This window comes from Pan paniscus, chromosome 12 (genome assembly GCF_029289425.2).
Source record: "Pan paniscus chromosome 12, NHGRI_mPanPan1-v2.0_pri, whole genome shotgun sequence".
Taxonomy (NCBI): domain Eukaryota; kingdom Metazoa; phylum Chordata; class Mammalia; order Primates; family Hominidae; genus Pan; species Pan paniscus.
Window position 1 is genome coordinate 41332372 of NC_073261.2, and position 106750 is coordinate 41439121.

Below are 106750 nucleotides of genomic sequence, written 5' to 3' on the forward strand. Positions count from 1 at the left end.
CTGATGGTGGCCCTTGCACACACTCTGCCTCTGCTTTCTCCCTCTAGTACCTTCTGATACTGCTGTTTCAGAGTACCACTGCAGTAGATACCACTACCAGTGCTCAGCAAGGCTGACTGGCTCCTGAGAACCTGCTGCATCTGACTGTACAGCCTACTTAGTGGCCTGTTATGATCCAGACTGTCTTGTGTCCATAAGGCTGTACTCATTAAGAGAGGTGTAAACTTTCGTCCCCGCATCCTCATCTAAGTAAGGTACAGTGAAATGCCTTCTTCCAAGTGGAGGGTCCACCTCGCTTATAGGGAATCGATGACTGCCTTGCAGACACTTTCAGGCCAGCAAAAACTCTTTATCATTAAAACTCATTAACAGTTTGTTTTCTTGCTTCCTGTTGCTTTATCCCAGGCTTTTTATAGCACTCTTATACCACTCTTTCATGGAATATACAGTCTATCACTAAAATAAACTAATTTTCACTGACAGAAAAAAAAAATCAAATGAAGAAAATTTCTCAATTTTGAATTTTGCTCCCAGAAACTACTTTAATTTTTAGTGCCTGCCACCAAAATAGCAGGTAAATATTCCCTTTGGATGAAGAAATATTTTTTAAATCCCCCAAACTCAGTTTATTAGGCTTGTTTTTGTTGTTGCACACCCAAATGTCCAAAGCACATTTGGAATTAAAATTTTATACGGTATATCTAACTTTTAAATAACATGATAGGTATAAAATTGTTCTTAGGTTGTTTTTCTTTTTTAAATTTTTATTTTAGGTTTGGGGGTACATGTGAAGGTCCGTTACACAGTTAAACACCTGCCACGGGGGTTTGTCATACATATTATTACATCACCCAGCACCCAATTAAGCCCAGTACCCAACAGTTATCTTTCTGCTCCTCTCTCTCTTCCTACCCTCCCCCAGTGTCTGCTGTCTCCTCCTTTGTGTTCCTAAGTTGTCATTTAGCTCTGATGTTCTCAGTTTCTATTACAGATTTACACTTATCAATGTTTCAGGTGTTCTGGAGGGTGCTCATGGCTTCCAGGTAGGTGCACACTTCACCACATGGACACATTTCAGAATTGTTGCTTTAAATGCGTGCACACTTCCCACTGTCTTACCACTTGTCTGCTTGGTGTGTCTTGCAGATTATCAGGCTACAGTGATTTATTGTATTTTATTTTGACCCTGTGTTCTGCTACCAACTTCCCAGGTTTATCATGTACTAGACTCAGTGACATGGCCAGGTTCAAAAACTGTTTTTTTTTTTTTTTTTTTTTTAAGATTTTTCCCAAGCTATTAAACATGTACCTTTCAGTATGTTCTACAACAATATAGTTCTCAAATGGTCAGGACATTAAGTCCTACTTTCCTTTCTTCCATGAGAAGAGCTTAATTCTTTAGTCTTTTCAATTAGCTATAGATAACAGTTCTGAAATGTGTCCATGTGGTGGAATGTGTACCTGGAAGCCATGAGGCGCCTTGCACAACATCTGAGATAGGCATAAATCTGTGACAGAATTTTACACATAACATGTTCTTAAAAATGTTAGCTATACCTTATAAAACCTTAATTTCAAATGTGCTTTGGCCATTTTTTTATGTGTACTTATGGAGATTTAACCATGACATTTTGGAGGTATTCAAGTTGAAATCTTTTATGATTTCCTTGGCCTTCAATAGAGGCCACAAATACAACATAAAACCATCTCTTATCATCTTATGTCTCTAAGAACAGTAGTCTCCCTTTACCTGCAGGAGATATGTTCCAAGACCCCCAGTGAATGGCTGAAATGGGCATTTGGATAATACAGAACCCTGTACATACTATGTTTTTTCCTATACATACTTATCTGTTGTGCTAAAGTTTAATTTATAAATTAGGCACATGAGATTCCCAACAAAATAGAGTAAATCTAAAAATATACTATGAAAGTTATGTGATGTGGTCTCTCTCTAAGTATCTTATTGTCCCGTACTCACCTATTTTTTGACTGTAGTTGGTTGTGGGTAACTGAAACCCAGGAAAGCAAAACCACATGACGGGGGGACTACTGGACTTAAGCAATGCCAGAAGAGTATGAATTACTTTATGTTAAGTGTCTGCTTTTAACACATTTTACACTTTTAATGTATTTGGGAATTTTGTGAAGGAACATGGCTTATGGTCAGAGAGGTGAGACTTAAGAACACAAATCTCACAAAAAGTTTTTTTTTTTTTTTTTTTTTTTGAGACAGGGTCTCACTCCATCACCCAGGCTGGAGTGCAGTGGTGCGATCTCGGCTTCCTGGAACCTCCACCTTTCAGGCTCAAGCGATTCTCATGCCTCAGCCTCCAGAGTAGCTGCGATTACAGGCACCCACCACCACATCTGGCTAATTTTTGTATTTTTAGTAGAGATGGAGTTTTGCCATGTTGGCCAGGCTGGTCTTGAATTCCTGGCTTCAAGTGATCCACCCGCTCCAGCCTCCCAGAGTGCTGGGATTAAAGGTGTGAGCCACCGCACCTGGCATCACAAAAAGTTTTAAAAGGAGCTCCTCGTTCCCCTGCCATTTCCCTTATTAATGTGACACTAACTTACCAGCTATAGGATCCATGGCTTCCCTATTGCTTGGAGAATATGAACTCTGAGAAGAAGAAAGTCCACCAGTAGAACTGCTAGTAAAGTGCATGTTTGATCTACGAGCACGAGGACCTCCTAATCCCCGGCCAGGGTGAAACATTCTACGTACATGTCGAACACCACTCGATTCATCATAACCCAAAAGTTAAGAAAAAAACGAAAGTATTTCACAGAAACAAAAAAAAATCACCTGAGTCCTTGCTAGACAGATATAAAGATTTCCTGAATTGTAAGCATTTAAAAACAGCACATTTAACTTAAAGTGCAAACGTCCCAACTCTATGAGGGCTATTAACCCTAAAAAGACACTCAAATGTAAGGCAACATGTGAGTGTGTGTGTGTGTATTGGGTGTGTGAGGTAAGAAAGTTTCTCTCTATATAGCTCATGAAATCTCAAATACCACCTATAATGAAAAAGGAACAATATTGAATTTATATTCAGCAGATCAAAGATTCCTTTTGGATTATTAGTTTTAATCTGTCTTCAAGCTTCTTTCCAATGCCGCTGCTAAGCAGAAAACAGATTTGCATTTCTTGTATAAGACACACAGATAGATTAACATGACATTTATCACGAAGTCAAATTCCCAGCAGCCTCAACCATCTTACACAGTTGAGTGTGAGTCAAACTGAAAAAGGTCCTGAGTTGCAAATAGCTGTCAAAACTCATGAAGACAACCTTACGTTTCCACAAAGGCAAATGAGAGGTGGGGGAGGCCAGATCATATAGAAGAGATTTTTCCTTTAAAGTACCAAACAGACCAGCTTTATAATGCAGATTAATTTTTTTGCTGGCTTCTCAGTTTTTCAGCTGATGGTTCTGGAGTTATTTAAGGACCGGATGGGTAGCTCCAAGAAGCCTTCAGGTGTCACGGTACATGCCCTGTTCCATCATATTCATGAGGACGGTTTGGGTTCTAGAGAAAGTGATATGATCATATTTATATATTTGATAATTTTATATTATGATTTTATATATATATATGTATCTTGAGACAGGGTCTCACTTTGTTGTCAGGCTGGAGTGCAGTGGTGCAATCATAGCTTACTGCAGCCTTGAGCTCATGGGCTCAAGTGATCCTCCTACCTCAGCCTCTTGAGTAGCTGGGACCACAGGTGTGTGCCACCAGCTGAGCTCATTATTTTGGTAGAGATGGGGTCTTCCTATGTTGTCCAGGTTGGTTTCAAACTTCGAGGCTCAAGTGATCCTCCCACCTTGGCCTTTCAAAGTGCTGGGAGTATAGGCATGAGCCACTGTACCCAGCTGGTGACAGTTTTAGACGAACAATTCATAACCTGAAATCAGAAGCATTGAGTCCACAAAATTAATCGCTCTGGTAGGCCAGTAATCTCAGGGAACACTGCCAGAAACTGTTGAGAGACAAGGAAGGGAATGCAGAAATAAAAGCAAGAGGCTGGGCGTGGTGGCTCACGCCTGAATCCAAGCACTTTGGGAAGCTGAGGTGGGCAGATCACCTGAGGTCAGGAGTTCGAGACCAGCCTGGCCAACATGGTGAAACCCCATCTCTACTAAAAAAATACAAAAATTGGCCAGGTGCAGTGGTTCATGCCTGTAATCCCAGCACTTTGGGAGGCTGAGGCAGGCAGTCAGGAGTTGGAGACCAGCATGGCCAAGAGACCAGCCTGGCCAATATGGTGAAACCCCATCTCTACTAAAAATACAAAAATTAGCTGGGTGTGGTGGCGGGCACCTTAGCTACTCGGGAGGCTGAGGCAGGAGGATTACTTGAATCCAGGAGGCAGAGGTTGCAATGAGCTGAAGATAGCGCCATTGTACTCCAGCCTGGCTGACAGAGCAAGACTCTGACTTTAAAAAAAAAAAAAAAGAAAAGAAAAGAAAAGCAGGAAAGGAAATTTAAAGCTAGAGCTGACCTTATACTATCCTACTCAGGAACTCGGCAGGAAATGGCTCTCTCTGGAGAAGGGGACCCCAAAAAGGAAAGGAACACCAAGATGCACACCTGTCCCCACCATCTCACCACATCACACCCACAACAGGGTAAGGCAGCAGAGGAACAGAGAGGGAAAGCAAATAATGCCTCTTCATATTTAACTAATTAAATTTTAATTTGGATTAACATTTTCCTCTTTTGTATGAAAACGCCATCCTGGAAGACACAATTTGGTCAAACTGCCTTAAAAAAAATCTAATTGTAATGAACTAAAGATGAAGGACAAGTCAACTTTCACTTAATGAAAATGGTTCATACAACGGTGATAGTATATAAAAAGAGAAATAAATTGCATCTCAGCATTGAGTCACTTTTAGAAAAAGTTCAAATAAGTAAAAATAATTTGGACATTACTTTTCCTCTTTTGGGGGATATTATCCTTAAAAAAAATCAAAATGACAAGCTGGATGCAGTGGCACATGTGTGCCTATAGTCCCAACTACTCAAGAGGCTGAAGCAGGAGGATCACTTGAGCTCAAGAGTCTGAGACCAGCCAGGTCGACACAGCGAGATCTTGTCTCCAAAACAAAAAATCAAAATGACAAACAGTACAAACAACTCTTTTCCTTGTCATCTCTTAAAAGGATATTAAATCTCTAGGGGCTCTGTGTTCAAGTGTAAGATGAGCTGCAAAGTCATCCGTGACATGATTAGGATCGCCTCCAGGTAACGCTGCACATATTGGACAAATCTGAAATGGAAGTAAAGAAAGCAGCTTAATAAATGAACGTCAATAAGACATCTTTCTGGAAGAGTATTCTGCTGTAAGTTTTACTATTATCAAGTTTTAACCAACAGAAAACACAGCAGATCCTAAATCAGTGAAAAGCAGTAGAAGCCTAAGCAAGAACTGTTCACACAAGGTCCCTCAGGGTCAAACACAACAGTTTCAGACACACCAAACTTGATCTCTGGCAGGGCCTTCTAACAGCCTGCCTGATTCATTTGTATGGTCTAGCAAAATAGTTTCCATTAAAAAAACTTTAAAATGTGCTATTTAGTGCACATTTACGTGTAAGTCCAGTCTTGAATGGTAAAGACAGATACAAGCCTATGGCACACTTCTCCAAAGCAAGCTATACTTGAGAGCCAATTCCCAAATAAGACAGCAGAGGTCTGATTAAATGCAACTGTGCAAACATTCAACAGACATGTTGAATGTAAGACAAATTATGATTACTGATAATATGCAAATGTGGTCTATAAATTTATGAATGTGACTTCCAAGGGGAATATGGTATGGAAGCCCATTTTTAAACCTTATTTCCTGAAGAAATGGGTGGTAGGCCAGAAGCTTGTAACCAGGTCAGGCTCAAAGAGTAGAAGAACAACTTTCCATGGGCCTTTTGGCAAGAGATAGGAGAAAGTAGGAATAAAATGGTGTGTACACAGTCACAGTTCGGGGAGCGGGTGACAGGTTGGGAAGGTGGTTTCTATAGTTAACAGAATTGGTGAAACAGAGGGAAGGAGAGGGGAAGGCTAGAAAGAATGAGGAACTTTTTAAAGAGGAAAGGCCCTTACTCTTCCGAAATTCAAATGGACAGATAATGTTCTAACAATGGTAGCCAAGCCTTGAAGTATGAACAACTTCAATCTTAAAGAACAGGGCCAAGAAGAAAGGTCTGAAGCAAGGGGCATGACCAAAGGGAGCCCCAGGAAGTGCACAGTTCAAGTTGTAGACTTGTGTCTTTATCCATAAATAAGAAGGTTAAAGACAGGATATGTGATTCATCTTGCCAATACATGTGCCGAAATTCTTTCACTTAGGCAAAATCTAGGCAATTGGTCAACCTTATTGTCTGCTGACAGCACAGTGGGAGTAGGTGGTAGCGCTGGAGATGAGGGGAGATGGAAAAGGTGAGACTTGGAAGGACAATCCTGGGGTACGGAGGGAAAACAAACTGCTCTGATTCCTGGAGCCCAAACAAACATAACTTTCCATCTTCTAACAACTAGAAAGCAGAATTCCCTTGAGAGTTCAACTCTGATTTGATATCAGTCTCTCTTATGCCTCATCAGCTGTCCTGATTATGTGACTCAGGACTCTGAGAAATATCCTCAGGAAAACCTAAATATGTTCATGAGAAATAACATTTAAACATGACAGTGTGCAGAAGAACTAGACAGGTCACAATGGAATGTGATGAGGCAAAAGAGAAAAAGAAGTAGATAGACCTGCCTATGCCTTTCTTAGAAGATGCCAGGAAGGTGGTCAGATTCTTTCCTCTGTCAGAAAAGTAGCTGTATGTGTCAAAGTTTACAGATTATCCATCCACTCTCTCTTTACTAGGAATTTAACTTCTACTATCTGTACCATTCCTGTACTCTGACATTACCTGGTTATGTCTGATACACATATTTTACTTTTCACGTGCTTCTGGTCTTACCTAGCTAAACTGTAAACTCTTTGAGAGATGCAGGACAGTGTGATTTGTCTTTGGTTTTAAACTCTGGCCAGACTTGCTTTAAAAAAAAAAAAAAAAAAAAGACCAGCAATGTTTGGAGAAACAGAAAACAAGTTCCAGTTATTTAAAAATAAAACAAGCTACCTTAGAGGCTCATGATTCTGAAAAAGTTAACAAGTGCTGGGTTATAGTTTTATTACAATATTATAAGGCTGTATAAGATTTTTATTTAAAGAGAAAATAACCACCAAAAGGAAAAGGCATCTTTCTTCTAAGATACTTTCCTTTAGATTGGCCTTCAGGTAAAATCTATAAACAACTTGAGCTGTCCAATGATAGCTGCAAAGGCTTCAGTACTTGAGGGGACATAAAAATGTTGGTAGATGAGAAAAGTCTCCACAAGGATATAGATTCCTAGAAGGAAAACAGAATGGGAAGCAGAGACATCAAACGTACTAAGAATGTCCTAATAAGATAGATAATTTAACAAGTAGAAAAGCACCTTCGAGACAAGGATGTAAAATAAAGTCAAGATCCTTCCTTATCGTGTATTGACTTTGGTTCTATACTCAAAATCTTTTTTATTTCATTGCAGTAACTCTGCTAAGATGGCAGGATGAAGGTATTCAGAACTGCTTCATTCATAGAGAAATAATATAAAACCAACCAACCAACCAACCAAACTTCCATAACTACTAGGGATAAAGAATTACTGAGGATAAGAAATTACTGTGGTGGGAGGATCACCCAGGTTGACAGCTGGCATAGAAAAATCAAGAGGCTAGGCCAGGCACGGTGGCTCATGCCTGTAATCCCAGCACTTTGGAAGGCTGAGGTGGGTGGATCACAAGGTCAGGAGTTCGAGACCAGCCTGACCAACATGGTGAAACCCCATCTCTACTAAAAAATACAAAAATGACCTGGGCATGGTGGCACACGCCTGTAATCCCAGCTACTCAGGAGGCTGAGGCAGGAGAATCACTTGAACCCGGGAAGCGGAGGTTGCAGTGAGCCAAGATCGTACCACTGCACTCCAGCCTGAGCGACAGAGACTCCATCTCAAAAAAAAAAGAAAAGAAAAAAGAACATCAAGAGGCTAGATTTAGAACCAAGTGGAAGATGTTGCCACACTTGGGTCACATAAAGTTAACTCAAATGAGGACTTGGAAAGGAAAACTAAGCTCAGATGTTGATGCGATCACAGAGGCCTGGTCATCTTTTAGGTTTTACATTTTATATTTAGCAAGCTAACTCATGCTTTAAGACAAAAATGCTTGTTCTCAAGACTGTGTTTTCTGAGAGGAAATGAAGGGAACAAGAGGAAGAAAGAAAAAGGAGAGCAAAGCGGGGCAGGAGAAATGGAAAAGAGGTGGTGGGGAGTGGGAGGAGAGACAAAGCAAGCCACTGTGCCACTCATGGGCACAAATACTGCTTAGTTTTGAGTGTGTCTTTATTTCTACATCATGGTGCCTAATATCTCTTACAGGACAGGAAAACTCGACACAAAGGGTAACTTTAGGGTACTGACCCTAAAATTATGACAGCTTGTCAACATTAATATTTATCATACTTCCACTGCTACATGATAGAGTAATATCTATTATTCGTATGGAAAAATTCCATATAACACACAAGCTTAAAATTATAACAACTTGTCAATTAAGATTTACTTAACTGGCTTAAGTCAGTATTTCTTTAATTTGGCTAAGAATATAAATCATCTGGGCCGGGTGCAGTGGCTCATGCCTACACTCGCAGCACTTTGGGAGGCCAAGGCAGATGGATTGCCTGAGGTTAGGAGTTTGAGACCAGTCTGGCCAACATGGTGAAACCCCGTCTCTACTAAAAATACAAAAAAAATTAGCCAGGCGTGGTGGCACATGCCTGTAATCCCAGCTACTCGGGAGGCTGAGGCAGGAGAATTGCTTGAACTTGGGAGGCGGAGGTTGCGGTGAGCAGAGATCGCACCATCGCACTCGAGCCTGGGCAACAAGAGCAAAATCCCCGTCTCCAAAAAAAAGGAAAAAAAATTTGTATTCACAAATGTCCTTGCTATTCTCAGTGTCGTCTCTGCTATTGCTCGAGTTTCCTCTTCTCCTTCACCTTGCCACTGAGGGTCACCATCAATCTTGCTTTTATCTGCAGCCCCTTTGGAAGCCTTTACCAATTGAGATGAGGTCCCATCCCAAGAATGTACAGAGTCTCCATTTTTCCACATGGTTCCAGGGCATGACTACCAGCCAGCAACCAGTTAGGGCACATTATAGTACAGTTTGTTGCCAATGTCTTTAAAATATACCTTCTGAAGTCATTACTCCACATATAAACACCGAGTCACTGCTGAATATACAGAACTTTTCCTCTATGAAAGCACCTAAAGTCAGCATGCCTGATTTTTTTTAAAAAACAACAGCTCCACACATTCTTCCCCATACAATTATCAACCATTCTAAAGCAAGTTTGGATTTCCTCTGGCCTCTCTCTTGAACTAATACAACTACATCAGACAGCATTCTCTCGATGGGTACTATTCACACCTTTAAAAACTATTCTTTATAACCACATTCCTATTTCTAGTTCAAGGATCTATGCTATGAAATCCAGGTAAGTTGGTAAAGTTAAAGTTCTGACTGGCTAAATTTGTTATATTATATAATTTTGTTACCATGGACTAATCCGTTAAGCACTTACTGAGTACCAAATCAGAACTAACTTAACACTTTAGGTTAAAACATTATCAAGAAATGAGCATAGTTCCTGCCAACATTAAAGTTCATATGAATTTCATCTCTTTTTAAAAACTGGGGCCAAAATTGGGGCAGGGCACAGTGGCTTATGCCTGTAACCCCAACACTGGGAGAATGAGGCAGGGGGATCACTTGCAGACAAGAGTTTGAGACCAGCCTGGGCCACACGGTGAGACGAAGTCTCTACCAAAATATTTTTTTTAAATTGGTATTTTTCATTATTTCTTCAAACTGGGGTACAATTCACATCTCTGCTTTTGAGCAGCTCTTAGAACTCAGCTACAGAAACACCCAGGCTTATTATGCCAAGGGATTTTCTGATCACCTGCAATACAATGGGGGAATGGGGTTTAAAACACTGTTTTTCCACAGAAGAGTAATGACCCAAAAAGAGTCATCTAAATTTAAAGCCATCACACAAAACCTGTTGACACGTATTATACTTTAGTGCTTATACAAAAAAAGAAGAAGAAGAAGAAGAAGAAAGACATTCTACTGAGTTAACTAAATGCCATGGCCAATGACAACTTCAGGCTTTTGGATCTCCTGCCCAATTAAAAGTATTAGTTGATCCTACAAAATCTGCAGATATAATGAATACAAGACTGAAATTCAAGTTTTGCTTGGAGAATATACATAAAGGACTAGTGGATGATCTATGCTATATGGTCAAGAAACTCCTTTTGGGCCTTGTAGAACCGTCTAGCTTGTAGCTACCTGCACCTTGGCCATCCATTTTGCCAATATAAATAAAGGTCCTTTCAAGAGTTGAGTGAGCATACTGTTCAACTAGATTACAGTCTAATTTTCTGTTGCTGCAGTGAACAGTTTTGGTAAGTGTTCAATTATAAGTGAAATTAACTTATAATTGTGAATTACTTCATATTAAATTATTTTCCCTCTCGATGCCATTCTCCCATCATAATGCTGAAGTTAGATTTGTCACTGGCTTCTAAAGAGCAGCATTTACAAGTAATTTAGAAAGTCCTAAAAAGCAATTATGTTTTACTTTTAAACATGGTTCTTGTACAAAAATTTATGCGCATGATGACATCTTGGGAATTCACAAAACTTGAAATAGTATTAATATAATTTAGCTACACTGAAAAATAATTCCAAAGAAATCAGAAGGCAGTTCACAAAAGGGATTGCGCTCCTGTGAGAATCTAATGATGTTGCTGATCTGACAGGGAGTGGAGTTCAGGCAGTAATGCCCGCTGGCCCACTGCTCACCTTCTGCTCTGTGGCTCGGTTCCAAACAGGTCATGGACGGGTATTAGTCTGGTCCCGTCCGTGGCCCAGGGGTTGGGGAACCCTGGTCTAGAGGACACATGCAGGTAACGTGGGGCAAAGCAGGATAGCAAACAGAGCATTTAGAAAGGAATATGTTAGGAGGAATAGAAAAGGAGATATATAGCAAGTTGCTGTGTAGATATAATCCCCTAAACCAAAATGATGTAAATCACTCTTGAATTCCCTAATTAAAAAATGCAAAACATTGAGGGGTGAGAGGGGACACACAGTAATATCACCTGGACATTTACATATAACCGTAGCACACTGGAGCTGATAGTATGTTTCACATATATGCAGAGAGGCATTCAAAACACTTAACAACTGGTATGGTATAGGCACCAATCCTTCAGAATGGACACTAGTCAGCATGCTACACTTGGCTGTACCTGCTGAATGCCAGCCCTGCCTCTAGGACTTGACCCACATGACCTGAAGAAATCCTGTACTTTTATATTAAAGATTCTTATCTGCTTGCCATTTTTCACTCTGAAACGTCTAGGTGTATGGGTGGGAACATATGTAGATATAGTACTCATGCAAAGATTAAGGGCTAATGAGAAGAGATAAATCCTTAAAATATTCCACAAAAACCAATATAAAAATAGAGTGACAACTGCCTTGGGCTATGTACCAAAAGCCTGGCAACTTAATGAAGGCATAAACACAACTCACAAGAAACAGACCATGATAGCATTTGTAGGTGGTGGGTATTTAATTTTCAAACTGTGTATCAGGTATGCCAGAGTGTAAACAACAAATTTTGAGTATTTACTTTCAGGGGCGGGAAGGGGGGGCATGGGGCAAACCAACCAGAGGCAAGGTTATGGAAAACTGAGGAGTTGCCTTGCCCCTGAGGGGTGATGAAAATACTATACTAGGGACTATTGGCTGATAATAATAACAAAATATAATAATAAATATTATCAATTAATGTTATGTATAATATATTATATATTTATCAATATATATTTATATATTATATATTTATCAATATATATTTATATATTATATATTTATCAATATATATTTAGATATTATATATTTATCAATATATATTTAGATATTATATATTTATCAATAATATATTTAGATATTATATATTTATCAATATATTTAGATATTATATATTTATCAATAATATATTTAGATATTATATATTTATTAATAATATATTTAGATATATATTTATCAATAATAGATTTAGATATTATATATTTATTAATAATATATTTACATATTGTATATAATAATACATAATTTTTTTTTGGAGACAGGGTCTTGTTCTGTTACCCAGGCTGCAGTGCAATGCAGTGGCACAATCATGGCTCACTGCAGCCTCAACCTCCTGAGCTCAAGCAATTCTCCCACCTCAACTTCCCAAGTAGCTGGGACCACAGGTATGTGCCACCACGTCCAGCTAATTTTTAAATTTTGTGGAGACAAGGCCCCACTTTGTTGTCCAGGCCAATCTCAAACTTCTGGGCTCAAGCAATGCTCTCACCTTAGCCTCCCAGTGTTGGGATTACAGGCATGAGTCACTGTGCACAGTCTGATAATGATTTTAAGGATGCCTAATTTACAATAAGAACTCCATGTTTGTGTTATGGTATTTAGGTAAAGGACCCAAACTTAACAGAAATTAAATCAAAGAAAAATGACTGCAAGTTTTCCACATCAACCAGCATGAAGATGCAACTGAGTCATGATTCTTCATACTGTTATGTAGGACTGTACCAAAAGGAAGCAAAGTCACTTTACAGAATAAAAAGAATAAACTAAGAATAGTAATAAAATGTGACAACAGTAGTCTGAGGCTCTCCTAGGTAAAAGATCAGAGCATTTCTGAGCTGTTAAGACAGTAAAATTTGGCTTGATGTCTATAAAAAATAAATTTACCTACTGTTTGAACTATACATGTTATAACAACTTCAAACATCAAACTAGCAGTGTCGGTGGGAATAAAAGTAACCCTATATTATATGCATAGCTGTAGCAGAGTTAAGTAGAGACTCTGGAACCCAGAGGGACTCTAGCTGAGTCCAAACACCTGCCCCTACCCCTGCCCCTTACTAAGCTGTTATGTCCTTGAGCATGCTACTTTATTACTCTGGGTTTCAATTAATTTGTTTTGAGTACATTTAGGGGCTTATTAGTTGATGCAATATGCAATTACTGTGCCAAAATTCTCCCAATTCAGTATCTATAGTTCCATATAAAGCCTTCACTTTACCTATTATTATCAATGGTAAAGAGGTGGGGGAGAGACTCTTAGGTGTACTTTATCATTTCTTGAAGGTGGATGCATGCTGACTCAGATGTCAAGTAAAAAATCCAACAAGCTTTCAAGGTAAGACTTTCTTTGTGTATTATTCTGGGTCCATGGCCTTTAGCCACTGGAAAGATCAGGATAGGAAGAACTTCTAGGGACCCCAGAGCTTGACCTAGGAAGCAAGAGATGTGATCTGATGAAAACCAGGTAAGATCAGCGATATGCTACAATGAGATGTGACAATGGATTATTATGATACTACCAAAGGTTTTTAAATTTCCTTGTGAAGTTCCTTGTAGAAGAAAAGTTAAGCAGATAGCAAGGATACTATAACAAGAGATGCACTGCAGGTTGCCATCCTTTTAACCTTTCACAATGCATTGAATAAAGGGCTCCTGAATTTGGTCAAGACTCCATGCTGTGGGTTTGGCTACAGGTTAAGAAACCCAGTGTGGACAGTTAGAGGTATTATTTTGCAAAAATGCAGCCTCCCATGATGTATAAAATTTGCTGTTAAAAGATGATTTTAATAACTATGCAAACGGTATCATTACACTGAGCAGGAAGCAGATGACAGTGACCTAGCTTTATTAATGTTAGAAATAATATACTTTACAACATCATTTTAGTCATAAGGTTGCCGCTTCACTTACCACTTCTGTTGATGTTTCTGCATGTTCAGAAGTAACATGTTCTTGAAGAGATGTCTCCGTATAGCCCATTTTTCCACAATAGGGACAAGTAAAAGACTGTGGCTGCTCTACAGAGAAAGCTTCCCCACCATAGTATAAATCTGAAAAATAAGATAGAATTGCATTGAGGAATATTAGTTTTTAAACATGTAAAAATGTAATCGTACGATACAGTAATGTAAAAAAGAAAGTGTGGGCCAGGAGCAGTGGTTCATGCCTGCAATCCCAGCATGTTGGGAGGACAAGGCGGGTGGATCACTTGAGGTCAGGAGTTCGAGACCAGCCTGGTGAACATGGTAAAACCTCGTGTCTACTAAAAATACAAAAATTAGCCAGGCATGGTGGCAGATGCCTGTAATCTCAGCTGCTCCGGAGGCTGAGCCAGGAGAATCGCTTGAACTTGGAAGGCAGAGGTTGCAGTGAGCCGAGATCATGCCACTGCACTCCAAAAGAAAGTGTGCCTAAAATATTCAACAACCTCACGTGATCAAGGAGTGCTTAGGTACCTGTTTACATTTGTAATATCCTTATTCCCATGAGGACTCCATGTTATTCCTCCAAAATTCCTTCCCCAGATAGCTACTACATATATAGCCTTAAGAGAGAACGAGACAAACAACTCCATCCTCCTTCATTTATTTGAAACATTGGTCATTTCACATCTGGTTCTAATTTTATTGTAATTTATTTTTTCCTTATCTGTATATACTGGGGCAACACTGACATTGACAGTAAAAATCAGCAGGGTCTACCATGTAATAAGGACAGATGTGCTCAGAGGGAAAGAACAGACAACCATGATCAATATGAGAACTCCCAGATGTAGCTAGTTGTCTATAGAACATGCTGCTTTTAGAGCAGGAAGGACCCTGAACATTCATTTTTTGTAAATGCTAACTTAAGATACTACCAACAACATTAAGAAATTTTTTTTGAGACAAGGTCTTACTCTGTCGCACAGGCTGGAGCACAGTGGCATGATCACAGCTCACTGCAGACTCAGTATCTGGGCTCAAATGATCCTCCTGCCTCAGCTTCCAACATAACTGAACTACAGGTGTGTGCCATCACATCCGGCTAATTAAAAAAAAAAATTTTTTTTTTTTTTTTTTTGGAAAGATGGGGTCCCACCATGTTGCCTAGGCTGGTTTTGAACTCCTAGGCTCAAGTCATCCTCCCACCTCAGCCTCCCAAAGTGCTGGGACTACAGGCATGAGCCACCACACCTGGCCTGTCACAAAATATTTTGCCCAACTGGGTTACTGGAAAACTAACCAGTTAGTCTGTGGGAATAATTTGTTCACCTCGTAAGTGTATCTGAAGGAATGTCTTTTTTTTCCAGTAGGTAATTGCTATGGTTTGAATATGGTTTGTCCCCACCAAAGCTCATGCTGTGGCTTCATCTCCAATGTGGTGGTGTTGGAAGGTGGTGTCTTTAGGAGGTGATAGGGTTGTTAAGAGGTATTAACGCCTTTCTCAGGAGTGAATTCTCGCTCTCTCAGGACTGAATTAGCTCCCTTGAGAGTGAGTTGTTTTAAAGTGAGGCTGTCTGTCACTTACAACTGTTTGGTCTCTTTACACATGCCCACTTCCCCATCTGCTTCTCTGCCATGTTATGACACAGCTGAGGCCCTCACCTGAAGTCGACCAGATGAAGCTGAACAATCTTGGCCCCTTTAGCCTCAAGAATTGTGAGCTAAATAGACCCCTTTCCTTTAGAAATTATCTAATTTCAAGGATTTTCTTATACTAAGATAAAACAGAGAGACAGAAACATAAAATAAAATTAAAGTATATTCAGTGTGTTACGCCACTACAAAGAATTATTTAATTATTTAGCATAAAACAAACACCAAATTTAAGAGCGCTTTTGTGAGAAAAGAAAATGGAAGAAAGTGTTCATTACGTGATAGATTTGTTCATATTCATTTTTAGGGAGATTTAAATGATCATAAAAGTTTTATGTATTATGTATATATTGACCATTTATTAGGTGCACAAGACTTGTCAGGTGGATTTGGAGTAGCTGGGGATAAATATATTAAAAAGAATAGAACTTCCTCATCTGATAAAGGGCATCTACCAAAAACTGAGCAAACATCATTTACTGGTGAAAGACTGGATGCTTTCCCCTAAGATCAGAACAAGACAAGTGTGTCTACTCTTGCCACTCCTATTTAGTATTTTACTGGAGGATCTATCCAGAGTAAATGAAAGGCATCCAGACAGAAAGGAAGAAGTAAAATGACTTTTATTTGCAGATGACATGACCTTGCGTACACAAAGACTTAAGGAATCCACTAAAAAACTCTTGGCGCCGGGTGAGGTGGCTCACGCCTATAATCCTAGCACTTTGGGAGGGAAAGCGAAGTGGGTGAATCACTTGAGGTCAGGAGTTCAAGACCAGCCTGGCCAACTAGGAAAACCCCATCTCTACTAAAAATACAAAAATTAGGCTGAGCGTGGTAGCTCACATCTGTAATCCCAGCACTTTGGGAGACCAAGGTGGGCGGATCACCTAAGGTCAGGAGCTCGAGACTAGCCTGGCCAACATGGTGAAACCCCATCTCTACCAAAAATACAAAAATTAGCTGGGCGTGGTGGTGCACGCCTGTAGTCTCAGCTACTCAGGAGGCTGAGGCAGGAGAATCACTTGAACCCAGGAGGCAGAGGTTGCAGTGAGCCGAGATCGCACCATTGCACTCCAGCCTGGGTGACAAGAGCGAAACTCTGTCTCAAAATAAAATAAAATAAAAATAAAAATAAAAAAATTAGCCAGACATCGTGGTGCATGCCTGTGATCTCAGCTACTTGGGAGGCTGAGGCAGGAGAATCGCTTGAAGCCAGGAGGCGGAAGTTGCAGTGAGCCGAGACTGCACCACTGCACTCCAGCCTGCGCAACAGAGGGAGACTCCATCTCAAAGAAAACCAACCAACCAACAAACAAACAAACCACTCTTGGAATGAATAAACAAGTTCAGTAACACTGTAGGATATGAGATCTATATGAAAAAAAAATCAATTGTTTGTCTATATGGTTGCAATGAACAATTCAAAAATAAAATTTAAAAAACAGCCGAGCATGGTGGCTCATGCCTATAATCCCAGCGCTTTTGGAGGTGGAGGCGGGGACCACTGGAGCCCAGGAGTTGAGCCCACCTCTACAAAAAATTAAAAATTCAGTCAGCTGTGGTGGCATGTGCATGTGGTCCGGGCTACTCGGAAGGCTGAGATGGGAAGATCACTTGAGCCTGAGATTGAGACTGCAATGAGCCATGATGGCACCACTGCACTCCAGCCTAGGTGACAGTGAGAGCCTTTCAAAATAGATAGACAAATAAGTAAGATAAAAATTCCATTTAAGACAGTAAAAAGAATACAGATGCTCCTTGACTTACAATGGGGTTATATCCTAATAAACTTGATAAACCTATTTTAAGTTGAAAATACATTTAATACACGTAACCTACCAAACATCATGGCTTAGCCTAGTCTACATTAAACGTGCTCAGAACACTTATGTAAGCCTACAGTTGGGCAAAATCACCTAAAACAAAGCCTATTTTATGTAATTTATTGAAGACCGCACTGAAAATGAAAAACAGCATGGTTGCATGTCCTTAAAGTTCTGTTTCTACTGAACAGATATTGCTTTTGTACCACTATAAGATAAAAAAATCATAAGCTGAACCATCATAAACTGGGGACCATCTATTCTTAGGAATAAATTCAATGGAAGTGCAAAATTCATACTGTGATAACTACAAAAGTTTGTCAAAAGAAATTAAAGACCTACAAAAATGGAAGCATATCCCATGTTCATGGATCAGCAGATTTAATATTATTAAGATGGCAATACTCTCCAAACTAATCTACAGATTCGACATAATTCCATTCAAAATCCTAGTTCGCTTCTTTGCAGAAACTGACAAGCTGAATCTAAAATACAGAAATGAAACGGACACAGAATACCCAAAATAATCTTGAAAAAGAACAAAGTTGGAAGACTCACTCTTCTTGATTTCAAAGCTTACTATGAAGCTACAGAAATCAAAACAGGGTAGTACTGGCATAAAGACAGACATGTAGGCTTGGCACGGTGGCTCACGCCTGCAATCTCAGCACTTTGGGAGGCTGAGGCAGGCAGATCACTTTGAGCTCAGGAGTTTGATACCAGTTTGGGCAACGTGGAAAAATCCCATCTCCACAAAAAATTTAAAAATCAGCTAGGCGTGGTGGCTTCCACCTGTGATCCCAATTACTTGGAAGGCTGAGGGTGGAGGATTGCTTGAGCCTGGGAGGCGGAGGCTGCAGTGAGCCAAGATCGCACCACTGCACTCCAGCCTGGGTGAGAGTGAGACTCTGTGTCAAAAAACAAACAAAAACACCAGGCATATAGATCAATGTGAATAGACTGAGAGTCTAGAAATAAACCCTCATTTATAGTCAACCTATTTTTAACAAGAGTGCCAAGACAATGCATTGGGTAAAGAACAGTCTTTCCAACAAAAGATACTGGGACAACTGAATATTCACTTGCAAAAGAATAAAGTTGGCCCTTTACCTCATTCCATATATAAAAATTAATTCTAAATGGGTCAAATATCTAAATGTAAGAGCTAAAACTATAAAACTCTTAGAAGAACACACAAGTTTAAATCTTCGTGACTTTGAATTAGGCAGTGATTTTCTAGATACAGCATCAAATGCACAACAAATGAAAAAAATACATAAACGGGACATTATCAGAATTAGAAGTTTTGTGCTTCAAAGCACACCACCAAGAAAGTGAAAACACAACCCACAGAATGGGAGAAAATTTTTGCAAATCATCTATCAGATAAAAAAACTTATATACGGAATAAAAAACTATTACAATTCAATAACAAAGACATATTATCCAATTAAAAAATGGGCAAAGGATCTAGGTATTTCTTCAAAGTAGATATACAAATGGCCCATAAGCACAAGAAAGGATGCTCAACATAATTTATATTTCAGAGAAATATAAATCAAAACCACCTGAGATACTACTTTACACCTACTAGGATGGCTGAAATAAAAAGGACAAAAAGTGTGGGCTAGGTAAGAAATTATAGCACGAAGCCAGGTGTGGTGGCTCATGTCTGTAATCTCAGCACTCTGGGAGGCCCGCAAGTGGATCACCTAAGATCAGGAGTTCAAGACCAGCCTGGCCAACATGGTGAAACCCTGTCTTTACTAAAAATACAAAAAAAATTTTCTGGGCATGGTGGCGGGCACCTGTAATCCCAGCTATTCGGGAGGCTGAGGCAGGAGAATCGCTTGAACCCAGGAGGTGGAGGTTGCAGTGAGCTGAGATGGCGCCATTGCACTCCAGCCTAGGCGACAAGAGTGAAACTCTGTCTCAAAAAAAAAAAAAAAAAAATTATAGCATGAAACATTTATATATTTTCTTACAATGTCTTCTAATCAACTGTAGAAACAATCTGCCTTTTTTTTTTTGAGATAGCGTCTTGCTTTGTTGGCCAGGCCGGAATGTAGTGGCACAATCAGGGTTCACTGCAGACTCGACCTCCTGGGCTCAAGTGATCCTCCCATCTCAGCCTCCCAAGTAGCTAGGGCTACAGATGCATGTGCGCCACCACATCCAGCTAATTTATTGTATTTTTCGGGGGTGGATGCAGAGACAGGGTTTTTGCCATGTTGCCCAGGCTCATCTCAAACTCCTGGGCTCAAGTGATCTGACCATCTTAAGCCTCCCAAAGGGCTGGGATTACAGGCGTGAGCCACGATACCCAGCCAACAATCTGTTTTCTGGTCACTACAAAAGCTATTATTGCTGGGCATGGTGGCTCACGTCTGTAATCCCAGCACTTTGGGAGGCCAAGGCAGGTGGATAACTTGAGGTCAGGAGTTCAAGACCAGCCTGGCCAACATGGTGAAACTTCATCTCTACTAAAAATACAAAAAAATTAGCTGGGCAAGGTGGCACACACCTGTAATCTCAGCTACTCAAGAGGCTGAGGCACGAGAATTGCTTGAAGCCAGGAGGCAGATGTTGCAGTGAGCCGAAATCTGGCCACTGCATTCCAGCGTGGGCGACAGAGTGAGACTCTGTCTTAAAAAAATAAAAAATAAAATAAAGCTATTATTTGTGTGTTAAGAGCACGAACAAAAGACAGAGCATATTTCTTCTTTACTGAAGCACTCTTCTATTTCATTCCTTGTCAGTTGTGTATATTTCTGAATGGTTTTTTTAAACAAGTAAACTATGATTAAGATGAACAGACAGAATTACTTAGTATGTAAAAAGTAAGGCCGGGCGCGGTGGCTTACGCCTGTAATCCCAGCACTTTGGAGGCCGAGGCAGGTGGATCATTAGGTTAGGAGTTCACGACCAGCCTGGTTAATATGGTGAAACCCTATCTCTACTAAAGATACAAAAAATCAGCCGGGCATGGTGGTGCACGCCTGTAATCCCAGCTCCTTGGGAGGCTGAGGCAGGAGAATCGCTTGAACCTGGGGGGTGGAGGTTGCAGCTAGCTGAGATCACGACATTGCACTCCAGCCTAGGCGACAGGGTAAGACTCCTCAAAAAAAAAAAAAAAAAAAAAAAAAAGCCAGGCACAGTGGCTCACGCCTGTAATCCCAGCACTTTGGGCGGCTCAGTCGGGCGGATTGACTGAGGTCAGGAGTTCGAGACCAGTCTGGCCAACGTGGTGAAACCCTGTCTCTACTAAAAATACAAAAAAATTAGCCGGACGTGGTGGTGTGCACCTGTAATCCCAGCTACTCGGGTGGCTGAGGCAGGGGAATTGCTTGAACCAGGGAGGTGGAGGTTGCAGTGAGCCAAGATCGTGCCATTGCACTCCAGCCTGGGCAACAAGAGCGAAACTCCGTCTCAAAAAAAAGTAAGATTTATTTCATGTTTAATGAATTTGGGGCTTATGGTATGCTGCTGGGGAGTTTTAGAACACTTTGCCTTTACTTCTTCAACGTACATAAAATTCTAAATGATGTAATTCATTAAATTTTTAATTACTTACCAAAATCTACCCTTGTTAATATGCACTGCATTGGGTGGTCAGTTGTATGCCTTGTTGTTGTTGCACCACTTTCATAACAAGATGCACAAAGATCGTAATCGTAGCAAATTAAACACTTATATCTGCGACCTCGAAAATTTCCTTTTAAACATGCATCACAGCTGACACCTATAAAAAAAAGAAATATCTTTAGTTACCAGTTGTAAAGGCCACTCCTGATTTCATTTTTATGAATGTTTCAGGTGCTCATTTAACCCCGTATATCCTTTCCAAAATGACTAGAAATGACTTAGTAAAATGATACGGGAATTTTTAGCCATGTGCTGGACATTACTCTGATTTATACTCCACATGAAAATAATTTAAAATGACTGATACAGGCTGGGTGCAGTGGCTCACGCCTGTAATCTGAGCACTTTGCCGGGGTCGAGGCGGGTGGATCACTTGAGGTCAGTAGTCCAAGACCAGCCTGGTCAACATGTTGAAACCCCATCTCTACTAAAAATGCAAAAATTAGCTGGGCGTGGTGGCTGGCACCTGTAATCCCAATTACTTGGGAGGCTGAGGCACGAGAATTGCTTAAACCCAGGAGGTAGGGTTGCAGTGAGCTGAGATCGCGCCACTGCACTCCAGCCTCGCAACACAGTGAGGCTTTGTCTCAAAAAAAAAAAAAAAAAAAGCCTTGATAAGCCAGCAAGAAGGTAAAAACCAAGACAAAGAGGAACTGGTGACTGGAAGCCTAAAGAAGGCTTTTCACCATGAGGGTATTTGCCCAAGCAGGTAAAAATCTAAGCTTAAGTTCCACAGCATTACTGGACAAAGGCCTAGTGAAGGTGGGATAATTAACAGAAGATTCCTCATAAAGCCAAGACCCTAATATACTCTCAATGCATGGGTAGGCTAGAAATCCTCCCTATGGGATTACAAAAATTACCCCAGTGAAAGCCCCCTGCCCTAGGGGCACAAAATAACACAAAAAGCCATAACCACAAACCAGTCCTCGTGGGTTTATAGCCCAAATTCTATCAAATGGTTCCAAAGACCCTGGGTCAAGAATTTAAAGTGGTCTTAAATTAGAATTGATACCAAGCATCTGGCATATATAAACATCCAAAGAATAAGTTCATAATTTAAACCATAAAATACACACAAAAAAACAAAGCACCATCAGAAAGAACTAGCAGGAGCAGCAGAATCAGTCATGAGTTCATATCAGAATTGGACATCAAATAATTCTTGACCTGTTAAAAGAAATAACTGGGTGTGTTGGCTAACACCTAGAATCCCAAGCACTTTGGCAAGGCGAGGCAGGGGGATGGCTTGAGGCCAGGAGTTCAAGACCAGCCTGGGTAACATAGAGAGATCCTGTCTACAAAAAAATTTAAAAATTAGCTGGGCATTGTGGCCTGTGCCTGTAGCCCTAGCTACTTGGAAGGTTGAGGTGGGAGGAATGCTTGAGCCCAGGAGCTCGAAGCTGCAGTGACCATGATCAAACTACTGCACTCCAGCTTGGGACCAGAACAAGACCCTGTCTGGAAAAAATAAAAATAATAATAATAATAATAAAGGAAAGAAAGAAGCTTGAACAAGGCTGGGTGCCATAGCTCACACCTGTAATCCCAACACTTTGGGAGGCTAAGACAAGAGGGCTGCTTGAGGCCAGGAGTTCAAGACCAGCCAAGGCAACACAGAGAGATCTCATTTCTATTTGTTTAAAAAAAAAAAGTTAAAATATGCCAGGCACAGTGGCTCACGCCTGTAATCTCAGCACTTTGGGAGACTGAGGTGGGCAGATCACCTGAGGTCAGGAGTTCAAGACCACCCTGGCCAACCTGGTGAAACCCCATCTCTACTAAAAACACAAAAATTAGCCAGGCGTGGTGGTGGGCGCCTGTAATCTCAGCTACTTGGGAGGCTGAAGCAGAAGAATGGCTTGAACTCAGGAGACGGAGGTTGCAGTGAGCCGAGATCATGCCACTGCACTCCAGCCTAGGCGACAGAGTGAGACTCTGTCTTTAAAAAATATTAAAAAAAAAAGTTAAAATTTAAAATTCTGTAGGTGGGTTTCACAGTTTTATTCACATGTGATATGCTTGTTTATGCTGAAAACCCAAATACAGCTAAGTTATTAGAAGTAGTAAGCAAAGCTGTTAGATAGAGACCTCCTAAATAAAGTACTGATTGTATTTCTGACAGAAAAACATATTATTAAAAATATGTCATTTATTACAAAAAAATTAGTGAGGCATGGTGGTGTGTGCCTGTAATCTCAGCTACTCGGGTGGCTGAGGGAAGAGAATCACTTGAACCCAGGAGGCAGAGGTTGCAGTGAGCTGAGATTGCGCCACTGCACTCCAGCCTGGGTGACAGAGCGGGACTCCTATCTCAAAAAACCAAAAAAATGTCATTTGTGATTCCATCGAGATGTGCCAAATTCAAAGAGAAGGAAAGTAGAACAGTGGTTGCCAGAAGCTTGAGGAAAGGGAGAACGGGGAGTTACGGTTTAGTGGGTAGAGAGTTTTCGAGTTTAGGATAATGGAAGAATTCTGGAGATGGACAGTGGTGATGGTTCCAAGAATGTGAATATACTTAATGCTACTGAACTGTACACCTAAAAGGGGTTAAAATAAATTTTATGCTATGTATATTTTACTGCAATAAAAAAAATACGCCATTTGCAACAGCATTTTAAAAAAGTGCCTCTGAATAAATCTAACCAAAGATAGGCAGCCCTTTATGAAGCAAATTAGTAAAAATGTATTCAAAGACACTAAAGGACTTTAAAAAATACAAATACCAACTTCATGGACTGGAAGGTTCATAATAAAATGTCAACAGATTTGTGGATTCAATACAATTAATAACCAAAATTTAAAAAGAATTTTTTTTGGGGGGGAATGGTAAGCTGACTCAAATGTTGATGCAAATTACAAAAAGGGCCAAGGAGAGTCAAGATGCTCCCAAGAAAAACGAGATAGAGGGACTTGTTTTATATATGAAGAGCGAAACTAATAAATAATAAGTAACACCATAACAAATAATAAACCTATAATAACTATAATAAGATGGAATGGCACCAGGGTAGAGACAAACTGGCCCATGGAATAGAATGGAAAGCCCAGAAACAGATGTTGAAATCTGTTTTACGACAGCAAGGTCACTAAAGAGCACTGAGAAAAGAAGGGAATGGACAAGAAATGGTGCTGAACAGGTGATTATCTGCATGTGGGGAAAACAGAATTGGATCTCTCCCCATATCCTATACACACAAAAAATCAATTCCACATGGTTTAAAGACGGATTCAAAAGAACAATGAAAAATATCTCTAGAAGACAATATAGAATATTTTATGAGTCTAAAGTAGAAAACAATTTCTTAAATCTTTCTCTTACACACACACACACACACACACACACACACACCTCTCTCTCTCTCTCCAAATCAAAAAGTAAGAGATAAGTCCAACTACGTTAAGACTTTTTCTTCGTCTTTTGTTTTTGTTTTATTTTTATGAGATGGAGTCTCACTCTGTCGCCGGGGCTGGAGTGCAATGGCGAGATCTTGGCTCACTGCAACCTCCGCCTCCTGGGTTCAAGCAATTCTCCTGCCTCAGCCTCCCAAGGAGTTGGGATCATAGGCGCCAGGCACTATGCCCGGCTAATTTTTGTATTTTTAGTAGAGACGGGGTTTCACCACGCTGGCCAGGCTGGTCTCGAACTCCAGGTGATCGGCCCGCCTGGGCCTCCCAAAGTGCTGGAATTACAACAGGCGTGAGCCACCACGCTCGGCCTTTTTCTTCGTCTTTTCACAGCCTACATTGATTGAAAATATAAGGTTCAGAAACTGGCGATATGTACAACATACATGACAGACAAAAGTTTGGTATTCAGAATGCATTATGAACTCTTACATATCAGTAAGTAAATGATGAATGCTTAGTAGAAAAATGGAGAAACCTGTCAAAGGGCACTCAAAGAACAACAAACATAAATGGCCAGTAAACATATGAAAAGATGCTCAATCTCATTAGTCATCAAAGAAGTGCATGATTAACATCCGTGAGCTAGCATTTTACATTTACCAAACCGGTAAGAAACTACAAGTTTCATGATATCAAGTGTTAGTGAAGATAAAGGGCAGCAGAAGTGCTTATACACTGCTGGTAGGAGTGTAAATCAGCACAACCACTTTGAAAAATTTGTTCATATTTTTAGTCAAGTTAAACACATATACCTCCTATGATACCGTAATTTCACTCTTAAATAAAATCCCGGGGGGAATCTTTTGTCTGTGTGCACCTAGAGAATGTTGAAGAATGTTGACGACAGTTTTTGTAACTGAATTTTAAAAAGGCTATTCAGGGGCTGGGCGCGGTGGCTCACGCCTGTAATCCCAGCACTTTGGGAGGCCGAGGCGGGCAGATCACAAGGTCAGGAGATCGACACCATCCTGGCTAACACGGTGAAACCCCGTCTCTACTAAAAATACAAAAAAAAAATTAGCCGGGCGTGGTGGCGGACGCCTGTAGTCCCAGCTACTCAGGAAGCTGAGGCAGGAGAATGGCGTGAACCCAGGAGGCGGAGCTTGCAGTGAGCTGAGATCGCGCCACCGCACTCCAGCGTGGGCGAGAAAGTGCGAGACTCCGTCTCAAAAAAAAAAAAAAAAAAGGCTACTCAGATTCAAAGGCTCAACAGTTCAATATGCACAGAATGAATTGGAAAAAGAATGAATCACAGCAACGGTAAGAACATCTGCCTCAGATGAGTGAAAGGAAATCCCAAAGAATACATACAGTATTGGCCGGGCGCGGTGGCTCACGCCTGTAATCCCAGCACTTTGGGAGGCCGAGGCGGGCGGCTCATGAGGTCAGGAGATCGAGACCATCCTGGCTAACACGGTGAAACCCCGTCTCTACTAAAAATACAAAAAATTAGCCGGGCGTGATGGCGGCCGCCTGTAGTTCCAGCCTCTGGGGAGACTGAGGCAGGAGAATGGCATGAACCCAGGAGGCGGAGCTTGCAGTGAGCTGAGATCAGCCACTGCACTCTAGCCTGGGCAACAGAGCAAGACTCAGTCTCAAAAAAAAAAAAGAAAGAAAGAAAAAAAAAGAATACATACAGTATAAAGTTGAAAACCAGTATCTAGTTTAGGAAATCAAACATGTAGTAAAACTATAAAAGGAAAATGAGGGAATGATAAAATTTTGGTCAGTGGCTCCCTCTGGGGGTTAAGGGGATGAAGAGATGAGTATGTGAAGCTTTTACGGATCTTGAAATGTAACGTTTTTACATCTGGCCAAGAGGATCTGTAGTACCATTCTTCTCTTTTGCATTTATTTTATGAAAATTCTCATATATCCAACCAATATTTTATTTTTAAAAGTCCCTTCCTTCCTTCCAAACAAAAACAAACAAACAAAAAAACAGAAAGCAAAGCTGGAATTGTTTACAACAACCTTTGGGCTGTCAGTGGACTGTCAGGTGGAAAACTGGAAAACCAACACAGTTTTGGCAGATTGTAGATTTTTGAGACAAGGTCTCACTGTCACCCTGGCTGGAGAGCAGTTGCACAATCTCGGCTCACTACAGCCTCGACCTCCTGGATTTAAGCAATCCTTCTACCTCAGCCTCCTGAGTAGCCGGGACTACCGGTGTGCGCCACCATGCCCGCATAATTTTTGTATTTTTTTTGTAGAGATGGGATTTCGCCAAGTTGCCCAGACTGGTCTCAAACTTTTGGACTCAAGCAATCTGCCTGTGTCAGCCTCCCAAAGCACTGAGATTACAGGCATGAGCCACCGAGACCAGCCTAGGTTGTAGATTCTCATTGTTTGTTGAATGAATATGTTTTTATTAAAACAAAAAACAACAACAAAAAAAACAGGCCGGGCGTGGTGGCTCACACCTGTAATCCCAGCACTTTGGGAGGCCGAGGCAGGTGGATCACCTGAGGTCAGGAGTTCAAGACCAGCCTGACCAACATGGTGAAACCCCATCTCTACTAAAAATACAAAAATTAGCCAGGCGTGGTGGCAGGCACCTGTAATCCCAGCTACTCCGAAGGCTGAGGCAGGAGAACTGCTTGAACCTGGAAGGCGGAGGTTGCAGTGAGCCGAGATCGCACCATTGCACTTCAGCCTGGGGAACAAGAGCAAGATTTCTTCTCAACAAAACAAAACAAAACACCATGGGATTCCCTGTTATTACTCAGCCATTAACAATAAGCACTTAGACAAATCAATGTTCTCTGCTCAATTTTTCTTCATCTATGAAGTTTGCTACGAGAATCAAATGAGAAAAAAAAAAGACATGAAAGTCCTAAATTTTAAAGTGGTAGTATTATCTCATTCAGATGCAGTAAGATTTTTTTTTTTTTTTTTTTTTTTGCGACAGTCTCGCTCTGTTGCCCAGGCTGGAGTGCAGTGGCGCAATCTTGGCTCACTGCAAGCTCTGTCTCCTGGTTTCATGCCATTGTCCTGCCTCAGCCTCCCGAGCAGCTGGGACTACAGGTGCCCACCACCACACCCGGCTAATTTTTGTACTTTTAGTAGAGACAGGGTTTCACCACATTGGCCAGGATGTTCTCGATCTCCTGACCTCGTGATCCGCCCGCCTTGGCCTCCCAAAGTGCTGGGATTACAGGTGTGAGCCACCGCACCCGGCTGCAGTAAGATTATTTTATCACTTTCCCAGAATACAATTTGATCTCAATAATATACACAACCTTTTAAATTAGTTTTCAAAATATCATTCGAGATCCTTGAGATCTCAAAAGCTGCAGTGAGACTCCCCGATCAACTTAAGACAACCAAATGATGGCATCATGGCAGCAATTTTTCAGCAAATTCAACAAATATTGATTATCTAATATGTAATATGTTTTAGGTGCTGAGGATACAGCAATGAACAAAACAAAGCCCTGCCCCCAAGAAACTAACATTTAGTGCGTGAAGACAAGCATAAAAATAAAAGTTGGCTAAGTGTGGTGGTGCATGCCTGTAGTCCCAGCTACTCAGGAGGCTGAAGTGGGAGAATTGCTTCAGCCCAGGAGGTCGAGGCTGCTGTGAGCTATGATCATGCAACTGCACTCTAGCCTGGAGACAGAGCAAACCCTGACTCCAATAAAAGAAAAAAAGTTGTAGAGCAAGGTGGAAGTAAGTGCTATGGAGAAACATAAAGCAGTGAAGGACAGCGTGGGCAAAGAAAGTATTACTAAAAAAGATACTTGAGCAAAGAGATGGAATACTTAAAAATTTTCTTATTCAAAATAGCTTCCAGGCCAGGCGCAGTGGCTCAGGCCTGTAATCAATACGAACACTTTAGGAGACTAAGGGGGACAGACTGTTTGAGTGCAGGAGTTTGAGACCAGCCTGGGAAACATGGAGAAACCCAGTTTCTACAAAAAACATACAAAAATTAGCCAGGTGTGGTGGTGAGCGCCTGTAGTCCCTACTTCTCAGGTTGAGGTGGGAGGATCACTTGAGTCTAGGAGGTTGAGACTGCAATGAGCGGAGATTGTGCCACTGCGCTCCAGCCTGGGTGCCAGAGTGAGACCCTATCTCAAATAAAAACAAAAAACAAAATAGCTTCCACGCATGACGATGCTTTAAGCATAACACTGAATTAATCAATGGGGGGAGATACCTATGATATCTATTTAGGTTCACAAATGAAAGTTTAACATGATAGTATAATAATATTGACAAACAATTGTAGTGTGAATTTAGGTGCCAGGAAGGTAAACCCAGCTCTGAACTTTTTGGTGTGTAGCCTGACATTATTCTGCAGGCCTGCCTTTTCTTTCTGAGGTGGGGATGCCTACTGGCAAGTATAGATGAACAAAGCTTAAGGCAACTGTGCATGGTGATACTGACACTCTATCTTTCAGTAAAAAGATGCTGATACTTATCCCTTGCTCGCTCTACTCTTGTGATTTAATTCAAAGCTACCTAAATGGTTCACATAAGGGATAGGGGGTGGTAGCCTCAGGCTTCACTTAAACCCAGCTAGAGTTCCGTAACTGTAAGCCCTTTAAAAAGGAAACAGGGTTTTTTTTAAATTTACCATCTATTTTTGATAAAATCATTTCTGTAATATATATATTTTAGCTTCTCAAACACCGAAAGGCCTTTTATGATTCAAGGTCAGTATTTCAAATACAGATACATATATACATACGTATGTATATATACACACACATATATACATGTATATATATACACATATATACACGTATATATGTATATACACACACACATATATACATATATATACACACACACATATATATTTAAGTCAAACAGGTAAGTTTGCAGCAGGGTTTCTTACAACATAAGATTCACTTTATTAATAATAATCTATGTGGCAGGCATGCTACAGAGGGTTTTTTGGTGATTAGCATACTATGAATAAGAAGTCGAGGGAAGTAAAAATGTTTTATAACATAGTTTTTCCATATAGCCTGCTATCATCCTTTCTCATTGTTTAGTTTACGAAAGCTCTGTCCCTTAATTCCTTCTGTTGTCATAAACTTTTTGAAGTTAATATTTAATTTTATAGAACATTCCATACTACCTAAGTCTCTAAATAAAAGTACAGAAGCACAGGCTTTTTCAGTTTCTCAACAGTAGCCCATTGTCCCCTTTAGAATGACTCTCACTCAATACAGAGGCCCTCCTAAGTATATGTGTCAGAATCTGTGTCATTTTATGACACAGACTAACAAAACCTGCTCCACGACTGTCAACTACAGGTAATCTAAAGTTCCTATGGGAGGAAATAAGTTAGCTCTTTGCTGCAGTCCCTTGGTTAACAATAGTGATTTTACCTGATATCAGGAAGTCAGAGAAATCTGAAACAGAACAGATACATGGCATATGTAAAACTATCAATTCCTTCACAGGAAGAATGAAGTTGCTTCTGATGAGATATCAGTACACTCTATTTAAGATATTAAAAAATCAAAGTTCTGGCTGGGCGCGGTGGCGCACGCCTGTAATCCCAGCACTTTGGGAGGCCGAGGTGGGCAGATCACCTGTGGTCAGGAGTTCAAGACCAGCCTGGTCAACATGGTGAAATCCCATCTCTACTAAAAATACAAGAATTAGCTGGGAGGTCGAGGTTGCAGTGAGCCAAGATCACGCCACTGCACTCCAGCCTGGGCGACAGAGCGAGACTCTGTCTCAAAAAAAAAAAAAAAAAAAAAAATCAAAGTTCTGAAAAGTATTATAACAGAAACAAGAGTTCAAATATTGTAAAATAATGCCTTGAGAGGCAAAGCTGAATAACCACTAGTTGTCTAGATAGCACTGACATCCATTACATTAAAAAATATTTAGGTTTCATTTACCTTATACTATTCTGCAAAAACTGAGTTAACCAAATAATAACATGTGCAACCCATCACTGAATTATCTAGCTTAGTCATGGCTGGGTGCAGTGGCTCATGCCTGTAATCCCAGGGCTTTGGGAGGCTGAGGCGGCAGATCACCTGAGGTCAGGAGTTCGAGACCAGCCTGGCCAACGTGGCGAAACCCCATCTCACTAAATATACAAAAATTAGCCTGGCGTGCTGGCCTGTGCCTGCAATCCCATGTACTCGGGAGGCTGAGGAAAGAGAATCGCTTGAACCTGGGAGGCAGAAGTTGCAGTGAGCCGAGATTGCGCACTGCACTCCAGTCTGGTGACAGAGCGGGACTCCGTCTCAAAAAAAAAAATAAATAAAAATAAAAATCTAGCTTAGTCATACTGTGTCATAAAGAAGTTCAGAAATCACTAGTTTGTAAAATGCTAACTTGAACAAGCTACATCATAAGGTTATGGTGTTATATTTGTAATCCCCCATCCAATCAAGTTCACCTAGCAAGATAAATGAAAATGCTAGGACATACAGTTTAACCCCTTTTTCAACACTGTCACAGATAAAACCTAAATGAAAAAAATGGTGTATATCTGACAACCACCTATCTGAAAACGTTATATCTGAACACATTCATATTATCAGCATATATCTTGTATTTAGCAGTTCTGTAAAACAAATGAAAGCTATGAACTAAAATTTTAAGGAGAAAAGGATGCCCTCTAGCGGGAACACATTTTTAAAAAGCCACTGAAATAATACATAGTCTTTTCTTTCTTATTAAAAAAATAAAAATAAAAGTGGTTTTTAATATTCGTTTACAGCTTTTTAAAGGAGAAAATCTCAGGTTGGTATACCTTTTACTTTTTAATAAAACTAGTTTTTAGCTAGGGAATAGAGAGTTGATGGGAAAGAAAAGGTCAACAAAGGGCAAGTTACTTTCAAGAAACACAGGGAAAAAAGAATACAACAGGAAGTCAACCTCATTTGGAATTTGAAGGCCTGGAATTATATAGCACTTGCCATTGACAGCCGATTTTGACTTCTAGCTATCATGTGATTTGGGGGGGTGGGGTGGAGGGAGGGAGGGCCTCTTTTCTATTCTGTGAAATGTCTGTGTATTATCTCTTCAAGGCCCTTGCATCTCTCCAAGTGTGACTTTTTTTTTTTAAAAGGGTGTGTATCATATAGGCTATATAATTTTGATACTGAGAACTACACAGAGAACAATACTATTAAATGATAGACAATCTCCAAGAAGAGACTCTGTATTTAAGCAGTTGAAAAATTGTGCAACCCTTAGAAGAGGATCTTAGATGAACACAAAAGCAAGTAAAAAAGATGAACTAGGCTGGGCACAGTGGCTCACGCCTGAGATGGGTGGATCACCTAAGGTCAGGAGTTCGAGACCAGCCTGGCCAACATTGTGAAACCTCGTCTCTACTAAAGATACAAAAATTAGCTGGGTGTGGTGGCGGGTGCCTGTAATCCCAGTTACTCGGGAGGCTGAGGCAGAATCACTTGAATCCAGGAGGTGGAGGTTGCAGTGAGCCAAAATTGTGCCAATGTGCTCCAGCCTGAGTGAAAAAGCAGGACTCTGTCTCAAAAAAAAAAAAAAAAAAAAAAAAAGATAAACTATAGTATAAGTAACTCAATGAAAAGCAGAAGTAACCAGAATTATTTTGCTTAAAGAAAATGGTCAAAGGATACTTCCAGATGTGAAACTGCTGGAGAAAGGAAATCTAAGACAAAGTTTATAATGCTTCATAAACTGGGAGCCTAGATCAGGAGTGGAGAGCTGTTTCATCTTCTACTTAAGAATCACAGAGGAAATATAAATCATCCCTTGCCAAAATAAAAAGAAACTCTAGGGTTTGTCTGTTTTTTTTTTTTTAGAGAGCTTTCCTTAGTTATTTTTAGAAATAGGAAGAGAATAAAAAGATCTATTAAATATACATATAACTCTATATACGCATATTTTTAAAAACCTATGCCCTGTGTTTAAGGGACAGACTCAAGAGGAGAGAGAAATGGGGTATCGAGACCCGTACAAACATACTCTTCAAGAGAAAACCAATGGCTAAAGAGATTCCACAGCAGAGAAAGAGAAATGAAATAGGGGGAGAGCATGATCCAGGAGCAAGATCCAGAAGAAAGAGAACCGGGAAGCTTAGTAAGTAGGTTTTGCAATATGTGTAGTCTTCACGCAGTAGTCTTACTTGAAACTGATACATTCATTCAGCATTTAAAACATTTAAAACAACCCTTTCTGTACTGGAAATCGGCTTTTCTACTTTTTTTTTTCCAGGTGGAATTCTGTGAGTCCTGTGATATGTAACAACAAGGAGCATCCACCCATCCTTTCATTATTTATTATTTATTATATGCCAAGATAAGCACTGAACAAAAATATTTGCTGAGGACACAGCAGTGAATAAAAATTCTTGCCACACAGAGGTCCCTCTAGTGCTTTAATAGCAAGTTCCTTCACTTTTAATTATGTACCTAATGACTTACATATATTACTTTGTCAATCTTCACAAAGTCATGAGGTAGGTGGAAAGTGTGATAAAACTTCTTTTGTGGCTACAGATGATTTAAAGCTGGTTCAAATCTGCCCAACAAAGTGAATAGAAAAATGGGTGAAATATTGTATTTAAAGAGTTCTTTATGAACTTTGTGAAAGAGGGAAGTTTAATTCATTTCTAAAAGTTTTCAGTATAGAGGAACTTGGTCCACTTTGGAATAACTGATTGGTTTGCCTCATTTTAAAGAACTGATCTACACTCTTTTATTTGTTCATAGAAATGCATCCCTGTTCTGAAAACAGAAACTTATCTTAGCAACAATGGACTTGCTCATGAGTGAGCTTAGGAACAGCCTTTCAGAGCCTCTTATCTGGAAATAGAGGAGCTTCTATATTACTCAATCTACTATTATACTCAGCCATGATTAGAGCTGTTTTCTGACTCATAAAATGAAGGAAGAGGAGGTGGATAAAGAGTGCCTGGGACAATGTGGGAATTCAATAATATCTGTTGAATGAATTAAACAAATGAAAAGAAGGGGACGTTTTCCTAAAGTAATTAGGTAAGAGCTCAAAAAGAGAGAAGGGAAGAGGGGGATTAATGTGTGTCTATAACAGACTTTTTTTTTTTTTGAGATGGAGTCTCACTCTGTCGCCCAGGCTGGAGTGCAGTGGCGCGATCTCGGCTCACTGCAACCTCCACCTCCTGGGTATAAGACTTCTTGACAGAAGAATTACTGAATAATGAAAGTAGAGGGGGGAAAAAGAAGGCCCTGAACAAGTACTTGTTTTCTACAGGAGAAAAAAGTAGATAAAAATGCTGTACCAAATACCTCTAGGAGTAAGCCACCAGGTGGCAACAATAGCCCAGGAGAACTAGGTTGCAAGTTTTAACATGTAATAGGGTGGTTAGTGGGAAACAAGTGGCTTTGGGAGGCTGAGGGAAACACTTTGGGAGGCTGAGGCAGGAGGACTGCTTGAGCCCAGGAGTTTGAGACCAGCCTGGGCAACATAGCAAGACCTCATCTCTATTTAAAAACACACACACACACACACACACACACACGCACGCACGCACGTGCGCGCCAGTATTTCCATATACATGTGCAATTCAGTTTAGTTGCTTTAAACAATGCACACTAGATAGAAACTGCTCTGTTTTGAAAATTCTGCAGACAGGTCTGTGGCAGCAAGGCAGAGAGAGCTTGGTTTAGGCTCCAACTTTCCCAAAAAAAGAAAAGCCCTTTTAAGGGAAGGTAATGATTTTTAATCTGCTAAAGACCTAGTCACTGAACTGTTGATTATTTTACAGATGGATAAACTGAGGCACACAGGCACTAAGTAATTTGCTCCAAAGGCAAAGAGCCATTACATGGCAAACCAGTGATTAAGATAAAGGGTTGCCTACTGAAGCATATCTTTTGATAATAATCCTTTTTTCCCCAGAAGTAGATGCCTTCAGAACTTTATTTATTATGATATGGAGATATATATTTAACACCTTGTTTATTGTTTTTCCCTTGACTTCTTATTTTTTAAGAAGATTCTACTAATTACACAACTTCTCTGGAATGAAATCCTGAGACTGAGGAATTACTCTTGAAGCAGGTGCTTACAGATATTTATTTTCAGAGGTTTATCACCAAACAAAACTCTACTTAAAGTCACTATTTTAAGTTATTACTCTAGAGTAGTGTTTTCTCAACTTTTTGAAAATTACAGGCACAACTTACAGGCAATGCAAAGACTGTGTACCACTGAGCACTGAAAACAGGGTCTAAGAGCTGTTTAGAAAGCCTTCCCATCATATACTTGGCTAATAATATATGCACAGCAACAGGTGACCTCTGGCCTGAAAAAGACACACTACATGTTAAGAGAATAATGTCATTTCAAACAATGAAAGAGGGGAAACACATTTAATGTCTCCCCTCCCCCACCCCTGCCTGGGATTTTTTGGTCTACTGTTTAAACATTCTTTTTTTTTTTTTTTTTGAGACAGAGTCTCGCTCTGTCGCCCAGGCTGGAGTACAGTGGTGCGATCTCGGCTCACTGACACTTCTGCCTCCCACGGTCAAGTGATTCTCCTACCTCAGCCTCCCGAGTAGCTGGGATTACAAGCGCGTGCCACCATGCCTGGCTAATTTTTGTACTTTTAGTAGAGACGGGGTTTCACCATGCTGGCCAGGCTGGTCTGGAACTACCGGCCTCGTGATCTGCCCACCTCAGCCTCCCAAAGTGCTGGGATTACAAGCATGAGCCACTGCTCCCGGTCTAAACACTCTTATACTGACTTTCTGCAACTGTTTGAGGGAAAGGAAAACTGGAAATCCTTAATGTACCACAAGATGTATAAGGAGGGAGCAGAATACATACTGTTCGCTAAATGTTTTTTTAATGTTATCTAAACTAGAAATGTCTGCACATGTATTTGTGATAGATTCCCAGTCAAGTAAGGCACATGACAGCTCACTGTACTGAGGTGGGAAAAGATCTGCCCTGGGTCTATATTTTAAGACCATTTCTCATTGACTTAACACTACTATTTCTAGCAACCAAAATTTTTGAGCACTTGCAGTACCCACTTAGTGCTTAGAGCCTAAATGGGGAATAAGGATAAGTAAATAAGCATTTAAAACAGTATGAAGACTAAGGGATAGAGACCTACAGAAACAAAGCCAAACATATGAAAATGATGAAAGATGACTTGTTCTAGCTGGGGAAGTACAACAGACTCACCCTGACACAACTCTTCATACCAAGCAGTTCCTGAAATCCTCTCTAAGACACTGAAATATAACTTCAGGTCCCTTTTTTCTAATGTTCTCCACATATAGAGCAGTTATCCTAAATCCAGTCTCAAAAACTCACCACGAACATGAACTAAGTCACTTTCCCCTGTTTTGTAGGCTAACCAATTTAAAATGTTAGCAAGTCCTCCAAAATCCTACCATCAACTGTTAAATTACATTTCTTTATGTCTGCTCCAGTTTCTTCACGGATTTTAAAATAAAGGGACCTACAACAAACATAAAGCTCTGTATAGGAGTAGGAATAATTAATACAAAGTATAGAGAATACTCTAGCACTGGGGGAAAAGAGGTGTGGTTTATGTCTGGTTTAGGAGGCATGTGAGTCTGATTTTAGACATGTTTGGTTTGAAGTGATAAGACATGCAAGCTGAAAGGTACAGTAAACAGTTGGTTAGGATGAACTGATCTTTGGGAGACTTTCTCTGAGAAAGGATGTCTTTGTGTCACTGAGAGTGATATACGGTAATACGGAAAAGAAAGAAGGAAGGGACTAAGCATAAACATAAAATGAGGAAAATGGATAGTGCTTACACAGTTTGATGTGAATCTCAAACCAAGGTATACAAATACAGTATAATTATACAAAATTTAAAAGTTTTTAAACACTGGCTTTAATATTCATTAACAATGCATCAAGAATGACTGAAATGCAACACACAAAAAACAGTTCACTCATGAAAAAATAGTATGGCAATAACTCCAACCCAGAAAATTCAACAACACACTTTAAGAGCATGTAAACAAATATCAACTTTATCAGGAGTTGACTCTTGCCTGGCTATAGAGATTGCTTACCTGATCTTTGCTTTCCTTGTCAATGAAAAAGAAAAAGTATCATCTCTCTACATTACAGGACCATCACAGGCCCATAAACATAATCCCTTTGCCCTTCCTCTACATTTCAAGAACACTTGAAGTAAAGTTGGTCGATGGTTAGTTATTACTACTGTTTCTCAGCTCCAAGCCCCCTCTGCTGGGTCTAGGAAATGGGTCTCAACCAGTGGCCATGTTGCCCCCTAGGGGTCACTTAGCAATGTATGGAGACACTCTCAGTTCTAACTATTAGCGGGACAGGGAGGGCTAATGGCATCAATTTCATGGAGGCTAAGAATGTTACTAAACATCCTACAAAACACAGGACAGCCCCCTGGCCCAAAATGTCTACGATGCCAAGGCTGAGAAACCATGGTCTAGGATCTGCCAACTCATTTATTCAGAATCCCTTAGCAGCTTGCTTCTGGTTTACACTCTGCCAATGGGAGGCTTCAGAGGGACAGAAAAAAATGGGAAGAGGTCAGCATCTTTCTGGCAGCAGGTCTTCTTCCATCCAGAGCTCCAATACTAGCGTCTTCGGGCACTCTCATCACCAGCTAGTTGCATCCTGCTCAGAAGGCCAAATACCAACTGTGTGGAGATGTGCAGGTGGGCCTTTGAACCCCTAAATTCTAGTAACTCAAGTTTTTCCTTTTTTGCAATGATGGTTTTACATCTGTACTGTCCAATAATAGCCATTAGCAATTAAAATGCCTTGTCAGGTGACAGGGCCTAGAAGCAGTGATACAATAAGTACACCAAGCAAGCACCAAGTAAGTCTAAACAGCATCCTCCACTAAGAGGAACCAGGGCTCCTCACAGAAATGAAGGATTCTATGGGTTGGGCAGGGCAAATACATGAGCCTGTAATATATCCAGTTCTAAAATGAATCATCTAGAAACGACTAATGAAGAATGATGGGGACATATCAAAAGTACACAGAAGAAACCTTAAAGGGGTTTCACCAGCCAAACCTGGGACAATTTGAGCATCAAGATAAATAATAAAAGTAATAGACTGGCCGGGCACGGTGGCTCACGCCTGTAATCCAAGCACTTTGGGAAGTGAGGCAGGCACATCACAAGGTCAAGAGATCGAGACCATCATGGCCAACATGGTGAAACCACACCTCTACTAAAAATATAAAAATTGGCTGGGCGTGGTGGCGTGGGCCTATAGTCCCAGCTACTCGGGAGGCTGAGGAAGAAGAATTGCTTGAACCCGGGAGGTGGAGGTTGCAGTGAGCTGAGATTATGCCACTGCACTCCAGCTTGATGACACAGTGAGATTCCGTCTCAAAAAAAAAAAAAAAAAAAGTAATAGATTATAACTCACTGAATAACACAGGAATCCACGACTCCATACTGATATAAAGGAATAAATAAATCAGAAGAAGGAAGCAGAAAAAAAATCTTCCTTGTGGTAGAGACTAACTAGAAATTATATTCCAGCTCCTTACTTCACTGGTACTAGAAGTATGCTGTCCAATATGGTAGCCACTAGGCACATGTCACTAAATGTAATCTGCTAAAATTAAACTAAAAATTCAGTTCCTCAATTGCACTGGCCACATTTCAAGTGCTCATGTGGCTGGTGGCTACTGCACTGGACAGTGGTGCACCGGACAATGGCATTTGAGAGACTGAGCCATAATTTTGTGAAAATAAGGTCTAGAACAGTCTTTTTTATTGAAGACAGTCTCAATTTGGTCACCCAGGCTGGAGTACAGTGAGGCAATCTAGGCTAACTGCAGCCTCTGATGCCCTGGTTCAAGCAATTCTCATGCCTCAGCCACCCAAGTAGCTAGGGTTACAGGTGTGCACCACTACACCCAGCTAATTTTTGTGTTTTTAGCAGAGACAGGGTTTCACTACGTTGCCCAGGCTGGTCTTGAACTCCTGGCCTAAAGTGATCCCACCTCAGCCTCCCAAAGTGCTGGGATTACAGGGGTGAGCCACCACGCCCGGCCAAGAACAGTCTTAAGGTAAGATCTCATTTTGTTGCTTTCTGAAACTCTTAAAATTTTGTAATGAAATTGAAATAAAAGACAATTTCAAAAGGATAAAGAGAATAAAAAGAAACAACAGGAACACAATTTTGGATGCTGAAAAGCAGAATTAGGTAACTGAATTAGGAGACTGGAAAGAACTGAATCCCAGTATGGGCAAAGGGGAAAGCTAAGAATCCAATTTACAAAGCAAATTCAACAAAATGTCTGGGACTGGCAGCAACACTGCTGGAACCCTAGTTAGGGTGAAGAACTGCTGAAGGATAGAAGATGGATAAAAGGTCTTTAAGAAGCAGTTAAATTTCTAAGTTGCTTCTTCAACATTATGCTGCACTTCAAGTGGAAAGTAGAAGTTTATTCATTAAAGAGGGTCTCTGACCCCTAGGAACTCAAGGCATCGTTGAAAACGGAATAAAGTGCATATTTTATTGAAAACAGAGGGATTAAGTAAGTATATCATTTCCAGAAACAGAAAAAAGAAAGAAGAGGGGGGAAGAGAGAAAGAGACAGAAATCAGAACATGGAAGAAAACTGGAACCCTACTCTAGAAGCGTCAATATCCTCAAAGTAAGAAAAATGGAAGGGAGGAAATAACCAACAGAGTAATTCAAGAAAACTTTCCAGAACAGAGAATAGGAATTGCCAGGCTGAAAGAGCCCCTGTACAGCACGACCTCACTGAAAGGGCATCTGTACAGCAATGCCCCACTTTCTTGGCACCAATTTCCTGTATTAGTCCATTTTCACACTAGTATAAAGAACTACCTGAGACTGGGTAATTTATGAAGAAGAGAGGTTTGACTGACTCACAGTTCTGCAGGTTTAACAGGACGCATGACTGGGAGGCCTCAGGAAACTTACAATCATGGCAGAAGGTGAAGGGGAAGCAGACACCTACTTCACAATGGTGGAGCAGGAGACAGACAGCACGAAAGGGGAAGTGCCACACACTTTCAAACAACCAGATCTCATGAGAACTTACTATCTCAAGAACAGCAAGGGGGGAAGTCTGCCCCCATGATTCAATCACCTCCCACTGACATGAGGATTACAATTTGAGATGGGATTTGGGTGGGGATACAGAGCCAAACCATAACATATACATACAAAGGTACACATCAAGGCTGGGCATGGTGGCTCACACTTATCATCTCAGTACTTTGGGAGGCCAAGGTGGGAAGACTGCTAGAGCCCAAGAGTTTGAGACCAACCAGGGCGATATAGTAAGACCTCCTATCTACAAAAAAATTGCCAGCTATTTGAGAGACTGAGCGGGGGAGGACTGCCTGAGCCCAGGAGGCAGAGGTTGCAGTGAGGTGAGATTGAGCCACTGCACTCCAGCCTGGTAGACAAAGCAAGACCCTGTCTCCAAAAAAAAAAAAAAAGTACATGTCAATACTTGCAGTGCTTTCAGTCTTTCCAGTGAGCGACTGAAACAGGCACAGAGCAGCATGAAAGTTGAGTGGCTTGATACGCATGTTTCCAGCTCAGGTCCAACAAAGCAATGCTCTGCCTCCTTGTTTCAGCTCTCATTTTGTAAACAAGTGTCGTTTTCATGGTCTATTTAGTCGCATGTTTTCACCTTTTTGTGCTGTTTCTTGGTAGTTTCGCTATTTAAATGGCTCCCAAGTGTAGTGCTGAAATGCTGCTAAATATATATAAGATATATGATATATGAGATCTATATCATATAACATATATCTCATATATATGATATATATCATATATATCACATAATATGATATATAATATATATCATATATAATATGTGATATATTTTAGCAGAAATACACATAAAACAAGGTTATGTACTGATCCATCGATAAAAATGTTATAACCAGAGGCTCAGAGGAACCTCACCCTGAATTTCCTCTAGGAACAGAGGTTCAGTAATTGCTAACTTGGTGTTCATGTAAATTTTATAGAACACAACTAGCGGCTGGGCACAGTGGCTCACGCCTGTAATCCCAGCACTTTGGGAGGTCAAGATGGGTGGATCACTTGGGTCAGGAGTTCAAAGCCAGCCTGGTCAACATGGTGAAACCCCGTCTCTACTCAAAATACAAAAAAATTAGCCAGGCGTGGTGGCAGTGCCTGTAATCCCAGCTACTTGGGAGGCTGAGGCAGGAGAATCGCTTGAACCCAGGAGGTGGAGGTTGCAGTGAGATCACGCCATTGCACTCCAGCCTGGGCGACGAGACTCTGTCTCAAAAACAACAACAACAACAAGAAAAACACAATTAGCACCTATAACAAGAATTAATTACACATACATACATAAAATCATACAATATCATACATTTTCTTTGTAACCTGAGGACACAGTGGTACCTGGGGCCCAGTCCCCGTATCTTATCTGGACTTGGCTGGTCTTGCCCAAGTGATGTGGAAGTTCCTGATCTCCCCTTAAGGAAAAAGGTTCAGCTGATCTCATTTCACCCCATGAGAGCGTCCCCCTCTGACCTGTTCCTGGGAGCTGGAGGTGGGCCAAGTGAAGGGCAGTCCTCTGACTATCCCTGTGCTGGAAATCCAAGCTGGTCCATACAATAACCCTGCTAAACGCTCCATATATGTTGGGTCCTGAGTTTCCAAGGTGCATTTGTGACCTTGCCCAATGATTTCTCCAGACTCTTGGAAACTCGGGGAAGCCGAAGGCAGACTCTGTTCAGCTTCTCTTCTAAGGGCTTCCACCTAATAGTGCAAACTGCTCTTTCCTCACATGGTGAGACCTGGGCTTGCTATTCCATGTTTCATAACTAACAATATGTGGCTCAGATACAAATGGATATACTGGGAGTAAACCTGCAGAGAAAGGGAAGAGGATTATCAAAACAAAGATCCAGTTAGTGGATATGGACATGTGGATGAGATGTTCTATTTCTTTTTCTTTTTTTTTTTTTTTTTTTGAGACTGAGTTTCGCTCTTGTTGCCCAGGCTGGAGTGCAGTGGTGCGATCTCGACTCACTGCAACCTCTGGCTCCCGGGTCCAAGCGATTCTCCTGCCTCAGCCTTCCTGAGTGGCTGGGATTACAGGCATGTGCCTGGCTAATTTTGTATTTTTAGTGGAGATGGGGTTTCTCCATGTTGGTCAGCCTGGTCTCAAACTCCCGACCTCAGATGATCCACCTGCCTTGGCCTCCCTAAGTGCTGGGATTACAGGCATGCGCACCACGCCTGGCCGAGATGTTCTATTTCTTAATATGAGTAGTGGATGTGTGGACGTTTGTTTTATTCTCTTTTTACTAGATACATACTTTTGTACACTCTTCTAAATGTTATGACACATTTCACACACATACATAAAAATTCCATTCTCAAAGAAAAGAACTGGCTGGCCATATGTCTTTAAAATGGCAAATATTATTTAGATTTTTTTAAAAAGACATAAACTTCTTAAAAGAAAATGAGGGCCGGGCGCGGTGGCTCACGCCTGTAATCCCAGCACTTTGGGAGACCGAGGCGGCGGATCACAAGGTCAGAAGATCGAGACCATCCTGGCTAATACGGTGAAACCCCGTCTCTACTAAAAATACAAAAACTTAGCCGGGCATGGTGGCGGGCGCCTGTAGTCCCAGCTACTCGGGAGGCTGAGGCAGGAGAATGGCGTGAACCTGGGAGGCAGAGCTTGCAGTGAGCCAAGATGGCGCCACTGCACTCTAGCCTGGGTGAGAGTGCGAGACTCCATCTCAAAAAAAAAAAAAAAAAAAAAGAAAATGAGAATATTTAGTGGGTAAGGCCTTTCTAAGCAATATAAGGAAAGCAAAACTATAAATAGGGGAGGGTGGAGCACACTGTAAATTTGATCATAAATAAGTATAACACTTTAATATTGGCAAAAGGTTCCATAAACAAACTCAAATGACAACAAGTAGGGAGAAATATCGGTAACAAATATAACAATGGGCTCCTAAATATTAAGAAAAAGACCAGTAGGAGGGGAAAAAAAAAAAATAGAAAAATAGGAACTGATATGTGACCAGGCATTATTGAAGAGGAAGTATGTCATTCAAATACATGCTTGGTAAATAAAAGAAGTATGCTTAGTTAACAATAATTTATTGTATATTTTCAAATAGCTAGAAGAGAGGATTTTGAATGCTCTTAACACAAATGAGTGATAAATGTTTGAGGTGATAGATATGCTAATTACCCAGATCTGGTCATTACACACTATATGTATTTACTGAAATATCACTATGGGCTGGGTGTGGTGGCTTATGCCTATAATCCCAGCATTTTGTGAGGCCAAGATGGGAAGACCATTTAAGGCCAGGGTTTGAGAACATCCTGGGAAACATAGTGAGACCTCATCTCTACTTTATTAAAAAATAAAAATAAAAAAATAAAAAAGCAAAGTATCACCATGTACCCTAGAAATATGTATAATTATCACATGTCAATTAAAAATAAAAAAAGGCCAGGCACAGTGGCTCATGCCTGTAATCCCAGCACTTTGGGAGGCCGAGGCAGGTGGATCATCTGAGGTCAGGAGTTCGAGACCATCCTGGCTAACACGGTGAAACCCTGTCTCTATTAAAAATACAAAAAATTAGTTGGGCGTAGTAGTGGTGGGCGCCTGTAGTCCCAGCTACTTGGGAGGCTGAGGGAGGAGAATGGCATGAACCCAATAGGCGGAGCTTGCAGTGAGCTGAGATCGCGCCACTGCACTCCAGCCTGGGAGACAGTGTGAGACTCCGTCTCAAAAAAAAAAAATAAAATAAAAAATAAAAAAGCAAAATATCACCATGTACGTACCCTAGAAATACGTATAATTATGATGTGTCAATTAAAAATAAAAATTTAGAGCAGGCACGGCGGCTCATGCCTGTAATCCCAGCACTTTGGGAGGCTGAGGCGGGTGGATCTCGTGAGGTCAGGAGTTCAAGACCAGCCTGGCCAACGTGGTGAAACCCTGTCTCTACTAAAAATACAGAAATTAGCTGGGCACGGTGGCAGGTGCCCGTAATCCCAGCTACTTGGGAGGCTGAGGCAGAAGAATCGCTTGAACCTGGGAGGCGGAGGTTGGAGTGAGCTGAATCCCAGCTACTTGAGAGGCTGAGGCAGGAGAATCACTTGAACCCGGGAGGCGGAGGTTGCAGTGAGCTGAAATTGTGCCATTGCACTCCAGCCTGGGCGACAAGAGTGAAACTCCATCTCAAAATAAATAAATAAATAAATAGGCCTACAGTCCTCCAAAATTTTCAGTGTCATTCATAAAAAGGCCTAGTTCAAGCAAGACTCATGAAAATCTCAAGATAGAAGACTGAGGCATGACTGGTAATATAAAAGGTAAGCGAACAATCCTATGAATCACAACTGGCTTCATTCTCAGTTAAGACAGACCCTGTGCCCACCTGCCCCCCTCCAAAAAATTCAGTTGTTCTCACACTCTGCAAGAGTTCTAGCTTAGGCACCACCCACAGGTCAGAATATACTGCAGTCCTCCCAACCCAAAGTTTTGCTTTCTTTTTTTTCTTTTTTTTGAGATGGAGTCTTGCTCTGTCGCCCAGGCTGGAGTGCAGTGGCGCGATCTCGGCTCACTGCAAACTCCGCCTCTTGGGTTCACGCCATTCTCCTGCCTCAGCCTCTGGAGTAGCTGGGACTACAAGGTGCCCGCCACCATGCCTGGCTAATTTTTTGTACTTTTAGTAGAGACAGGTTTTCACCATGTTAGCCAGGATAGTCTCAATCTCCTGACATCGTGATCTGCCCGCCTCGGCCTCCCAAAGTGCTGGGATTACAGGTGTGAGTCACCACGCCCCGCCCCAAAGTTTTGCTTTCTGAGGTTTCAGTTATCCGTGGTCAACAGTGGTCTGAAAATATTAAATGGAAAATTCCAGAGACAAACAATTCATAAGTTTTAAACTACCTACTGTTTTGAATAGTGTGATGACATCGTGCACTGTCCCACTCGGAGGTGAATCATCCTTTGCTTGGCGTATCTGTGCTGTATACCTGCCCACTAGTCACTTAGCAGCTGGTTATCAGATGAATAACAGGATACATAGGGTTCAGTACTATCCACAGGTTCAGGCATCCACTGGGTGGTCTTGGAAAAATGTCCCCCTCAGATAAAGGGTGACTACTGTAAGGCAGAATCAGGGCCTTACTATGCCAACCCTTTTTAGCTTCCTCACACAATTACATGCTTGCTATATCTTCTTTCATTTGCCCAGTTATCTTGGGCCTGTAAGGTCCTGTACTTGACCCTATTTTATATATGTTTTTATTAGTGACTTAGAAAATGACAGTAGGCCAGGTGTGGTAGCTCATGCCTGTAATCCTAGGCAGGAGGATTCCTAGAGCCCAGGAGTTTGAGATCCACCTGGGTAACATCGGGAGACCCGGTTTCTATTTAAAACAAACAAACAAAAAATTAAAAATAAAAAAAATAAAATGACAGCAAACATTTATAAGCTTGTGCATAAAACAAACAGTTAAAATACTAGATGACAGAACAGAGATTGAAGCGAGGCAAACGGGTATGTAAAACAAGATTTTTTTTTTTTTTGAGACGGAGTCTCGCTCTGTCGCCCAGGCTGGAGTGCAGTGGCACGATCTCGGCTCACTGCAAGCTATGCCTCCGGGGTTTGCACCATTCTCCTGCCTCAGCCTCCCGAGTAGCTAGGACTACAGGTGCCTGCCACCACGCCTGGCTAATTTTTTTTTTCTTTTTTTTAGTAGAGATGGGGTTTCACCGTGTTAGCCAGGATGGTCTCGATCTCCTGACCTCGTGATCTGCCCACCTTGGCCTCCCAAAGTGCTGGGATTACAGGCGTGAGCCACCACGCCCGGCCAACAAGATGAATTTTAAAAGGACTTCGTACAAAGTTTTGCCTTTGGATAAAACAATTCATGTGATAAGAAATCCTGGATTAATTAACTAAGCAAAACCTTAGCGTCAATATTAGCCCAAGATGAGATGCAGTTGCTAAAAATGCCAGCAAATAAACAAGCAAGCTTAGATTGCATTAATAACCATACAAGATTCATAACTGTGATATATCTACAACATTTTACTCTGCCAGACCATATGTGAAGAACTACATTCAGTTCTGTGTGTCTTGTTTTAAAATGGGAAACAAGTACAGTAGTATATATAGTTATATAGTTAGTATATATAGTATATAGACAGAATGGCAAAGTATCTAGAAACTACACCAAGAGAAATTACTAAAGGACAAAATGGGCTGTTTAGCAAAAGAGCTGGGAACAGGCAACACTGAGCTCCATACAGAGCTATCACAAAGAGGCAGTACACTCAGTTCTCTGTAGCTACTAAGGTCAAAACCAGGAGACACTAAATGCAACCTGGTATCCTGGATCCCACACAGAAAAGGGATATTAGTGAAAAAAAAAAACACAGTTAAGACCCCAATAAAGTCAGGAGCTTTATTAGTAATAATGTACCAGTGTTGGTTTCTTAGTTTTGCCAAATGTACCAATGTAATGCAAACTATTAACATTAGGAAAAACCAGGTAAGGAATATATGGGAAGTCTCTATACTACCTTTGCAACTTTTCTGTAAATCAAAAATTATCCCAAAATAAAAGTTTATTTTTAAAAAGTAAGCTAACAAGGAGGCAGGTGGTTCAAAGGATGATTCTCTGATGGTACAGTGAATGCTCTGTCAATGCATGCGTTATGGTCAAAGATTAAAAGACAAACTGAAATGCTTTTGAAAGGGTTTCTGCATATTTCACAGGACACTGGTACCATCTAAACTGGAGGTTAAATGAATTTAGTAGTGCCATTAATATTTATACTGGAGACTGAAAACCAGAATGTAAAGAACAAAGCTAACTGAAGTAGATCCATCAATACTAGGAAAGTAACAATTTTGTATTTGCAATAATGTTATTAATATAATCAATTCTTCTACCTGTTTTGAGGAGGATGCCAAAGCCTACCATGGTTAGGTCAATGAAGGACTGCATATATGATGGTGGTCCCACAAATTTATTTTTACTGATACCTTTTTTATGTTTAGGTATGTTTAGAACCACAAATATCATTGTGTTATAACTGCCTACAGTATTGAGTACAGCAACATATTATGCAGGTTTCTAGCTTAGATAAACAACAAGCTATCCATATAGCCTAGGTGTACAGTAGGGGTTTGTGTTAGTACACTATGATATTCACACGATTATGAAATTGTCTAACAATGGATCTCAGCATGTATCTATGTTGCTAGGCAACATGTGATCGTGTGTTTTTCAAACTACAGGTTGTAACTCAGTAAAATAAATTTAGTCACTATCACCCACACAGGACATTCTGGAACTGTATGGGGGCTATTTTTTGGTCATCACAATGATTAGGGGCTCTACTGGCATTTATTGAGGAAAAGTGCCAAAGATGCTAGGCATTTTGCAATGCACAGAAAATGCAATAAAGAATTGTTCAGCATCCCAACAGGATTTTCTAAACCTCCTACCAGACATTCAAGAAGGAAACTAAAAACCCAAAACTTTAAAATTATGTAAGGCTGGGGGCCGGGTGCAGTCACTCACACCTGTAATCCCAGCACTTTGGGAGGCTAGGGCAGGCAGCTCACTTGAGGTCAGGAGTTCGAGACCAGCCTGGCCAACATGGTGAGACCCTGTCTCTACCAAAAAATGCAAAAATTAGCTGGGCATGGTGGTATACGCCTGTAGTCACAGCTACTCAGGAGGCTGAGGTGGAAGAATCACTTGAACCTGGGAGGCAGAGGTTTCAGTGAGCCAAGATCACGCCACTGCACTCCAGCCTGGGTGACAGACAGAGACCCTGTCTCAAAAAAATGAAAAAATTAATTAATTAATTAATTAAAATAAAATTATGTAAGGCTGGGAGTAGTGGCTCACACCTGTAATTCCAGCACTTTGGGAAGTGGAGCAGGAAGATCACTTGAGACCAGGAGTTTAAGACCAGGCTGGGCAATAGTGAGTCCCCATCCCTACAAAAAAAGAAAAAAAAAGAAAACCCACAAAACAAAACAAAACAAACCCAAAACTTTAGCTGGGCATGGCGGCACTTATCTGTAGCCCTACCTACTCAGGATGCTGAGGTGGGAGGATTGCTTGAGCCCAGGAGTGCAAAGCTGCAGTGAGCTATGATCGTGCCACTACACTCCAGCCTGGGCAACAAAGCAAGACCCTGACTCTTAAAAAAAAAAAAAAAAAGTAAAATTATCTAAGCATAATACCTAATTCAATTTTTTACCTTAACACAGAATATTATTCACAGTTTTAGTAAACACTTACTTTCTAGTATGTCACTATTGCACAAATTAATATTGTTTTGCTTCATTTAGGACTTTACCAAAGACTGTTTAACATTTCAGAAAATTGGATGACAAAGCTGTTTGTAGCTGACTTTCCAGTACACTGTACCTGATCAGACTGCTTTCGGAGCTATAACTTCCAAATATGAAATAGAGACTGAAGAGATTTATTTCCAAACATTATCAAATTACAAGCGGCTTATGAAACACAGGGTTCTTGCTAGATTTTATTGACATTAAAAAATATATTTCATAGCCGGGCGCAGTGGCTTACGGCTGTAATCCCAGCACTTTGGGAGGTTGAGATGGGCGGATCACGAGGTCAGGAGATCGAGACCATCCTGGCTAACACGGTGAAACCCCATCTCTACTAAAAACACAAAGACATTAGCTGGGCGTGGTAGCGGGCACCTGTAGTCCCAGCTACTCGGGAGGCTGAGGCAGGAGAATGGCGTGAACCTGGGAAGCGGAGCTTGCAGTGAGCCGAGACTGTGCCACTGCACTCCAGCCTGGGTGACTCCATCTCAAAAAAAATCAATATCGTCTTAGTTATATTTAATTTTTTGTGACACAATAGGTAGAAATCTATGTTGTAAAAATTAAATATTGAACTTATTTATTTTGAGGTTGCTATTATTTTTTTTTAATGTCCCCTGAAGTCTACCACACATCTATTCCTGTTTCTTTTTCTAATCTATCCTTTATTACTCATTGCCTATTAAGGAGTATTTTCTCCAGGGGACATTTAAGTACTAGGGGCTGAATGTAAATGCCACCAGGTTTTCTGTGAGATTTCCTCACTTCCTTGTCTCCCGTCAGGGCCTCTAACTGGGAATTATTTTGACACTATAATTAGGTCAAACTCACTAGTGACTATGTGATACTATTTTTATTTTTCCATGTGGAAAGTATGTAATTTGTCTGATGTTATCCCTACATCAAACAAAATTATTTCCCCCTTTCTCTTATATGCAAATAATTCTGCTTTTACTCATTCTAACAGTTTTCATTCTGGTATCTACCCATATCTATAAATAGTATAGGAAAATGAAAGTTCTTCTGATGTTATTTCTTTTAAGTCCAACTTATTTATTGTAAGTAGGTATAGGTACTCAGTTATTTCACTGTAACGTCAGATTCTAATGTAGTTAAAGACTCACCTATTAACCTTATTTCAGGATAATCAATAGGCATTAAATTATTTGTTATAAAAAATAAATGAGGCCGGGTGTGGTGGCTCACGCCTGTAATCCCAACACTTTGAGAGGCCGAGGCAGGCAGATCACGAATTCAGGAGTTCAAGACCAGCCTGGCCAACATGGTGAAACCATGTCTCTACTAAAAAAATACAAAAATTAGCCGGGTGTGTTGGCGGGCACCTGTAATCCCAGCTACTTGGGAGGCTGAGGCAGAAGAATTGCTTCAACCCGGGAGGCTGAGGTGGCAGTGAGCAGAGATCACGCCACTGCACTCCAGCCTGGGCGACAGAGCAAGACTCTGTCTCAGATATATAAATAAATAAATAAATAAGAGGCCAGGCGCAGTGGCTCATGCCTGTAATCCCAGCACTTTGGGATTACTCCAGCCTGGGTGACAGAGCAAGACTACGTCTTGGATGGATGGATGGATGGATGGATGGATGGATGGATGGATGGGTGGGTGGGTGGACAGATAGGTAGATAGATAGATAGACAGACAGATAGATAGATAAGAGGCCCGGCACAGTGGGTCACAGCTGTAATCCCAGCATTTTGGGAGTCCGAGTTGGGTGGATCACTTTGAGGTCAGGAGTTCAAGACCAGCCTGGCCAACATGGTGAAACCCTGTCTCTACTAAAAATACAAAAAAAAAAAATTAACTGGGCGGGGTGGTACACGCCTGTAATCCCAGCTACTTGGGAGGCTGAGGCAGGAAAACAGCTTGAACCCAAGAGGCAGAGGTTGCAGTGAGCCGGGATCATGTATCACTGCACTCCAGCCTGGGTGACAGAGCGAGACTCTGTCTCAAATAAGTAAGTAAGTAAGTAAATAAATAAATAAATAAGGCGTTGGCTCTGACAGGGTTGAGAATTACTAATTTAGTGGATCTTAACCAGAACTTCTTAAAAACAGAAAAGAATTAGAAATTATCAGACTATACTGCAAATCAGGTATTATTTTATAAAGTGTTTGTTTCCATTATGTATGTGTTTTCTGGGTGCTATAAATATGTATTATAGGCTGGCCATGGTGGCTCATGCCTATAATCCCAGCACTTTGGGAGGCCAAAGCAGGCGGATCACCTGAGGTCAGGAGTTTGAGACCAGCCTGGCTAACATGATGAAACCCTGTTTCTACTAAAAATACAAAAAAAATCAGCCGGGCGTGGTGGCGTGCACCTGTAATCCCAGCTACTTGGGAGGCTGATGCAGGAGAAGTGCTTGAACCTGGGAGGCAGAGGTTGCAGTGAGCCAAAATCACACCACTGCACTCCAGCTTGGGCAACAAGAGCGAAACTCCGTCTCAAAAATAAATAAATAAATAAGTAAAATGTACTTTTTGGCTGGGCGCGGGGGCTTACGCCTGTAATCCCAGCACTTTGGGAGTCCGAGGCGGGCAGATCACTTGAGGTCAGGAGTTCAAGACCAGCCTGGCCAACATGGAGAAACCCTGTCTCTACTAAAAATACAAAAAACAATAGCTGGGTGTGGTGATGCACACCTGTAATCCCAGCTACTCGGGATGCCGAGGCATGAGAACGCTTGAATCCAGGAGGCGGACGTTGCAGTGAGCCAGGATTGCACCGCTGCACTCCAGCCTGGGTGACAAAGTGAGATTCCATCTCAAAAAAAAAAAAAGAAAATGTATTTTTTGCTGTAAGTCAATATCAAATTAGTATGCAAGGCACTGTTAAGTGCTCCCTCAACCCCAAGGCCTTTCAACCCTTATAGATGAGGCACAATAACTGAACAGACACCACTCAACAATTTTACAAGGTACCTCATGCTCCTTGCCTCCTTCAGAAAGGTCTCCTCCCTTCCTGAGATCTGTGTCTTACTCTGTGATCCATTTCCTAATATGATGCCTTCCTCTTAAGAGGAGACCATGGGGAGTGAGGGGTAAGAAATATATGACTTCTTCAAGTCCTCAATTGCTTTTTCACCTTTTCGGTCTTAAAAGCAAACAAAAGAATCATGGGCATGGTAATTGCCTTTTTAGATATGATGAAATCCAGAAAGCAAAAAGGAAAGGCAGAGGATATGTCTATAATAAAAATGAGTATCTTTTGGAGAACCAAGACACTACGTATAAGCCAAATGAAAATGGAAAAAAAATCCTATAATTAAAAAGGTTTAATATCCTCAAGACCTACAACAATCAGGAAGAAACAAGCAATTTTATGAGGGAAAAAAAAGTGAGCACCACAAAAAAATTTTCAGTGAAACTAAGTTGCAAACCTGTTCTATGACTGAGTAGTTGTCACGCTAGGTATAGTCATGCACAACACTTAAATCAACAATAGACTGCATAGCCACGGCAGTCTCATAAGATCATACATTTTTATTGTATCTTTTCTATGTTTACATACAGTTATTATTCTGTTATAATTACCTACAGTATTCAGTACAGTAACATACTGTACAGGTTTGTAGCCTAGGAGCAATAGCTTAGCCTGGCCAACATACATAGCCCAGATGTGTAGTAGGCTATACCATCTAGGTTTCTGTAAGTACACTCTACGATGTTCACACAATGACAAAATCACCTAACAATGCATTTCTCAGCACGTATCCCTCTCATTAAGCAAAGAATCACTATACATACTCAGCTACTTATTAAATTATCTCATTAATTCTAAAAATTTTTAAAGAGACTTTTAGGTTAGGCCAGGCATGGTGGCTCACTCCTGTAATCCCAGCAGTTTAGGAGGCCAAGGCAGGTGGATCACCTGAGGTCAGGAATTTGAGACCAGCCTGGCCAACATGGTGAAACCCTGTCTCTACTAAAAATACAAAAATTGGCCGAGTGTGGTGGTGCACGTCTGTAATCCCAGCTTCTCAGGAGGCTGAGGCAGGAGAATCACTTGAACCCAGGAGGCGGAGGTTCCAGTGAGCTGGGATTGCACCACTGCACTCCAGCCTGGGCGACAGAGCCAAGACTCTGTCTCAAAAAAAAAAAAAAAAAAAAAAATCTTAGGTTATTTAGGTATAATCAGCAAAAAGAGAGATTATTTTTGATTTTTAGCTCTTATTTTCAAATGTTTGCTTATTTATATTGGTTCTTGATTTCCTGTCTTATTATCGTCAATTTACAAGTGGTTGGGTGACATTACTTTAGAGGGAGAACACCATCAGCAATTCTAGACACCTGCAGTGTAACAGACAATACTACACAACGAAGACTCACCTTTCACATAACTGTCAAATGTCCCAAAAGAAAAACCTGTTTATAATTACTTGAGTGTACAAGCTAAATCAATTTTTATATAGGTACTAAGTACTTTTGCATGATTTTAACATACACACTGAAATCACCAGTAATACAATTGCTTGGAACTTGACACCATGAGCTGTTCAAAAAGAAACAACATTGACGGCAATACTGCTTGTGGTATCTGAACTTCAATACAACATGTCTGTTATGGACTTGCATTTGAAGCCATCACATTTATAGAGTATCTGACTTCTTCATTACTTCTTTAAATAACTTCCTAAGCATCTGTATCTTGAAAGGCATATTATTTTATCATATATTGTTTTCATTTTTCCTTTACATTTGAGCATTTTACTTAAAGTATGTGAATAAGAGTTCTTTTTAAAAATGGATTTTTAAAAGACACAGAGTTTCAATGTATTGCCCACGCTTGTCTTGAACTCCTGGCCTCAAGTGATCTTTCCAACTTGGCCTCCCAGTGTTGGGATTACAGGCATGAGCCATCGTGCTCAGCCAAGAATTCTTTATAAAAGAATTCTAATGAATAAACACAGAAATAAAAATGATAAAGTTGGAAAGTCAACCTCTTGCAATCACTAACAAAGGATAGATAGATCCAAGTAGCTCACATCAGTGACAGACAATAAAGGAACAGCCTGACATCTGAACCCACTGAGACAACCAGACATTCTAAGTCTGCCAGTATGATGTAATAAGAAGTATAACACTCATATTTTTATAAAAACATATTCGGCACCTATGAAATATTCTTACCAAAGACAAAAACCTGAATCAAGACTCTAGAACTGATACCCTGAAACTCTGAACACATCTATCATACCAAGAAAAACAAAATAATAAAATTGGCCAGGCACGGTTGGCTCACACCTGTAATCCCAGCACTTTGGGAGGCCAAGGTGGGTGGATCACGAGGTCAGGAGTTCCAGACAAGCCTGACCAACATGGTGAAACCCCGTCTCCACTAAAAATATGAAAATTAGCTGGGGTTGGTGGTGGGCGTCTGTAATCCCAGCTACTCAGAAGGCTGAGGCAGGAGAATTGCTTGAACCCAGGAGGCGGAGGTTGTAGTGAGCCGAGATCGCACCACTGCACTCCAGCATGGGCAACAGAGCAAGACTCCATCTTAAAAAAAAAAAATTAATAAAATTTAAATTTCGAAAAAGGCTCTAGAACTGAGCACCACTTAAAAGAAATACAGACGATGAAAAGAATGTATTAAAATATCATTAAAATGCAATCCCAAATATGGGAAATACTATCAAAGAAATGATACAGTTTTTTCAACAAATAAACAGTATTTTCAAGAAGAGGGCTACTATAAATAGACATTTTAAAGGACCTATCAACCAAATGTAACACGTGGATCTTATCTGGATCCTGATTTTAACAAACTAAAAAGACATACTTGACAAATGAGAAAACTGAACATGAACTGAGTATTAAATATTAAAGAAGTGTTGTTGGCTGGGCGTGGTGGCTCATGCCTGTAATCCCAGCACTTTGGGAGGCCGAGGTGGGTGGATCACCTGAGGCTGGAAGTTTGAAACCATCCTGACCAACATGGAGAAACCCCGTTTCTACTAAAAATGCAAAATTAGTTGGGTGTGGCGGCGCATGCCTGTAAACCCAGCTATTCAGGAGGCTGAGGCAGGAGAATCGCTTGAACCCAGGAGGTGCAGGTTGCAGTGAGCTGAGATCACGCCATTGCACTCCAGCCTGGGCAACAAGAGCGAAACTCCATCTCAAAAAAAAAAGAAGTATTGTTAATTTAGTGAGGTGTGATAGTAACATTGCAATTCCATATACACACACAAGTGTGTGTAGTGCATCACTATCCAGTAGTTACAGATAAATACGGAAATATTTGTGAGTAAAAGGATATGCAGGTCTGAAATTTGCTTTAAAATGTTCATACTTGGCCGGGCGCGGTGGCTCACGCCTGTAATCCCAGCACTTTGGGAGGCCGAGATGGGCGGATCACAGGGTCAGGAGATCGAGACCATCCTGGCTAACATGGTGAAACCTCATCTCTACCAAAGATACAAAAAAATTAGCCGGGCATGGTGGCGAGTGCCTGTAGTCCCAGCTACTTGGAAGGCTGAGACAGGAGAATGGCGTGAACCCGGGAGGCGGAGCTTGCAGTGAGCCGAGGTCACGCCACTGCACTCCAGCCTGGACGACAGAGCAAGACTCTGTCTCAAAAAACAAAACAAAACAAAACAAAACAAAAAATGTTCAAACTCAAAAATGGGGGGTAGGTCAGGTGCAGTAGCTCACACCTGTAATCCCAGCACTTTGGGAGGCCAAGGTGGGCGGGTCACTTGAGGTCAGGAGTTTGAGACCAGCCTGGCCAACATGATGAAACGCTGTCTCTACTAAAAATACAAAAAATAGCCAGGCACGGTGGCGCATGCCTGTAATCCCAGCTACTCGGGAGGCTGAGGCAGCAGAATCGCTTGAACCCAGGAGGTGGAGGTTGCAGTGAGCCGAGACTGCACCATTGCACTCCAGCCTGGGGCACAAGAGTAAAATTGCATCTCAAAAATAAATAAATAAATAAATAAATAAATAATGGGGGTAGAGAATTGACAAAAAAAATGATAAAATGTTGATGTGAAGCTGGGTAATAGATTAAGAGAGTACATCAACTATGTGTTAATCTCGGTCCATACAAAACAAATTATCTCCCAACAGAAAAAAGTGTTATCACCTCGGTGATCTTCTCTGTATTGCAGGTTGACACTATCTGTGGATTAACAGTCTGTGAGCTACTCAGTCGTGATGAGCTCCTCTTATATTACCATCCAACACATCTATTATGTCATGAGGGCAATGACAGTCTTGTCTGATACTCCCTAATGAAGCAAAGATACTGTCTTTGGTTTTTTTGTTTTGTTTTGTTTTTTTCCTGTTTCTTTTCTTTTTTTTTTTTTTTGACACAGGGTCTCACTCTATTGCCTGGGCTGGAGTGCAGTGGCACGATCATGGCTCACCACAGCCTCAACCACCTGGGCTCAGGTGATCCTTTCATCTCAGCCTCCCAAGTAGCTGGGACTACAGGCACGTGCCACCATGCCCGGCTTAATATTTTTGCAGAGAAGGGGTTTCGTCAGCTGTTCAGGCTAGTCTCGAATACCTGGGCTCAAGGGACCTGCCTGCCTCGACCTCCTAAAGTGCTGGGATTACACACTGAGCCCAGCTGAAAGATACTGTCTATGGTGATGCTGTAATCTCAGCACTTTGGGAGGCCGAGGCGGGCGGATCACAAGGTCAGGAGATCGAGACCATCCTGGCTAACACGGTGAAACCCCGTCTCTACTAAAAATACAAAAAATCAGCCAGGCATGGTGGTGGGCGCCTGTAGTCCCAGCTACTCAGGAGGCTGAGGCAGAATGGCATGAACCCAGGAGGCGGAGCTTGCAGTGAGCCAAGATGGCACCACTGCACTCCAGCCTGGGTGACAGAGCTAGACTCCGTCTTGAGAAAAAAAAAACACAAAAAACAAAAAAAAAACCCACATATAAATAAAATCTTTAAAACTGTATGCAAAGTATTTATAAGGATGGTAGACAGCTATTTTTCTGTATCCAAGAAGAAAATGAAGATGGTTACTAAGAGCCAAAACAGGCCAGGCGCGGTGGCTCACCTGAGGTCAGGAGTTTGAGACCGGCCTGGCCAACATGGTGAAACCCCATCTCTACTAAAAATACAAAAATTAGCTGGGTGTGGTGGCGTGCGTCTGTAGTCCCAGCTACTTGGGAGGCTGAGGCAGGAGAATCACTTGAACCCGGCAGGCAGATGTTGCAGTGAGCCGAGATCGCGCCACTGTACTCCAGCCTGGGCGACAGAGTGAGATTCCATCTCAAAAAAAGAAAAAGAGCTAAAATGATGATTGCTAACCATATGCCAGGCACTACTCCAAACATTTTATATATAAAACCATCTAATAACAACCATTCTCTGAGGTTACTAAACATTAAGCCTATTTCATAAAATGATACAGAGAGAGATAAACAACTTACCCAAGGTCACAGTAAGTGACCAGGCTGGGGTTTGAACTCAGGCAGTCTGGCTCCAAAGTTCCATTCCTAACTTCACTACTCATTATCTCAGGAAAAACTTAAGAGTAAACAGGAAAATTTCATCCATTGCAGAAGTGTGGCCTCTGGGTACTGATGAACTAATAAATTCTCTCTGAGCCTGCAGTTTTGGGTCTCTCATACCAGAAGCATACATAGTAGAAAATGGGTTGAAATATGAGTCATGGGATCTGGATTCTAGTCCTGACTTTGTCATTAACTTGTAATATGATCTCAAGTAGTATGGTTCAATCTTTCTTCTAGACCACAGTTGGAGGTATTATGAAAGGGGGCTGGGGAGGAGGCTGTTGCGGCTGATTTCCTTCTGGACCAAAAGGTCTATTATTCTATCTTCCTCTTGATTATATTGGAGAGAAATGGACTAAAATAAACTAATTCATTATCCAGCTGCCAAACTGGCCTATTTCCCACAGTGTGATCTCCAGGCCTGGACCTGTCTCACTGTAGCACTGGCACAGAAGACACATCGGGCTTTCTACCTCTCTCCTGCAACTATGGGAAAAAAGACAAAGTTCACAGGCCACCAAAATGATGTCTACCTGATAGAAAGTTTAAACTAGAGAGAAAGGCAACATAATCACATCAACTCCTGACTTCAAGATTTCTAATGATATTGCTGCTGAGCATGTATTTATTCATATTCATTCAACCAAATTAACTACAGTTGGGTCATCCCAATGGCCTATACAACATCTCCACTTGAACATCTAATAGACATCCCTAATTTACGCCTGAAACAGAACTCTTGACCTCCATCTCCAAAATGCTTCTCCCTTCCTCCTGCCTTCCCCATGTCAGTAAATGGCCCTCTTCTCTACCACTTGCTTTCACAGAGACGACTGAGCTGTCATCCTTGATTCCTCCTTTCCCCTACATTACACCAGCAAGTCCTCATTGTCTCTACCTTCAAGATACACCTGGGCCAGGCCACCACTACTCATCACTGTCATGCCTTCATCCTAGCTCAAGGCACCTTCATCTTCTGACTAAAGCAGCCTCCCAATTAGGAGTCTTGCCTTCTACTCTCGCCTCACTCCACCCTGCAGCTAGAATGATCTCGAACACAAGTGGTTAAGTCAGTAACTTGCTCAAAACCATCCACTGGGTTTTGAGCAAGAATCAAAATCAAATTCCTCACCAAGGCCTAAAATGTCCCATATAACCTGGGCCCAGCTTATCCCTACCTCATCTTCTCTACTCCTCTTCTTTGCCTAGCAGCTTCAACCACCCTGTTGTTCCTCAACCAACCTACCGTGTTCCAACTCAGGACTTTTATACTTAATGAAGTCTCTGCTCCAATGTCACCTCCTCAAAAGGCCTTCCCTGATCATCCTTTCTAAAACAGCAACACACACACCAATCATCTGACTTCCAAGGTTATGCAATTTTTTTTTTTTTTAATTAAAACAGAGATAGGGTCTCCCTGTGTTGCCCAGGCTGGTCTCAAACTCCTGGGCTTAAGCAATCCTCCCACCTCGGCCTCCCAAAGTATTGAGATTACAGGAGTGAGTCACTGCAATCCTTATTCTCTCACTCTACTTTATTTTCTTCAGAATATTTATCACCTTCCAAAATTATGTTTCATTTCTACTCCACCCCCCAACCCCCAGTCTCCACTAAAATGTAAGCTTCAGAGTGAGAAGAAGTTCCTCTTATCTTTCATTACTCTATCCCTAGCTTCAGTAATAGTGTCTGGCACAGTATCTGTAGAATGAATGAATTTTCCCAGTCTCTATTATGTGCCAAAATATGCACTAGGTACTAGAGATACCTCCAGCTGTTGTCATCTCTCCTTCCCTTCACAGCCAAACCTTTGGGTAGTGTCCTCAATTTCTCATGTTCAGTCAGAATTTAACACATTGCAATCTGGGTCCAGCCCACTCCTTTGAAACTGCTCATTAAGTTCCACAACTTTCCCTATTCCAATGGCTCAAGCCAATGAACACGGCATTCTTTATCTTCTTGACCTTTCTGTAGTGCTATTGACCATATTCTTCTTCAGGAAAATCATCTTCTTAAGTTTCAACACCAATACTCTCACCTGGTCCTCCCATTCTCCAGGCTGTTCAGTTAGTTTCCTGCTCCTTCAATGCTCAATTCAGTTTCCTTATCTTCTCAATCCATGTATTTTCACCATCACTGAGCAATCACTCTACAACAATGGACACCTCTTAGCCTAGTCCTCATGTTCACATGTTCAAATCCTCCTGGACATCTCTACCTGGATGTCCCTCAGGCACCTCAAACCTAACATGCCAAAACCAAAGTCCCTTCTCTTTTCCCTGCTTCCTGCACCCACCCCTGAAAGCATGCTTCTCTGTCCTCTATATGCATCATGATGAATGGCAACGCCCAATTAATCAAGCCAGAAACCCAAGTTTTCTTAGACCTTTCATTCTTCCACAATCCCCATGCTTAATTGATCACCAGATATGACTCTTATTCACCTCTACAACTACAGCAATTATCTTTTCTTGTGGTAATGAAACTGTCTCCCTCCTATACCTTCCTCCCTGCAGATCCATCCTCCAAAGTGCTGTCTTTCAGAGCACAAAAATCAGATGTTACTCCCTGGCTTAAAATTACCTAAAAACTCACTCCTCATCACCCTACCCTCTTGACAAAGCTCATCTCCTGGCATTTGTCCCTCCCTTTCTGCCTCAGCAATGCTATCTATGCCTTCCCCCTACACCACAAGCCTGGCAATCCATCAACTATCATTATTTTTTGAGATGCCTTTATAAATTCACCATCAAAGTATGGAGCCTCTGTATCTGTTTTTTCCACTATATCTGGTAAATATAAATTTATTACAGTTCTTACTATACGGTATTATAATCACCTGTCTCATAGGACTGAAACTCCCTTTGTTTTTTTGTCACCAGTGCCCAGCACATCTCCACAGAGTAAGTTTTCAATACATATTTATTAGAAGAATCGATTAAAGCAGAGGTCAGCAAACTATGGCCCGTGGACAAATCTGGTCCCCTATCTGGTTTTGTACAACCTGCTAAGAATGGTTTTTACATTTTTAAATGATGGGGCGGGGGGAACTTAGAATAATATTTGGTGGTGCCTGAAAATTATATGAAATTCAAATTTCAGTGCCCATAAAGATTTACTAGATCATAGTCATGTTCATCTGTTTATACAAAGTCTCATGGCTGCTTTCATACTACAACAGCAGAGGAGAGTAACTGCAATCAAGACCATGTGGCCTACAAAGCCACATTTGCTATGTGGTTCTCCAAAGAAAAAGTCAGATGGCTTCTCAACTAAACATGAATGAACATGGGCTTTGGTCTGTGATAGTTTGATTAAAAATCCTGGCTTTCTCTCTTACTACCTATGGGACCTACGACAAATAACCTAATCTCTCTGAAACTCAACTTCCTAATTTGTAAAATGGAATAACATATGCCTTGCTGGGTGGATCTGAAATTTTAAGCCTTTAAACTGAGGTCTCTGCTGTAGGAACCAGTCTAAAAGTTCTTGGTACAGAGCTTAATGTTAAGAACCCAAACCCAGGTTTGAATTCCAGCTCTACCAAACACTGTGCCATCTTAGGGAAGGTACTTAACTTCTCAGTGCATTAATTTCCTCATCTATAAAACTGAGATAATGATACATATCTCATAGGACTGTTTAGAGAATTAAATGAGTTGGTACATGTGAAATGCTTACAACAGTGCCTGGCACATAGTAAGTATTCAATAAATATTAATATAGCAGATGCTTGGTTAATATTAGTTTCTCCCCTTGCTGTCTCTTCATCTACTCTACTTCCCACCCCCATTCCCAAGAAGCCTACTTTTTTTTTTTTTTGAAATGGAGTTTCACTCGTTGCCCAGGCTGGAGGGCAATGGCGCGATCTTGGCTCACCGCAACCTCTGCCTCCTGGGTTCAAGTGATTCTCCTGCCTCAGCCTCCCGAGTAGCTGGGATTACAGGCATGCGCCACCACACCCAGCTAATTTTGTATTTATTTATTTTTTTTTTAGTAGAGACGGCGTTTCTCCATGTTGGTCAGGCTGGTCTTGAACTCCCGACCTCAGGTGATCCGCCTGCCTCGGCCTCCCAAAGTGCTGGGATTAGAGGTGTGAGCCACTGCGCCCGGCAGAAGCCTACATTTTTAAAGGAAACAGACAAGTAAGTCAACACTCACATGACAAGTGCTATTATACTATAAAAGATGTCTTCCAAGTCAATACACAAGCAGGGTCCTCCTCTTAGCTCTCTGATTGGGCTGACCCTGACTCCTCTGTCTCTTGCTTCTAAATATGAACATACTTCTCCCTTCTCTATGCTTTCATCCTTAGAAATCTAGCCTATCCCCAGGCTTCAGTGAAGGCGGCTATGAAATTCTTAAATCTAGCCCCAATTTCTCTCCCCTGAACCCCAGAGTAGTATTTCCCACTTCTGATTTCTACCTAGTGGCCTACCATCACCTTAAATTCAAAATATCAAAAGCTGAAAATGATTCTTTTTCCTGTCTCTCCCCTCCTAGCTGCCCAATTTACTAGAAGAACCTGCAATTCTTCCAGCACTCTGGCTGGCTGTCCTGCAATTTATACTTTATTCCTTGCCCTCTCAACAATAAGCCTTTATCTTAAGGCATCTTTTTTCTTTCTGTTCCTAATTCAGATCCTTTTTATTTCAAGCTCAAGCTCATTCCAGCAAAAAGGTCTACAGGTCTCCCTGCTACAGGCACAGGCACCAATCTCTCACATGCTACCATACCAATCTGCTTCAGTGATACCAATTTTCATTGTTCTCTTTCTCTGCTTAAAACTTTTAATGCACTACTCCTTCCTCTGTCCCACAATCTGTATGGGAAAAGAACAAGACTGACCTTCACATGACAATCAAAATCCTTCACTTATCTACCTTGCTCCCACCTTCATTTATCTACCGTGATAAAAAATACCATCACCTTACATTTATGCAGTGCTTTATCTAATTTAGAAAACCTAACATGCACCGCCATTTCATCTTGACAAAGGCCTTAGAGAGTAGCTAAACAGGCATTAGTGTCCTTCTTTTACAGATGAGAAAACAGACTACTAGCACTGAACCCAAGTCTAAACAAATAAGTCCCTGTCCCACTTCACCCTTGGAACCTTAAGTAAGTCAATCAACCTTTCTTTCTTTTTTTTGAGATGGAGTCTCACTGTGTCGCCCAGGCTGGAGTACAGTGGCGTGATCTCGACTCACTGCAACCTCCGCCTCCCGGGTTCAAGAGAGTCTCCTGCCTCAGCCTCCCGAGTAACTGGGATTACAGGTGCCCACCACCACGCCTGGCTAATTTTTTTTTTTTTTTTTTTAAGTACAGACAGGGTTTCACCATCTTGGCCAGGCTGGTCTCGAACTCCTGACCTCGTGATCCACCCACCTTGGCCTCCCAAAGTGCTGGGATTACAGGCGTGAGCCACCGCACCCGGCCCAGCCTTTCTAATATACCTCACTCCCACTGCTAACATACGGGAGTCTTCTGTTCCAGAAACTCTGGTCTCCTCACTGTTGTCCCACCTACCTCTCTCCAACACACTGCATGTTTTCTTAGTTCTGCACTTTACCTCCTACATTCTCTCACTTGGCGGATCCCCTTCCCCCAACTCATCCTATAAAAATACGATACTTCTTCAAGTCTTGAGTTTAAATGCCACCCTAAGGAAATCTCTTCTCTGACACCCAAATAACACCTCATTCCACTTGCCAACACTACAGAACTTGTAGTAAATGAGCTGACACTTTTAATTGCCCCAGTCATACAAGGGTTATTTTATTTTAAATACTTAGACTTTATTGCTTCAGTCATACCACATACTTTAGGAGGAAAAATTCTAAGAGTTTTCTAAATGCCTCATAGTACTTATCATAATACCTTGCACATAAGGACCCAAAGTTTTAGGTTAGACATCCAAGGCCAGTGTTTTTCAATAGGAGGTGACAATCCATGAATAGAATGTGAAATCAATCTAGAAGGTCACAACTAGTATTTTGGTTTTTAATGAAGCAGAATAGAAAACAAGGTATATGTTTCAAAGTAGTGATAAGTACTATTTTGCATTACTCTTGCTTCATTACATATGTATGTGACTACTGCATCAGAATATAAAATATATTTCTGTGTTATATTTTTTTAAAAGTTTGAGAGCTGCTAACGTATGTAGATGACCTAGTTTCTAGGCCCAAGGGTTTTTTTTTTTTTTTTTTTTTGAGATGGAGTCTGGCTCTGTCACCCAGGCTGGAGTGCAGTGACACAATCTCGGCTCACTGCAACCTCCGCCTTCTGGTTTCAAGCTATTCTCCTGCCTCAGTCTCCCCAGTAGCTGGGATTACAGGCACCCACTGCCACGCCCAGCTAATTTTTGTATTTTTAGTAGAGACGGGGTTTCACCATGTTGGCCAGGCTGGTCTCAAACTCCTGACCTCGTGAGCCGCCTGCCTGGGCTTCCCAAAGTGCTAAGATTAGAGGCGTGAGCCACCGTGCCCGGCCAGGCCCAAGGGTTTTACATTCAAACTAGGAAGATTCACCTTCCACCAAACCCCACACCCTTCAGGAAACATCAGTTAAATAGAGTAACAGGGGTCAAGAAAGACAAAGCTTAAAAGAACGGTAAATGTAGGGAAAGTTTGTAAAGAAATGTTCTTAGAGATGTTTGGGACACAAACTGAGCATGTACTTTCCACCCTCTGCCATTTAGTTAGTCAAAAAGACCTTTCTATAGAAGCAGGGCTTCCGAAATGTGTTTCTCAAAGCATTCACAGTTCAACAGTCCTCAACACAGCCTACAATGCGAGGGTGTCCAAGATCTGGCTCGAACTACGCCAACTTCACTTCCTACCCCTTTCCACCCCAATCATTGCCCTCCAGCCACATGGCCTCTGTGCTGTTCCAAGAACATTCCAATTTCAGGACCTCTACACTTGCTGTATCCTCAGTCATATTTTTTTTTCCTTTAAATCTCTCTCATTTAACTATGGCTTTTCCTTAAATGTCCATCTTCAGATAGGCTTTTCTTGACCACCCTATCTAAAGTAGCCCATACTCTGGCCGGCCATGGTGGCTCATGCTTGTAATCCCAACACTTTGAGAGGCTGAGGCAAGGGGATTGAGCCCAAGAGTTAGAGGCCATCCTGGGCAACACAGTGAGGCCCCAACTTCACAAAATAAATAAATAATAGAAGTTTCTTTCTTTCTTTTTTATTGAGACAGAGTTTTACTTGCTGCCCAGGCTGGACTGGAGTGCAATGGCGCAATCTTGGCTCACCGCAACCTCTGCCTCCCGGGTTCAAGCAATTCTCCTGCCTCAGCCTCCCGAGTAGCTAGGATTATAGGCATGCGCCACCACACCCAGGTTATTTTGTATTTTTAGTAGTGATGGGGTTTCTTCATGTTGGTCAGGCTGGTCTCGAACTCCTGACCTCAGATGAGCCACCCACCTCAGCCTCCCAAAGTGCTGGGATTACAGGTGTGAGCCACCGTACCCAGCCTCTGCTCAGCTTCTTTAAATATAAAAGAAAGAAAAAAAATAAATAAAAGGGTCATGAAACCAGTGTATGTTAAAAAATAATTTTAAGGTGAAAAAGAAATGAAAAATCTAAGTTCTTAGGACAGAAACTGAAGCAGAAATCCACAGCCAAGTGTGATGGCTCACATCTGTAATCGTAGCACTTTGGGAGGCTGAGGCAGGAAAATTGCTTGAGCTCAGGAGTTTGAGACCAGCCTGGGCAACACAGCAAGACCCCATCCCTACAAAAAATACATATAGAGTGTGGGCTACTTTATTTACTTATTTTTTCAAAGAAACTTCTATTATTTATTTACTTATTTTGTGAAGATGGGGTCTTACCATGTTGCCCAGCTTTGTCTCAAACAATCCTCCTTCCTCAGCCTCCCAAAGTGCTGGGATTACAAGCATGAGCCACCATGGCCAGCCAGAGTATGAGCTACTTTAGACAGGGTTGTCAGCAAAAGCCTAGCAGACCCTCAACGCATAAATGTGAATATGTTTTTCAACTGAGGCATTTTTTAAATGAAAATTTAGCATTTGAATTAAAATATGCCGAATGTAAAATTTAAGATTTAAGACTTTGGCTGGGAATAGGGACTCACTCCTGTAATCCCAGCACTGTAGGAGACCAAAGTAGGATTGCTTGAGGTCAGGAGCTCAGGACCTGCCTGGACAACATAGGGTGACTCCATCTCTATAAAAAATACAAAAGTCAGCCGGACGCAGTGGCTCACGCCTGTAATCCCAACACTTCGGGAGGCCAAGGTGGGTGGATCACCTGAGGTTAGGAGTTCAAGACCAGCCTGGCCAACACAGTGAAACCCCATCTCAACTAAAAATACAAAAAAATTAGCTGGGTGTGGTGGCAGGTGCCTGTAATCCCAGCTACTCTGGGAGGCTGAGGCAGGAGAATTGCTTGAACCCAGGAGGTGGAGGTTGCAGTGAGCTGAGATCGCGCCATTTTACTCCAGCCTGGGCAACAAGAACGAAACTCTATCTCAAACAAACAAGCAAAAAACACAAAACAAAAGTTAGCCAGGTGTGGTGGCACACGTCTGTAGTCCTATCCACTCAGGAGGTTGAGGTGTGAGAATCTCTTGAGGATGGGAGGTCAAGGCTGCAGTGAGGTACGATCACACCCCCACACTCCAGCCTGGGCAACAGAGTGAGACTCTGTCTCTTAAAAAAAAAAAATTTAAGACTTTGTAAGAAAAAAATGTAAATATATCATAAACAATTCTATGTCAGTTACATGTTGAAATGGTATTTTGGATATATTGGGTTGTTATTTCATTAATAATTTCACCTCCTTTTTTAAAAATGTGGCTACCAGGGAATTTAAGATTATGTATGTGGCTTACATTAGATTTCTATTGGATAGCAATGGTCTACGCCAATTCTGCAAGTAGATTTGCTATTTCTCTTCCAATGGTGGCTTTTAAAAAGCTTGTAGAAAATATGATTTAGAATAATGAAGAAACATGAAAATATACAGCATGTCTGACTCAGAATGAAGACCCTTGATACTGATCTAATATAGGAACACTTGTATTTCTCATCTACTGTCACTTGACGTTCTTATCACCAGTTTTCCTAGAGAAGAGAAAATCAGTCCCACCTCTGTGACCACTATGTATATTCATATGTATAGCCATACAAACACACTGTATAATTTACATTGACTTAGAACCGCAATTAACTACATACAAATCCCTAACAGTGTCAGACTGAACATCAAGATCTTTGAACATGAAAACTACCTGGGTTCCCATTCACCATCCAACCATCCTCAACTCCCAGCATGTATTTCAATATTATAGAAAAGAAGGGCCGGGCATGGTGGCTCAGCCTGTAATCCCAGCACTTTGGGTGGCGGAGGCAGGTAGATCACCTGAGGTCAGGAGTCCAGGACCAGCCTGGCCAACATGGCGAAACCCCGTCTCTACTAAAAATACAAAAATTAGGGCATGGTGGTGCATGCCTGTAATCCCAGCTACTCGGGAGGCTGAGGCAGGAGAATCACTTGAACCCAGGAGGCAGAGGTTGCAGTGAGCCGAGATTGCGCCACTGCACTCCAGCCTGGGCGACACAGTGAGACTCTGGCTCAAAAAAAAAAAAAAAAAAAAAAAAGAAAGAAAATAAGGAACACATCTGTAACTCCTTTATATAATCCCTGCCTGCTCTACTTCAACATCCTTAACTCCTAATTTAGAAAACTTCTCTGCTTACACTGCCAAACCTCTACAACCACAGAGGACACCAAAGGAGAATACTGGTGGAACAAGAACAGTAGGGTACAGGTATTCACCCCAATAGTTGTTAGTTATCTAACCATTCACAAAAACCCGTAACACAAAAAACTACACTGAACACAAAAATAAATGTTTAATCCCTTTAGCTCTTTTCTAAGTATCAAAAGATAATCACAAATCTATGAGGAATTGCCAGGCACAGTGGCTCACGCCTGTAATCCCAGCACATTGGGAGGCAGAGGCAGGCGGACCAATTAAGGTCAGAGGTTCGAGACCAGCCTGGATAACATGGTGAAACTCTGTCTCTACTAAAAAAAATACAAAAATTAGCTGGGCATGGTAGTGGGCGCCTGTAATCTCAGCTACTCAGGAGGCTGAGGCAGGAGAATCATTTGAACCTAGGAGGCGGAGGCTGCAGCTGAGCTGATACTGTGGTACTGAACTCCAGCCTGGCCGACAGAGCCAGACTCCATCTCAAAAAAACAAACAAACAAACAAACAAAAAGCCTGGAGAATAAGACAGGAGTGCTGCTGGAGAGACCCTTTACTTTGCTGAGTAGGGAGGATGATAGAGTCTCAAAGGAACAATAAAAGTCATAACCAAATAATAAGTTATAATCAAATATACCTGTGACTGTTCCAAGTCAACTCATCAACCTAGTACTCTAAAAAGTGACTCTCCTAATGAAAATCCTCTTACTGTAGAAAAAGTTGATATCATGACACTGGTACTGAGTACCAGCAAAAGAGATTTAAAAAACATTAAAATTCAACAGAAAAGGCCAGGCGCGGTGGCTCACGCCTGTAATCCCAGCACTTTGGGAGGCCAAGGTAGGTGGATCACGAGGTCAGGAGATCGAGACCATCCTGGCTAACACGGTGAAACCCTGTCACTACTAAAAATACAAAAAATTAGCCGGGCGCGGTGGCAGGTGCCTGTAGTCCCAGCTACTCGGGAGGCTGAGGAAGGAGAATGGCATGAACCCGGGAGGCGGAGCTTGCAGTGAGCCGAGATCGCGCCACTGCACTCCAGCCTGGGCAACAGAGTGAGACTCTGTCTCAAAAAAAAAAAAAAAAAAAAAAAATTCAACAGAAGATAATGTGCAAACCTAATTAGTCATGATATCAAGATGCTTCATCCACTTATTCTTCTGCTATTTCTTCTAGCTGAAGGTAATACAACTGACCCACTCTTCGGATTTCAGTTTTTTTTTTTCTAGTAGCAGTGATCAAGTTACAGGGATCCACCCATACTTCTTTGCCAGTACCCCCGTGGCCACTGGCAAAGTTTGATGGACTGCTGGCTGGCACTGTGGCCATAGAAGAGATGAGACTAGGCTGGGTGTGGTGCTTCACACCTATAATCCCAGCACTTTGTGAGGCCAAGGCAAGAGGATCGCTTGAGCCCAAGAGTTCAAGACCAGCCTGGATGACACAATGAGACCCTATCTCTACAAAAATTTCAAAAATTATTCAGGCGTGGTAGCACATGCCTGTACTCCCAGCTACTTGGGAGGCTGAGGCAGGAGGATCACTTAAGCCCAAAGGTTGAGGCTGCAGTAAGCCTTGTTTATGTCACTGCACTCCAGTCTGGGTGACAGAGTGAGACCCGGCCTCAAGACAAAAAAAAAAAAAAAAAAAAGAGATGAGGCTAATTGACTGTGTATATGAATTGGATGAACTCATAATTCTACTTTGCTACAACTCAGAGAGCCAACAACTAAAAACAATTCTACAGGCAGTTACCATGGTTAACAAACACCAAGAGGGCCATCAGGGATGTAGCAGAGAGGCAATGGTGGAAGGTGTCTAACAAGGCAATTCATTCATCTCTTGTTCATTTCATTGGGCAGTGTTTTCACTTCCTGGTACCCAGCTCTCAAGACATTCCATCAGGCGTGAGAGCTGGTTTTCTGTTTCCAACATCCTGTAGCTACAGATCCATTTCCAAGCTTCACACCCACCTTGCCTGTCTTTCCTCTGCCAACACCCACCTGGCCACTGGTCCTTACCAACCCAAGAACAGCCTATCTTTTCCTGGCTCCTCACTTCCTTCTCATGTAATCTAGGTAATATGTTCCTTTAGGAAACTGTCTGCCTTATCCCAGATCTTTAACATAAATCAAGACATGGCTAACATATAAAAATAACTAGCTGGGCACAGTAGCTCATGCCTGTAATCCCAGCACTTGGGAGGCTGAGGTGGGCAGATCACCTGAGGTCAGGAGTTCGAGACCAGCCTGACCAACATGGACAAACCCTGTCTCTATAAAAACACAAAATGAGCCAGGCATGGTGGCGCATGCCTGTAATCCCAGCTACTCGGGAGGCTGAGGCAGGAGAATCGCTTGAACCCAGGAAGTGGAGGTTGCGGTGAGCTCAGATCGCGCCATTGCACTCCAGCCTGGGCAACAGGAGCGAAACTCCATCTCAAAAAGCAAACAAACAAAAATTAGCCAGGCATGGTGGTACATGCCTGTAATGCAGCTACTTGGGAAGCTGAGGCAGAATTTATTGAACCTGGGAGACAGAGGCCGCAGTGAGCCGAGATCATGCCACTGCTCCAGCCTGGATGACAGAGTGAGACTCTGTCTCAAAAAAAACCCCAAATACATTGTGCACATGTACCCTAAAACTTAAAGTATAAAAAAAAAAAACCCCAAAAAACCAAAAGACAAAAAACCTAGGCAAATATATATGATAGATATCATAAAGTTGATGTTTTGAAAAGTAAGTTATGATGCATGGATTTCTTTTAAAAAGGTTGCAAAGCTTAATATGAAGGGATCTGTTTAGTTATTTCACATCATAAGTTTCATAAGCTGCTATTGTGAAAAAGTTACCATCTTACAAGACTGCTGCTAAGGCTGGGCGCGGTGGCTCATGCCTGTAATCCTAGCACTTTGGGAGGCCGAGGCGGGTGGATCACCTGAGGTCGGGAGTTCAAGACCAGCCTGACTAACATGGAGAAACCCTCTATCTACTAAAAATACAAAATTAGCTGGGTGAGTTGGCGCATGCCTGTAATCCTAGCTACTCGAGAGGCTGAGGCAGGAGAATCACTTGAACCTGGGAGGTGTAGGTTGCGGTGAGTTGAGATCGCCTCATTGCACCCCAGCCTGGGCAACAAGAGCAAGGAAAGAAAAAAAAAAAAGATTGCTGCTAAAACATCTTAAAATCTCAGACTAAAAGGAATCTCTTCCAAATTGAGTTCCCAATTTGAAACAAGAACATGTAGTTATGTTTTACTACATTTTAACTTAAACATGAATGTAAAAATATGGGAAATGAGCTTCAAAATGAACTTTAAATGAAATTATGAAATCAAAGACCCCAGAAATTAAAATGTGATTCATTTTCCCATAAATTTACATTCTTATATATTCTCTATTGAAAGTCAAGGTAAATGTAATTTACGATTTATTCAAACTGAAAAAGTTGCTGGGCATGGCAGCTCACACCTATAATCCCAGCACTCGAGAGCTGAGGTGGGAGAATCACTTGAGCCCAGGAGTTTGAGACCAGCCTAGGCAATACTGGAAGATCCAGTCTCTACAAAAAAGAAAAAAAAAAAAAGTCGGGTGTGGGGCGCACACCTGTGGTCCGACCTGCTACGGAGGCTGAAGTGGGAGGATTCTTTGAGCCTGGGAGGTCAATGCTGCAGCGGGCTATGCTGGTGCGCAGCATGGGCGACAGAGACCCTGTCTCAAAAACAAAAAACTAACTGAAAAAGTCTTCAGAATGTCATAATCTGTTAACAGATTACAGTTAAAGTACAATAAGTTGTAAGAAGACCTGATGGTAAGGATCTTATCAGTGGGAGTCCACTTACATTTCTATAGGGAGGCAAAAGGCACCGCATTAAAATCACATGCTAATTACCAATCTTGGCTTTGCAGTCCCCAAATCCCGAAACCAAATTATTTCTGTCTATATGTGTGCTTCAGTGGCAGATAACATTTTTTGAGAGGAGAAAATTAAGGCTAGGAGCAATGGCTCACACCTGTAATCCCAACACTCTGGGAGGCTGAGATGGGAGGATCACTTGAGCCTGGGAGATGGAGGTTGCAGTAAGCCAAGATCCCACCAATGTACTCTACTCTAGCCTGGGCAACAGAGAGTAAAAAAAAATAATAATAAAAAAGGAGAGAGAGAGAGAGAAAATTAGAATCTACTAAGAAAAGAGTGGTACAACTTTCAAAAAGTTGGAGCTGCCATTCTACAATGTATACATATTTCAAAACATCATGTTATACATGATAAATATATACAATTTTTGCCAATTAAAAAAATAAAAACAAAAAAAGTTGGGACTAACTAGATTAATGGCCTATGTAGTCTTGTATTTTACATTTTAAAAATAAATAGTATCAGATACTTCTGAAACTAGCATAACAATATGACCACCTGCTCATTTATCCACTATCATTTTTACATGTGAAAATCTTCAAAAAGCTAGAGAAATTATAAATCAGATAAAGATAAGGACTCTACTTGAAATCTCAATTTTTTTTTTTTTTTTTTTTTAAGAAATAGGGTCTCTCAGCCTCCCATCTAGCTGGGACTACATGTGCACATCACTGCAACCGGCTTGAAATCTCAAACAATTTTACCCAAAATCAAAAGTAGCCCAGAAAGAGTTAAGAAGGTGCCGGGCGCGGTGGCTCATACCGGTAATCCCAGCACTTTAGGAGGCTGAGGTGGGTGGATCACTTGCGGTCAGGAGTTCGAGACCAGCCTGGCCAACATGGTGAAACCTGTCTCCATTAAAAATAGAAAAATTAGCTAGTAGCAGTGGCAGGTGCCTATAATCCCAGCTACTTGGGAGGCTGAGGCAGGAGAATCACTCGAACCCGGGAGGTGGAGGATGTAGTGAGACAAGATCACGCCACTGCATTCCAGCCTGGGCGACAGAGCGAGACTCTGTCTTAAAAAAAAAAAAAAAAAAAAAAAAAGAGTTAAGAAGGCACTCAAGAAAAAAGTGCTAGAATCACAGTAGAGTACCTCTCTGAAATTTGACAAAATTAGTAAAAGTTGGCAATTACTTTGTCATCAGTGTTTACCCCTTCCTTATGGCATGTTTCACAATGCACTGCGGAAGCTACGTAAAAAATGCATCTTTCTCGCCAGACTTAAAAGTAAGGAGCTGCATCTTATTCACTTAGCCCCACATTCCTTGGAACCTAGCAGACTGCCTTACACATAGTAGTGACTGAAAGGTTGAATGATTTAAGGCGACACATGTACCTAGATCCAGGTAATCAATTAGGCTCTAATCTATGCAAGAACATTCATGATTTCATTTTAGCTAATAAGCAGTGAGCAATTTGTTAAGTTGCTTTTTTTAATTTGGAAAGCTTTAAAAGTAGATTTTAAGCTCTGAATAACATACTTACATTTTAAATGTATTTGAAAGTATGATAGTGAGACATTGAAAAAAATACATCAAGATAAAAAATGATTGGGTTCACTGTGAACTAGACAGTGTTGGCAGGGTGAACAGAAAGTGGGTGCTAAAGTCTATAAAATGTTAACATGACAAGAACACCACAAAGTGAGTTAAAAGTGGCCCTACAATTCTCACTGGAAAAGTATTAACGGGCAAACAGGAAAAATGTAGAGTACTGCCATCTCCACTAAGGGTCTGGAGGGTGGGGAACCTGTTGCCCACTCCTGAGGAACAATTATTTCCATTCCTCATGGTGCTGCTGAAAAGTGAAGTACGGAGGAGCTGGTTCAGTCTGTGAACTCATTTCCCATTACCCAAAGAAAATGATGGAATACCAAGCTGACTCTTGATAGTTCAAGCTCTATCAACTCTCTAAAGCACCAGTCTAGGGCAGAGGTAAAGTAAGGCAAACTACAGCCCTCAGGCCAAATCCAACCACCACCATTTTTTTTTTTTTTGGAGACGGATTCTCACTCTGTCGCCCAGGCTGGAGTGCAGTGCCACGACCTCAGCTCACTGCAAACTCCACCTCCTGGGTTCAAGCAATTCTCTGCCTCAGCGTGAGCCACCGGGCGTGAGCCACCACGGCCTGTCCACCACCAGCTTTTATATAGCCCGAAAGTTAAGAATGGTTATTTGTATTTTTGAATGGTGGGGGTGTCAAATGACAAATCATATTTCATGACACATGAAAATTATATGAAATTTGGCCAGGTGCGGTGGCTTACGCCTGTAATCCCACCACTTTGGGAGGCCGAGGCCGGCGGATCACGAGGTCAGGAGTTTGAGACCACCCTGGCCAACATGGTGAAACCCCATCTCTACTAAACAAAATACAAAAATTAGCCGGGCGCAGTGGTGGGCGCCTGCAATCCCAGCTACGCGGGAGGATGAGGCAGGAGAATCACTTGAACCCGGGAGGTGCAGGTTGCAGTGAGCCAAGATCACGCCACTGCACCCTAGCCTGGGCAACAGAGCAAGACTGTGTCTCAAAAAAAAAAAAAAAAAAAAAAATATATATATATATATGAAATTAAAATGTCAGTGTCCACAAATAAAGTTTTAATTGGAACAGAGCCATGATCTTTCAATCACAGGTTGTCTATAGCTGCTTTCGTACTATTACAGCTCGCTAAGCCTGCAATGTTTGCCACCTAGCCCTTTACAGAAGAAGCATGCTGAACCCCGGACTAGAGCATCTCTCTATGCTCCTGGTTGCATTGCCTTTCTCAGAGGCACTGCTTCACAAGGTTGAGCCTTCAAGCTTGACAGGTGTCCATCTGAGGACTGTGTCGTCCAAAGTTACATTAATAAAATCATAGGATTTAGTGTAATTCATTAGGGTGGGTACAAAGACAAAGTAACATATTACCTGCACACACAAGGCCCTGAAAAGGAAGCACCAAGCAAGTACAACATGATAGGCTTGTTCAAACCTTTTACCAGACTATTATATCCAGTTCAGGATCACACTACTGAAAGGAAATGAGAACTACAGAGAATTTGGAGGTGGATAGATGACTGAGAGTGCAAAAATTACACCACTAAAGAAACACTGAGGCTGGGCGCGGTGGCTCACGCCTGTAATCCCAGCATTTTGGGAGGCCAAGGCGGGTGGATCACCTGAGGTCAGGAGTTCAAGACCAGCCTGACCAACATGATGAAACCCCATCTCTACTAAAAATACAAAAATTGGATGGGTGTGGTGGCAGGCGCCTGTAATCCCAGCTACTTGGGAGGCTGAGGCAGGAGAACTGCTTGAATCTGGGAGGTGGAAGTTGCAGTGAGCCGAGATCACGCCACTGCACTCCAACCTGGTGACAGAGTGAGACTCCAGCGCAAAAAAAAAAAAAAAGAAAGAAAGAAAGAAAGAAAGAAAGAAAGAAATGCTGAAAGAAATGGGATTCTTTGGCCCAAAAAAGGGAAAGGTAAGAAAAGAACTAATAGCAAGGGTGCCAAACACTGTATTTACTGATAGGTCAAAGTCTTACTGATGACAATAATGACAGTCTGAACTAATATTCCACAAAATATGTATCTAATGAGTTAAATGTGATTCGTGAGACTGCTATTCCTGTCTTAGGCCATAAACTAGACCCTTGAAAGAGAATCACTTGTCGAATACTGCACTATAAGTCTTCAACAGATGTATTTAGGTATGTTCCTTTTTCATTAGGTATGTTCTATTTTCTGACATTAACATAAGTTACTAGGAAAGGTATGCTACTAGTGTGCTGAGGTTCAGCAATATTCAAGTAACTAAAAGGTAATATAAGTTTCATAACCACACACCTTTGCACAGGACCAAATGGGGGGAAATGGGCTTAAATTACAGAATATATGTTACATTCAAGAATGTTCCAAATATGAGATTTTAATTACTCTAACAGAGCACTGGGGGTGAAGGAATTTTCTTCCCAGGACACTTCAATTAGAATGCTCGTCTGGAACTATCTGTATGCTTTCCTAGACCAAGGAGAATGGGTCTGAAACACTCTTCCATGGCTGTGATTCTCTAACTAACCCTCCCAGTTTTCAAGAGTAAGAGAGCTTGCAGCCATTGCTCACTTTTGTTTTGTCTTGAAGGTGGTCAATGTACACAGGACTACAGTTTAAGATAAACTTTAATATCCCAAATTGAAAACCGATTATAACTTTAATTACGAGTTTTGAAAATTACAGAGATAAGAATACATTTCGATTAAGCAGACGAAGTGGGGAAAAGAGGCATAGCTTCCTACTTCTGTGTCCCTTTCAATGAGGCTAGGTACCTCATTATTTCAAAATGCCCAACACTTGAACACTGTAAGTACTCAGCAAATGCTTTGCGAAGAAAATATGGTATATTTCATATTAGTTTTGTAACTTTTAAAATACAGAATCGTTGAACACAGAATGTTGAGTCAATTTCAACGCTGCAATTAGTAATGCGAATTTTGAAACTTGTTCTAAATACAATTTTAATCAATCTGAGTTTTTCAGTCTTGAAATTCTAAGGTCCGTATTTCCCAAAGAATATCCTTCCCATAGTGCTAAGCACACACTAAACTGACTCACTAAACTTTCTCCACTCCTACATCACCTATACAGGATTTTAAAATCCGGAGTACACAAACTTTCAAGCCACTTCTACAATCTTGTATTAACCTTAGGACAAACTTTTCGCCAAGACTCTTAACACTTTTTATCCAAAAACCTGTAGTAGTGAAACAAAGAAAACACAACCCCCTCCTTCTTTTCTAAACCATATGGCAATAAATTAAAGTTAACTTATTTCTTACCAGCTCAAAGCCTATACATCGAGCCTAAACATTTGTCTCTTTGTGCCCTGGGACTGGGCTTAGAGCTGTCTGCTTATTTGCAACTGTACTCCAATCGTGTTTTAAAATGGCAAAACAAGGTCCAAAACGACCCCCGACCATGAACAGACCTCACCATCGTCATTTTCCAAAACCTGGTCTGGTAGGCAGCACATGCCGGCGAGGGCACCAGGGCCGCGGGGAGCGAGCCCTGCTCCGCCTGGGTGACTGAGCAGGGAGTTTGCTTGCTGCGGCGGGGTGGGATCCACCCCGGGAACTTGGTTACCCGAGCCCAGGGACGCGCCGAGGCCTAGCCGCGAGGCCGGGGCGGGCTCCAGGCGGCGAGGGCTTCCCGTCCCCTGGCCGCAGAGCCTTCCCGCCAGCCCCGCGGTCGCCCGCAGGCGGGGACACTCGCCGTCGTCTCCCGGCGACCGGACGCGCCTGCCGGGTCCCGGGCCGGCTCTTTTGCCTCCTGCTGCCGCCCGCGGCCCGGCTCTGCGACCACACCGGGCTCTTCCGGGGCGGCGGGAGCGCTAGGCCGCGCTGGGGCCCGCGGCTCCTGAACCGGCCGGGCGGGCCTTGGCGTCCGGTATCAGTCCCGAGGGCCGAGCTCCCGCCGGTAACGGGCCCCGCCGCCTCCCCTCCCCCTCCGCCCCATGACAGTGCAAACCCTCCGGCCGCCCGGGCCGCCCCGCCTCCAGCACCAGGCCCAGCTAAGGGCCGCGGCCGGGGCGGCAGCGGCGCCGCGGCTCTCCGCCCTCGCTCGCTCGCTCCCGGGTCCAGCGCCTCGGGCCCGGCTCGGGCTCGGCCAAAGTCTCCGCCGCTTCCCGGCCGCCCTCCGCCGCGCCCGGCCCAGGCGGGGTAGGCCGAGGCCCGGGCGGTGCGGGTGGGGGCGGGGGCTCCTCTCACCTTCATGTCGGGACATCCTAGTTCAGACGGTGGCGGCGCGGCCCCTCCCGGGCTCCGGCTGCAGTGTCCCCCGCGGGGTCCCGGCGCTGCCCGCGCCGGCCGGCCGACTCCCACTCGACTCCCGGGCTCGGCCGCGGGGGCGGGGTGGGCAGGGGAGCGCTCCCGCGGCGGCGGCGGCGGCGGGGAGGCGGCGCGGGGCGGGAATGGGGCCGGGCCTGGTCGGGGCTGAGCTCCTCCAGGAGGCGGGTCCGACGCCGCAGCTCCGCCGGCGCCCGCCGTGACTCCGGTCACTCTCGGGCCTGCCGGCTCCCGGCAGCGGCGCGGCGCTCCGCAAATCCCGCTCCTCCCCTCCCCCGGCCCACCCCCCGCCCCTCTCCCCCGGCTCCCGGCCGCCGCCTCCTCCTCCTCCTCTTCCTCCTCCTCCGCCTCCTTCCGCCGCCCGCACGCCAGCCCCGCCTCTCGCTGCCCTCGCCGGGCCCAGCCGCCCGGAGGCCCCGCGGCCGGCGGTCGCGACGGGGGCGACGCGGCGACGGCGGCTCGGGGCGCGGCGCTTGCCCGCGCTAGCCAGCAGGCCGCGATCGGGCGCCCGTGCCCAGCCTCGGCCTGGCCGCCGCCGCCGCCGCCGCGCCGCGCGTAGGGAGGAAGAGGAAATGCCCGGCGCCGGCTCCCGCTGCTCACCGGCGCGGCCCGAGGGGCGCCCGCCCGCCACGCCGCCCCTAGCCCCGCCTGGGGCGGGCCTAGGCTGGGCTATAGGGGCCAGGGCCTTGGGCTGGGCCGGCCGCGGGAGGTGGGTGCTTCTCGGCGGCGAGCTGCGACTCGGAGAGACTCCTGTCCGCAGGTGCATGGCTTCCGGGCGGGCCTCGGGCAGCGAGCTCCGGGCCCACTGAGAGGCCGCGGACCGCCTGGGGACTTGTGTTTGTGTGTATTTTAAGCCAACAGCCCAGAAGGGGAAGGCGACTGGCCCCCGGTCTTCGCCATTGTTTCCCGGCCGGGTTACTGGCGGTCGGGAGGGAAGCCAGGAGGCTGCCGGGCTCCGAGGCCGATTCCTTGCGAACCATCTCCGTTAAAGACTCCGCGCCGGGCAGCCCGGGAGTCCGGCGGTACCTGCGCAAACTTTGTCCCAGCGCCTTGGCTCACCGTGAATGCCCTGCCTTGAAAACTTGGAGTTTTTTGTTTCCTGAAAGTGGTCTGCTTTTCCGATTTTATCTGTGTTTTCCATTTTTACCTTCTTATTGTCAACTTTGTTTTCAGGCATTATTAATTCAACAAATCTTTGTACTGCCCCTTACCACGTGTCGATGGTTCCGTGGTTTGGTGGAAATAGATCGCGCTTTGAAGTCAAGACGGATCGGCCATGGAATTTTGGCTCTGAGATCCTCTGTGTAACCGTGGACGAGCTACAAGGCCTGCTGAGCCTCCATTTGTCTGGTTTTTGTGGTTGTTTTAATTTATCTTTTTCCATTTGAAGTTGTGGGTTTTGCATAAAATTGAACTGTTACCAGGCTAAGTCAACTGAAATTGGAATCTGGGGTACTGCTTGCTTTGAGGTTACTCTTATACTGTCCACCATTCGCTGGCTGTGTGATCTCTTAACCTCTCTGTGCCCTGACTTTTCTATCTTTAAAATGGACGTAACAACAGAGGTTTAATAATAAGAGGTTTGGAGGTTAAGTGCTAAAATGCATATAAAATACCTAGCACAGGACACAGTAAAAAGATTGTTACCGTATTTCATTGAATCTGGTTTTAAGACACTTCCTGATTTCAAAGAAACTAAAAGCTCATCTTGAAGTCCAGGAAGTAGGTTTTGGGTCACTCAGAACTCCCAAGGGACTGTATTTGGTAGTAACTGGTGATAAACAAACTGGAGTTTAAATGAGGACTTTGTCACCAGAGATATTTTTATTGCCTGTATGGAGCTCCTGCACAAATTTATTCCATTTCTCTTGTAGAAAGAGATCCAACCTGGCCGTAAATGGGGTGTGGTGGAGTAGAAAAAAGAGTATTAAGTAAAGCTAGTTAACGTTTATTGAATGCTTACCCTGTGTCGATGCCTTTCTGAGCATTTTACGGTGTTGGCATATGTGATCCTGGGTATCAGGAGCCTCAATTTCTTGGGCTGTAAAAATGGGGAGAACAACGCTGATCCCATTGTCTCCTGATGGGTAAGTGATGTCTATAAATAAATTGTATAGAGATTAAGGCATTATCAGTGCTGTAGTCTAATAAAATGGTGGAGCAGATAGGAAAGCCTACAACAGTACTCAACTGCAGGAGGGACTAAGAGTAAATATAGAGATTTCATTTGCTTGGTTTTGCAAAGGGTTAGCTAACTAAACAGATAACTTTGTTTTTGACAGTTACTTCATTTTTTTCAGTCAGGCAAGAGTAAGGAGAGAGTAACTAAACCATTTTTTTTCCTCTTTAAATAAGAGTAAGCAGAAATATTATGGTTATTTGGGGTTTTCATGACCTTCATTCAGTTAGCAGTCAGGCTGTTCAATTTAAAACAACCTTTTGCTTGCTGCCCTGCCATATGGGAAATTTCATTTCCAAAAAAAGGATTAATTTCCAGCCTGGGCGAAACCCCATCTCTACAGAAAATATAAAAATTAGCGGCCAGGAGCGGTGGCTCATACCTGTAATCCCAGCACTTTGGGAGGCCGAGGCGGGTGGATCACGAGGTCAGGAGTTCAAGATCAGCCTGGCCAAGATGGTGAAACCCCATCTCTACTAAAAATACAAAAATTAGCCTGATGTGGTGGCATGCGCCTGTAATCCCAGCTACTTGGGAGGCTGAGGCAGAGAACTGCTTGAACCTGGGAGCATTCCAGCCTGGATGACAGAGTGAGACTCCGTCTCAAAAAAAAAAAAAAAAAATTAGCTGGGCATGGTGGCATCCGCCTTTGGTCCCAAATACTCAGGAGGCTGAGGTGGGAGGATTGCTTGAGCCCAGGAGGTCGAGTCTGCAGTGAGCCGTGATTGTACCACCACATCCTAGTCTGAGTGACAGTGTGACACTCTGTCTCAAAAAAGAAAAGAAGATCAAGAAGGATTAATTTAAATCCTTATACCAAATTGTCTACCAAATGATTTTTGTTCCACTCCAGAAATGTTTTCCTCCAGTCCCTTCCTCTCTCTGCACCCTCCTGAGTTCTCCTTTCTCTGTGGACAACTGTAACTAATGTGTGTTTTTGCTAGGCTGACCCTTCTTTCATACTATGGCCCAATTATGTTTTTTCAAATAAGCTAATGGATGTAAGCACTGGTGAAATCTGAATAAGGTCTGTAGTCTACTTGATAGTATTGTACCAATGTCAGTTTCCTGGCTTTTGATATTTTTCCATAGCTTTGTAAGATGTTCCCATTTGAGAAAGTGTACCTGGGCCCTCTTTGCAACTACCTATGGGTATATGATTATTTCAAAGTAAAAAATTATAGGGACAGAAATTAGATCAATGGTTACTGGCAACTGGAGCTGGGGAAGGGTGGACTGATCACACTTTTTGAGATGATGAGAATATTCTCTAACTTGATTGTGGTATTTACATTACTGGATGACTCTATGAATCTGTCAAAACTCATAGAACTATACACCTAAAAGGGTGGTTTTTTTTTTTTTTTTTTTTAGATGAAGTCTCGCTCTTGTCCCCCAGGCTGGAGTGCAATGGTGTGATCTCGGCTCATTGCAACCTCCACCTCCCAGATTCAAGCGATTCTCCTGCCTCAGCCTCCCAAGTAGCTGGGATTACAGGTGCATACCACCACGCCCGGCTAATTTTTTGTATTTTAAGTAGAGGCGGGGTTTCACCATGTTGGCCAGGCTGGTCTCGAACTCCTGACCTCAAGTTATCTACCCGCCTCGGCCACCCAAAGTGCTGGGATTACAGGCGTGAGCCTCTGCACCCAGCCAAAGGGTGGTTTTTACTTCCATATAAATTATACTTCAGTAAACCTGAATTAAGAAGGAAAGCAAGCTCTTGGCCGGGCACAGTGGCGCATGCCTGTAATCCCAGCACTTTGGGAGGCGGAGATGGGCGGATCACGAGGTCAAGAGATCGAGAGCATCCTGGCTAAATGGTGAAACCCTGTCTCTACTAAAAATACAAAAAAATTAGCCAGGCGTAGTGGTGGGCATCTGTAGCCCCAGCTACTTGGGAGGCTGAGGCAGGAGAATGGCGTGAACCCGGGAGGCGGAGCTTGCAGTGAGCCGAGATCGCGTCCAGACCTGGGCGACAGAGCGAGACTCCCTCTCAAAAAAAAAGAAAAGCAAGCTGTCATCACCCCAGCCTCCTGGGGCTTGTAGGATGAAATGTAACTTTAAGGCCCAACGTGCTTTTCCAGCATACGGACTCTTCCTGCCAGCGCACCCTGGGCTTCCTTGTACTGTATTAATTCCTGCCCCTGCGCCTTTGTGCATACTCTTTCTTCTGCTTAGGTGGAGCATAGGAAAGTAAAGTCAAAATTCGGGTTCCCTGTACTCCTGTAAGCCTTCCCTGCCTCCCTTAGGCAAACCAGTAATTTCCTAACTTCCTCCTCTGCTCGCTCATGTCGTGCTGTAATTTTTAATTCGTTTTCATCTTTTTTCTCAACTAGACTCCTCAAAGGCAGCGACCACATTGTTCTTTGTCTGTGGGATCCAGTAGTGTTGAATGAGTGAGTGAATGAACAAATTATTTATTTATTTATTTATTTATTTATTTATTTATTTTTGAGACAGAGCCTCTCTCTGTCGCACAGGCTGGAGTGCAGTGGTGCGATCTCGGCTCACTGCAACCTCTGCCTCCCGGGTTCAAGTGATTCTCCTGCCTCAGCCTCCTGAGTAGCTGGGACTACAGGAGGGTGCCATGACACCTGGCTAATTTTTGTGTTTTTAGCAGAGATGGGGTTTCACCATGTTGCCCAGGCTGGTCTCAAACTGCTGGCCTCAGGTGATCCACCCACCTCAGCCTCCCAAAGTCCTGGGATTACAGCCATGAGCCACCAGGCCCGGCTGTGAATGATGTAGAGCTGAAAGAAAAACTAATGGTTCTCAAAGTGTGGTCCAAGGTCCCCAAGAGGTGAGGTGAGGTGCTAGGATTTTCATGCTTTCAGCAAACAGCACATCCTAACAGATTGAATGCAGAAGAAGAGAATCCAGCTGTCTTCATTTAAGCCAAACATTAAAGAGATCTGAAAAACAATATCGTACTTCCACATTTTTTGGGAAAAAATAAGTTATTTTTCTTTAAAATGTGTCCTGTTACTAGATAGTGGGTTTATTACTGTTTTAAAGTGACTACGTTTTTGTTTGTTTGTTTGTTTGAGACAGTCTCATTCTGCCGCCCAGGCTGGAGTACAATGGCGCCATCTCGGCTCACTGTAACCTCTGCCTCCTGGGTTCAAGCAATTCTGCCTCAGCCTCCCAAGTAGCTGAGATTACAGGCCCCCACCACCACGCCTGGCTAAGTTTTTTGCATTTTTAGGAGAGATGGGGTTTTGCTGTGTTAGCCAGGCTGATCTCAAACTCCTGACCCGCCTTTGCTTCCCAGAGTGCCAGGATTACAGGCGTGAGCCACCACGCCCAGCCAACTACGTATTTTAAAAATATTTTCTCAGTTTTCTAATATGAAAAATATTGACAGATATAATACTTTTTTTTAAAGTTCTTAGGGCTGGGCACAGTAGCTCATGCCTGTAATCCCAGCACTTTGGGAGGCCAAGGCGGGCAGATCACGTGCAGGAGTTCAAGACCAGCCTGATTAACATGGTGTAACCCCGTCTCTACAAAATATGCAAAAAAAAAAAATTAGCCAGGTGTGGTGGCACACACCTGTAATCCCCGCTACTCAGGAGACAGGAGAATTGCTTGAACCTGGAAGGCGGTTCGCTGGAAGGCAGTGAGCCGAGGTCGCACCACTGCACTCCAGTCTGGGCAACAGAGCGAGACTCTGTCTCAAAGAAAAAAAAAGGTTATTTGGCGTCTTCGACAATTTTTAAGAATGTAAAAAGATTCTGAGACCAAAATATTTAAGAATCTGTGCCTTAGAGACCGTTAACAAAGCCCTCATTGTTCAAATGAGAAATGGTCATGATGCTGACATTTAGTGCTCTGGTACATGTGGCAGGCCTTATTGTAAGCACTTTACTTGAGGGTACTATTATGTCTTCATGTTACTGATAAGGCAAGTGAGGCACAGAGAGGTTAAATTGACTTGCCCAAGGCCATGTAGCTAGTCACTGGTGGAACCACAATTTGAGGCCCTGATGTTGGCTACAGTTTTCTGCCACTTCCATGAAGTCTGGAAAGGGTCAGAAGGCCCAAATGCCATCTGGTTACTTCACCAGTTCTCTGTTATCTATCAATCTCACAGTCACTATGCAGGAGTCACTGAGGCCTCAATTCTGCTTTGCAGTCTTCATCCCAAATTCTGCCACCCTGAATGTTTTCAAGCATGGCCTTACAATTGGCCTTACAAGGCCTTGATTTTTTTCAAATCTGTGTGCACTTCCACTTCAACCACCCATTCCTCTCTTGTGACCATGCTCGAAACTCTAATAATCTGTCTTATTGTAACTTCCTATTTTTCAGTTTTCTTACTCTCTACCACTAAACCTTTTTTTTTTTCTTTTAATGTACAGCGTCTTGCTGTGTCACCCAGGCTGGAGTGCAGTGGTGCGATCATGGTTCACTGCAACCTTGAACTCCTGGGCTCGAGCAATCATCTTTATTTATCAGTGGACACTGAGTAGCTGGGACTACAGGCGTGCACCACTGCACCCGGCTAATTTTCTTATTTTTTGTAGAGACAAGGGTCTCGCTTTGTTACCTAGGCTAGCCTTGAACTCCTGGCTTTAAGTGATTCTTCCACCTCAGCCTCCCAAAGTGCTGGAATTAATAGGTATGAGCCACCACGCCTGGCCTAATCCTTGATGTTTGCACTTGCTGTTATGGTTTTTGTTTGTTTGTTTTTCTGAGACAGAGTCTTGCTCTGTTGCCCAGGCTGGAGTGCAGTGGCCTGATCTCAGCTCACTGCAACCTCCGCCTCCTGGGTTCAAGTGATTCTCCTGCTTCAGCCTCCCAAGTAGCTGGGAATACAGGTGCCTGCCACCACGCCCGGCTAATTTTTATATTTTTAGTAGAGGCAGGGTTTCACCATGTTGGCCAGGCTGGTCTTGAACTCCCCACCTCAAGTGATCCATCCGCCTCGGCCTCTCAAAGTGCTGGGATTACAGGTGTGAGCCACCACGCCCAGCTGGTTTTTTCTTTGGTTTTTTCCCTTTTTAACCCCATTCTCTACCTTACGCAACTGGTGCCCTGTGGTCAACTCAGACTTCTCATTCATGCCCTCAGCTCCTTAAACCCCTCATCCTCAAACTCTACCAGCTTTGCAAGCTTCCAAGCCTGAATTGCCTGACTCAGTTTATCCCTGTGTGTATCTGCTTGGGGTGTAGAATATAACAACTAAAAATGATAGAAGTGTACAGATTGTGGCTGTTATGAATCTAGGGCATTCAACTGCGGTTGGACCTCAATGCCATTGAGCAATCTTTGTCTTTGGTCAGAACCCTCTTCTATAAACATTCACCACTTGGTTCCAACTGCTTACTCACCCACGTGCCTAATAGATAACCTCACCTCCTAATTCACAGAGGGAGGAAAGTTCAAAATGCAGGAACTTTCACTTCCCACTGTAAGCCTCCAAGGGAGTGTGTACATCTGCGTCCTGCTGCCTCATGCATGGAGATACCCTTTCTGTTCAACCCGTCATCTGTTATGATCCCACTTCATCCCATCAATGGGATCTTACTCCTTCAGCCACCCCCTTGGCACCTGTACTTTCAGCTGCTCAGCCTCTACTGGTCCGTTGCCCTCAGCCAAAAAACGCCCCTTCAACCCTGCACTCCTGGTTATTACCCTATTGTTTCTCTCCATGGACAATCTTCTTGAAAGAATTGTCACTCCCCCTCCTCAGCTTAGAAACTGGTTTATCTGATTGCCTGACTTTTGGTGCTGTTGGTTACCCTCTCATTTTCTGGGATACCACTATCATCATCTTCTCTTTCATGTCTTTGCTGTTTTTGTATCCCCTATTGGATTGAGCAAAGTCACCAACCTAGTCAAGTCACCCCCCAACAAGATGAAACACAACAGTCATCCTAGACTCTTTCCTCCCATTTATCTTCCATAGCCAATTGCCAAATCCTGTGATGTTTACCCATTAAACATCTATCAAATCAGTCCCTTTCTCTTTATTCCCATGGCCACCAAACCATTCCAGGCTGCTACCATCTCTTCTCGAGATGTGGAGTGATCTTGGCTCCTCACTAACAATCATACTCCCTTATGTGGTCCTTTGTACTGACCTGAGCAATAATGATGCTGAAGGCCCCACTGTTCGCTGCCCGCCCACAGAGAAGAAGTCTATGCCAGAGAACAAGAGTGACCAGAAGAGGCTATGCTCACAGAAGTCAGAGAAGCAGAGTCTTCAGGAAGGGAGACCATCAGTGTCCACCAAGCAGAGATACCTCATGAGATAGATTGAAGTGTGGCCCCTGGATTTCAGAAATGGATGTCATCTGTCCATGGAGGAATAGGGTCAGAAGCTGCATTGCAGTAGGCTGAAGGGTGTCCTTGGAAGCCTAGAAACTGACAGTAGCTATAGATGACTTCTAGAAGATGAGCTGAAATAAGAATGTGAAACAAACTCAACCACTAGGAATCAAATCCAAATTAAAAGGAGACACCATTTCACCTCTTAAATTGGCAGAAAAATACTTTTAATAATACTTGATAATGAGGATGTCAAGAAAGGAATATGACTTGTTACAAGCATTCCAAATGGGATTTTATGGTAGGTTTCAAGAGCAATAGATTTTTGCCCATTCTTTGCCACAGCAATCCCAGCTCAACTCAGTCTATTTAAGTAATTACTGATAGATGCAAAGATTTTAGACACAAGAATGTTTATCACAGTGTTCTTTTTAATATTTAAAATTGAAAACCTATAAATTATTGTCTGTCCAAACCAAAAGCAGCAACTATAAATGGGTAATGAACTAGAAATATGATTTTTTTTAGTGAAAAAAGCAGGTTACAAAACATTCTTTTCTAAATTATGTATGTACAGCCTGATGTCATTATTGTTTTTTGTTTTTTTGAGACTGGGTCTTGCTCTGTCACCCAGGCTGGAGTACAGTGGCATGATCATGGCTCACTGCAGCCTCGACCTCCCAGGTTCAAGCGATCCTCCCACCCTCACTCTCCTGAGTAGCTGAGCCTACAGGCATGTACCACCAGGCCCAGCTAATTTTAAGTTTTTTTTCTTTTTTTAGAGTTGAGGTCTTGCTATGTTGCTCATGCTGGTCTCAAATTCCTGGCATCAAATGATCCTCCCACCTCAGCCTCCCGAAGTGCTGGGATTACAGGCATGAGCCATGGCACCTGTCCTCATTTTTAATTTTTAATAAAACATGTGAAGATTGGATGGCTATCAGAGTCAATATGGTTATGGGGGTATAATATGGATGATGTATTTTTTTTTATGTTACCCAGGTTTGTTATCTGGTATATAGCATGATGCTGAGGTTTGGGGTGTGAATGATTATATCACTCAGGTACTAAGCATTGTACTCAGAAGGTAGGTTTTCAGCCCTTGACTCACTCCCTCTCTCTTCCATCTAGTAGTCCCCAATAAATACATATTTATTGAGTCTTCTGGGTCCACTGAGGACACAATCATGAAAAAGAAAACCATGTCCCCATCCTGGAGGTGTTTACATTCTGGTGACAAAACTAATTGAAGCAGTTCTGATTGATGTTTTGAGAGCTTATGATAAGGTATGAAGGACTTTTTTTCCTTTTAGTTTTGAAATTTTCTGTAATGAACATATACACTGGTTTCATAGCCCTTTTGTTTCTTTTTTCTTTTCTTTTGTATTTAAAGAAGCTTGGCAGAGGCCGGGCATGGTGGCTCACACCTGTAATCCCAGCACTTTGGGAGGCTGAGGCAGGTGGATCACTTGAGGTCAGGAGTTGAAGACCAGCCTGGCCAACATGTGAAACCCTGTCTCTACTAAAAATAACAAAAATTAGCTGGGCGTCATGGCACACTCCTGTAATCCCAGCTACTTGGGAGGCTGAGGCAGGAGGGTCACTTGAGCCCAGGAGCTGGAGGTTGCAGTGAGCCAAGACTGCCACCACTCAACAGAGTGAGACTCCATCTCAAAAAAAAAAAAAAAAAAGCTTGTCAGAGAAATAAATGAGAAATAAAAGATGGTAAGTGGAGGCCCCAGAGTGAAGGGAAGTGTTTTTGGTTTTAGGAATAGGAGAGTCTAGTGTGTTTAGAGGTTTAGGGGAAGGATCCAGGAGAGGCAGCAGAGAACTGAAGGGTGTATGTGTGTGTGGAGCAGGGAGGTGGGGGTGGTGAGGGTGGGAGATGGAGGGGAGAAGGAGCCCAGATAAATTTAGCTTCCACCAGGAGCAGGATGCCTCTTCCTCTGCTGGTGCTATAGAAAGGTTGCCAATGGGCCGGGTGCGGTGGCTCATGCCTGTAATCCTAGCACTTTGAGAGCCCAAGGCAGGTGTATCACGAGGTCAGGAGTTCAAGACCAGCCTGGCCAGTATGGTGAAACCCTGTCTCTACTAAGAAAATACAAAAATTGGCCAGTTACGGTGGCTCGCACCTGTAATCCCAGCACTTTGGGAGGCCGAGGCACGTAGATCAGGAGGTCAGGATTTCAAGACCAGCCTGGCCAAGATGGTGAAACCCCGTCTCTACTAAAAATACAAAAATTAGCTGGGCATGGTGGCTCGCGCCTGTAGTCCCATCTACTCAGGAGGCTGAGGCAGGAGAATCGCTTGAACCAGGGAGGCAGAGGTTGCAGTGAGCCGAGATCGTGCCACTGCACTCCAGCCTGAGTGACAGAGTGAGACTCTGTGTCAAAAAAGAAAAATTGCCAGTGGAGATAAAGGTGTCCATTTGGGTAGGTCAGGAAGCTGTGGTATTCATGCCTCATGGCCTTCATTTTCTTAGAGCGTAGGGTAAAATCATGCCATTTTTTGCCTCTGTGCCTCATAAGTTTGTACTCCTTCCTCCTTTAAAAATCAGCTGTAAGAGCTGGATGTGCTGTAAGGGCTGGACGTGGTGGCACATGCCTGTAGTTCCTACTTGGGAAGCTGAGATGGGAGGACCACTTGAGCCCAGGAGGTTGAGGTTGCAGTGAGCTATGATTGCACCACTGCTCTCCAGCCTGGGTGACAGAGCAACACCTTGTCTCTTGGAAAAAAAAAAAAAAAAATCAGCTCCAGACCCCTGCCTTTGTGAACCTTTTCTTGAAGGAAAGTGTGTGGGTTGGGGCCACTTCCAGTGGAATCACCAGGAGGGGAGTGGAGGGAGGAGGGAAGGTGCTCAGAATAAACATTCAATGTCCCTGAGCATTCCTAGATCAACCGGATCAGGATCTCTGAAGGATGGGGCTCAAAGATTGGCATTTGAAAGAACACCCGTGGGGATCCTGATGGTGCAATAAAGTTGTAGAACCACCTCACTAAGTGCTCCCAATTCCTTTTACAATTCTCTATTATTGCAATTTAATCCTTTCACTTCCCCCACTGGGCTGCCCTTGGGCAGGAGTAGGTGTCTTTGTTTACATACTTGTAGCACAGCCCTGCAGTTGGCTATCATAGTGGGCTTTGGGTGCTTATTTGTGAAATGAATGATGTGTACAAAACTGGAACCCAGATGTCCTGATTCCCAGACTCATAATTTGCTCTATCACATTTTATCTCTAGAAGCTGCTGAATTCCTCATGGGGCATTTCCTGGTCCAACTGTGCCTAAAACTCATATGCCAATTTAAAAAGCACAAATCCACATAGAAAGATTCTCTGAAGAAGGAGACAGTGTATGGGGGATTGGTTGCTCTAAGGAAGATTAGAAAATGAAGCCACCTGAAAGTGAAGGGAGAGGGATGTACACAAAGTAACAAGCCCCTGGAGCAGGTCTGTTCCAAGTGTGTCACCCAGGTCTCCCCCAAAAACCATCAAGGAGTTAGAAACATACTGTGGAAAAGATCCCTAGAATGTAACAGTTAAGAAGCTGGATGCTCAGGAGGTAATGAGTCATAGAATGCTTGTGTGTGGACTGCATGGAATCCAGAAAAGGGGAAGCCATGGGTTAGAAATTATAGCATCTCAGCTGGGCACGGTGGCTCACGCCTGTAATCCTAGCTCTTTGGGAGGCTGAGGTGGATGGATCACCTGAGGTCAGGAGTTCGAGACCAGCCTGGCCAACATGGCTTCACCGTCTCTACTGAAAATACAAAAATTAGCCAGCGTGGTGGCGGACGCCTATAATCCCAGCTATTCAGGAGACTGAGGCAGGAGAATCGCCTGAACCCGGCAGGGTGGAGGTTGCAGTGAGCCGAGATCGCGCCACTTCATTCCAGCCTGGGTGAAAGAGCAAAACTCTTGTCTCAAAAAAAAAAAAAAAAAAAAAAAAGAAGAAATTAGAATTTATAGAGTTGTTGTAATATCCAAAGGTGTAGATGCTCTGATACCACTGGCTAGTGCTGTTAATTTAGAAAGAACTGATCCAAAAGAATGCGAATTCATCTTAGGAGAAATGGGTGTTTCCGCTAAGAACAGCTCATCCCTTTAATCATTCAGTAACTCTTTATAGAGTACCTCCAACGTGTCAGGGGCTGTATTCACTGTGTCTTGTTGGAGAAATGACAGTGGGCAAAACAGGTACAGGACGTACCCTTGAGAACTCACAGTATTATTCTTGTTTATTCATCAGGTTTCTAACCTGTAATTTGATATGCTTTGTGGATTTGCCTGGCACTCTGAGCAAATGACCAAAACCAATTATTTTGCCAGGTAGGCCTCTGTTCTCACGTTAATAACATTCTAGTTGTGAGTCATTTATGACTTCGGTGAGAGAGTATAAAACAAACAGTTCCATTAGGGGTTGATTTTTCCCTGGACAAATGGGTACAGAGCTGGGCCTGCTGATGAGCTCAGCAAGAAGTCCCCACCCTGGGAAGCCCTGCCAACTGCCAGCACCTTGTATTCAGCAGGCTCTCAGCCACACACAGGCTAAGTCACAGCCCCTGGCCCCATTAGGAATGTGTGTATCCTTTCCTGCCTGAATGGCCCACTGAGAGGTCGTTGGGAAAATTCTTGGAGCGTCGGATTCCTGGATGTCTTGAATTCCAAAGAGCTTGAATCAGCACAAAGCTTAGGGCCCAGGGCTGTATTTTAAAGGAAGACGCAGCAGGGGCAGGTGATGGTAAATGGAGGAGAGTGAACATGGTGGGAACAGACTTCAGGCTGCACCTGTGACTGAGGACAGCCCCCAAATTCTTAGTTCTGAGAGAAACCCCTGAGGGCCAAAAACAGCATCCTCAGTTCCTGGTAATTCCTTAAAAACAGGCTTCTATCAGACCTGGCTCTAAAAAAACATTCACTCAGGCTGGATCCAGGTTTGGGGCCCTGAGGCTTATATATTTGGGACAGGCAGCTCTTAAGAAAGAAGTGCAAAATTAGATATAGGGCTTGGAAGCCCTGTTTGAGGAAGCGAGGGACCCTGAAGTGTAAGCTTCAGTAGTTTCACAGTAAATCCACCTATGTGTTCATGCTGGAGAGTAAAAATATCCCATGTCTGTGATCCCAAAGGATCAGAGGGCTCTCTGGATGCTTAGAGGAAGGAAGGAAGCAGGGATGAGAGCAACTTCAATGTTTTAATTCATTGATCTTATTAATAAATCACATTCCCAGCCAGGCGCGGTGGCTCACGCCTGTAATCCCAGCACTTTGGGAGGCCGAGGCGGGCGGATCACAAGGTCAGGAGATCGAGACCATCCTGGCTAACATGCTGAAACCCCGTCTCTACTAAAAATACAAAAAAAAAAAAAAAAATTAGCCGGGCGGGGTGGTGGGTGCCTGTAGTCCCAGCTACTGGCTGAGCCTGGAGATTGGCATGAACCCAGGAGGCGGAGCTTGCAGTGAGCCATGATCGCGCCACTGCACTCCAGCCTGGGCGACAGAGCGAGACTACGTCTCAAAAAATAAAAATAAAAAATAAATCACATTCCCTTTTCTTCATCCCTTACATTCAGTTAAAGGTTTAAATGCTAGACTTGGCCAGGCATGGTGACACACGCCTGTAATCCCAGCACTTTGGGAAGCCAAGGCGGGTGGATCACTTGAGCCAGGACTTCGAGACCAGCCTGGGCAACATGGCGAAACCCCATCTCTACAAAAAAACAAAAAACAAAAAAATTAACCTGGTGTGGTGCTGCATGTCTGTAGTCGCAGCTACTTGGTAGGCTAAGGCGGGAGGACCACTTGAGCCCAGGAGGTCGAGGCTGCAGTGAGCCATGATTGTGTCACCGCACAACAGCCTGGATGACAGAGCAAGACCCTGTCTCAAAAAAAAAAAAGTCTAGACTCTGAGCTACCCGAGGACAGCAATCATATCTTATTTGTCTTTGAATCCCAAGTACTTTGCAAATAGCATTTGTTGAATGGATGAATGAATGAGTGAGTGAGTGAGTGAGTGAGTGAGTGAGTGAATTCTCCCAGGAACTGAGACCTGATAGTCATATATTCCCCTCTCCCTTCCTCTTGACTGCTCCGGCAGGTGGCATGGACTAATCATGAACTCTCGAGTAAGACCTGAGTTGAATCCCAGCTTTGCCACATACCATCAGGGTGACCCTGGGAAAGTTACCCAACATCTCTCAGCCTCAGTTTCTTCAGAAGGGAGCCAATAATACTTCCCCTCAAGGTTGCAGTGAGAATCAGTAATAAAGTGCCTGGTATGTCACAGTTCTCAACAAATGTTGACTATTGTATTATTACTTTAGGTCTGGGGTAGGCAAACCAGGCCATGGGCCAAATCTGGCCCCCCGCCACCATTTTTGTAAATAAAGTTTTATTGGAACACAGGGAACACAGTCATGCCTATTTGTTACTTTTTTTTTTTTTTAAACAGAGTCTCTCTCTGTTATCCAGGCTGGATTGCGGGGGTGCCGTCTCAGCTTACTGCAACCTTCACCTCCCGGGTTCAAGCAATTCTTCTGCCTCAGCCTCCTGAGTAGCTGGGATTATAGGCATGCGCCACCAGGCCTAGCTAATTTTTCTTTTTTTGAAATGGAGTTTTGCTCTTGTTGCCCAGGCTGGAGTGCAATGGCACGATCTCGGCTCACCACAACCTCCGCCTCCTGGGTTCAAGCAATTCTTCTGCCTCAGCCTTCTGAGTAGCTGGGACTACAAGTGCATGCCACCACGCCCAGCTAATTTTGGTATTTTTAGTAGAGATGGGGTTTCACCATATTGTCCAGGCTGGTCTCAAACTCCTGACCTCAGGTGATCTGCCCACCTCAGCCTCCCAAAGTGCTGGGATTACAGGTGTGAGCCACCGCGCCCAGCCCTAATTTTGTATTTTTAGTAGAGACTGGGTTTCTCCATGTTGGTCAGGCTGGTCTCGAACTCCTGACCTCCGGTGATCCACTCGCCTTTGCCTCCCAAAGTGCTGGGATTACAGGTGTGAGCCACCTCACCCAGCCTGTTACTTCTTATCCATGGCTACTTTTGTGCTACAACAGCATAGTTAAAAAATTGATACAGAGACCTTATGGCATGCAAAGACTAAAATATTTACCACAGAAAAAATTTGTCAACCACATACCATCAGGGTGACCCTGGGAGAGTTACCCAACATCTTTCTGGCCCTACAGAAAAAGTTTGTCAACTTCTGATTTAGGCCTTTATCACTTTACTCTCAACTTGTAGTTGTCTCCTAACTGGTCCCCAAACCTCTCGTCTTTCTCCCATTCTGTTCTTTCTCTACTCTGTGGCCAGTTGTTTCTTTTCTTTTCTTTTCTTTTCTTTTTTTTTGAGACAGAGTCTCGCTGTGTCGCCCACGCTGGAGTTCAGTGGCCCAATCTTGCCTCACCGCAAGCTCTGCCTCCCAGGTTCAAGCAATTCTCATGCCTCAGCCTCCCGAGTAGCTGGGATTACAGATGGGTGCCACCACACCCAGCTAATTTTTGCATTTTTAGTAGAGACAGGGTTTCACCATGTTGGCCAGGCTGGTCTAGAACTCCTGACCTCAGAATGATCCTCCAGACTCAGCCTCCCAAAGTGCTAGGATTACAGGTGTCAACCACCATGCCCTGCCCTTCTTTTTCTTGTTTTTTTAGATGTGGTGTCTCTAAAAAGCCATTGCGGCCAAACTTTTTTGTTTTTTTTGTTTTGTGTTTTTTGAAATGGTGTCTCTTTCTGTCACCCAGGCTGGAGTGCAGTGGCATGATCATGGCTCACTGCAGCCCCAGACTCCTGGGTTCAAACAATCCTCCCACCTCAGCCACAGGAGTAGTTGGGACTACAGGCACACATCACCACACCCAGCTGATTACTTTTTTTTTTTTTTTTGAGACGTAGTCTTGCTCTGTCGCCTAGGCTGGAGTGCAGTGGCGTGATCTTGGCTCACTACAACCTCCACCTCCCGGGTTCAAGCAATTCCTCTGCCTCAGCCTCCCAAGTAGCTGGGACTACAGGCGCCTGCCACCATGCCTGGCTAATTTTTGTATTTTTAGCAGAGATGGGGTTTCACCATATTGTCCAGGCTGGTCTTGAACTCCTGACCTTGTGATCCACCCACCTCGGCCTCCCAAAGTGCTGGGATTACAGGCCTCGGCCACTGCACCTGGCCCCAATTTTTTTTTTTTTTTTTTTGTAGAGACGAAGTCTCACTATGTTGCCGAGGCTGATCTTGAACTCCTGGGCTCCAGCAATCTGCCTGCCTTGGCCTTCCGAAGTGCTGGGATTGCAAGCATGAGCCACCGTGTCCAACCCAGATGGACACTTTGGATAGAGTCTACTAGGCTTGCCTTTAGCTTTCTGCTGTCCTGTCGTCTCGTCGCATCCTGTTATGTAGTCCATAGCTCACTTCATTCCAGGGGGCAGGTTGAAAGCAGACTCAGCTCTGTTTGTCCTGGGCTGATCCCTGAGTTCATGTTGCTGTTTCCCATACCTTCGCTTTATAATCTGGCACCAGGAGCCAGTGGCCAGGGACAGTCAGTGAGCTTACATGTTTTCTTGGAAATCATCACCCATCCCTGGGCTTGGCCTTTAGTTTTCGTCTTGCGGTCCTGTCTTGCTGTCTTCATTGCTTGCCCTGTAGATTGGATTTCTGACTCTGAGTACCTGGAGCATTTGATCCTGCCTTTGTTCTCCTAGGCACTGATCCATCAGAACTCAGGGAAAACACAGGCTTAGAAATCAACACTGGCATCATCCCTGCACTGCATGGCCAGATCTGTGCCTCACTTCACATATCTTGGCCCCAATATGATTTCATGTACATTCCCAAGAACTTTTGATGTAGACCTGGATTATATCTACTATGTTTTATTGGGATTCGGTGTTGTAGCATGGGGTGTTGACATTGTCCCTTTTTGGGAACCCACCCCCAACTCCAATTTCTTTACCAATCCCAGTCTGCAACCTAATTCCTGATTTTGAGCTTCAACTTGTTCTTCTGTTTTTGGATACTGTCCCAGGCTATTTTCTATCAGTGTTCTGAGTTTTCTTGAGTTTTTTGAACCGAGTTCCTGTGCTCTCTCTCTCTGCACCACTGCTGCCACCATCCTAGTGCTGAGGCCAACTCTCAGAACTCAAATGGGCAGACATCAGGGATCACGGGTCCAGAAGTATAAATAGTGGCTCATCTCACACAATAGAGTTCATTCACTCATGGAAAGCACTTAGCGTAGTATCTGGCCCAGAGTAAGTCTATATAAGCATTACTGATAATTAGGATGTGCCAAAATGAAGCACATACTCTCTCTTATACAGGGAGATCTTTGGCATAAAAAATGAAGGCAAATCACCAAGGAATGTGGTTCGTTGGCATAATAATATGTAATTTTTTTTTTTTGAGCGGAGTTTCGCTCTTGTTGCCCAGGCTGGAGTGCAGTGGCACGATCTTGGCTCTCTGCCTCCCGGGTTCAAGCAATTCTCCTGCCTCGGCCTCCCAAGTAGCTAGGATTACAGGCATGTGCCACCACACCTGGCTAATAATATGTAGCTTTTTAAAAATTATTATTATTATTTTTTAAGACGGTCTCACTTTGTCACCCAGGCTGGAGTGCAAGTGGCTCAATCACAGCTCACTGCAGCCTTGACCTCCTGGGGTCAAGCAATCCTTCCACCTCAGCCTCCTGAGTAGTTGGAACTACAGGCGAGTGCCACCATATCCGGCTAATTTAAAAAATTTTTTTGTAGAGGTGACGTCTTGCTATGTTACTCAGGCTGGTCTCAGACTCCTGGGCTCAAGCAGTCCTCCTGCCTTGGCCTCCCAAAGTACTGGGATTACAGGCACGAGCCACTGTTCCCAGCCTAATCTGTAGTTTTTAAAGAAATGTTATTCACATACTATAAAATTCACACTCTTCTAAAGGTTTTTAGTATATTAACAAAGTTATGTAACCATCCCCGCTATCTAATTCTAGAACATTTTCATCAGCCTATACCCATTCGCAGTCATTTCCTGTTTCTCCCACCCTCGGTCTCAGGCTGCCATGAATCTACTTTCAGTGTCCATGGATTTGCCTATTCTGGACATTCCATAAAAATGGAATCATATATGCTATGTGGCCTTTTGTTTCTGGGTTTTTTTTTTTGAGATGGAGTCTCGCTCTGTCGCCCAGGCTGGAGTGCAGTGGTACGATCTTGGCTCACTGCAACCTCTGCCTCCCGGGTTCAAACGATTCTCCTGCTTCACCCTCCTGAGTAGCTGGGATAACAGGCACACACCACCATGCCCGGCTAATTTGTGTGCTTTTTAAAAATACAGATGGGGTTTCACCATGTTGGCCAGGCTGGTCTCGAACTCCTGACCTCAGGTGATCTGCCCGCCTTGGCCTCCCAAAGTGCTGGGATTACAGGCATGAGCCACTGCGCCAGGCCTTGTGTCTGTTCTTTCACTTAGCACAACGTCCTTAAGGTTCATCCATGTTGTAGCATGTCTCAGTACATCTCATGGCTGCATAATATAGCCTATTGTATGGATATACCACATTGTGTTCAGCCATTCATCAGTTGATGAGCATTTGTGTTGTTTCTACTTTTGGCTATTGTGAATAGTGCTGTTATGAACATTTGTGTACAAGTTTTATGTGGACACTTGTTTTCATTTCTTTTGGGTGTATACCTAGGAGTGGAATTGCTGGGTTATATGGTACCTCTGTTTAACTTTTTGAGAAATTGCCAAATTGTTTTCCACAGCAGCTGCACTGTTTTACATTCCTACCTTCAGTGGATGAGGGCTTCAATTTCTACACACATCCTTATTGACACTTGTTATGGTCCCTCTTTTTATTATATCCATTCTAGTGGATATGGAGTAGTATCTTGTGGTTGTGATTTGCACTTCTCTAATAACTAATAATGTTGAGCATCTTCTCTTTTTTTTCTTTCTTTTTCTTTTTTGAGATGGAGTCTCACTCTGTTGCCCAGGCTGGAGTGCAGTGGCACAGTCTCAGGTCACTGCAACCTCCAACTCCTGAGTTCAAGCGATTCTCTTGCCTCAGCCTCCTGAGTAGCTGGAATTACAGGTGCCTGCCACCATGCCTGGCTAATTTTTTTGTATTTTTAGTAGAGACAGGGTTTTGCCATGTTGGCCATGCTGGTCTTGAACTCCTGACCTCAGGTGATCTGCCCACCTTGGCCTCCAAAGTGCTGGGATTATAGGCAAGAGCCATCACGCCCAGTTGAGCATCTTTTCTTGTGCTTATTGGCCACTTGTATATCTTCTTTGGAGAAATATCTATAGCAATATATAACTTTACACACACATATCCATCTTTTCTAGTATAGTCTGAGACTGTGCAGGAGGTCTGACAATTGCTTCTTCAGTTACCATCAGTGATTAGAGTGGAGGGGACATATCCCGAGACATGCTTGGAGGAGAAGGAAACTGTGTTGGTTGATATTTTTCCTCAAAGTTGCTTCTCTTGACTGTCAGGTGGCATATGACTGTGGGGATTAAATTGAGTGCTGAATATGGGCAGTGTGATATTCAGCAGCTCACACTGGTTCAGTGATATCAATTATTTAAGTCCTGCATCCGGCCGAGTGCAGTGGCTCATGCCTGTAATCCCAGCATTATGGAGGCCGAGGTGGGAGAATCACTTGAGTCTGGGAGGTCGAGGCTGTAGTGAGCCATGATTGCACCACTATACTCCCGCCTGTGTAAAAGAGCAAGTCTGTGTCTCAAAAAAAAAAAAAAAAAGGAAGAAAGAAAGGAAGAGAAGGAGGAAGGGAAGGAAGGAGGGAGGGAGGAAGAAAGGAAGAAAGGAAGGAAGGAAAGAAGGAAAGAAAGAAAAACACAAAAGTTCTTCATCTGTTCTGATTGGCTGATGTCTGAGCCATAATCCTTATTGAACATTTGGAATACCATGCCTGCCTATACAATATCAAGCACTTGTGCCTGGCAAATGCTTGGTAATTGCTACTTTCCTTTCTTTCTTTCTTTCCTTCTTTCCTTCCTTCCTTTCTTTCCCTTCCCTTTCCTTCCCCCTCCCTCCCTCCTTTCCTCCCTGCCTCCCTCCCTTCCTTCCTGCCTCCCTCCCTTCCTTCCTGCCTCCCTCCCTTCCTTCCTGCCTCTCTCTCTTTCTCTCTCTCTTTTCTTTTTTTTTCTTTTCTGAAACGGAGTTTTGCTTTTATTGCCCAGGCTGGAGTGCAATGGCACGATCTTGGCTCACTGCAACCTCTGCCTTCCGGGTTCAAGCGATTCTCCTGCCTCAGCCTCCTGAGTAGCTGGGATTACAGGCGCCCACCACCATCTAATTTTCTGTATTTTAAATAGAGACAGGGTTTCACTATGTTGGTCAGGCTGGTCTCAAACTCCTGACCTCAGGCGATCCACCTGCCTCAGCCTCCCAAACTGCTGGGATTACAGGTGTGAGCCACCACGTCCGGCCTCTCTCTTTCTTTTCTTTTTTTCGACAGGGTCTCACTCTGTTGCCCAGGCTGGAGCACAGAGGTATGATCATGGCTCATTGCAGCCTTGAACTGCTGGACTCAAGCAATCCTCCCGCCTCAGCTTCCCGAGTAGCTGGGATTACTTACAGGCATGTGCCACTGTGCCCAGCTAATGTTTAAAATAATATCTTTCCCTTTACTTTTGGGCTCCTTTATGTCACTCCATCACTGACAGTAGGCCATCCACGGCTCGTATCTATGTTTCACTGTTCTGCATCCCTGAATTTTCACCTCATCCTGGATCCTGAAGCCTGCTTTGATGCTCTTTGGTGAGTGTTCTGGTTCTTTATTATGAAAATGAGATTTTTCTGTACAGCCCTTTGCCTTGGCAACTTTGGCAATTGCTCCTATTTCCAAAGTTGCCCCTGGAGCCACAATGTCTATTAATGTGAGGGTCCACTCTTAAAGGAAACATTTCTGTATGGATACATTGGGTTCACACTTACTAATGTTCTCACTCACTGATAGCCGTGGTGGCTATCAACTGATGTAAATGTTTTTTTTTCTTTTTTTTTTTTTGAGACAGAGTCTCGCACTGTCACCCAGGCTGGAGTGCAGTGGCGCAATCTCGGCTCACTGCAACCTCTGCCTCCCAGGTTCAAGCGATTCTCCTGCCTCAGCCACCCGAGTAGCTTGGATTACAGGCGCGCACCACCAGGGCCAGCTAATTTTTGTATTTTTAGTAGAGACGGGGTTTCACAGTGTTGGCCAGGATGGTCTTGATCTCTTGACCTCATGATCTGCCCGCCTCAGCTTCCCAAAGTGCTGGGATTACAGGCGTGAGCCACCGGCGCCCAACCAACTTATGTAAATGTTGAAAACGAAAGTGTTAATTTTGAGATTGTTTGCTAATGCTGAACAAATGGAAACAATTTAAATGTTATTAACAGGGACAGGCTAAATAAAGCATGATACAGCCATATATTGCACAGGTTGGCATACTTTTTCTGTAACGAGCTAGATAGTAAACTCTCCAGGCTTTGTAGGCCACAGTCTCTGATGCAACCTTTCAATTCTGCTACTATAGTGCAAAAGCAGGCTGAGACTCTATGGAAAGGAATAGGCATGGCTATGTTCCCATACAACTTCATTTAGGTGCTGGGCCATATTTGGTCTAGAGGCCATACTTTGCTGACCCTAATATAATAAGTCTTACTATGTGACCATTAAAAAGAACCAAATAGAATTATATGTACTGACAAAGATATCCATCAAGTTGTTTTTTTGTTTTGTTTTGTTGAGATGGAGTCTCGCTCTTGTTGCCCAGGCTGGAGTGCAATGCGTGATCTCAGCTCACTGCAACCTCCGCCTCCCAGGTTCAAGTGATTTTCCAGACTCAGCCTCCTGAGTAGCTGGGATTACAGGTGTGCGCCACTACACTCAGCTAATTTTTGTATTTTTAGTAGAGATGGGGTTTCACTATATGTTGGCCAGGCTGGTCTCTAACTCCTAACCTCAAGTGATCCGCCCACCTCGGCCTCCCAAAGTGCTGGGATTACAGGCGTGAGCCACCACACCTGACCCCATCAGGTGTTTTTTTGTTTTTGTTTTTGTTTTTGTTTAAAAAAAGAATGTAAGTCCAGGTGTGGTGGCTCACGCCTGTAATCCCAGCACTTTGGGAGGCTGAAGCGGGCGGATCACTTGAGGTCAGGGGTTCAAGACCAGCCTGACCAACATGGTGAAAACCTGTCTACTAAAAAATACCAAAAAATTAGCCAGCTGTGGTGGTGCGCTTCTGTAATCCCAGCTACTCGAGAGGCTGAGGCAGGAGAATCGCTTGAACCTGGGAGGCGGAGGTTGCAGTGAGCCGAGATCGTGCCACTTCACTTCAGCCTGGGAGACAGAGCGAGACTCTGCCTCAAAAAACAAAACAAAACAAAACAAAACAAAAATATATATATAGCTGGGCATGGTGGCTCACGCCTGTAACCCTAACACTTTGGGAGGCTGAGGTGGGTGGATCACCTGAGGTCAGGAGTTCAAGACCAGCCTGACCAACATGGTGAAACCCCATCTCTACTAAAAATACAAAATTAGCTTGGTGTGGTGGTGCATGCCTGTAATCCCAGCTACTCGAGAGGCTGAGGCAGGAGAATCGCTTGAACCCAGGAGGTGGAGTTTGCAGTGAGCCGAGATCAGGCAATGGCCTGATCTCCAGCCTGGGTGACGGAGCAAGACTCTGTCTCAAAAAAAAAAAAAAAAAAAAAAAGAATAAGAATATATAGGCTGAGCATGGTAGCTCACACCTATAACCCCAGTACTTTGGGAGGCCAAGGTGAGAGGATCGCATGAGCCCAGGAGTTTGTGACCAGCCTGGGCAACATAGTGAGACCTTGTCTCTACTAATATCAAAAACAAAAAACAACAAACAAAAACAAAACAAAAAGAATATATATATATATATATATATGCATGTACATTTTTTGGAGGGGGAGGAGAAGGGGTCAAAGTTACACACACAGACACTTGTGTTTCTATAGGCTGACAGGACACAGTAGTCACACCAATTTGGGACCCATAGGCACTTTTTCTTACTTTATTGTTTGAATGTTGTACAATGAGAGAGCTTGGTTTTTGAAATAATTAAATGTAATTGAATTGAGATTTGTTTTGTTTCGTTTTTTTGAGACAGGGTCTCACTCTGTTGCCCAGGCTGGAGTGCAGTGGTGAGATCATGGCTCACTGTAGGTTCCACCTCCTGGGCTCAAACAGTCCTCCTACCTCAGCCTCCCGAGTAGCTGGGACTAAAGGTGCATGCCACCACGTCTGGCTAATTTTTTGATTTTTATTTTTTTGTAGAGATGGGGTCCTACTATGTTGCCCAGGCTGGTCTCAAACTCCTGGAGAATTGGGCTTAACCAGTCCTCCTGCCTTGGACTCCCAAAGAGCTAGGATTACAGGCGTGAGCCATCACGCCTGACTGGGATTTGTTTTTAAAGTTCCAAAGAGCTTTACTAGTCTTAATCGTAATGTACATAAACTTGCATTCTATGTAAAATATAACAACTTCACAATCATAATAACCATATAGCCATCATTAGCACAGCGCCTCTAACCCACAGCTTCTTACGATTATAAATGGGAGTTCAGACAGATCCATGGACGCAGGGGAGGTTTGGTTGAGGAGCCAGGTCAGAGTTATGGTTGGAAACACATGCAACTGTATCTGGAACCAGGGTCTGAGGCAAGCTGGGGACAGAGGGACCTCACTTCCAGCCTTCTCTATCAGCAACCCTCTCACATAGAGCTATTTCCAGGTCTAAAGGGTCTCAGAAATGTTCCAACAGCTTCTAGCTTCCTGGGCATTAGCTGCATTTTCACCTACCGGTAGCCTTAGTTCCGCATTTGCCGAAGGCCCACTGCAGGCCGGGCCCTGGTGCCAGCAGAGGAGGTCTGCACCCTCACAGCTGTAGCAGGAGGGAGACGTGCAGAGAGGTGAAGCTCACGGCCCTGGAATACGTGCACCACGGAGGTGAGTGCAAGTGGGAGGGGACTTTGTGGAACAAGTCACATCTGGGTCACTCTGAAGTATGAATAGGAGTCCACCTCATCAACCAACGCAGGGCAGGAAATTCCAGGCAGACAGTAGCGCAGGGATGAAGGTCCAGAGACGGAAATACTTTTGAAGGCACCATATGAAGTTTATGAACAGAGGTGGAGCTGAGACACCACAGATCAGAAAGGGGAACCAGCAGAGGGTAGCAAGCAGGGGAGACAGGAAGTCAAATTTGAGCTTTAGGGAGATTTTTCTGATGGTATGGGAGGAGAATGTGTGCGCAGAGCAGTTACTGGCCTCTTGTCCGTATAAGAAGTAATGTGGGCCTGGACTTGGAGCAGAAGTGATTCAGACCTTGTTTGCCTCGTCTCTGAGCCATATTCAAAGCTGCCCTACCAGCCTGCTGTGTCCTCTCCCCTCCCCTCCCTTCTCCCCTCCCCTCCCCTCCCCTCTCCCCTCCCCTCCCCTTTCCCCTCCTCTCCCCTTTCCCCTCCTCTCCCCTCCCCTCCCCCTCCCCTCCTCTCCCCTCCTCTCCCCTCCTAACCCCTCCCCTCTCCCCTCCCCTCCCCTCCTCCCTCCTCCCTCCCCTCCCCTCCCCCCTCCGTTCCCCTCCTCCCTCCCCTCCCCTCTCCCCTCCCCTCCCCCCTCCGTTCCCCTCCTCCCTCCCCTCCCCTCTCCCCTCCCCTCTCCCCTCCTCTCCCTTCCCCTCTCCCCTCCCCTCCCCTCCCCTCGTATACTGTTGGTGTGCCAGCTCTCCTTTAGTCTTCAAATTTAAAGCTTGGGTGTCACCCACATCAAGAAAAGTCTATTGACTGGGTGTGGTGGCTCATGCCTGTAATCCCAGCTACTCAGGAGGCTGAGGCCGGGGGATCCCTTGAGCCCAGGAGTTCAAGGTTGCAGTGAACTATGATCACACCACTGCACTCCAGCCTGGGTGACGGAGCAAGACCCTGTCTCAAACAAAGCAAAACAAAAAACCCCAAAAAACTCCACTGATGTCCCCACCCCATCCCCCACCATTCCCGAGCTTGGTCAGGCACCCCTGCCCTGGACTCTATGATGCTCTGTGCCTTTCTTTTCTTTTCTTTTCTTTTCTTTTTTTTTTGAGACAGAGTCTCGCTGTGTCATCCAAGCTGGAGTGCAGTAGTGCGATCTCGGCTTGCTGCAATCTCTCCCTCCCAGGTTCAAGTGATTCTCCTGCCTTAGCCTCTTGAGTAGCCGGGATTACAGGCATGTGCCACCATGCCCAGCTAATTTTGTATTTTTAGTAGAGACAGGGTTTCACCATGTTGGTCAGGCTGGTCTCGAACCCCTGACCTCATGATCCGCCCACCTCGGCCTCCCAAAGTGATGGGATTACAGGCATGAGCCACCACGCCCAGCAGCTCTATGCATTTCTGAGTGTGAATCCCATTGCTTTATGATTGTGTTCTGGTTTTTGTTTTACCACTAGATTGTGATTTTCCTACCAGGTCTCATTCATTCTTCTGACTCCAATGCCTATCACAAAGCCTGGCACAGAGAAGATAAGAGCAAATATCTGTGATTGAATGAGTAAATGATGAATGAAAAGTGAAGACGGGAGATGAGAGAGGTATTTGGGGGTGGAATCAGGATAACTTGGCAAGTGATTGGCAGGGATAGTGCAGAGGGTGGGTGGTGAGAGGGTGGCATCGAAGATGACTCCAGGTTTTCTGGTTTGGGAGTAGGGGAGCTCTGAACTGTTTTTATTCACAATACTTCTGCCACCAAATGTGTGAGTTTTTTCTTATACTGACCAGTTATTCAACTCTCCAGATACCAATTGGGTATCCAACAAATCAATTCCATTCTGACATTATCTACCTAGAATTAGTGTCAATGCCACCAAAGAGCTCCATCCCGCAAGACTGCCCTGATTTCAGATGTCGGTTGCTGGTACCAGGTTACCATCTGTATTTCTGACCAACCAGCTATAGAAGTCCTAGGTTCCCACAACCCCCTCTTCATGTTCAATAATTTGCCAGAATGGCTCACAGAACTCGGAAACACTTTCGTTAGGCTTACCACTTTATGATCAAGGACATATGCTCAGAGACAGCCAGGTGGAAGCATAGGGCATGGTATTGGAGGGGCACGCAGGGCTTCTATGTCTCCTCTGGGCAGGCCGCCCTCCTAGCACTTCAGTGTGTTCACCAACCGGAAGCTCCCCGAATCTCATCATTTAGGGGTTTTTATGGAGGTTTCATTACACAGGCACAATTGATGAAATCATTGACCAATGCTGATTGACTCAATCACCAGCCCCTTTTCCCTCCTGGAGGTTGGGGGATGAGCTGAAAGTTCCAATTCTGTCATGCCTTGGTCTCTCTGGTGACCAGCCCCCATCCTCAAGCTATGTCAGGGACCCCCAGCCACCAGGCACCTTATTAGCACACAAAAGATATCATTCCAGGGATTCCAAGGGTTATAGGAGCTGCTTGCAAAGACTGAGGACAAAGACAGAATACATATTTACCACAGGAGGTGCTGGTGCCATTAGCCAACATGGGAGATATGAGAAGAGGAGCAGATGCCAGGCGCGGAGGCTCACGCCTGTAATCCCAGCACTTTGGGAGGCTGAGGCGGGTGGATCACCTGAGGTTGGGAGTTCGAGACCAGCCTGATCAACATGGAGAAACCCTGTCTCTACTAAAATTAGCTGGGCATTGTGGCGCATGCCTGTAGTCCCAGCTACTCAGGAGGCTGAGGCACTAGAATCGCTTGAACCGGGGAGGTTGTGGTGAGCTGAGACTGGGCCATTGCACTCCAGCCTGGGCAATAAAAATGAAACTCCGACTCAGAAAAAGAAAAAAAAAAAAGAAGAGGAGCAGATATGGGAAGGAAGATAGTTTCAGTTATCTACTGTGTCGGTGACACAAACAACAACAATTATTTATTTATTTATTTATTTTTTGAGAGAGTCTTGCTCTGTCACCCAGGCTGGAGGGCAGTGGCGCAATCTCGGCTCACTGTAACCCCTCCTTCTCCCGGGTTCAAGCGATTCTCCTGCCTCAGCCTCCCGAGTAGCTGGGATTACAGGTGAGCACCACCAAACCCCACTACTTTTTCATATTTTTAGTAGAGACGGGCTTTCACCATGTTAGCCAGGCTGGTCTCAAACTCCTGACCTCAGGTGATTCACCCGCCTTGGCCTCCCAAAGTGCTGGGATTACAGGCAAGAGCCACCGCACCCAGCCTTTAACAATCATTTATTATGTCTCCTGGTAATTGGGGGTGACTGGCACATTCATTCCCACTCCTGGACCAAGTTGACAACCCCAGCTTGTCTTGGCTTCTGACTGACCCATTTCCCTTTCTCTCCCGTATGTTTATATACCTGTTGTATCTCAGTGGAGGCAGAATGCCTTTTATTGACCTTGTTTCACCCATGTATCTACGGATCTTTCCTCTCAGTCTTCATGGGGGGGGGGCCTCTTACCTGTATGCAGACCTATAGCTCAGGCCTCCAGCAGCTTTGTGAAATAAAATTCGTCATGTGACTGATCTTCTATAGTCAGAGAGAACAGAGAATATATGCTAGAGCTCTTTCTCACATGTAACTGAAAGCCTCACTTTAGGCATGACTGGATCTAGGGATGTAAATGTGGCAAGGCCCTTGATTTCACTCCCTGATGATTCAGTCTCACTTCCTATCTCTCAGCTCTATTCTTGGTGGGGGGGTTCTCTGTGTGGTGGCAAAAAATGGTGATAGTAGGCCAGGTGCAGTGGCTCACGCCTGTAATCCCAGCACTTTAGGAGGCCGAGGCAGGCTGATCACTTGAGGTCAGCAGTTCAAGACCAGTCTGGCCAACGTGGTAAAGCCCCATCTCCTACTAAAAATACAAAAATTAGCCGGGCGTGGTGGTGGACGCCTGTAATCCCAGCTACTCAGGAGGCTGAGGCACCAGAATCGCTTGAGCCCGGGAGGCAGAGGTTGGTGAGCTGAGATCACACCACTGCACTCCAGCCTGGGCAACAGAGCGAGACTCCATCTAAAAAAAAAATGGTAATAGTAGTTCCAACTCATTCCTTTCCAGATCAAGTCAAGCCAAAAAGGGCAAGCCTTTTATCCACAGGTGCCTGCAACAGTGCTGAGAGTCACTCTGATGGGGCCAGTAGGGTCATTTGCTGGCCCCTGAATGGATCTCTGAGGTCAGGAACCTGCAGCAGGGTCTTGTGCTGGAGAAAGAGGGGTGGGGAACAAGCAACAAGTATTCACTTTAAGGGGCAATGCTCTGAAATCCCTCCCCTATGCAGATGGAGCTCAGACCACCAGTCCAGTGCCTGGCACATTGTAGCCCTCAAGAACTACTTCTAAAAAGATGGCACCACAGAGCCATGACTAGGATTCTGAGACAGAAGCTATGTCCTGGCCTTGTGGCCAGTGTGGGCCCAGTGAGCAGAAGATACCTGCTGGCTGAGTCAGGATACTCTACACACTTACAGGGCACTGACCCTTTTTGTTTTAGATGTTTAATTACTAGTCTGTCTAGGAAAATATAGGTGAGAAGACAAAAATCCCACACACGGGGAAGTTGCAGAGTCATGAAATCTCTTAAGGTGATTATAGCCTTAGTCCTTACATTATATAGTTTCCAGTTGTTTTCCTGAGATTGAACCTAGAAGCCCAATTTATCATTTTTTTTTTCCTTGAGACGGAGTCTCAATCTGTGGCCCAGGCTGGAGTGCAGTGGCACCATCTCGGCTCACTGCAACGTCCGCCTCCCAGGTTCCAGTGATTGTCCTGTCTCAGCCTCCCAAGTAGCTAGGATTACAGGCACGCACCACCACACCTGGCTAATTTTTGTATTTTTAGTAAAGACAGGATTTTGCCATGTTGGCCAGGCTGGTCTTGAACTCCTGACTTCAGATGATTGTCTCAACTTGGCCTCCCAAAGTGCTAGGATTACTGGCGTGAGCCACCACACCTGGCCCAATTTATTAATTTTTTTCACTCATCTAATAAAACCCTTATTGATCATCTAAGAGCTCTGGGCCAGACACTACAGGTGTAAAGGTGAATAAAGGCCTAATCTTTTGTTTTTGTTTTTGTTTTTCTTGAGACATGGTCTCCCTCTGTCACCCAGGCTGGAGTGCAGTGGTACGATCTTGGCTCACTGCAACCCCAGCCTCCTGGGCTCAAGTGATCCTCCTGCCTCAGCCTTCCGAGTAGTTGGCACTACAGGTGTGAGCCACCACGCCTGACTAATTTTTATATTTTTTGTGGAGATGGGGTTTTGCCATGTTGCCCAGGCTGGTCTCCAACTCTTGAGCCCAAGCAATCCACCCACCTCGGCTTTCTAAAGTGCTGGGATTACAGCGTGAGCCACCACACCGGCCAATAAAGTCGAATCTTAGCTCCTGAGAAGTTCACAGCCAGAGTGGGGAGACTGACTAAACAAATGACCATGGTGAATTTCATAACTTCAGATGAGAAAGGTATAAAGGAAGAGCTTTGGAAGGAGAGAGCTGCCCCCTCCTCCAGGGGCTCACTCACCTGTGGGCTCTGTAGAAGCCCTCTGAAAAGCAGTTTCTCAACACAGTGAGCTCGAAGTCGTCTCCATTCACACCTGGAGCACCGCCCTGTATTGCAAATGGGAGGGTAAAGTTGGTGTACATTTTATGGAGGGCAATTTGACAATAACTAACAAAATTTTGCCACCATTTTCTCTTCTAGGACTGCTTCTTTCCTTGCATGTGTATGAAATTACATTTGTATAAGGTGTTGCATGGCAGCACTGTTGGTAATAACTAAGACTGGAAGTAACCTCTGTGCTCAACATAAATAACAATGATGGTGCAACTGCATAAAGAAATACTATGCAACTATAAAAAAAAAAGAGGAACCTCTTTAGGTACTGATCTGGATCATTCCAAGATATCCTGATATATGAAAAAGCATGTATCTGAACCCTGTTATATTAATAATATGCTGCCTTTTGTAGGAAAAAAAGGAAAAAAGTATATATATACATACACACTCATATAATTTGTATATGTATAAACTAGCTCTGGAAGGAAACAAAAGAAACCAATAGATCCTCTGGGGAAGGGAACTGGGTGTCCCAGAGTGGGAAACTCCACTGTGTATTCTTTTTACCATTGGAATTTTGAACTTATTATGTTTTGTTTATTTATTTATTTATTTATTATTTTTTTGAGACGGAGTCTCGCTCTGTTGCCTAGGCTGGAGTGCAGTGGCGCAATCTCGGCTCACTGCAAGCTCCACCTCCTGGGTTCAAGTGATTCTTATGCCTCAGCCTCTCGAGTAGCTGGGATTATAGGTGCCTGGCTAATTTTTCTATTTTTAGTAGAGACGGGCTGCACAGGCCTGTTGCACAGGCTGGTATTACAGGTATGCACCACCACACCCTGCTAATTTTTGTATTCTTAGTAGAGACAGGGTTTCACCATGTTG

General features: G+C 43.4%; 2 protein-coding genes and 1 long non-coding RNA gene across 3 annotated transcripts in view; all 3 read right to left on the minus strand.

Annotated features, from left to right (window-relative positions):
* Positions 1-3157, minus strand: part of KCMF1 (potassium channel modulatory factor 1) — a 9521-nt gene extending 6364 nt beyond the window's left edge. The window contains exon 1 of the mRNA XM_034953452.3: positions 2581-3157. Coding sequence (XP_034809343.2) covers positions 2581-2722 — 142 coding nt within the window. The 5' untranslated portion in view covers positions 2723-3157. The remainder of the gene's footprint in view (positions 1-2580) is intronic.
* Positions 3158-21039: 17882 nt separating this feature from the next.
* On the minus strand, positions 21040-102191 carry LOC134728598 (basic proline-rich protein-like). The gene is made up of 5 exons (XM_063594526.1): positions 102157-102191; positions 100141-100222; positions 77821-77898; positions 75780-76526; positions 21040-21201 (listed from the first exon to the last, which is right to left on the minus strand). The coding sequence occupies exons 1-5, from the start codon at positions 102189-102191 to the stop codon at positions 21178-21180; spliced, it is 966 nt and encodes a 321-aa protein (XP_063450596.1). The 3' UTR covers positions 21040-21177.
* LOC134728638 (uncharacterized) lies at positions 57561-75741 on the minus strand. Its single transcript, XR_010109252.1, has 2 exons — positions 75007-75741; positions 57561-70228 (listed from the first exon to the last, which is right to left on the minus strand). It is a non-coding gene; the product is annotated as an uncharacterized LOC134728638 (long non-coding RNA).
* Positions 102192-106750: the final 4559 nt, after the last annotated feature.

Coding starts and splice junctions, on each gene's coding strand:
- LOC134728598 (XM_063594526.1), bottom strand. CDS start 102,191: ATGGAGCTCTTTGGTGGCATTGACACTAATTCTAG. Junction 77,899..100,140: donor ATGCGGAACTAAGGCTACCG/GTAGGTGAAAAT, acceptor CCATTTTTACAG/CCCAAGAAATTGAGGCTCCT. Junction 76,527..77,820: donor CAGAAAGGCATCGACACAGG/GTAAGCATTCAA, acceptor TGGCCCCTATAG/CCCAGCCTAGGCCCGCCCCA.